Source organism: Cnephaeus nilssonii (assembly GCF_951640355.1).
Source record: "Cnephaeus nilssonii genome assembly, chromosome: 7".
NCBI lineage: Eukaryota > Metazoa > Chordata > Mammalia > Chiroptera > Vespertilionidae > Cnephaeus > Cnephaeus nilssonii.
In genome coordinates this window covers 36,501,239-36,617,199 of record NC_137078.1, presented here as the reverse complement: position 1 = coordinate 36,617,199, position 115,961 = coordinate 36,501,239, and the positions used below count along the sequence as shown (strand labels likewise).

At 41.1% G+C, this 115,961-nt stretch overlaps 1 protein-coding gene across 3 annotated transcripts; it reads left to right on the top strand.

Moving 5' to 3' along the window:
- Positions 1-26,361: 26,361 nt before the first annotated feature.
- Positions 26,362-113,092, top strand: LRRC8C (leucine rich repeat containing 8 VRAC subunit C). Of its 3 annotated transcripts, XM_079776610.1 has the most exons (5): positions 26,362-26,583; positions 27,300-27,405; positions 54,192-54,288; positions 76,751-76,892; positions 106,655-113,092. In XM_079776610.1, the coding sequence occupies exons 4-5, from the start codon at positions 76,755-76,757 to the stop codon at positions 108,926-108,928; spliced, it is 2,412 nt and encodes an 803-aa protein (XP_079632736.1). In that variant the 5' UTR covers positions 26,362-26,583; positions 27,300-27,405; positions 54,192-54,288; positions 76,751-76,754; the 3' UTR covers positions 108,929-113,092. The 3 variants fall into 3 exon arrangements, with proteins under 3 accessions (XP_079632736.1, XP_079632735.1, XP_079632737.1); XM_079776609.1 differs by lacking the exon at positions 27,300-27,405; XM_079776611.1 differs by lacking the exons at positions 27,300-27,405; positions 54,192-54,288.
- The last annotated feature ends 2,869 nt before the right edge of the window (positions 113,093-115,961 follow it).

Here is a 115,961-nt window from a genome sequence, read left to right as displayed (position 1 = left end):
ATGCGGCTGAAAGAACAGGGATTTTAATAAGAAACCCAGAATTTGCACTCCACCCCCTGCCACTTCCTAGCTGTGTGACCTTGGGGAAATCACTGGATCCCTCTCCACTGAGCTTCCTCATCTGTGAAACAGAAAATAAACATAGCTAACTTACCGGGAACAACCCTGAGGGGCGAATGAGGCGGCTAGTGTGAACCTTGCCGCGCTCTGTAGGCATACGTTATTTTGTTATTGCCAGCGTTATGGACAGAATGTGTATCCCCACAAAACGCATATGTGGAAACCCTAAACCCCAATGTGATGCTCTCAGGGGCTGGGGCCTTGGGAGGTGATTAAGTTTAGATGAGGTCATAAGGGCGGAGGCCCCATGAAATCAGACGGAACTAAGATCCTGGGCTTCCAGCCTCCAGAACTGTGAGAAATAAATGTTTGTTGTTTAAGCCGCCCAGTCTGTGGCATTTGGTTACAGCAGCCCGGACTGATAAAGACAATGACGCCATCAAAACAGAATCTATTTCTTTTATTCAGGAATTTTTGTTTACGAAAATCTTATGTGTTCAGTGATTATAACTGCTTTTCTCTTAACCATGGAAATGAAGATTCTGGGGCCCCACTAAGGCAGCACAGGGGTAGAGCATCTGCCTTCCCCAACAACAGCAACAAATGAACATCTCTTTGTGCCTGTCTTAGATTGACCTCCGTGAACAATTATAATGTATCCTGGCCAATGGTCCATATGTCTGAAGAGAAACTGAAAGAGAGAAGGATTGTTGACTCTGGTCTCTGCCTACTGGTTATTACTTCTGATGTTTTGTTAGTTTTTCAGATTTTGATGCTGTTGTAATAACCAGTTATTATTTAACAGGAAAGGAGTGAAAAGGGAGACCAGATAATATAGGCATGCCATGTATACAGCTTTGCCAAAAAGCTGCATTTAACATTCTCCAAGTCTGTTCCCTTCTGATTGATGGGGGAATGGACTAGACAAAGGAAGTTGAGATGCAAGCCCAGTAAAGTCTGAGTGAATCCTGCCTCCTCAACTTTCTAGCTGTGTTAGCTTGGGCAAGTCACTTAACTTTTCTATAACCTGTTTTCTTATTTGCAAAATGGGAAAGGATAATAACCATCTCCAAGGTTGGGAAAATTAAGACAGTACATTTAAAATGTTAGATTCATATCTGACATCCAGTAGGTACTTATCAGCTGCACCTTCCTTTCCTACACGCTCTTCTTAGCATTTCTTGCTCATTATACCTGATTATCGACACCTCTCTGGGGCCTTGGGCGAGATGATCCCTAACAGCCAATAGCTGTTGTGAGTCTGTTAGAAAGTGTCCCTGGGGAAACTTTAATCAATAATCCTAAACTGAAACACATGCTTGAAGTGTTTGCAAACACTTAAGGCTTTGGAGTATCTCAGTAAAAACAATACATACCTGTTGAATATACTTGCTAGTTGAGGAGGAGAGAGGGCGAGCCCTTGGGTATCAAAGAATATCTCTGGTGTATGAACAAAAACTGGTAACTGTACGTATACTCTTTTCTCCTCATTTCTTTTTGTATATTTTCTTTGAAGTTTGCAGCATCTTACCTAATAATAGACAAACATGTAAATTGACCATACCTCCGCTATGCCCATAGCCAATCAGAGTGGGTATGCAAATTAAACCAACAAATATGGCGGTTAATTTGCATACATAGGTGCTCAGCGCCTGGGTCCCGGGAACACCCTGGCACCCAGGTCACTCTGAGGTAAGCCCCGCGTGGGCCCTGAGCAGCCTGGGAAGGGCCTGAGCCAAGGGCTCCTGGGCAGGGCCAAGCCTGCGATCAGAGTCGAGGGGGCAGGGGTGGAGCCAGTGATCAGAGGGAGCTGAGGGTCCCCTGCCCAGGCCTAAAGCTTCGGCCAGATACAAGGTCAGAGCCAGCGATTGGAGGGAGCTGGGGGTCCCCTGCCCAGGCCCCAAGACTTTAGGCCTGGGCAGGGATGGAGCCGGCGATCAGAGGGAGCTGGGGGTCCCCTGCCCAGGCCTAAAGCTTCAGCCAGAGGCTTTAGGCCTGGGCAGGCCTGGGCAGGGGCGAAGCTGGCGATTGGTGTGAACTACAGAGAAAACACCCTTTCTGACTGCTCATTTGCTAAGCTTCCTGTATGCCACTGGTAATATTCTTAGTAACTTGGGTAATAAGAATCCAAAAAGGTGATCTAGGGTTTTTCCACCACACTTCTGGAGAAAAAAATGAAGGTCTGCTGCTGGAGGGCTAAGAAATGTCATATCCTGCCCTAGCCAGTTTGGCTCAGTGGATAGATCCTCGGCCTGCCCACAGCAGGGTCTGGGTTCAATTCTGATCAAGGGCATGTACCTAGGTTGCAGGATCCTCCCTGGCCGGGGCCCAGGTCAGGGCTCATGCAGGAGCCAACCAATCAAAGTATTCCTCTCACTTTGATGTTTCTCTCTGTCTTTCCTCAATATTTGCAAAGTAGCCAAGCACTGTTCAATGTACATTTCACACATCAACTCAGGCTAGTTTTCACAATGATCTTATGAGGTGAGTCATTATTTTTCATAATTTACATATTATAAAATTGGGCCTCACAGAGTGGCCTAACTAGCAAGTGAGAGCTGAGATTAAAACCTGTTATACTCTTTGGTTTCTTTTTTACTTATTGAATAATTAAAAATATTTTTAAAAATTTGGCATGGAACATTGTGTAAATTTAAGGTGAACAGCATGTCACTTTGATGCATTTATATACTGTTATATGATTGCCATTGCAGTGATATTTATCATATCACAGTCATAGTATAAAATTGTCTATATTCATTATACTGTACATTAGATCTCCGTGGCTTATTTACTACTTGTTATAAATCTGTACCCTTAAATACCATTCATCTTATCCCTCCACCCCATCCCCTGGTAACCACCATTTTACTCTCTGGTAGATTGGGGGTTTTTGCTTTATTTTATTTTATTTTCAGCCCAAACCTGTTATAGGTTTGTTACAAGGATCATAGAACTGTTTTTTTTGTTGTTGTTGTTGTTTGTTTATTTTATTATTTTAATTTTATTTCATTTATTTTATTATTTTACTAGTGGCCCAGTGTACGAATTCGAGCACCTTGAAAGGAACTGTGGGCTGCAAGTCTGCGGTGGGCACAGGGGCAGGTCTCGGCCCATCCTCAGCACCCCCGCCTGGTCCCTCCTGCCACCCCCCCCCCACCCCGCTCATGCCCACTGATAGCGCAGAGCAATTGGGCCAGCGCCAGCAGTGGGTGCAAGCGGGGCCGGTGCCATCAGCAGGTGCGAGTGGAGGCTGCTGCCCTGATCGCCCCACAGGAGCAGGGGTAGGGGCCGGCAGCTGGCACTCACACCCGCTGACAGTGCCAAGCGATCGGGACTGGTGAAGGCAGGGCACCGGCAGTGGGTGGGAGCGGCGGCTCCTGCACCGGCAGTGGGTGTGAGTGGGGCTGGCACCAGCAGCAGGTGTGAGTGCTGGGCAGGACCATGGCATGTGGGGGCAAAGAACTTTCAGTAACCACCAGAGGCTCGCCCCGATGACAGCTACCGGTGCCTCGCCTTGGTCTGGTGACCCCACTCACCTGCTTCACCATCCCGCCTGCTGCTGACACCCGCCATGTTCCGCACACGGCCCCTGGTGGTCAGCACACGTCATAGCAACTGGTTGTTCAGTTTTTCCGCCATTCAGTCTACTTGCATGTTAAGGTTTTATATATATAGATTTTATTTATTTATTTATTTATTTATTTATTTTATTCATTTTATATTTTATTTTATTTATTTTATTTTATTTTCAGCCCAAACCTGTTATAGGTTTATTATAAGGATCATGGAACTGTCACAAGGCTAAAATACATTAATACATTCAAAGGGTTTAGAACCAGTATTGTTTGGAGTAACCCTCCCCACGAAGGGCCAACATTAATATTCTGGAGTCAGAGAGGAATTTTGTAAGTTAGAAACATGATCAAGTCAGCAAAAGCATGGAATTTGTTTTAATAAACTGAAATGTAAGGTAAGGCCCCACTTATTCTGTGCCTAAGAGTTCTGTTTTTGCAGATAGTTTTCCCTTTGTCATTCCTGTGTGTGCCATTTCCTCGAAGACCTCCTATCCGCAATTCTAAGTTGTATCCCCCCCGCCCCGCCCCACCCACCACTTGTATGCCTTTTCATCACAGAGATTTGTAACATAAAATCAGAGAAAAGTAACATTTTAAAATGTAGCCATTGGGCTTGACCACCCACCCAAGCTGAAGCTTTGGTATTGGATCTTTCCTCGTGGTTTTTACCGGGTTGTGTTTCTACCTGTGGGAGGTGAGAGCAGGTGAAGCAGGAGACTTGCCGGGCAATTTATCATTCCAAGTGCTCAGTGCACAAAGACAGTTTGAGATCCTCTGCTCCCAACGTGTACAGGAATAACAACCACATACCTGCTTGCTATATAAAGCACAGGAACAAGCAATACCTGAGCCTGACTGACTGAAATACACCATGTTTCTACAGGTGAATGTCAAGCTCACAAAACCATAAAGCAAGAGAATACCTCCTGATTGACACCAGAATGCACTGCCCAGTATGATAGCCACTAGCCATGTGTGACTATTAAGCTCTTGAAATGGGACTCCTTTATTCTATAGGTGTAAAATACAAAGAATTCGTTAAAAACTATAAGATGTATCAATAATTTTATATTGATTACATGCTGAAATGATAAAACTTTGGTTACATTGGGTTAAGTCATATAATTACAATCAATTTCATTGCCTTCTTTTTATTTTTTAAAATGTGGATACTAGAAAAATTAAAATTACCCATGTGGCTTGCATTATATTTCCACTTGGTAGCACTGCTCTAGATTAAAGTCTTAACTCTACCTTGATCTGACATGTAAGTCTCCACTACCTTAGAAACAATCTATATATATAAAACCCTAATATGCAAATAGACTGAACTGCGGAACAACCAAACAACTGGTCACTATGATGTGCGCTGACCACCAGGGGGCACACGTGGAACATGGCGGGCGTCGGCCGCAGCGGGATGGCAGAGCAGGTGAGCAGGGGCACCAGACCAAGGTGAGGCACCGGTTGCTGTCATCAGGGTGGGCCTCTGTTAGTTACTGAAAATTCTTTCCTCCTGTGTGCGGCAGTCCTGCCTGGTGCTCGCACCCACTGCCAGCGCCAGAGCTGCCGCTGCCGCCACACCCACTGCTGGCACCCAGCACCTTCCCTGATCACTCGGTGCTGTCAGCAGGTGCGAGCAGCGGCTGCCGGCCCCTATCGCCCCTCAGGGCTTCTCCACCTCCCCCTGATCCTGAGGGGCAATTGGGGCAGCAGCCACTGCTCGCACCCGCTGATGGCGCTGGCCCCTCTCACACCCACTGCTGGCACCGGCAATCGTTCCACACTCTCAGTGATTGTGAGCGAGGCCAGTGGCGGGAGTGGGGCTGCTGGCAGAGAGGGGACGGAGGGGGGGGGGCCGTGGTGGGAGGGGCCAGGCAGGAGCACAGAGGATGGGCTGAGACCCACCCCTGTGCTCACCACAGCCTCTCGGCCTACAGTTCCTTTCAAGGTGCACAAATTCATGCACTGGGCCCCCTAGTAATATATAAAGTGACTAAATTCAAATCTAGAACTAAGTACATTTATTACGTACCCACTAAGAGTTCTTGTCCTTAAGAAAAAGAAAAGGAACTAAGATTCTTTGAGTTCTATGTTGTGCCAGGCCCTGGGCATCCTTGCCAGCTAGATACTATAATTTCTACTACACAACTAGGCTCCAGCTTCAAGCCTTCCATATAGTGGGGAGGGGCGGGGGGAGAAAGTTTCTTGAAACTGATATAAGCATAGGCATCTCTTCTCCATGATCTTCTCTACACCCTTATTTATAAATACCCTATTTCCAACTCTAACCTGTGTTTTAGTCCCTTCTAGCTGCTATAAGAAAATACCATGGACAGGGTGGCTTATAACCAAATATTTACTTCTCACAGTCTGGAAGCTGGGAAGTCCAAGATCATGGCGCCAGCATGGGAGGGTTCTGGTGAAGGGCTTCCCCTGGGCTGCAGACTGCTGACTTCTCACTGGGTCCTCTGGTGGTGGAGCAGCAGGGAGCTCTCTGGAGTCTCTATTGTAAGAGCACTAATCCCATTCATGAAGGCTCCACCCTCATAACCTAACCACTTCCCAAAGGCCCGCCTCCTAATACCATCACCTTGGGCATTAGGGTTTCAACATATAATTTGGGGGGAACACAAACATTCAGACTACAGCACTGAATGTAAATGGGCGGGGGGCGGGCGTGTTTCCTTATTGTATGTTCCAGTGACAAGACCTTTCTTCACCTTTAAATTTGTGAACCTTTGAAATCCTAGGAGATAATTAACTACAAGGAGATGACAATAATAATAATAATGCTAGGAAAGCATAGAAACCAAGTTATTTACTTCTCAATCAACTCGGCTTCTCATCACAAAGCATCAGCAGCCATCACTCTTATTTTTCTTGAAGGAAAAAGGCAATTGTTCTTTTAGGTTCATTTTATTTGGTGAGTATTGTTGTTTGATAAGTAGTATGTTTAGTATGTTTTCATCTTATCCATTTGCATCCTAAGTGGCATCTTAAAGTTAGCATGTTGAAAACAATTCCAGATTTGCCATTCCTCCTTTCTCTCCCTCGTGCCCGCCTCCCCCGCTTCCTCTTCCACTATTCCCCAGCTCAGAGAATGGGACACTCCATTCTTCCTGGTAATTAGACTAGAAGCCTTGGAGTAATCTTTCACTCCTCTTATCCTTCCACCCAAACTGGCAGCCTGGCAGCTCTACCTTCAAAATAATGTTATTAGCTAGCATGTAACCACCTCTCGCCATCAAATGCCTCCCTTCGAAGACCACGATGTCTAACTGTGTCCCCCCTCCTTCAGTGCACTCTCAGCACAGCAGCCAGAGTAACCCTAACACAACTTTGATCATGTCTCCTCTGCTCAAAACCCTCCAATATGAGGATGGCCACAATCTAATCTCTCTGGTGGTTCCCAAAGCCCCATAGTCATGGACGTCAGTCATGTTGGACTTCTTGCTATTCCTCAAAACAGCAAGTCTTCTCCAACGTCAGGGCCTCCATCCAAAATGCTCTTCTTCCACCATCTGCTCGGCTCAGCTCTCTCTTATCCCTCTTTCGGGCCTTGCCTCATCTGCCTCCTCTTCAGCAAGAATTCCTTGGCCAGTGTACTTTATTTTATTTTTTTAAATATTTTTATTGATTTCAGAGAGGAAGTGGGGGGGGGGGAGAGAGAGAGAGAGAGAGAGAGAGAGAGAGAGAGAGAGAGGGAGAAACATCAATGATGAGAGAGAATCATTGATCAACTGCCTCCTGCATACCCCCTACTGGGGATCAAGCCCACACCTGGGCCTGTGCCCTGACCGGGAATCAAACTGTGACCTTCTGGTTCATAGGTCGACGCTCAACCACTGAGCCACACCGGCTGAGTGGCCAGTGTATTTTAAATTTGTCATTGCCCTGCCCAAATACTCCCTTCCGCTGCTTTATTTTTCTCCATAATCTTTATCACCACTGAACATATTATGCCTACTACTCATCTGTTTTATTAATTTCCCTAAAATAGGATCTAAACTCCATGAAGGTGGAGATCCTATTTTATTCACTGCTATCACCCCAGTTTTTAGAACAGGGCCTGCCACAAAATAGATGTCCAAATGAATGGTGTTCATGATTCAATAAAGTTTTCAGATGAGGATAATGAGGCACAGAGAAGCTCAGTTTTAGGCGGAGGTCACAGGACTAGGAAATACAAGGGTCAGGATTAGAACTCAGCCTGTGCTCATTTCCCTCCTTCAGGAGATAAGAGGGGCTCCTTATCCAACCACGGGAGCTGGCCGGCTGGGCTGGGCTGTGGGGAAGCACACCCAGGCTCAGGTGTAAGTCCGGCTAGATGTCCTGAGCTCAAACAGAAACCGCTCTTTTGGCGGCATTGATGGCAGTCTCCGAGATTACAGAAAGTAACTTGAAGGCATATGATGACGCTTTCCAGTTCTCAGCCTGGCTTTAACTATTTTCCTTGCAGCTGTAGCTTTCCGGGATAATGAATGTACCACATGTCTGTATCTCCAGGTTCCCATACAAATTAGGAAACTAAAACTGCCGGATGATGAAAACAGATTTCTGCTTGTTTCCATGGGAGTCAACTGCCATGAAACCTCAGGCAAGGGGCGGGGGCGGGGGGGTGAGGGGGGTTGAGGGGGGAGTTCGGATCGAGGTGTTCTCTGGCGAGTGGAGGCACTCTGCCGCCCAGGCTCCTGCCCACAGCTGTTCAAAATGCCAGGGTGCCCACCCTGCTGGTGGCCAAGAAACACTGCCAAGGTCAGCATGTCTTACCCAGCTCCTTTCAGTGTCCACCCCAGGGGTCTGGGCTCCACACCGCGGGCCCTGGGAGGTTAGGTGTGAGGAAAAGCCCCTTACTCATGGCAAATAGACACTTAGTACTGTGGGGCTCAGCCTCACCCACCCAGCGTGCTTTCAGCACATTCTGAAACTTCAAGGCGATCTCCCGGTGGACAGAGAGATGCACAATAAAGGACTCCCGCTGGAAGAGTCTCTGCGGGCTACTAAAAACTAGACAGAGTTCATTCAGGGGAGTGGGGGATCGTTCTGTAAACACAGCCAAATGTGCCCTGGGCAGCTGCCCCGAGGATGTCTCCAGGAGGCTGTGATGATTACTTATTCCCACTTGCCCCATAATTAGCACCAATTTGCCTAACAGAGAGAACGCCAAGGGAAAAGGCTACAAAAAGATGTCAGGGTTGCCTTGCCAGTGGCAATCTCTGACTTGTCTTGGGAAATGGGTTCAGTGCTTACTCTACCCTACGTTGAGAGTTGATTAACACAGGTCACCCCAAAAAATTAAGGGGGAGAGAGAACTTTTCTCTGCTTTCTGAACCCAGACAGTGATTAGGGCAAGCCAGGGCGAGGCCCAAACCTAGACATGCAGCAGTAAAGTTGAGCGTAGAGTTTCAATTTGGAATGAGATGGCCCTCAGTGCAAATGCTTGTTCTCTAATTTACTAACTCTGAGGCCTCAGGGAACTCAGAGCCAAGGTTTGAGTGCCTGTTGGGTACGAAGACAACCTCCTCCTCGGGGAAAGTTATGAGAGAATGAAATAAGCTAACAAGTTAAAGCTCTCACACCAAGCCTGGTGGACAATAAGTACTCAGATCCTCGTGGACTCTCTCTTCTTTCTCTCTGTTGCTATGTTTTACTGACAAAATTGGAAAACAGACAGCTTGGTGAGCAATAGACAAAGCCCTCTTCCCTCCCATAACCAGTATGACCAGCGCTAGCAGCTCAGTTCTTCTCAGAATTGCTACCAAGGATGCAGACAGTGCAGAAGGTTCCAAATCTTTGCACACAACATACCCATTTACTTGTAACTCTTTAGTTAGGATTAGTTGCCTTGCTTAGGTGGGATGTTTTTCAAAGAAACTAAGTGGAGAAGGACACATATTATCTTTTGCCAAAATAAACTATTGGTAGAGCCTTCTGGAATTAAGACCATGGGTCACAAAGCATTCCAAATGCCTTGCCCTGGGCCCGTGGTCGGCAAACTGCGGCTCGCGAGCCACATGCGGCTCTTTGGCCCCTTGAGTGTGGCTCTTCCACAAAAGATCACGGCCTGGGCGAGTGTATTTTGAAGAAGTGGCGTTAGAAGAAGTTTAAAAAATTTGGCTCTCAAAAGAAATTTCAATCATGAGTTTGCCGACCACAGCCCTAGGCTAATCAAAATATTTTTACTCCTCTTGTCTTCAAATGACACACAGGCATGATTCTTTAGCATGAGGCCATTCTGACAGGTTGCATGTAAGCCAAATTAGAGGAAGTGGTATCATCATTTTACTAGAGGCCCAGCGCACAAAATTCATGCACAGGTAGGGTCCCTAGCCGCTACCAGCTGGGGCCTCCCTTCCCCTGGCTGCCCACCCCCTAGTGGTCGGCGCACGTCTAACTCCTGGTCAGTCGAACTCCCACCCATGGGGACAATTTGCATATTAGCCTTTTATTATATAGGATGGTGCTTGGGAGACCTATAGTAAATCAGTTTGTCTATTACAGTTATAATATATGAAATCATGCTTTTGTGACTTGATCTATTTCCGTAGATTCCAGTAATAACTACTCAGTATGTCTCTGCTCTGTTTTCACCCCAACCCAATTCTGACACTGACTATCTAGGGTTGGTGCAGACTCCACAGGTTAAGGGCAAAGAGCTCCACAGGACTGCCCTGCTTCAGATCCTAGCCACACATCTTGGGAGGTCCCCAGGCCACTCACATTTCTGGCCAACTGGCTACAAATCTGAGGGTTCCACGGTGCCCTCAGATTTAATAATTTACTAGAATGACTCACAGAACTCAAGAAAATGCTATACTTGTGATCATGGCTTTGTTATAAGTGATGCAACTCAAGAGCAGCCAAATGGGATGCCTAGGGCCAGGCCTAAAAGGGAACACAGAGCTCTGCACCCTCTCCCAGGAGTCAGGGCATATGACACTATGGGCACATTTATGAGTTCACCAACCAAGAAGCTCCACTGAGCCTCAGTATCCAGAGTTTTTACTGGTGTTTCATTACACAGGCATGGTTGATTAAATCGTTGGCCACATGATTGAACTCAAGCTCCAGCCCCCCAACGCTTCTTCCCTGCAGAGTCAGGTTGACCCAAAGTTCCTACACTGTACTCACATGGTTGGTCTTTCTGATGTCCATCCCCCCTCCTGAAGTTATCTGGAGGTCCACCTGAGGCACCTCATTAACTTAACAAAGACACCGCCATCAGTAGGAAAATTCCAAACATTATAAGAGCTCTGTACCAGAAATCAGGACAAAGATATGTTTTACTACACCATGGTCTCCTATTATCATTTAAAAATCATCAGGGATTTTAACTTTAAGCTTTATCCTTTGAGTGTGTGTGTGTGTGTGTGTGTGTGTGTGTGTGTGTGTGTGTGTGACTTAAAGCAAGCTGAAATGATCATTTATTGAGTAGCTGCTGTGGGCCAGCCATTTATAATGTATGTGCTGACAGCAGTACTTTTGGGGGATAAATTAGAGGGTGGTCTGGATGAAGCTAAGCCAGGGGAAGATTGGGAAGAAGCCGTAACACTATGTAACCACAAAGTGAGAGCTAAACTAGGGGAGCAGAAGTGGAAATGGAAAAGGAGGATTTGAGAGAGATTTTAAAGGAAGAATTCAACTTATTTAAAGTGTCGTGTCAATTACAAAATACTACACAATGGGTCAAGAAGTTAAAACTATTTGAAAAGTTCAACTACTTTCTAAAAACATCCAAGTACTATTGATAAAGTGGCTCCTCTGTGATTAATAGGACTTGTATTTTAAAAATTGAAAACTCAACTAACATTAAAGTTCTTAATATTTTACCTCTTGAACAAACTTTGGGACTCCTGTCCTGATTGTAATGCCATATTCCCATTGGTTCTTCTGAACAAAAATGTTGGCTCCCCTGTGTTCAAATGGAAGACCTGCTTCTGTTTGAAAATTAATATTGTTTTTTGTTTTTGTACCTTTCAAACACCCTTTTGAAATTTGTTCACTTTTGAGTACAAGTTCCTTTCTTCCCTTGTAGATCACAGATTGATGAAGGGGCTGGCCAATGTAAGTCCTGTGTAAAAGACAACTTGTAATACTGCAGTATTAAAACTGGCCATTTCTTCCTGCAAGCAGATTTCAGTTAATAAAAGTAATTTCAGAATTCTCAATGTGTACCCTTTTCTTCATGACAGTAACTTAAACAGAGAACCACTAATAACCATAGAGGTTTTGCAATATGACAGATACTTTAGGTAAGTTTTTAAAAAATAATTTCATAGGTTTAAATTTTTTTGGTGGGGGAGATAAATTAAGATTATTTTAATGTATTTATGTATATATTAAATTGAAATAGAAAGGAAATAGTAAAAAAATTATATACAGTTTATTCAGGCAATAAGAACTCATATTTACATAAAATTATTATATATCAAGTTATAAGATACTAGAGTCCTGGTGCACAAAATTTGTGCACTGGGGTGGGGGTTGTCCCTCAGCCTAGCCTGCACCCTCTCCAATCTGGGACCCCTTGGGGGATGTCTGACTGCTGGTTTAGGCCCGATCCCTCCTAACCACTCGCCTGCCTGCCTGCCTAATTCCCCCTAACCACTTCTGCCTGCCAGCCTGATCACCCCCTAACTGCTCTTCTGCCGGTCTGATTAACACCTAACTGCTCCCCTGCCGGTCCAATCGCCCCCAACTGCCCTCCCCTGCTGGCCTGGTCCCCCCTAACTGCCCTCCCCTGCCAACCTGGTTGCCCCCAACTGCCCTCCCCTGCTGGCCTGATATCGCCCCCAATGCCCTTCTCCGCCAGCCTGATCTCACCCCCAACTGCTCTCCTCTTCTGGCCTGATTGCCCCCAAGGGCCCTCCCCTGCCAGCCTGATCTCGCCCCCAACTGCCCTCCTCTGCCGGCAAATTTGGTTCTGATTGGTTGGTTTCTATGCCAGTCAGCATCAAAATCTCTGCCTCCTAGGCAGCCATTGGCTCCTCACAGTTGACCCAGATTTGGTTCTGATTGGTTGGTTTCTATGCCAGTCAGCATCTCTGGGCCTATCAACGGGGCCTGATCAGTAAGGCAGGGCTAATCAGCAGCCCCGGTGGAGGCCTGGAGAGAAATGGAAGCACAGCTGCTGACCAGGCCCAGAACTAAAGAGAGAGGCAAGTGCTGATCAACAGCTGCCACAGAGGCTACAGATCAGACCCTGCTTCTCTCTTTAGGCCTCTCTCTGGGCCTGATTTGCAGCCCCCTCAGCAGTCAGTGCTGGGTCACCATGCCTGCAGCCATAGCAGTTCAGCGCTGGGTTGCCGCGGCAACCCAGCACTGACTGCAGGACTGACCTCCAGTTGGTCAAGCCTTCTGTTTATTGCGGATGTGGTGGACCCAGGGTTTTTATATATTAGGATTGATTTTTAAGAAAATTGGCAACTGGCAACCCTTCATGTTTTTCAATATCCTTAAAAAAATCTTGAAGAATGGACTCCTCCTTTGCAATTATATTAAAATAATTAAATCAATAAATTATTTTTTAACCTTAAGTATGTGAGAAATAAGAAAAAATGTAGTGTTAAGAAGTAGATAGAGCTGAAGATGGCAGTGTAGGTAAACACCAGTACTTGCTGCCTTCCACAACCACATCAAAATAACAACTAAAATAGAGAACAACTATCATTCAGAAGTGCCTGCAATCTGGCTGAATGGAAGTCCTACAACTAGAAAAGTAAAGAACAAAGTACATGGAGACTGTTAGGAGGGTAGAGGCACAAACGGGCTCGTCCAATACCCACGTGTGGTGTGTTTTTAATCAGGAGGGATATCTCGACTGTGGAGGCCTCCCATGAGGAGCAAGTGGTCCAAACCCCACACTAGACCCCCAGCCCAGGGTTCCAGTACTGAGAAGAGAATTACCCATAACTTCGGGCTGTAAAAACCAGTAGGGATTGTGGCTGAGTGTTACAGAGGCTGCTGGAGACCCAGGGAGTTCCTCTTAAAGGGCCAGTACACAGATTTACGCAGACTCAATCCCTTTGGGCTCCAATGCTGGGGCGGCAGCTTGAAAGGAACTTGGGACATTCAGGGAGGAACTGGATTGTCTGGCATTGGGGCAGGCACTTGGGGGCAGCTTTCTCCCAGACAGGGTGCTTGTGGGGGTCATTGTTCCTTTGCTGGGACCTCCCTTATTCAAGAGCTGACTGGCAGCCATATCTTGAGTTTCCATCAGCCTGGCCCACACTGTTTGCTCCATCCTGATGACTCTCTGAGAGTCACCCAATTTGCAGTCCCACCCAAGCTGTTTGTAGCGGTTTTTCCATATGAATGGTTCAGGCTTCAGACTCTCCTAAATTATCTTAAACAAGTAGCAGCTGACATCAGCATGTTCCATAGCTACCAAAAAGAGGCCCAAGATCCAGTACTAGCACCAGCCTGCTTTGTTTCACAGCTGGGCCTGCCTGGGCACTTCCAAGCCCAAGACAAGTAGCAGCCATCTTCAGATCTCTCTGTGGCTCCTGCCAGGTGGCCCTAGGCAGTGACTAACTTTGCACCTCCTGGGAGCCCCCAGAGCCAGTGACCCAGTGGATAGCTTCAGACAATACCAGATTACAACTCTACACATCCACAAGTGACACACTCAAGGGACAGACTCAGTGAGCACCAAAGTCCCACTAAAGCAAGTCTTACTCCATAGGGGTGTCTCCTGCATAGCAGCTCTCCCACGGTAGTCAAAGCTGGCCATCACAGCCAATTGGCCTGGAGGTCAATCCCTCCCAGTGATGCCAACAACAATCAAGGCTCAACTACAACAAGACTGTGCACACAGCCCACACAGGGGTGCACCTAGAGTGCCCAGCTCAGGTGACTGGGAGACTGAGCCATTGGGCCCTACAGGACACCTACTACACAATGGCACTCTACCAATTCTGGGAGACATAGCAGCTCTACTTAATACATAGAAACAAACACAGGGAAGCAGCCAAAATATGGAGACAAAGAAACATGTCACAAATGAAAGAAATAAAAGCAAGCAAACTACTGGATACAGAGTTCAAAACAATGGATATAAGGTTGCTCAAGGGTCTTAATGAGAGCTTTAAGGGTCTTAGTGAGACTTTCAAGGATATTAGTGAGAATTTCAAAGACATGAAAAAGGACCGGTCAGAAATTAAGCATACACTAACTGAAATAAAGAATCATTTACAGGGATTAAACAGTAGGGTAGAGGATTCTGAAAATCAAATCAATGATTTGGAATATGAGGAAGCAAAAAACACCCAATCAAAAGAACAAAAAGAAAAAATAATCCAAAAATATGAAGGTAGTGTACGGAGGCTCCAGGACAACTTCAAGCATACCAATATTCACCTTATGGGGGGGGTGCCAAAAGAAGGAGAGAGAGAGCAAGATGTTAAAACCTATTTGAAGAAATAATGACAGAAAACTTTCCCCTACCTGGTGAAAGAAATAGACTTACAAGTCCAGGAAGCACAGAGAGTCCCACACAAGAGGAACCTAATGAGGCCCACACCAAGACAAATCATAATTAAAATGCCAAGGATTAAAGACAAAGAAAGAATCTTAAAAACAACAAGAGAAAAGCAATTAGTTACCTACAAGGGAGCCGCCCATACAACTGTCAGCTGATTTCTCAACAGAAACTTTGCAGGTCAGAAGGGAGTGGCAAGAAATAGTCAAAGTGATGAATACCAAGGACCTACAACCAAGATTACTCTGCCCAGCAAAGCTATCATTTAGAATTGAAGGTCAGATAAAGAGCTTCACAGATAAGAAAAAACTAAAGGAGGTAATCACCACCAAACCAGTATTACATGAAATATTGAAGAGAATTCTTTAAGAAGAGGAAGAAGACAAAGAAGAAAAGAAAAAGATAAAAAATATGAACAATAAAATGGCAATAAATCCATATCTATTCACAATTGAATCTAAAAAACAAAATCCAATGAACAAAATAAACTGGTGAACAAAATGAATCAGAGGCACGGAAACAAACGGACGAATCTCAGAGGGAAGGGGGGAGGGGAAGAGATTAACCAAAGATCTTATATGCATATATGCATTTCCTATAGACACAGACAATAGGTTGATAAAAGCCTGGGGTGGGGCAGGAACAGGGTGAAGGAGAGCTATGGGGGGAAAAGGGGTGCATCTGTAATACTCTCAACAATAAAGAGTTTTTAAAAAATAAATGAGATAACAATTGGAAAAAAGGAGATACAAGTAGCTATTTAATATTAATTAACATTTATTGCATGTTTATAATGTATCAGGAACTGTACTAAGGTACATGTATTAAATGATCTAATTATCAAGACCATACTCTAAAGTAGGTACTATAATTATCCTCATTTACCTGTGGAGAAACTGAGGCTCATAGAGGTTAAGTAATTTATGTAAGTTCTCACAGTTATGGAAGATAAAAAGATGATTAATTACTGTAAGAGTTTACAGTAATGAAAGTATCAGAAAAATTTCATGGAGATAGGCTTTGAATGGGACATTTAAAGACTGAAGCAAATTAGAGGAGAGTGGAGAGATAAGAAAAGGGAAGTAAGGGAAATTGGACGGTGGCATGAAAGTATGCACAAAATTAAGGAGGTAGGAAAGTGCAACAAGCCACCGAAGGCAGGTGCAAATTTGATTAGAGTGTCCCCTCAGTAAACAAGTCCAACATTTAGAAAAGTAGGGGGAAAAACTCCACAAAAATGTTGGGTACATAGGCATTTAGTTATAAGTTATAAAAACATGCAATAAGGTTAAAATCCAGATAAATGCAAATCTTTAGCTAAGGAATTACGATATTTCTGTACAGCTACTTGAGGTCTCATGAAGAGTAGGAGACGGATTCATACTTGCTTCTCTTAAACCTCTAGATTCACTCTAGATTTGAGATGTAGAGAGGCAAAACATCCCACTCAATATGTTCCTTGGTTCTTCAAGGCCTTGACAGGAAGAGAAAAAAATACCCACCAATCTCCACAAAAGTTGCTCAGCAAAGACCATGCCGATCCCTTCATTTTCTTGTGAATGGTGGCAGCAGATGTAGAAGTGCATCTTGCCCTTGCATCCGAAACTTGTCCCATCCATTTGTCTTCAGTGGCCAGAACACTGAACAGATCTAGCATTACATAGTTTTACATGAAACCTTCCTATCACTAGTTTTCGGAAATCATTTTAGCGTTTCAGAGGCTGGGCAGCAATCTAGCAATTCTGCATAGTAAATGATTTCCTCATCATTCTAAGTAATAGTCAAGCCAAGATTTTAAAGTTCCTTTCCCCTGAAAGCCCTCAGAAGTCCCACCCACTATATCCCACCTGCATGCTCCTTGGGAGATTGGCTTGGATAAGCTGCCAGTCTGATCAGAGGAAAGGCATTGTGATGTGATTGTTAAGTCTAGACATGGTCACAATGTGGCCATTTGGGGACTGGCAATTGTGGGTGATTTGGGGAACTGGTAATAACACCACTCCTGAGCATGAAAACTTAAAAGCTTGCCCAAGGAAAGCACTGATAATATTAAAAAATTGTTGCTTTTTTCCTCCTTCTCTGGATACAGACTTAAAGATAAACACCAAGCATCATTATTTATTTTAGACTAGAGGCCCGGTGCATGAAATTCATGCACTGGAGGGGAGGGTCCCTCAGCCTGGCCTGCACCCTCTCGCAGTACGGGATCCTTTGGGGGATGTCTGCCTGCTGGCTTAGGCCTGTAAGCTGGCAGTTAGACATCCCTCTTGCAGTCTGGGGCTCTTGCAGTCCAGGACCCCTTGCTCCTTACCGCCCGCCTGCAGTGGAGGCAGGAGAGGGCCCCATCACCACTGCTGCACTCGCCAGCTGTGAGCCCAGCTTCTGGCTGAGTAGCACTCTCCCTGTGGGAGTGCACTGACCACCAGGGGGCAGCTCCTACATTGAGCATCTGCCCCCTGGTGGTCAGTGCACATCATAGTGACTGGTCATTCCACTGGTCGTTCCACTGTTCGGTCCATTTGCATATTAGGGTTTTATTATATACAATTAGTTAATAATTTTCAAGTGCATTTTATGTTAGAAATTTGAGATACATCAAAACCTTATGTGGATAATGAACAACATAAACTGATGAACAAAAATAGATCCAGAGACATAGAAGCATCGAACAGACCATCAAACCTCAGAGGGAAGGTGGGGGATGCGGGATGTGGGGGGGTTGGGGAGAGCGATCAACCAAAGGACTTGTATGCATGAAGCATAACCATGGACACAGACAGTAGGGGGGTGAGGGCATGTGCTGGGGGGTGGGAGTGGCTGGGGAGAGGCTAATGGAAGGAAAAGGAGACATATGTAATACTTTAAACAATAAAGTATTAAAAAAAACTGTTCCAAAAATAAAGTCTATTTATTAAAAACAAACAAAACAAAACAAAAACCCTTATGTGGACTATTTCAAGGTGGAAATTTGATTAGAGTGTCCTTAACTGGAGTGTCTCACTATTCAAAATGAGCTGCACAATATTCACCTTCTCAGTCAACATGAGTTGATGATCAACATAATTCATACTTAATGGTCCTGAAATAGATTCCTTATAAGGAAATGAAGAACAGAACATTATATCTTAGAAGATAATAGTCTAGAGATAAAATTCCAAAGAAGAAAATTGAAGTTTATTTCTCTTAAACATTCCAGGGCGGGGGGGGGGAAATCACATTTTCTAGCAGTTTAAAAAATTCTGATGTTATAAGGCTGACAGATAGTGGTAAGAGTGTGGGCTTTGGAGCCAGATTGCCTGCATTCCATTCCTGGCTCTGCCACTTACTAGAGCATGACCTTGGGCAAGTCACATTACCAGCCTGTGCCTCAAGCTCCCCGCCTGTGAAATGGAGGCAGTGATCTACTTACTTCATAGTGCTGTTACAAGGGTTTAATGAAATAATACAAGTAACATGCTTTCAACCACACCTTGCATAGAGCACTCAACAAATATTAATTTACTACTCTATTGTGACATTCAAATCACTGTTGCAAGTTAGCAGCCTACCTCTTCAAATCTCCAGACCAAGATGCTCCCAACCTGCTTATTGCTAAATTCTAAAGTCCCTGAAAACCTTTCAAGCAGAAAATGTCTGTTTCAAAGCAATTGATCCATAGCATAATTATAGAAAGCATAATTCTGAGTTTGGGGTTTGCCCATGAAATCAGTTAATATGAAATGACATCAGATCAGATGTAAATAGACTGCTGTCCGGAGCATTTTACAAGCTGAAGAATATTGTTGACATTCAAGAAATCTTGATGTTTTCATTCTTCTAAATGTAACCACAGTTGTTTTCATTTTGTGGTAAAATGATTCTCCCTTTGGTCACAAGAAGCAATTTATCTTATCTGAACTCTAGTCTTTTCCTTTCTACATTGTTTTTGGAAGCAATCAGTATAATTAACTCAGAAGTACTTCCCCCACTCCCACATACCCATTCTTTACTGTAAGATGTTACTTCATTTCCCTTGAGGATTAATTAAATTCCTTTGGGAAAAACATTATTTTGTAATCATTGTAATCACAAAACATTGATTTGTAATAATTTTTTTAATATTTTTGATTTTAGAGAGAGGAAAAGAGAGGGAGATAGAAACATCAATGATGAGAGAGTATCATTTATTGGCTATCTCCTGCACACACACACCCCACCCGCACTGGGGACTGAGCCGAAACCTGAGCATGTGCCCTAACTGGGAATCGAACCATGACCTCTTGGTTCATTGGTCAATGCTCAACCACTGAGCCACACTCGCCGGGCTATTTTGTAATCATTTTAATGAAATGCTATCAAGCTGGACAGAAATTCATAGTGCCTTTCTTTGATATTCCATAATCAAAGTGCATCACTAAGACTACGCCTCTATTGAATGTTCCTCAGAAACCGGTGGGTGGCTCTAAGCGCTTCAACAAGCCCAGAGAAGCACTTGTAGGAGGGAATACTCACAAGACCAGGAATGATCCAGGGAGGGAGAACACCTGAAGATATCAAGTTATTCCACCAACGTTCAGTTCACAGGGAGGAAAAGGCAAGTTACTACCAAAAACTGTGAAAGGTCTAAGACTTTATTCCTTGCAAGCTAAAAGATTAGCCTGTTACAGTTTCTTGGATACTGGCAGAAGACATAAAACCCCTGAATCAGAGATGAAAGAAAGTGCATTACTCACAGCAAGAGCAGTAGCCAGAGTATCAGCATTTTTTGTGTCAGTTCCTGGAGCCCCAACACAGTAGCCGTAGGCTGTGTTATAGAAGAGGAACCATGAGCTTAGGGAATGTGAACTTTTTGTGAGTGTAAATATGCTGTGCTTTGCCCTGGAGAGAAACCTTATTATACTGGACAGTAAGTATGCTTGCCCTTTGCTCTCAAGACCTGCAGTGCCTTGCTCACTGTGTGTGAGAAAGATGTGCAGAAATACTAGACCTGGGGAGCAGTGTCTCCCGGCAGTCACTAATAAATAAACTATGCTATGCCAGCCCTTTGAGTGCTAAGGTATGCTTGTCTTACATTAGCTTTAACTATTTCTAACAGGATGTCAAAGAACCCAGAGGCTAATAAGAATATGTAAATGCAAAGGAATATTCCTTAGTGTAAAAAAAAAATAGTGCTACACTAATACAGTGAGAATGGATGCTATTGTCCTATTAAAAATGACAGGCACTCCATTATGGCTGATGTAAGGAAAATAGCTGCAGAAAACATCTTCCAAAAGGGTTTATCTTGGTAGGCATTCATTAAAAGAGTTAATAGGGCATCTCATGTCCTTCTCTTTACAAAAAAAAAAAATGTCATAAAGTTTTTGTGGTTTTTAACTCTAGAATAACAATTCAGGGGTTCTATTCTGAGTTCTATCACCAAATGAAGTTAGAAAAATGCTACATTCAGCAAAGTGAACGAGTGTTTTTAATGCAGGACTTCTCAGAGCACTAAGCATGTTAATATGCACTGTGGATCTCTAAGAGGGTACAGCATTCCCCAAATGAATTTGACCACAGGACCCCTATTTCTCAGGGTGTTCAAAAGGTAGAGTTCTACAAAAAGCTGCTTGGAAATGTCTCAGCAGAGGAATGGCTCTCTCTCTCTGGCAATGGAAGGCGGAAGACCAAGGTGCTTTGAGAAGATGTTGCCTGCCTAGTCTGCCCTGCGTGAGACAGATTTCCCATAGAGAGCAGGAATGGACTCCTTCCTGCTTCTTTGATTGCATGTACGTGATTATATCATTACTGATTGAAATCTAGGAAAGATCAATATGGATCATTTTGATGGATGTGATAAGTCTTAGCAATGAACGAGTCCTAAGAAATTGCCCATTTAAACCCCTTCATTTCAGATAAGGAGACTGAGCATCCAAAGATCTTAAGAGACTTGTCCTAAGTCCCAAAGGTAGCCAATGGCAGAGCCACACCTGGAACCCAGGTTTCATTAATCCCAGTTTATGATCTTTTCACAAATAGCAATAAAAGTGACCATCACTGATCATTGTCATTGATACTGAGAAGGCAAACCAGGCCTTCCTTCTTGGTTGCCCCACACCCCCCAGAGTAAATTTAGGAAATTAATAAATGAACTCCAAAAGGGCTCCAGAAAATGCGTCTTGTGTCACTATGGGGTGGTATCTTTAAGAAGAGAACCTCTGGGCATGGTGATAGCATTTTCTAAGTATACAAAGCAGCGTCCATGATACTTTTCCAAAGTGAGTCATGTGAGTAACAATAGCATCTTCAATTTCACTACTATGATAAGGTTTCTTGAGCCATCGTCGATCTGTATGCCTCAGAAAAAGAGAAGTTTCTCAGTCAAAGGAAAACGGCAATTCCTTAGACTTGAAATTATGTGCTTTGTCAGGGCTGATGTCACTGAAATCTGAAGCGAGTCAATGTTAAATTGGATCTGAAATGTTCTATGATACATTATGCACAATATGATATGGTGTTTAGAAATGACTGGAAATTCTGAGTCCTGTGAAAAATGAGTTACCTTCCTTGGGAGATGTATTTTAATTTATTTTTTAATAAATAAGCAAGTTCTAAGTCCCTTAAGAGTATTTCATTATCATTAGAATAATTCAGTTCATGGCTAGAGCCAGTCATTTGTAGATTTAATTAATGAGTTTAATAATACATGAAAGTTCTTAATTCAGCAACTGTACATGCTTAATGGCAGCAAGCAAATATTATTTAGTAATACAGTGATAGCAGTGGTATTTGCTGAGAATGTCAAACTCATTTTTTATTTTAAACTTATACTGCATATATCTATAATGTGACTTATTTATCATTAGCCCATATAAACAATAATTCTAAGAATGAAGCTTTCTGCCTGGTATACTTCATGTTACCTAAAGTCAGAGCCACAGACAGTTCATGATCTTTCATTAAGAAGTTTGTTTTTAGTCATAAAATGCTTTTCAGTTAAAGCTGAGCTGTAAAATCATCTTATGAAAGCACACTTAGGGTGTGACTACTCTATTGGGAAAAGTATGAATAAATGCAATTTGAAAACTACTGAAAAAAAAAATCATTCACCTTACTGAATATACTTGATGGATTCGATTTAAAAATAAATATACCTTTGCTATGTGATTGAGTAGTAGTTAAGCATGCGAACTCTAAAATTAGATTTACCTGGGTCCAAATCCTAACTCTTTCACTCATTGGTCACATGACTTTTGCCTAGTTACTTGATTATTATGTGCCTCGGTTTTCTCTTCTGTGGATAGGAGAAAATAACACTGCCTATGATGATTAAACAAGAGATACTGTATAAAGCTAGAACGTACTTAGCACACATATGTACCTAATAAGTGCTTACTCATTATTATGATTTCCAAAGAACATCTCACAAGTTAGTGGGACCAACCACTTCTAGTGTGCGTGTGTGTGTGTGTGTGTGTGTGTGTGTGTTGGGGGGGGGGGAGAGATTATATAATATCAAGGTCTGATTTTAGAAGAATTTGACCTAAAGTTTTGTAGTATCCTATTTTTAGGTTCTCATCACCACATCACCTCTTGGGCAACTGTCTCACAGGACATTTTCTAAGGGAGGTTGAATTCTCCTTGCCCTAGCATTTTTGATGGCATAGAGTTAAGGATTTCAAAATTATTGCCAAAGCTGGTTTTATCTTGCAGCTCTTAATTCAGAAAGTACTAATGGCTGCAACAGTGTTAACAGCTGAAACTTAACGCAACAATACTTTCTGTTAGCTCGGGATCCTTCCCACAAAGCTCAGAAATGGTCTGGGGAGCAGATGTGCATAGGGTGGACAGAGAATGCTGGTGGTTTTGGTTTAGAATTTAGACTTTACTTTCACTATTACTAGGCAGGATCAACTGAAATCAAATGCAAAACAAAGCAAGAAGGCAGCGGTCTTAAAGAAGAAGCCCAGCACTGAGAAACTAAGGCTTACACAGATACATGTACATAATAATTCATTTTAATATAAACTCTTTATGAGCTAAAGGGTTCATGTGAGTTCTAGAGCCTTTAGTTTAATACAAGTTATACTGAAATCAGAATCAATACAACACTTTAAAACTCATTCTTTCAACATTTAACCAAGGCTCTATGCTAGGTGTGGACACAGATGAATAAAGATACAGAAGTAAAGCAAAAATGTAGCGGTAAAGGGCAGCACACCATGGTAAGTGTCAAAATAGAGGTTCAAAAGCAAGTGCTGTGGGAGCACAAGGAAGGGAAATTACACTGGTCTGGAGCCTGCAGAGGCGTCACAGAAAAGACTACTTTTGAAATATGCCTTCAAGGAATGATACAACCCAGCCTGCATTGTAGCTAACAATAGACACTGTAATATAATTACCATTTCCACAGGACCCTCTAGAGGGGTTGCAGATATTTTTTCTAGAACCTTAAAAAGTAGGTATGGATGTTCCCATAGATAGACGGAGAACTGGGATTCAAAGATTAGGAAGCTCAGCGTCACATGCCTAGTGAGTTGTAGACCCAGGATTCGAGCCGATCTGTGTGTATCGTTCTAAATTCCTTACCATTGCCATGCGCTGCCCAGAAAATCTACTTATTCCCATTGCCAGCCAGGACATGGCTAACTTGTAACTATGTGGAGTCTAAGTGTGGGAACTCATTCTGGAAGCCCATCTAGAATGCCAAACTTGGGCCTGAAGGGTTTAGTAATCGGTGAAAGGTCAAGATGGTGGCTCTACTGTATATAGACACCTAGCCCAAGTGCTCTCTCATTTCTCTAAATTTCAATTATAATTAGTTTGAAATGGCTTATGTGGCTCATGTGCATGCCGGGTCCCCTCTGCCATGCTCTGTGAACACCTTGAAGTCAGGGAATAAGCTTTATGCTTTGAGACTCTTAGGGTCCAGCATTCACAGAAGTTGGCTGATTGATGATTCTCCTGGTGCCTCACTGGGGGCTTGATACGTGTGAATGTTGACTTGAGTTAGGTTGACTGAGGTGAGGTGACTAGACTTAAGGTTTACATGCTATAATTGTTTTTTAAAGTGACCTAAGCAGTATTACATAGTAGTTTTCAGACTAGTGCCCCTCAGACTTTAGTGTGTATGTGAATCACTTGACTTCACGTAGAACTATCCAGTTCACCCTATTAGAGAGCAGGCACAGAGTAGACAAAAGTGTTACAATTAAGCAAGTGAAGAGGGAAAGTAGGGAGACTCAAGTTGTGGGGTTCATATCCCATTTCCAAACCTGTCCCCAGCCCCTTTGCTTTCAGGGCAATGAAGAGTAGTAATGGTACATAACAGCTACCTTGGTTGAGTACTTATAAAGTGTTTGGCACTGTTCTTGCTGCTTTAAGTATGTTACCTAATTCTCATAATACCCTATGCCATAGAAGCCTATGGTAGTATCTAACGGATGATTTTTTTTTAAAAGTAGCAGTTACTTCTTTACATTTACATAGGAGGAGGCATATTCCTGGTTTATCTGAGTCCAAAGTCTCAGGTTGAAAGGTTCCTTGAAACTGGGTAGAGATGGAACAATTTAGGGATGCTTAAGCTTGAGGTCTGGGTGTCTGTGGTACGAGAAGGATAGAGGTGCGCTTTGGAAGCACTTGCAGGATAAGGTCCACTACACGAGGTCCGAGCCCTTAGCACTTGCTTCACGGAGCATTTAAATACATTTAAGAGCTGATCCTACCTCTGATAGTACCCGATGGCTGGCAAGGTATTCTAAATTTTTAGCAAATTTCTAAAGTCAGCCTCTGCCTTTTCCCTAGGAACTCTCCAGGAACTTTTCCACCTGCTATTTAGGAAGAAGGTCCCACCCTAGATTTTTGTCTTGACCTAGGTTCATTAAGGCTGGTGTTGGAGCCATCTCCTAAGGGCTAAAAGGATTTAAGGTAGTCTTCTGAGAGGGAAACCCCAAAACAGTACTGGGATTGCAAACGTGTAGGAGTTTGCCAGGCTAGCTGGGGAAAGCAGATAAGGCCCATGAGAACAGTTTTGGACAAATGTCCATTCTGCCTTGGAAATAGAAATGGGGTAAAAGGAGGTGCCTACTTTCTTAAGGTTTGCTCTGTAAGAAGAAACCAACAGCGGAAGACTGTTAGTTGTCTAGTAATTGTTCTATTCACATACATCGGTCTTTTCCTGGCTGCTGGGACAGAGCAATTGTTTAACTTGGGGTGCTTGTAGAATAGCTGGTATTGATAAAGCATCCCAGAAGACTATATTACTTAGTAATGTTGTCTGTACATTTTTTCATTGGGCAGATTTTCCGTACAGAAGACAAGAGTTTGCGTTTTCATCCTGAAATTGGGCAAGGGAGTGTGGAGAAAAAAAAAAGCATGGTGCAGATCAATAAGAAAAAACCCTCCCCCCATACTCTTAAACAACAGGTGGTTTTGACCAGCACGGTCAACCCCTTTACGCACCGCACGAAATTGTAGGCGGCGCAGTCAATGTCGGCGTCCCGGGAACCTGCTGCTGGGAGATTGGGGGGGGGGGGGGGGGGGGGCGGGGTTGGGAAGGGGGGCTGTCAGTGTCCCGCAACAGGGGGGTTCCTGCGAGAGAGGAGTGTCAAAGGCTGATGGGCTTCCTGGTCCAGGGAAATTAGCTTTCGCCCTCCTCTTTCGGCGTCTCCCTCCATGCGTTCCACGACCACTTCCATCCGTGGGTTCAGACGGGTGGAGGGACATCAGGAGGCGGGATTACCGCTACCGCGACCGGGTCCTGCCCAGGAGTTCCCACTGGGGCTATTTTCAGTGGTGGCTGCACCTCTAACTTACCCGGGGAGGAGCGGCGGGGCGGCGCGGAGGCTGCGCGCAGAGAAGGCTGGGGGTTTCCGCGCATTGTTAGGGATTGGGGGGAAGGGGGAGTCGCTAGCCCCAGCCGATTCCTGGGGCAGAGCCGCCAGGTGGGCGGGTCAGGGGCCCGCGCGGCCGGGCTGGGGCGGCGGGAGGGTGTCCCCGCAGCCTGAAGAAGGCGCCAGCAGCGGCGGGCAGCCCTCCCGGCCGGCCGCGGGCGCGGGGTGGTCTCCGCAGGGGAGGAAGTTCCCGGGCGGGCACGGCGGCCTGCGTCACAGGGGGGCTGGGACCGCGGGGGCGGGGGGCGGGGGGCGGGGGGGCGCAGGCGGCGGCGGCGGCGACCCCGGGGCCGTGCGCTGGGCGGCGCTGGCTGCCGCTGGCCCGGCTGCGCGCGGGGCGGCGCTGGAGGCGGCTCGGTCCGCGCCGGGGAGGCGGGGAGGCGGGAGGAGGAGGACCGCGGGGCAGGGGCGTTAGCTGCGTCCCGGCGCGGAGCCCGCGAAGAGGACGAGGAGGAAGGCGCCGCCGTGGCCGCGGCCGCAGTGCTCCGAGCGCGACAAGCCATGAGCAGCGGCCTCGTGGGCGACCCCGCCGCCGCTGGCCGCCGCTGAGCCCGGCCCGGAGGCACCTCGCGGCTCCCCAGCACCCTCCGCACCGGCACCCTCACGCGCGGAGGTAAGGGCGGGGACGCGGAGGATGGAGAGGGCGGCCGCAGGGGACCGCGGCTCGGTCCGCTAGGTGCGCTGGCACCCGCCTCGCTCCCTGCCTGCCCCCGGCTCCCGGCCCCGGGCAGGCAGAGCGCGGTCGCTGGCCCCTGTGTGGTCCCTGGAGCCCTACGCTACTGGGGCTCAGGGACCCGCCAACCCAGCCTACCGCACCCATCCCAGGCTTCCGGGCGCGGGTCCCCCGCCTGGCGCCAAGCGCGGCGCGGCCGCGGCAGGTTCTGCGGACTTGGGGGGTGGGGGAGGACCGGAGGAAACGGGGCCACGGCCGGGGGCGGTCGTGGTTCTTTGCTGCCTTAAAAATCCGGGAGACCCCAGGGCCTGTCCCTTCTGGTCTGCTGTCCCCTGGCCACCCCCGCGCCCCTGAAGTTAACGCTTTGGGCGCGGAGGAATGTGAAGGTCTCCGAAGGGGCCGAGAGCGTGACGCCGCCCCCCTTGCAGGACCCGAGGGGAGCGAGGACCGAGCCGGGTCCCCTGGGCCCCACCAGCCAGGTGTCTGTCTAGGCCCGCGGTGGAGGCCAGGACGGCGGCCTTGAACCCAAACTCATGCTCTCTGGTCTTCCCCTTTCCAGCTGGTTCCCAGAAACGAGGTAGTGAGGGATGGAGTGAGCAACTCAGGAACCGTAGGATGTGCCCCGCAGACGCTAATTTCTCTCTTTTCTCGCCCAGCCAGTTCTTCCCTCCCCCACCCCGCGCCGGCCGGTGTACCTCACTCAGATCCCAGTTCCTTCAGATCAGAGACACCCAGCCCACGTCCGAGGACGGATAGTTCAGGGTGAGGGCCAAACTTCACTTGGTTTCAAATTCTCTGAACGCATTTAAAACTCCCAGCAAACCAGTTAGGAGACACTTTCAAGTCCCTATTTCCCTTAAAGTAAAAAAATAATCAATCTTTATGAGAGTGCTGGCATTGGGCAGAGGGAGGCTTGAATGACCCCATTTAACGAAGCCTGATGGGGGAGGAATAGGTAAAGAAAATGGCAGCCCTATTTTACACACACACACACACACACACACACACACACACACACTCACTTCTCACAAGCCCCCGGTACTGTAGGAAATGAAGCCTTAAGCGCATTCGGGACCGGTATGCTGTAGTTTCCCAAGGCGTGCACGAGGCTTCAGAGACAAGTCATTCAGAATGCCATCTAGATGCTAGAGGAGGCAGCGTGGTGGTGACCCTTTTGGTGGGCACAGCACTGAAATCGCCAGGACCAATGAGCTTTGTAGGTGTATACGTTCTCTCTATCTTTTTAAAATGACTTGTGTAAAACCAAAATGAAAGCTGAACTTCACAACATTTGCTCAGATTCATAAGCCTTGTGTCGGATGTATAGACATAGATAACAGAGGTATACAACGAATCTGTGATGTTTGCATTTCTGTGACTTGGCTGAAGAGGGAAGGGCCAGGGTGTAACCCTGATTGGCTTTACTTTGGAGTCATTAACTTAAACACTCTCTAGGATAGGTTGTTCGTTTGCTTTTGAGGAGAAGGTGGGAAGTAGCTGCAAGGATGGATATTTTTTAAGGTTCACAGAAGAGATGTTGACCACAGGTAGGGCCCACTAACACAACCATCATTATCAGCATGTTTAACAGTTTCCTTATTAATAGAGTTGTCCAAGCCTTTGTTAATGGTACTAATTTCTTATTTCTCAGATCAACTAAGCACTTCAATTTACTTAATGTGTTTTTAGAAGGGAATGCTTTTAGTGAAAAAAAATGTAAGAGACTGAGAAAAGAATGAATCATTTTCCACTTAAATGAAGCTTATCAGTTTATCGTTTAAAAGGAATACAAAGTTAGCAATATTTTAAGTTCTACGGTATCCAGTTTTTTCCAAATTGTTATTATCATTTGTAATAGTCTGTAGTACTTTTCAGTTATACTTACCAATCTATATATATAAAAGGCTAATATGCTAAGTGTCCAACAGTCCCGGTAATGACGTCATGTAGCAACGCCCAGCTTCCTCTCCCTAGCGACTAGCCTCCTTGCAGTTTCTTCAGCCCAGGAACATGACTTGCTTCATAGGAAACATTTTACACTGTAACCAAATGTCTGTGAAGTGTTTTCCCATGCCTCATCTCATTTGATCCTCACGGAAGTCCTGGAGTAGGTAGATAGGAGACTCAGTGGAATCCTACTTTCTTTTCATTAGCCAGAAAAATGGAGATTTAGAAAGCTTAGAAACTTGACCTGACTGAAAAGAAGTAAGAAATGGTGGACCTTGAAAATGACTTCAGGTTTTCTCACTGCGCAGAATATAGTCAAACACTGCTGCAGTTAAATATTTCACCCTTTGTTCTCCCTGTGTGATCCACAATAATAATCTGCTTTGTGTTGATATTTACTGCTGTGTTGCTGACAATTACCTGAAAGAGAAGTTGGGGTGCTTCACTGGGCTGGAAAAAGTTTAGTGAAATCAGAAGGTAGGTCTAATTAAGCAAGTTTAATCTATATCTATAAAAGGCTAAGTTGACTTGCGCATGCGCAATACATATAAAGCTCTCGCTGGTGCCAATTGCACGTGTGTGTGTTTCCATCTGTCATTATCAATTGTGAATTTGGTTGACACTTCTATTATAGAGAAAGAGTGAATAATGATATTAAAATATTTATTCTAATTAATTTCCTTTCAATGTTCATGAATTCGTGCACCAGGTCACTAGTAGCATTGTAATGAAGCCCAAGTTAAAATAAAGGGGGTGGAAACTTATAAGTATTTTGCCAAACATTGTGTTAATGATGTCGTATAGTACTGTAATATAGTCAGCTGCTCTAAATACCTGACATACATTATCTTAGACTCTTACAGCAAACCCTTTAGGTAAATGATGCCATCCACATTTCACAGAAGAAAGAGGCTTAGAGTTTGTGACTTGCCGAAGACCATTAATGCCTGAAAAAGGCCAAGCTCTTTTAGCCGTAATAATGGACTTTTCCATCATCCAAAGCTCCCTCTTTTTTTCCCTACATAAATGTATTGTGACTGTATGAAAAAACTGAAGTCAAGGAAGTAAAGTCACCTGTCCAGGGTTTTTCATGTAACTAGTATATAGCAGAATTGAAATTTGGAATCAGGGCCACATGTTTCCCAAATGCCTGTTCTTGCCACTGATCTCTATTTAATGACTAATTAAGAGCTCAACCTAATGGACGTTTCACTTCCGCTCATCAGCTATTCTCATTCACGAAATGATGGTGGCCATGGGCTACGTATATCACACTTCCAAAGACTGGCTGTATCTCCAGCCCTGGATCGCTTAAGAAAGCATATTGCAGCCAACAAGGGTAAAAATCACTGTAGAGGCATCCTTGAATTCATTTAATTTATCTTAACATATAAATTATCCTAGATTGGCATGGGGTAAAGAGCCTAGCCTCAATATAGGAAAAACTGAGCCTGGCCAGTGTGGTTGAGTGTTGATCTATGACCCAGGAGGTCACAGTTCGATTCCTGGTCAGGGCACATGCCCGAGTTGCAGGCTAGATCCCCAGTGGGGGGCATGCAGGAGGCAGTTGATCGATTATTCTCTCTCATCATTGATATTTCTCTCTCTCTCCTTCTCCCTTTCTGTCTGAAATCAACAAAGATATATATTTTTTAAAAGATAGGAAAAGCTGTATCAAATTCTGGCTCTACACAGTAGGAGTGCCAACTGATTCACATTATTCAGTTTCTCCGAGCTGGTTTCCTCGTATGTAATGGAGTTCATAAAGCCTACCTGGAGGGATCATTATTCCGATTAGATGTAGCAATACATACAAAGGGCAGCTGCTGTCACCTAGTAGATGCTTAGTAAATGGGATGGATGAATACTCTGTATCCTGGCTAGCACTAATTGAAATTTCTGCTGTATTTCACTTTTTGTATATTTTGCATGTACATAGTGATTAGTCACTGCTGTCCGTGATTCATTTTTCATATGGCTACACAAAATTCTAATCCAGTTTTTAGCATCTTCAACTTTTGAGTCACATCCTTTCTTTGTAGTCCTGACTTACACGTATTTACTCACCTCACATAGTTTTTCCTTTGTTCCACTCTGCACATTTTTAAAAACTTTACTAGCCACATTTTGGTTGGAATGTATTTTTTGGCAAAAACACTTTCCTGTTTTCTGCCTCTCCTGATTTCTCAGCCTTGCTTATCACTCACAGAAGGCACCATGACAAACCCAGGATCTCCCCACCACACACCTTACCTTAACTGAGCCTCTACCCACTAAAATTCTGCATCTCCTTCAAAGCTCAGCCTGAATGCTACATCTAGCTGAGCTCATGTACCTTGTATTTTAAATCTTTTGTCCATTCACTTATAATTCAGACATGTACCCCTAATGCTGTAAATAATATTATTTTTACTTTCTTAGTTATTTGTCCAAATAATATCCTATGAAAGACTGTAATCTCTCTGAGGACAGGGATGTTTTTCTATTTCTTTTTCTTATTAAATTTTTTTTATTGATTTCAGAGAGAGGAAGGGGGAAGGAGAGAGAGAGATAAGAGAGAACCCTAGCTGATTTGGCTCAGTGGATAGAGCATCAGCCCACAGACTGAAGGGTCCCAGGTTTGATTCCAGTCAAGGGCATGTACCTCCATTGCAGCCTCGATCCCCAGCCTTGGTCAGGGCATGTGTGGGAGGCAACCAATTGATGTGTCTCTCTCACATCAATGTTTCTCTTTGTGTGTCTCTCCCCTTCCTTCCTCTCTCTAAAAATCAATGGAAAAATTACCCTTAGGTGAAGGTTAACAACAACTACAACAACAACAAAATTATGAAAGAGAATCATCCATCGGCTGCTTTCTGCTCACCCCCTACTGGGGACCTAGCCTGCAACCCGGTATAAACCTTGACCAGTTGATGGGTCAACCACTGAGCCACACCGGACAGGCCATTTTTCTGTGTTTTAACAACGTTTGTTTTATATAAAGCTTACATGTTTTTTATTTCCTGAATGAAAGATGAGTCAGAAATTCTGACAGAGATTCTTACAGTAATTAGGAAAGACACCCAAATTATTTGTCTCTGTTACATGATTGTTAGTAGCGCCTTCCTCTTTATTTTGAGACTTGTTCATCCCAGCCTTCTCCACCAATTTAACTGGCATTCCATTTACTGGAAAGGCATAGTTCTTAAACAAAGCCTTGGCCACTAGGTACCATGTAAGAGAGTGCATTTTCATTAATAAATTGCTCCTGTGGTGGTATGATAAACTCCTTAGTTGCAGGGATATTGAGCATGCCCACAGTGTTTGAGTAGTTTGGCATTTTAGATGGGGTAACAGTCCAGATGGATTTCTTTCATTAGGAATCGGATTTACCTGAGGGAAAGGAACACTTGCCTTAGAGAGAAGGTTGAGATAATAAGCGAGGAGGATTTCAAACCCCTTAGCTTGGAAATAAGACTCATCGTGGCAGTGTATTGGCTACCACCAGAAGTGACCTTCATGAGATAATCAGCACAAAGACCCAGACAGTCTCACCACAAATATGAGAGGTAGAAAAAAATAAAAAGGAAGAGGTAAAAGCAGCAAAGCACGACTATACTAACATATGACTGAGGCCTGCTAGATATCGCTCAATGCTGGACTATAGAATTAGGAAAGAGACTGCAGGGTCAAGGTGAGCAAGAGAAACTAGTGTGGCCTTGAACTTCTAGTACATGAATATACTCCCATTGATTCCAGGCCTGGCACAGAAGGGCAAGAGGTTAATTTCAGAACTTAGCTTAAAATAGTTTGGTAAAAACATTGAAATATTTCTAAGCATTAAAAAGGAAAAGAATAACTGAACTCTTTCCTAATATCAGGCATGAAACAAATAAATAACCCAGGCTATCTACATAGAAGTATAACACACTGTCATAAATTTTAGGAGTGAATTTAAGATCATTTTTTGGTGTTGGATGGGTGTCCTTTTAAAATACGGTTCTGGCCCTAGATGGTTTGGCTCAGTGGCTAGAGCGTCAGCCTGTGGACTGAAGAGTCCTGGGTTTGATTCCACTCAAGGGCACATGCCTGGGTTGCGGGCTCGGTCCCCAGTGCGGGGCGTGCAGGAGGCAGCCAATCAATTATTCTCTCTCATCATTGGTGTTTCTATCTCTCTCTCCCTCTCCCGTCCTCTCTGAAATCAATAAAAATATAAATAAATAAATATGGTTCTGTAGTCTACATTGTATCTATGAATGGCAGTTGTTAGAGAAATTATAGTATGGGTTCAGAAACTGAATAGAGTTTAGAAAAGAAAAGGGAGAATTGAAAAAATTCAAAAATTAATTTTAAGCAAAATGTTTGAAAGCTTAGGGAAGTAACTGAAGGGGTTCAGATGACTGAAGTATTTTGAATCAAAGGAATCCAGGAGAACTCTATGTTCTTTAAAGAACCCCTCTGAGGACTCGGAAGAAGCAAAGCTATTCCCATGCTGAAGAAGGGTGGGAAGGTAGAGCCAAGAGGAAAGTTTGTAGGGCTAAACCAAAACAACTGCCCCAAGGGCTTGCAAACTTAGAGAAAATGTAATGACGCTCATAGAAAAGTGTTCCTCAACCTTTTCTTTCATTATCACTCTCCCTCCCCAAGCCTATTTCAGATAAATTATAATATCATAGGTACACTGTATATCTGCTTATGTAATGTGGCCTTTTTGCAGGCTACAAAACATTATTTAAGACTCTTTTACCCTGCTCCCCAGAACCAATTTTCAACACGTGCAAGGTCGCACCCCTATTGAGAATACATGATGTGGCATGATTCTGTATTATGTTAGAAACTCATGCAAGAGCCATGAAAAAATAGAATGAAAAATAGAATACACACACACACACACACACACACACACACACACACACACATACATATAAATATATATTTGTATGAATGCATTTGATACATTAATGAACAAATTCTCTGGAATTATATTGCTTTTTCTTTGCCTTATAAAAAAGCATGCACTCTTTATTGGCTTTTAAACTGAAATACCTATGTAAAAAATATAAGGCTTTTTGTTGTCCAGATTGCACCTTGGCAAAATTATTAAATCCACAAAGTTATCTTCCCAAGCCTCCTCTACCCACATTCTTATTTTTCCAGGATGGAAAAGCCTTTCCCAAACTTTAAATGCTCAACATCCTTTATTTACTTTCGTTATGCTGGGAAGACTCTGATATTAGCCATTCATGTGACGGGTCAATTATATAAATATAAATGAGTTTGTCCTTATTAGAGCATTTGTATTTTAAGCTACTTATTTATAAACATGAAACACTATGTTTCCTATCAAAGGGACTTCAGCTTGCAACAAGTAGATATTTGGAGAAGTCATTCTTAGCTTTCTCATTTTCTGTTCATGCTTCCGTTCCCTGGGGAGCATAAGCCTGGGCTTCTGATGTCTAATCTGGGTGCTGTAGGGTTAGGGGAGCTTGGATTCTTTATACTATACTGGCTTCGTTCAGCATTTGGAACCTATTGGCTCTTGCTTCCGCCCTTAACCCAAAACAAGTCATCTTCTTATCTTCCAGGTTTTATCTTAACCAAATTGATCTTTTCCCTTTCCTTTACCCCCAAACTTCAGAAGTATCTTTGTTTTTCAGCACTTTTGTCTGTTTGATTTTTAGAGCTTCAGTGAACCTCCATGAGGGCAGAGGCCATATAGGCCATATCTGTCTTATTTACGTCTGTATCCACAGCACTTGCATGGTACCTGGGACATTGCTACTCAAGAAATAGTCCTGGATTAAGTATTAATGATATATTTTACAGTAATGTTTCTAACGTACCATCTTGGATTGTATCCTTTTCCATTTCTATTATTTTTAATTCTGGTAATGAAATTTGATAGTGTAATTTAGAAGTTATCCTTCTCAATAGAGTTATGAAATATGTACACAAAAATATTTCTAGCCCTGGCCAGTGTTCTCAGTGGTTAGAGCGCTGGCCCTCACATAGAAGTGTCGTGAGTTTGATTCCTGGTCAAGGGCAAACACCTGGGCTTCAGGCTTGATTCCCAGCCCTGGTCGGGGCATGCATGCAGGAATCAACGTGTCTCTCTCACATTGATGTTTCTCTCTGTCTCTCTCTCTCTCTCTCTGTCTCTCTCTCTCTCTCTCTCTCTCTCTCTCTCTCTGTCTGTCTCTCTCTCTCTCTCTCTCTCTCTCTCTCTCTCTCTCTCTCTCCCTCCCCCTCCCCCACTTCTCTCCTCTTCCTCCCTCCACTCTCTCAAAAAATCAGTGGAAAAAATATCCTCGGGTGAGGATTAACAAAAAAATATTTCTATATGTGATTGGAAATGAGGAACAAGTATTATATGAAAGATGAAGTCAGAACATCAAAATAAACCCTAAGGAAAAGTCACTAAGTAAGCTAAATATATGAAGACTCATGGGTCCTTTGAGCTCTCCTTATGTATATGAAGAACTTGTAAAATCAATAAAAATTACTAACCTCTTTCAAATATTTTAGAGATAAGAAAATTAGAAACGGGCTCAAATATCTTTTTGAAAAAATGGGAAAAATATAACCTATAAATCCCACTTGTAGAAAAATACTATAGAAAATTATTTAGCTAATAACATCTTGTATTTTTAAAAAAATATGAGGTTAGTTTCATTAGGAAAACACTATTAGGCTAATTTGTATTATCCCCCTTGACATTAGCAAAGTCATTATCCTTAATGTTCTTATCAACAAAGTTAGGGAATACTATCCTACACACACAACTTTCTAGTTAATGCACAATTATGTGGATCCCTGTAACCAGAAAGTAGTTAAGGTTGAGGAGCTAGCAACTGGAAGTGTATGTAGGGTTTGGATCTGAGTTGAGTTTTCAGCATTTTATCTAAGTATCTGGTGGCAGAATAGAAAACATGTATCTGGTATTTCTATGCCTGGCTCCATGGTGGAGAGAGCAGCATGGTGTTGAAACAAGGATTAGAAATGAGCTTGACAAAATGAAATGAAATGAAATAAAGGAAAGTAAAAACTAAGCAGTGAAATTCATTTAAGGAAAGTAGAGGGTTATATCTTAAAGAAAAATGAGTAAACCAACCATACAAACATATTAGATTTTTGTTTGTGTTGTTATATTCATTTCTGTATCACTAATATACTAATACCTAGTATGTAACAAAGACTCAGTGAATATTTATTTAATGAATAAATGAATGAAACACAAGATAGAGAAAGGCTAACTATATGCCATGAAGGCAAAAGTAAAATTATTCCTAAGGAGATGGTGGTAAAAACTAGTAGACTGAATTGACTGTTAGAAAAAACTTTGGGAGAGCATATATTAAAGTTTTATTTCAGCCTTACATAAAAGAGAAAGGTTTCTCATAGGTCAGTTCAAAAATTCATTCTTACTAGGAGCATTTTATTAGAGTAGTGGATAGTTAGGTATTGTTAGACTAGATAAAAAATGTGGGTTCAAGACTCGACTAACTGTTGACAGCTAACTGGGTAGCTCTTTAGCTGGTTTCCATGGACAAGTCTTATCCCCAATAAACTTTATACAGGAGGCTAGCCAGTGCAGTAAGGATGAAAAAATCTATATAAAACTCTAATATGCAAATTGACTGAATGGTGGAACAACCGGTAGAATGACAGGTTGCTATGTGCGCACTGACCACCAGGGAGCAGACATTCAACTCAGGAGTCGCCCCCAGCCGCAGGCCCTGAACAGCGGTGGCGGGTGGGGCTGGTGAGTGGGTGGTGCCAGGCCAGCCAAGGCAGGTGCGAGCAGGGGCCCTGATCAACCCGCTGGTCACCTCACAGCTCGGCCCTGATCGCCTGCAGGAATTTCATGCACCAGGCCTCTAGTAATAATAATATAGTCATAAATGTTGGAAAGGAAAAAGTAAAAAATCTCTTTTTACAAACTTATGATTAGAAATTAGGATTCCTCATCCTAAGGACAGTGAAGAAGGCTGACAGGAAAAATAAACTGATTCATTTGAAATATGGTGTTGAAAGAGACCTCAACCATTGACTACCAGGAAAACAAACAAGTGCGTCCCAGAGTAAATTAAGCCTGAAACTTCACTGGAGGCAAACATGACAAAACTGAAGCTGTCCTACTTAGGGCACATTATGAGAAGGCAGCGTTCTTTAGAAAAAGCAATAATGCTGGGAAAAATAGAAGGCAACAGGAAAAGAAGAAAACCAAATAGGAGATGGATTGACTCCATAAAAGAAGCTGTAAGCATTTGTCTATAGGAGCTGAACAGGGCTGTTGAGGACAGGACTTTGTGGACATCATTCATTGATTGAGTCACTGGGAGTTGAAGCCAACACATCGACACATACCACACATCCTAAGGAATCTACAAAGCAACCACTAAAAATAAGTGTCACCCTCATCTTTGACTGGCATGCAACTACTTAAAATTTACGAGCAAAATCTTAGAAGTAAGTCTGTTTCAGTCTGCCCTGGTACACAAATGCAAAGATGGTTTTACTTTTCTTGGAAAGGTATCTAATAATATAATCACATAAATAACATTTTACCTGTTAACTTTTTTAACTTGACATCTTTCCCCATAAATGGATTGCAATAAACAGAACAGCCTACTGTTGATCTAATTAAGGAATTAGGAGCAAGTCGATTAAAACTAATTATTTCCAGCATCCCTTTTACTTGATAGTGCCACATCCTGGCTTATAGTAGGGGGAGCAGACATATGATGCTACCTAGAGGCTATCTAGTGTGTATTAAACATGTTTTGAATATTAAAAAACTGCTCCTTTTGTTATTGCTCCAAATCTGGAACATAAAGCAACATTTTAAAATATTGTTGCATAGCAATGTAGATGCCCAGTAATAAGAAAAGGTCATATTGGTGGCTGAAATAGTAACTAGTAACAGCTAAATCAGATGAAATATCAGGATTTTAATTTATCTGGAGGCCAAGAATCTCATTCTGGTTTTTTTGTTTGCTTGTTTTTTGCTTTCAGTTATGTATAAATTTGAAATATCAAAAAGTAGCACAAAAACAAGGATGCTAATTGTCCCTTCTGAAAGAACACGTTTGGATTGGGTGAGGAAAAAATAACTTTTGTCATCTGGGTAGAATATCTGGGTGTCATCTGGTAAATAATTTTATAGCCTCATATTGAGAAAAGGTCATCTCAAAAATAACTTTTCTTTTTGAGTTACCAGTTATCTATTCTAATAAGCTGCTTTAAGTTTTAATTTTATCTCAATATGTGTTACTTATCATATAAATCACATAAGCTAAAAATGGTGGGTGACAATAGTGTTAAAGTTTAGTTTTTAAGATAACATTAATTTTATAAAGTATGTTATAAAATAATGATTATAGTCTTAATATTTGAGTGCTATGAAGAATATATTTATGTATAAAGAAATTATATATAGCTTTAACTCATGATATTATTTTGCCAAAGATTATTCATAATTACTTAATTTTAATATTGTCCCAGATGTGACAATAATTTGTCTTATTATTTGAGTATTAAAAAGAATAAATTATGTATAGAGATATGATACATAGCTTTAAACTATTACTTGGTCGTATTTAGCCAAAGATTACTCATAATTGCTTAGTTTTAATGTTAGTCTCAGGTCTTAAAATTAATTATTTTGAATTACAATGCACATTACCACTTAAAAATAATGTATCACAGTTCATATTAAAAACTTATCAGATAGCTATGACATTTATGATTTCACATTACTGCAACAGTGCCTAAAATTTACAACCATTAAAGAAACAGGCTAGTTATAACTAGTTATAATTCAGTGTTGTTCAACATATCTACAGAGACTTAAATTTTTAGTGTAAGTAATGATATGACTTAGACAAATATAAGGAATTTAGTAACTTCCCATTAAATAGGCATTCTATTAGAGAACAGGTTAGTCTTGCATGAACAGCTTTATTGAGATATAATTTACATACTATAACACTGATTTGTTTAAAGTATACAATTAAATGCTTTTTAGTGTAATTACAGAATTGTGTAATCATTACCATAATCCAATTTTGAAACATTTTTATCACCTTAAAAAGAAGGCTGTACCCTTAGCTATCACTCTTCACCATACCTCCCAGTTTGCTCAAACTTTGGACAGCCCCTAATCTATATTCTGAATCTATAGATTGTCTCTTCTGGACATTTCACATAATGGTGTCATACAATATGTGATTTTTATAACTTGCTTCTTTCACTTAACACATATTCAAAGTTCATCCATGTATCAAGTTATACCATGTATCAATATGCTATTCCTTTTCACTGCTAGATAATATTCCATTATATGGATATACCCTGTTTTCTGTATCCATTCATCAATTGGTGGACACTTAGGTTGTTTCCACTTTGGAGCTATGAGGAATAGTGCCCCTAATAATATTCAGATACAAGTTTTTGTGTGGATATATTTTTTTCATTTCTTTTGGGTAAATATGTGTAGAAGTGAAATTGCTGGATCATATGGTATCTATGTGTTTATCATTTTGATGTAAATGAGGTATAATTTTTGTATCATCTCCACAACTGGTATAAAGTCAAGGCTAAGACATTGAACAAAATAGTTTAATTTGTCCAAGTATTCCTCATTATCAGAAATATCAATTGAACATTGAATTTTATATAATTCAACTGTAGTTTGCAAAGTACTATCAAAGCACTATTAAATTACTTTGGATTAAAAGTTCTGGTTAAGAACTCTAAAAAGGGTGGATGAAGGCTGACCAGATAGCAATTTTTCGGTTTTTGTGAAATTTCCCCCCTCTGTTATGAACACTGGGGCAATAACTATTTTTCATATTCCTTTATTCTTGATATTTGTGTTTATTAGCTTCTGCCTGGAATATGTGACCTCCATTTATTTGAGAATTTAGAGTCTTGTTAATTTCTCTCTGGAAAGAGGCAAAGGCAACTTTAAAAGTAAAACACTTTTAATTGGTTAACATTCCTTCACTGTTCTGTTGCCTGGGATGGTGATGGAGGAATTATCTTGGTAAATTGTAGATCTCTATCTGTTTTGGTCTATTTAGAACTATTCTTTTCATTCACTGTCAGACCAAGTCCTGGCAGAAATTTCCCTTAACTCTTTTTCTTTTCACACCCAGGCCTATTTGTTTAAGGAGGTGTTCTCCTAGCACGCAAGGGACAAATTCCTGTGACCACTTAGCCTTCGTTCTAAAAGGTGTTCCAAGCCAATAGGAAGCTGTAGGTCTAGTAGGTGCCCCAAGAACTCACTGACCACAAAAGCACAACACTATAAATAACCGCGGTCAGACACAGGCAAATAGAAAACCTCTGAACCAATTCCTACACACTATTTTAACTGTTGGGGTAATGCAAATACAAATATATACACAAACTCAATGCAAGCAAAACACAAAATAACGAGACTTTAGTGAATGCTATCAAGGGATAATTTTCAGAAAGTTAAGCATGACTCTTAAATATAAAATGAACATATCAAAGACTTGTTCAACTCCTTGATGAAGGAGCTGGCAGAATGGCAGAGTGGATTCAAAGAGCATTCAGGAATTATTTGGGGGTGGGGGGTGGGGAAGACTTAGAATAACATTGGGAGCTTAGATACAAAACTAGGCAATGTCCTTCAGGTCAATAAAAAACAATGTTTTGGGTTTTCTTACTCAATGGACAAAAATCTACAAGTCTGAACTTTAATCAGTAGTAATTAACAAGTCAAAGAAAGTTATATTTCCCTAGACCAGTGATGGCGAACCTATGACACGCGTAGCCATTTCTGATGAGACACGGCTGCTGAGGCAGCCGCATGCCGAGGATAAAACATTTGCTGCTCCTGAGGATGAAACATTTGCGAAATAATGTTTTTTCCTCAAAGTGACACACTACCCGAGTTATGCTCAGTTTTTTGGCGAAGTTTGACACACCAAGCTCAAAAGGTTGCCCATCACTGCCCTAAACAGTTTTTCAGTAATACAATGAAAGAACAGTCTGCCCTCCCTTTGCCTCATTTCCAAGATTTAAATCCTTTTTTTCTTAACAATGCATACTTTCTCATTCCTAACTTTCCTTTTAAGGGCTTTGGTTGTTCCTTAGTAATATAGCAGATATTTAGCATGGAATGTGTCAAATACAAAACACTGGCCGTGGAAGTTCTCAAACGTAAGACATGGGACAGAAACTTTGGGTTCTGCGCTTGACTTTCCTTTCTGGGCGTCCCTTATGTCACGCAATTATCAAAATACCTCTTTAATCTCCTCCTGGAAAGGAGTTCTGTTTTAACTCCAACCCCAAGTTTATTCAATTTTAGGGCCCAAACTGCTCTCCAAGCTCTCAACTTAGATGGTAAGTCATCTTAAGCCTCGCAGAACAAGAGTCCTGTCAGATGGCCATTAGACTTTGACACTCAAGTACTCAAATAGCTGTAGATCAGCAAAAAATTCATGATTAGAAGAGATACACAAAGGATCTCAATAGCTAAATGCCTTGAACTTCCTTGACCCAGAGGCTGCCAACAGCTCTGTTCCTTTTGAGATGAGTGACCCCCACTGAACCTCCAAGAACCACTACAACAGGAATTGACCAAATGTGGTCCAGGTAGTTTGGGTCTGCAACCTGTTTTTGTATGGCCCACTTGCTGAAATGGGCTTTAAATTTTTTGAAGGGTTTACAATATTTGTAAAAGATTATGCCACATAGACCAGATCTGACCTGTAAGGCCTAAATATTTACTCTCTCTCCCTGTATAGAACAAACTCGCTGATCCTGCATTATAAAACAACATTGACAGCAGTGCTGTTAGCATGTATCCAAGTTTTATAACAAATTTCCTGTAAGGCAAAAGCTCTCTAGTAGACTAATTCAAAGATTTGCTCTTGGTAAAAACATTTCATAGGAAAAGAAACTGGTTAGAAAAAATGTTAGATTTGACATCAAAAGAAAATAATATTTGGTTGGTTGACAGCTGGTCAACTGTGTGGGCGGTAACCAATTTCCCAGTTGGTTAATGTCATTAAGGTTCATGAGAATCAATTATTTAAGGATTATATCAGGAACACTGATTTCTTTCTCGGAGGAAGTTGAAAGTTATACAAACAGATTTGGACAGTTTTTCTTTTGTAAGGCAGTCTGTTAGTATATTTTAAAAGTGTACACTGGATTGTGAGAACAGAAAAGCACTTGGGATCTGTTGATGCCACACTAACTCTTACAGTTTAAGGCTACATAGCTAACAGGAAAATGAAAACCTTGGGGGAGAGAGAGAAGACCATCACCAATATGATCAGAGTATTGAAAAGTTGAATCTTTGTGGGACAAATGAAAAGCATTGGCATGTTCCAGCTCAGATGATGACCAGGAGAGATTTCATAATTACTTTCAGGGGTATGAAGGGATCTCCAACTGAATATGGAGAATGGTTGTACATCTCTTCTGAAAAGAGATAAAAGTTTCACCTGTAGCATAAGGATTTAAAAAGAAGAATTTTCTGTCATCAAGCCATCAGCCTTTCCACAAATTTTTCTAGAGGCTGGGTCTCGGGCAGATTTTAAAGCTACAATTGAGTTCCTGCTCTCTGCCATGGATTAAGTATGATCATACCTAAAGGTTTCGCCAGATAACCCTCAAGACCATACAGGATGCAGTGCACACCAGAGGGGCTGTCCTTTGAGATTAGAAACCAACCGCTGTCTCTGGGACTTACTCTGTGACAGAGGGGTTAGGGTAAACAGACAGTTGACAAAGATAAGGAGGAGAACAGGGAAAATATGTGCACCTATTTAACTATCTGCAGAGGGAAACAAAACTATGGCTCATAAGGCAAAGACCTGGAGGAGGAGAGGGAGCCACTTATATCTGAGGAAAAAGAGAGCCAGGCAGAGGGAACAGCAAATAAAAAGGCATGTCCCTGGCATGGTGGAGGAACAGCAAGAAGGCCAGTGTGTGGGGAGGGCCCTGAGCGAGGAGGAGGAGGAGTTATTTAGACAGGGTGTTGTAGGCTCATTAAGAGTTTTGTCCACCTCTATTCTGAGAGAGGAGGAGCCATTAGAGGGTTCTGAACAAGAGAGATTCATAATCTAACTTGAGTTTTCAAAGGATCACTCTGGCTGCAGTGTAGAGAAGCTATTGGCCAAATTTTAGGCTTCAGGGCTTTTGCACTCTTTTTTTTTAATTTCTAGTTATTGATTTGAGAGAGAGAGAGAAAGAAAAAAGATCAATTTGTTGTTCCACTTATTTATGCATTCATTGGTTAATTCTGGTCTGTGTGCTCACTAGGGATTGAACCTGCAACCTTGGTGTATTGGAGTAATGTCCTAACCAACTGAGCTATCCGGCCAGGGCAGGGTCTTTGCAGTCTTAAGAAATTATTGAAGACCCCAAAAAGCTTTATGTGGGGTACTTTTAGGCACTTTCCATAAATAGTAGATATAGAGAACATGCAATAAATGGGGTTTTTCAGAATCCAGAAGCTTCCTAGAAAGAAGCCTCACTCATATTTTCTTAATTACATAATGAGCTTGACAATTATCATATACTGCCAGGCACTTTTCTAAGTGTGTTTCATTCAAAGAGGTTGGCACAGAGCTGGATTTCAAACCTAGGTCTTTCCGGCTGTAAAATTTGCACTGTAACCACCACTTTATGTTGAACAAAATGGGTGAGTAGAGATGAATTTTACTTTTATTTTTTTAAAGCAGTTTTTAATCCTCACCCGAGGATATTTTTCCATTGATTTTTTAGAGAGAGTGGGAGAGAGAGGAAAAGACAGAGAGAAATATCAATGTGAGAGAAACACATCGATTGGTTGCCTCCTGCACGCATTCCAACCAGGACCCGGGCCAGGGAGGAGCTGGCAACTGAGGTACGGGCCCTTGACTGGAATCGAACCTAGGACCCTTTAGTCCACAGGCCGATGCTCTATCCACTGAGCAAACTGGCTAGAGCCAGTTTTATTTTTTAGATTAATGTTGCTGCTTATGACTACACTTAGAGTTCAGATGTTCAATGAGGTAATATATACATACTGGTATAAGGTAATAACAGGAGTATTTTTATTTTACTTGGCATATAGTGTTTTAGACTAAGGACTTCATATCACTCTAGATGTACAAAACAACTGTAATTACTTCATAAAGAAGGTAATTTGCACAAATTACTTTTGAATTTTGTAGTAAAATGCAATGAGCCCTGACTAGTGTGTCTCGGTTGGTTGGAGTGTTATTCCGTATACTGAAAGATTGCCAGTTCGATTCCCTGACAGGGTTTGATCTCTGGTTGGGGCATGTATGGAAAGCAACCAGTTGATGTCTCTCTCATATTGATGTTTCTCTCTCTCTCCCTCCCTCCCTCTCTCCCCCTCCATCCATCCTTTCCCCTCTCTAAAAGAATCAACACGCATATCCTTGGGTGAGGATTTAAAAAAAATTTTTTTAATATATTTTTATTGATTTCAGAGAGGAAGGGAAAGGGAGAGAGAGATAGAAACATCAATGATGAGAATCATTGATCAGCTGCCTACTGCATGCCCCCTTCTGGGGATTGAGCCCGAAGTCCAGGCATGTGCTCCTGGCTGGAATCAAACCCGGGACCCTTCAGTCTGTAGGCCGACGCTCCATCCACTGAGCCAAACTGGCCAAGGCTTTAAAAATTTTTTAAGCAATTAATATTATGTCCATGCTCTAAGTAGGAGCATATCCCATCGTTATGAATAGTCCACCTACGTGTGATAGTGGCCTCAGTAAGCAGTGGACATGGTGGTTTAGCAGAAAGGTGCTTAGTAAGATGATAGTCTGTTTCTGCAGAATGTTCAGGGGACCTGTTCTTCAACAGAAGTGAAAAATATTTTAGACCCAAACTGGAGCTATGCACATAGGACCATATCGCATTTTGAGAATGGTATACACAATAACAAAAATGTTTTAGGCGAGGCAGTAAAGTGTGTTGCTAATGTTAAGCGGCAGATGCATTTATAGAGGATTCGGGGATGTAAGTGTACGACCAAGAGCATTTCTACGTTTACTCAGCTGTAATGAGATGCGTCTTTTAATTGAAATACACCATGCTTTCAAAAAGCCCCCTTGTGCCACATCCAAATAAGAGCAGAATAGGTCCCTTATAAGAGGAAACCACAGATCTTGAAAACAGTGGTGTTCCTTGGTGTTCTTTGGCCACACTACTGTTTGGCTTAACTAACGCTTCTGGTAATGGAATTGCTTGAGTCTCAGAATTAGTTTGCTTAGAATTTTTATGTTTCTGCCAGACCTCTTCCTGTTGACATATTCAAAATGAATAAAAATTACTTGTGTGACATCATAAGCAGTGTAAGTATAGCATTTGAAACCCGTCTAAGGCTCTGATATATTAATTAATCTATTTGGGTGTGTTTGCTTGGAAACCTGGAATGAAACCTGTTTTAGAATACATTTGTTTTTAGAATATAATCTGAAAATGAGTTAGAAAATATTTAACCTCCATAACATTTTAAAATAGTCATTCCACATCTCTTAACATCTCATACTCCAACTAAGGCATTTATTTAATGGAAGTGGAAAAGGCAGCAGGAACACAGTATTTTAAAAATAGACAGCTATGTCCTCAATTTTAGAAAGATTATACCAAAGCACCATCACTGTTTTTATATTGGAATCACCTATGAACCAGAAATCCTTATTACCTTTCTAAAACTAAACTATTGATATAAAAATTGAACCTGTGTATCATAAATTGAAAAAACTATAAAATATTAATTAAAAATGTGAATGTATAGTATGCTGAAAATGGGCACTTTTCCAATAAGAAAATGGAGTATCTGTACTCTCACTTAGCTCTTGGATGAAGTAGATTTTTCCCCTTTAAATTTTTTTAAGTTATTGACAAAGAGAATGAAGAGCTAAGATATTTAAACCCAAAGAGTTAGGAGGCGGTAACAGAAACTTAAAAGGAAACAACTCTAATGTAATTACACTCTGAGTATAATATAAATTTAAAAGAAAGCATCTTTGATATTATAAGTTAATAGGAAATTTTGAATAGTATCACTCTCAGTTCCTAAGAAATCCTTCTGTAAAGGAAAATACTCTTTCCCACTAATTCCTAGATTAAATCAAGAAGGAATTCAGTTTTCAATTTTGTTCTTACCGTTGTCCATGAAATGTTAGGTTTAGTGACTTCTAATAATTGGCTCTAAAACAGGTTACCTGGGTTGTACTTGGGCCTCTCTGCTTGCCACTGTGTAACCCCAGGTAGGAGATTTAACCTTCTGAAGCCTCCATTTATTTTGTAAGAGTAAGTTAATAGTGCCTAGAACCTAGGCGTCAATGCTTAGAAATTAAATAATAGGATACATGTGAAGTGACTGACACCGTCTAAATACAGAGTAAACCTTAGCTCCCATTGTGATGGAGGTGGGGTTTTCCTTTATCTGTAAGGAGATCTTTGCTGGGTAAGATTAATACTGCTGTTCTACAAAAAAGCACCTATAAAATAAAAAACGAACCCCTCCAGAACTACTCTTGTAATGTTCAGAGCATTTTCTACATTCAGAAAATTCTGGAGGGGTAAGTCATTGCTATACCTGTGGAGCTCCTTGTCACATAAAACCATTACTGTTCAGACAACTAGGCCAGAGGCTGGGAGTGCCCAAATGAGCAGGGCAGCCTCTGCCCCTACAGAGTTCAGAGTGGGGGAGGGGAGACAGATGAGTATATAAATAACGCAGGGCAGTGAAGAAGTGAACAGAGCAGGTAGGGAAAGTGTTGATCTTGGACTGCATATGAAAATACACAGCCGCAGGCTTCCAAAATAGAACACTGGAGTTATGGTCTAAGACCCTTTCAAATGTTATCCTAGTAGCATGTTCTTCCCATGGGGGAGCCTGTGGATCTGGGGAGACGAGAGGTGGGGTCTGAGGTACACATTAACTAAAGATATGATTAGCCTATTCCTTATACTTATTAAACTATAAATTCATCGAGTACTAAAATCATTTTAAGTATATGAGCTCTACATTGGGAGGTCCAGATAAAGCTCTATTTTTTCTTCAAGACCTCATCTGGTGTGTCTTTTATCACAAGAAGAGGAAATAAGATGTTTCTAGGGAAATGTGTCAACCCCACCTGCATGTTGGAATTACTTGGGAATCTTTAAAAACAAACCTCACCCCAGGCATTCTGATTTAACTGGACCCAAGCATTTCCAGCTGATTCTAACATGCAGCCAAATGTTAGAATCACCATTCTACCTACACACTGTTTTGTTTCCTCCAAGTTGTTCTAATACATTTCAAGAGACTGGCTCAGCCCAGATTCTGTCAACAGGTTTTCCAATTGGCATTTCCTAGTTTAATATCAGTCCATGTGTTCTCCCTTTGGAAACACATGTCACTTTCTGCCATTTCAGTAAGTGATTTGACTCCTGGAGAAACACTCAACTGAGGCTCTGAGCAGAGGCCGGGGGCGGGGGGTGGGGGGGGTGGGAAGGAGGGAAGGCGGGGGAGCTTACTCCCCAGCAGTATGCCTTCAGAGAGCAACTCTCACCCTCAAAACATAATTCACTGTCCTATTTTATCATATCACTATAGCATGACCAATCCACAGGTTTTGTTCTAGAATCTTCTATTCAGTCATTTATCAGGTTCTTCCTGTATACCCTGAATCTCTCATGCAGCGGTTTGAAGCCTGTTTTTATATATGAATTTGTAGCATTCTATATTGGTATGTCAGTCTGTCCATATACTTCCATGCTCTTGATTCATCATTTAGACTTATCTGTGTCCTTGCTTATCTCAATTTATGTAACATTTCTGTATAGATTCTGTTTCTATACAGAAATGTTACATGTATTATGCATAGTAATTAAAATATCTATTATGAAGGAGTTGCAAGGTCCTCTACAGGAGGAGGCTGCGGGGAGCGACCCTGCCCCAGTGCTCCTAGGCCACAGATGGATGCCCATGACCACACTGCTAGGAGCTGAAGCCTCTAGACCAGTGGTTCTCAACCTTTCTAATGCCACGACCCTTTAATACAGTTCCTCATGTTGTGGTGACCCCCAACCATAAAATTATTTTCGTTGCTACTTCATAACTGTGATTTTGCTACTGTTATGAATCATAATGTAGATATCTGTGTTTTCCAATGGTCTTAGGCAACCCTGTTAGCAGTTCTCAACCTGTGGGTCATGACCCACAGGTTGAGAACTGCTGCTGTAGAGCCTAAGACCATCGGAAAACACAGATATTTATATGACAATTCATTAACAGTAGCAAAATTACAGTTATGAAGTAGCAACGAAAATAATTTTATGGTTGGGGGTCACCACAACATGAGGAACTGTATTAAAAGGTCGCGGCATTAGGAAGGTTGAGAACCACTGGTCTACACACACAAACCAAACATGGCAACTCAGTGCTCCTGAACTGTGGGCCATGGAGGTCCAGCCGGCTGCTTGGACTAGCAGTATCAGGGCCTGTCTACCATATTAGCAAGTGGAGTGCATGGCCTGCCATCACCTTGAGTGGAGCACCCCACCTCCTCCACCAGCTGAGCAGTGCCCACCCTGCCCTCCCCCTTCACCAGCTGAGCAGCACCTGGCCCACTCTGCTACCCCTACCAGTGGAGTACCCAGCCCACCCTGTCACCTTGACACGTGGCCTGCCTGTACACAAGGACCTGCCGTCCCAGCCTGGCTCCCCTGGACGACTGGCCCCACTGCCTTGATGTGGTGTGCCCAGTTCTGTCATTGTGATCCAATGTACCCAGACTCACAGACCTGCCCCTACCATATACTTTGCCTGACCCAGCACCTCTGGACAAATGGCCCCACCTGCCACAGCAATCCTGTGTGCTTAACCCAGTACCACCAGAAGATCAGAGCCACAGCTGTGACCCTGTGAGACCAGTCACCTCTGGACACATTGATCTGCCCCCACAACCTCACCCGCCTCACCTGGCACTCTGGACTACCAGACTGCTAAAATGGGGAGACAAAGAAACAACCCACAGATGAGAGAAAAGGAGGAAGTGCCAGGGAAGGAACTAAATGAAATGGAGACAAGCAACTTGTCAGATAAAGAATTCAAAGTAATGGCTATAAGGGTACTCAAACAAATTAGTGAAAACTAAGCAACTTAATAATTATTATAAGGAACTTAATGAGAACTACACCAACATGAAAAAGAAGTTGAAACAATGAATAAGAATCTATTAGAAATGAAGAATGGCATAGCTGAAATAAAGAATACACTGGAAGGCCCTAGGTGGTTTGGCTTAGTGGATAGAGGACTGAAGGGTCCTGGGTTCGATTCCAGTCAAGGGTATGTACCTGGGTTGTGGGCTTGATCCCCAGCAGGGGCATGCAGGAGGCAACCGATCAATGATTCTCATCATTGACGTTTCTATCTCTCTCTCTCTCCTCCCTTCCTCTCTGAAATAAATAAGAAATATATATATATATATTTTAAAAAGAATACACTGGAAGGATTCAACAGTAGACTAGAAGAAGCTGAGGATCAAATCAGCGAATTAAAAGACAAGGTAAAAAGAACACCCATTCAGATAAGCAATTGGAAAAAAAATTAAAAAGCAGGAGGAGAGTTTAAGGGAGTTCTGGGACAACATAAAACTAAGAGCATCCACATAATAAGGGTACCAGAAGAAGAATCTGAGCAAGAAATAGAGAATCTGTTTGAAGAAATAATGACAGAAAATGTCCCTGAAAAAAAAATCACAAAAGTCCAGGAAACACAGAAAATCCCAATCAAGATGAACTGAAAAGACCCACACCAAGACACATCATAATTAAAATGGAAAATGTTAAAAACAAAGAAAGAATCTTAACCCTTTGCACTCACTTGCTTTTTTCTCGATTCCTTTATTCTAATGCTAACCGTGTCGAGTCACACTCGACATCCGAGTGCAAAAGGTTAAAGGCTTCCAGAGAGATAGAATTACCTATGGAGTTCCCATTAGACTATCATCTGATTTCTCAATAGAAACACTTCAGGCCTGAAGTATACAAAGTAATGAAAAGCAAGGAACTGAATCTAAGCCCACTCTATCCAGTAAGGATATCATTCAAAATCAAAGGTGAAATTAGGAGCTTCACAGACAAAAAAAAAAAAAGCACCAAAAATGACTAAAGGAGTTTATTACCATCAAACCAGCGCAATGCAAGAAATGCTAACAGAACTGTTGTAAGAAGAAGAAATAGAGAGAAAGGGAGGAACACAGGCATAAAGAATTAAAATGGCAACAAATAAGTACCTGTCAATAATAACCTTAAATGTAAATGGATTAAATGCACCAATAAAAAGACATAAGGTAGTTGAATGGATAAGAAAACAAGACCCCATATATATGCTGTCTACAAGAGACCCACCTCAGAACAAAAAAAAAAATAATAATAATAATGCAGGGTGAAAGTGAAGGGATGGAAAAAAATATTCCATGCAATTGGAAATGAAAAGCTGGGGTAGCAATACTCATATCTGACAAAGTAGACTTCAAAGTGAAGGCCATAAAAAGAGACACTGAAGGCCACTTGATAATACTAAAAGAATGGATACAGCAAGAGGATGTAACCCTGTTAAAAATTTATATATATAAAAGGCTAATGTGCTAAGTGTCCTTCCCACTGGCCAACCAGTCGCTATTACACTCACTGACCAACGGGGAAGACGCTCAATGCAGGAGCTGCCATGATGTGCACAGAGAAACAGCACCATGGACCTGGCACTGACAAAGCAACACTCGGCTTCCCCCAAGTGGGACACAGGCCCTGCCATCACCCCAGAGCAATAGCCCACCAAGTCGTAACTGATGCTGCCACGGTGCAAAAAGCGGCCCACAGCCCAGCCCACAAACGGTGGCTGTAGGCACTGGATAATGACGTTACATGTTTGTTGATATTCTGAAGCCAAAATTGTTGACAGAATATGTCTAAAGACCAGCTATTGCCACAACGTACCTTTGAAGCCGAAAGAAGCTGGCATCATCGACAGAATGTACCTGAAGACTAACTATTGGCACAGTGTACCTCTGAGGCTGAAAGAAAGTGACATCATCGACAGAATATGTCTGAAGAACTACTTTTGGCACAACATACCTCTGAAGCTGAAAGAAAGCGATGTCATTAACAGAACATGTCTAAAGAACAGTCATAAACAAGTACTACCAATATGGGTAGAAACTGCCTTCCTAGTGAAAATGAGGTAAATGAGGATGCAATTATCGAACACGGTTGTGGAGGAATGACTTACATGTCAATTTTGCCTATTCCTAAATTTCTCTGATGAAAAACTATATGATGGAAAATTTACTCGATGTTGTAGCAAAAGCACAGTTTGTCCAAATGATATCAATTTTACAGAATATCTGGCATATTTTTAAAAAATTAATGATAAACGAAGATTCTGACTAAAAATTTCATGGAAAATATTTGTTGTTATATCATTAAAATGTTCATACTACCTAAAGCAATCTACAGATTCAATACAATCCCATTAAAATATCAATAGCATATTTTACAGATCTAGAACAAACACTCCAGAAGTTTATATGAAACCAAAAAAATACCCCCAAAAAATAGCTGCAGCAATCTTGAGAAAGAAGAACAAAGTTGGAGGGATCACAATACCAGATATCAAGTTATAATCCAAAGCCACCATATTCAAAACATCCTGGTACTGGCACAAGAACAGGCATGTAGATCAATGGAACAGAACAGAGAACCCAGAAATTGACCCAAGCTATTATGTTCAATTAATATTTTACATTACAGGCAAGAGCATAGAGTAAAGATAGTTTCTTCAATAAATGATGTTGGGTTAATTGGAAAGTACATGTAAAAAAAAAATGAAACTAGACCACTAACATCATACATGAGAATAAACTCAAAATGGATAAAAGTCTAAATGTAAATCATGAAACTATAAAAATCCTTGAAGAAAATGTAGCCAGCAAAATACCAGACATCTCACATAGCAAAATTTTCACTGATAAGATGCCTATAGCAAAATTTTCACTGATAAGATGCCTATGGCAAGACTAACAATGAAAAAAATAAACAAATGGGACTACATCAAAATAAAAAGCTTCTGCACAGCAAAAGAAATCAGCAAAATGAGAAGGGAACCCACTGTATGGGAGAACATATTTGCCAATGAATGATACATCTGATATGGGGTTAATTTCCAAAAGATATAAAGTACTCAGACAACTCAACAAAAGGAAGATAAGCAAACCAATAAAAAGATGGGCAGAGTACCTAAATAGACACTTCTCCAAAGTGTACATAGAAATGGCCAAGAGACATCTGAAAAAATGCTCAATGTCACTAATCATCAGAGAGATGCAAATTAAAACAACAATGAGGTATCACCTCACACCTGCCAGATTGGCTACTATCAATTAAGTCAACAAATGACAAGTGCCGGCAAAGATGTGGGGGGAAAAAAAGGAACCCTAGTACTCTGCTGGTGGAAATGCAGACTGGTACAGCCACTATTGTAAACAGTGTGGAGTTGCCTCAAAAAAAATTAAAAATGGAACTGCCATTTGACCCAGTGATCCCACTTCTGGGAATATATCCTAAGAATCCTAAAACACCAATCCGAAAGAATATATGCACCCCTATGTTCATAGCAGTGTTACTTATAATAGCTAAGATCTGGAAAAAGCCCGAGTGCCCATCAGTAGATGAATGGATAAAAAAAACAACAACCCACACTGTGATACATTTACACAATGGAATACTATGCAGCTGTGAAAAAGAAGGATATCTTACCCTTTGAGACAGCATGAAGGGACCTGGAGAGTATTATGCTAAGTGAAATAAGCCAGTCACAAAAAGACAAGTACCGTATGATCTCACTTTTATGTGGAATCTAAAGAACAAAATAAACTGGGGAAAAAAAAAAGATCCAGAGACACAGAAGGATGCAACAGACAGGATTCTCAGAGGGAAGGGGTGAGGGCAGGAAGAGATCAACCAAAGCACTTGTCTATAATAGTGGGGCAAAAGCCTGGTGAGGGGATGGACGCAGGGAGGAGGGGCTCAATGGGGGGAAAGAGGACATCTGTGATACTTTCAACAATAAAGATCAATTTTTTAAAAAAATGTACTATGTTCAAAGATACTAAATGCTCTGGAGAAAAATGAGGCAGGGCAGGAGGAAACAGAGTGCTGGATCTGTGGGTGCGGTTGTAATATTACATCTGCTTTGCAGTAATATCCAAGCAAGGGCTGGTGAAGGCTTGGACCAGAGTGACAGTGACAGAGATGGTGAAATGTGGTTGGAATCTGGATTAAGTTTCAGCAAGTCCTGAAGAAGGTCAGGGGTTGGGCTACACAGATATCAACAAGAGGAGAATTCCAGACAAGGTACTAGAAATGCAAAGCCCTGAGGAAGGAGTGAACCCGTTGTTCAAGAAGTTCCAGCGTGGCTGGAGCAAAGCAAGAGTGAAGGAGAAGGCTGTGCCACTGTTATTGGTGTTGGGGGGCGTGCCAAGTATGAAGGGCCTTGTGAGATTTTTGTACAGATTTTGGCTTTTCCTCTAAGTGAGAAATGGTTTTGAGCAAAGGAGAAACTCAGTAATTTAATAGATCATTCTGGCTGCTCACTTGAGACTTATCTGTATGAGTCAATGGTAGAAGCAAGGAGACCAATTATGAGGCTATTGCAATAATAATGCAGTTGAAAGATGATGATGACATGGACCAGGGTGATAGCAATGGAGATGAGTCAGAAATGATTACCATCTGGATACATTTTTGATAATTTGTTGCTTTTAAATAAATGTCTATCCAATATTTTCCCTATTCCTCTTAAAAGATAGAGCCTTAAAGTCTAGTAAGGGACCCAAATGATGCTTGTTATAGCAAACGATTACCTTTCTGGCTCTTGAATACTACAAGTTCAGTGTCTTTTTTTTTTTTTTTAAAGAATTATGGCATTGTTCATTTGTTCCACTTCTGAGTCACCATAACTTCCCACAGTCCTCACTTACCCATTTTTCTGCACTTGTGTGTTGCCGGTCATTTGCCATTGAGTATCTTGACCCAATCATCAATGGTCACTACTGCACTGCTGTTGCTTAGAAAACACCTGTTCTTCTCTTCTTGTGGTCTTTACCTTATTCTATAGTTGGGAGAATGTCACTGAGGCAATCAATGAGAGTAGAGGTAAGAACATGATACTGCTAATGTTATAAAGGAGCCCAAGGTTCAAAATCAATCAGGCTGAGAACACCTCTTTTAATTCTTGTCTTCCTTCTTCCAACTCACTGAACAAGGCAAAGAAAAGTTTTCCTTTTCAACCTCCACAAAAATCTCCTAAGAGGCCTTTTATGCCTTCTTTGCCTCCACTATATCCCTAAGCATAATGCAGGTGTTATGAAAAAGTGCAGAGTTGCAAAAGAAATCTAGTGGTTCTTTTCCCCAAAACCAAGTGCACCTAACTCTAAATTCTGGTATTCACAGAAATGTTTCTGTTATATACGTTTCACAAGTGGGCGATTTAAGAATAGATATGCACTCATTTTTCATTCATTCATTCAGCAACTATTGAGAATTTTGTTTGTTTGTTTATGTTCCAGGCACTGTTCTGCATATTGGGAGATAAGAGTGGACAAAACAAAGCCCCCTTTTCTAATGGAATTTAACTTGTAAGGCGGGAGACAGAACAAAACACAAGTAAGCACATGTATAATATATCGATTAAGATAATGCTGTTGAGAAAAGTAACTTGGAGGATGAAAAAGGTAATGCTGGGATGGTGTGCTACTGGTGGTGGCAAGTTAGTATTAATATTGTAAATATGATGACCAGAGAATGTGTCTCTGATAAGACATTTGTGCAGAAAAATACAGGAAGCGAGAGAGTGACCCAATCCCACATCTGGATGGAAAATGACCCTTGCTGCTGGAAGTCCTTAGGTAGTTTTCTTCTCTCCATATACTTCCTAAGTGACTCCATTCTATCCTGTGGCTTTAACTACTTCCTATACCCTAATCATTCCCAAATGTACATCTCCAGGCCAGATCTTTCAACGCTGGCCTAATACATCCAACTGTTAATGGAGCCCCTCCACCTGGACGGCTGACATCTCGGGTTTAACATGTCTCTGGCGAAACTCCTCCCTCCCCCCTCCTCACAGCTGCTTCTCTGTAGCTTCCCTCTCCCTTTAGGAAATGGCAGTTCCACCCTTTCTGATTTTCAAAGTCAGAAAGCTTCGTGCCATCTCCCTGTCTCAAACCCCACTTCGATCCATCAGGTAGATCATGCGTTCCTTAAATCGGGGAAGGCTCGAGAAGGAAGAATTGGGGAAGCTGGGATGAAGAAATTGAGGTAAAATAGAAAGAAGGGCAGTAACAGAAGTACCCGCAAGGTGGTCTCTGATGATATGAAGAAAACTGAGGCTGAGGGAATGTGAGCTGGGGAACTCAGGTTGATGTGAAATCACATCAAAGTCAGATTCCCCCCGCCCTAACCAGTTTGACTCAGTGGATAGAGTGTCAGCCTGCGGACTGAAAGGTCCCAGGTTCGATTCCGGTCAAGGGCATGTACCTTGGTTGCGGGTACATCCCCAGTGGAAGGTGTGCAGCAGGCAGCTGATCGATGTTTCTGACTCTCTATCCCTCTCCCTTCCTCTCTGTAAAAAATCAATAAAATGTATTTTTTTTAAAAAAAAAGTCAGATTCCTCTAACAGAGCTGCACTTCAGAGTTGTCAGATACGTCTGGATATGTCTTCACATAAAAAATGAGTTGGTAGCACTAAGGCTGTGGCGCCATGGATTGGACAGAGACATTAGGTACCCTTGGGAATTCTTTTCATAAGTTCATCTAGAGCATTTTCTACTCCCTGCCTCTGGAAACAGTGTGGGGCCTGAATGGGAAAAGCAAAATGCAGAGTCATAATTTTTAGAAAGCAGTGAACATTTGAACCATTTTTTTTTAAAGGAAAACTAATCCTCTCTGTGGGCGCATCTGCGATAAAGCAAAATACTTCACTGAAACACCAGGGAAGGGACATTCTGATCATTTTCTAGGGACAAGAGGTGGTTAATAATTGTCTTGACCAATTAATTGGAACAAGAACAATGAAAAGGAAGTAAGTAGTTGCTGTCCTTCTATTTTAATTTGGTGTACATTTCCCGGTATTCAAATTCCCGGTACAGAGGGTTCTTGTTGCTTTGCTGCACTGAGTTCCTAGAAATCACACACTTACCCCACTGAAGGATTGGAACTGTGTGGAATTTGGGGATTGCATTCTCCACCCAAGGGATTAGTACCAGACAAAAAAAAAAAAAAAAGAAATTGGTGTAATCAAGTGTATAGCATAAAGGCCTCCTGTGGCTGCGGTAAAATTCTGTTTTTCTAGAAGAGTAAGTCCCATACCAGTAATTCCTTTACAGAGAGAGGCTGAGTCCTTTCTAACCTTTAAAGAAATCTTTCCTCAGACTGGACTTCTTTTTTTTTTTTAATATATTCTATTGATTTTTTACAGAGAGGAAGGAAGAGAGATAGAGAGTTAGAAACATCAATGAGAGAGAAACATCGATCAGCTGCCTCCTGCACGCCCCCTACTGAGGGACCCCCGTCCGCAGACTGACGCTCTATCCACTGAGCCAAACCGGTTTCGGCTGGACTGGACTTCTTTCCCAGCACCAGATTTTAGGCTAGATTGTGCAAATCACAAATATGCCCTGAATTCAGTCCTCAGGTAGCAAACTGCACAAATAGATGTTTTTGCCAATGGATGACAGGCTAACTTTCCAATAAAGGAGGTTGTTAGAGACGAAAAAATTTCTCCCATAGAGTAGAATGAGCTTGGGCATTGGCATCTGACATACCTGAGTGGGAAGTTTTGCTGCGCCATTCACAGGCTTTGTAACCTTGGAGAAATTACTTAGTCTCTCTTTGCACCTTTCCTTCACTGTAGAGCCAAGATAATACCTACCTCATGGTTTTAACATGGAAGTTAAAAAGAAAGCTCAACAGATAACATGTTTAATGCTGGGCATTTAAGAGGCACAATAATAGTAAATGTCCATGGTTATACTTTTCCTTTCCCATTTAACACAAATGTTTCTTTCAAAGTTTGTTTCTTGTATTTTTATAAATAATTATTGTTTAGTGTGATACCTCAACTTAGAACTAGAGGCTGCAAACACCAAGGAATTCTTACTCTTAATAGTAAGCTCTTTCAGACTTATCAGGTTTGATTATTAGCTTTATTGATAGTATATTCAATATGCTATCCTACCCAATACTGTAATTAGTGTTTGCCACAATTATCTCTTACATACTTTACAACCCTGTGAAAGAAGCTATACCCTTTCCCCCATTTTAAATATGAAGAAATAGAAGGACTTAGGGATCTGCTCATGGTCACCCAGCGTACAAGTGGCAGAGCCGGGATTCGGAATGAGACACTTGGCCTTCAGTGCTGTGCCCCCAACCACTATAATGCTACATTAATATGAATGTCTGGTCTGGTCTTAATTACGAGAGATTATCACCTCCAAAAAAAGTAGAGATGGAGTATAGAAAATGTAACCTTTTCCTTATGTTTGTTTGTTTGTTTTTTCTTTTGCCTTTTCTTGTTAATAAAGCCAGAGTTCTAGAATGAGTGGAAGTTCTGTACCATTTGGGGGAAAGTGAGTGGGTAGAAATAATACAAAAGCTGAACATTTTAAATCATTTAAGACCACATGTCACTGAAGAAAGTCTCATTTGATCACTGCAGACACTTTGCTCCCCCTGTTTAATAATGTGAGTTAAAGAAAAGAAAGGTACAGGATATTTATTAGTTCAGCTTAATCCTTATTACTATGCTTCTCCACCCTTGGATATTTTCTTTCTTTAATCCGTTTATATGTGTGTGTTTTTTCCTGTCGCCATGGTAAAGCTCATTCCATGATGTGAGAGACCTTATGCTGAAGAAAGTTTTCTTAAATGTCAAGTCTCACATTTTCATTTCCACATTTTATCTTGGTGTTACTAGGGCAACCCAAATAATTTCATTTTTTCTTTGAAGTTGATACCTTTAAAGCTGTTATACCCTCCTGCTGACTCACTCATGTTCTTATGATTTTTTTTTCTCATTTAATTCCAGTAACTACTTTCTTTACACAGATGCTTTCTGCTTTTCTATAGTCACAATAGCTGATGTACTGTTGGTGTATGTTTATATATTTGGGGGGATTATAAATCTGACTGAGGATTTAAAAAATGCTGTGGACCTTCTCACCAGGAAAAAAAAAAAGCCAGTTTAAGAAATAATGGATAAACATACAATGGGGGAGAGATTGTCTTTTCAATAAATGGTGTTGGGAGAACTGGACAGCCACATGCAAAAGAATGAAATGGGACCACTATCTTACCATACACAAAAATTAACTCAAAATGTGTTAAAGACGAATTTAAGACCTGAAACCATAAAACTCCTAGAAGAAAACATAAGGTGTCAGATTCTTGACATCAGTCTTGACAATATTTTTTGGATTTGACACCAAATCAAAGGCAACAAGAGCAAAAAGAAATAAGTGGGACTACAGCAAACTAAAAAGCTTCTGTGCAGCAAAGTCATTAGCAAGAAGAAAAGGCAACCTATGGAATGGGGAAAATATTTGTAAGTAATATATCTGCTAAGGGGTTCATATTCAAAATATATAAATAACTCATATAACTCAATAGAAAAAAAAAACTAATCTGCTTTAAAAAACAGGCAGAGGACCTACATAGACATTTTTCCAAAGAAGACATACAAATGGCCAACAAGTTCATGAAAAGGTGCTCAGCATCGCTAATCAGGGAAATGCAAATCAAAACCACAAGGAAATATCACCTTATACCTGTTAGAATGTTTATTATATTTAAAAAAAGAAAGAAATAGTAAGTGTTGGGGAGGATGTGGAGAAAAGGTTGGTGGGTATGTATGTTGGTGCAGCCACTATGGAAAACAGCATGGAGGTTCCTCAAAAGACTAAAAATAAAACTACCATATGATCCAGAAATTCTCCTTCTGAGTATTTATCCAAAGGAAATGAAAACTTTAACTTAAAAAGATACCTGCACCCCCATGTTCATAAGTGAAATAAGTGAGACAAAGAAAGATAAATACTATGTGATCTCATGTATATGTGGACCCTAAAAATCATTTTTTAAAACACTGAATTCATAGATATAGAGATCAGATTGGTAGTTACCAGAGGCAGGGAGCAGGTGTGAAATGGGTAAGGTGGTCAAAAGGTACAAATTTCCATTTATAAGATAAATAAATCCCAGAGATATAATGTGCAGCATAGTGACTATAGTTAACTGTACTGTATTGTATATTTCAAAGTTGCTAAGAGAGTAGATTTTAAAAGTTCTCATCATAAGAAAAACAGATTGTAACTATGTATTGTGATGGATGTTAACTAAACTTATTCTGGTAATCATTTCACAATATATACATATATCAAATCATTGTTATTAGTATATACCTAAAACTAATGCAGTATTATATGTCAATTGAAAAATAAATGGATGGAAATATTTAATAAATAGCATCTCTAATAGTTCCTCTTTTTAAAAAATATATTTTTATTGATTTCAGGGAGGATGGGAGAGGGAGAGAGATATCAACATCAATGATGAGAAAGAATCATTGATCAGCTGTCTCCTGCATGGCCCCTGCTCAGGATCAAGCCCACACTCCAGGCAGGTGCTCCAACGGGGTGTGACCTCCTGGTTCATAGGTCGACACTCATCCACTGAGCCACGCTGGCCAGGCTAATAGTACCTCTTATTATCCAAATCTATTTGGTTCTTGAGTTTTGAATAGCAAGTTATAAGAATTCATATAGCAGGGGATTTATATTAAAAAAATATTTACCCCAAACTATTCTGTTTCTTTTTTTTTATATTTTATTGATTTTTTACAGAGAGGAAGAGAGAGGGATAGCTAGAAACATCGATGAGAGAGAATCATCGACCAGCTGCCTCCTGCACACCCCCTACCAGGGATGTGCCCGCAGCCAATGTACATGCCCTTGACCGGAATCGAACCTGGGACCTTTCAGTCCGCAGACCGACGCTCTATCCATTGAGCCAAACCGGTTTTGGCCAAACTATTCTGTTTCTAAGTTCAGATTGTAAAAGTCAAGATAGCTGTTTATTTCTGTTTTCATTTTTACTTAATCCCAGGGCAATCTCGCGCTAGGTTTTATATCTCTGATCTTTTGGCAAACTGCCTGTAGGGGTTAAATGGCCATTGGGCGTGTACCTTTTTTAATGCTGGTCTGGCTCACACAAACCCTTGGGGTTTGAATCCATACAAACAGCTAAGGAGCAAAGAGAAGGGATAACACGTTTTGAGTCTCCTTGTTTACAGATCTATTCCCCACATATTCGACTACAGCTTCTTATTTATGTTTTATCTCTAACTAGAAGCCCGGTGCACGAAATTCGTGCATGGCAGGGGGTTGTCCCTCAGCCCAGCCTGTACCCTCTCCAATCTGGGACTCCTGGAGGGATGTCCAACTGCCCGTTTAGGCCCAATCCTGGTGGGATCAGGCCTAAACGGGCAGTCGGACATCCCTCTCACAATCCAGGACTGCTGGCTCCCAACTGCTTGCCTGCCTGCCTTCCTGATTGCCCCTAACTACTTCTGCCTGCCAGCCTGATCACCCCCTAACCACTTTGCTGCCAGCCTGGTTGATGCTTAACTGCTCCCCTGCCAGCCTGTTTGCCCCCAACTTTCCTCCTCTGCCAGCCTGGTCACCCCTAACTGCCCTCTCCTGCAGGGTTGATCACCTCCAACTGCCCTCCCTTGCAAGCCTGGTCCCTCTCAACTGCCCTCCCTTGCAGGCCTGGTCCCTCGCAACTGCCCTCCCTTGCAGGCCGGGTGCCTCCCAACTGCCCTCTCCTGCTGGCCATCTTGTGGTGGCCATCTTGTGTCCACATGGGGGCAGGATCTTTGACCACATGGGGGCAGCTATATTGTGTGTTGCAGTGATGATCAATCTGTATATTATTCTTTTATTAGATAGGATAGAGGCCTGGTGCACGGGTGGGGGCCAGCTGGTTTGCCCTGAAGGGTGTCACAGATAAGGGTGGGGGTTCCCTTGGGGCGTGGGGCGGCCTGAGCGAGGGGCCTGTGGTGGTTTGCAGGCCGGCCACGCCCCCTGGCAACCCAAGTGGAGGCCCTGGTATCTGGAATTTATTTTCCTTCTACAATTGAAACTTTGTAGCCTGGAGTAGAGCCAAGCCTGGGGCTCCAGCAGCCATTTCTGTGGCAGTTAATTCACCTTCTACAATTGAAACTTTGTAGCCTTAAGTGGGTGAGCCCTGCCAGGGTGTGCGGAAAGCTTTGCTTCCCCTGTTGCCGCCAGCAACCCTGGCCTGCTCTCTCAAGCTCCATTCTGCTGCCATTTGTTTGAATTTGTTTACCTTCTATAATTGAAACTTTGTAGCTTGAGTGGAGGCTTAGGCCTGCAACGGCTATGGAAAGCTTGGCTTGCTCTGTTACCTGGGAAACCTTGCTCTCTGTGGCTGTAGCCATCTTGGATTGGGGTTAATTTGCATACCCTCCCTGATTGGCTGGTGGGCGTGGCTTGGCTGGTGGGCATGGTTTATGTAGCGGAGTGATGGTTAATTTGCATATTACCATTTTATTAGAGAGGATACTTGACACATAGTAATTGGATAACGAATGATGAAAGAAGGAGGTAGGAAGGAAGGGGGAGGACAGGAGGAAGAAATAAAAGGAAGAAAAAAGGATATATCAAAGGGAACAAAGAAGAAAAGTTAAAAACAGCCCAAAGGAGACTATCCTCCAACCAGAGACTGAATATCCTCAGAAGTCCATTCCTAAGCAGGAACTGGAACTTAAGTGTGTTATCTGCCCTGCAGGCTGGACCCTGTTTGGGCAGATGCAGGGGAGAGCAGCAGCCGTTGGCCCTCATAGTTGCCACTTGTGAGCAGCCCACTCACTGGTATGACTGGCCCACTGAGGTTCTAGAACAACGTTCACCATTTGTGATGAGAATTTTGTAAATTCAGTACAAGCATAGGCTGCTCAGCCAGAACCTTGGGCATCTTCACACTGCATTAACGAGTTGGGGCGTCACGAGGAGGATGACCCAGGAGACGCCGTGGAGTTTGGTCCACGTGTTTTAGAAGACAGTTTAGCAGCAGGAAAAACTGTTTCGGTCTACAGGCTTCTACAACAAGATTGCTTGGGGTAAATTTGCATAAATGCCTTAGATAAAGACTCTTGGTGAGTCTTGGTGGCTTTTTGCCATTTAGTCTGAGAACATGTAACTTACTGCTCCCTTGGTCTCACGGAATCGGGACCAGCTCAGGCTACCCCGTGTCTCCAGAGACAGAAAATACGAGGTCCACCCTAATTCAAAATAAACAAAAACAAAATATTTATAGTGAGTGATGGAGGGCAAAATGATACATCTCAGAGCGGGGACAAAAAGCCATTACACTGCAGACCTTTCATCCTGCCCGGAATGTTCTCCTGGCCCTGGCCTCCAACTGCCCCTAGATAACCATTCCCACCTGTACTTCATGTTTCCAAGCAGCATCACTTCTAACCCCAGTAGCTCAGGCGCCTCAGTGTACTAACAACTATCAGAGTATCCTAAACTCCCACTTCCTCACACCTATCACAATTTTGATTAAACGGTTTTGTGTAATTATTTACTACCTGTCTTTCCAACGTAATGTAAGGTTCATAAGGACAGTGGTTATGTCTCTTACTCACTGTATATCCACATTACTGAGCTTAATATCTTGCAGATGAAAGGTACTCTAGTACTCAGAGAAAGAATGAATAATGCTTCCAGGCACGGTAGTAGGTGCTAGGGAAATAAAGATTTTCAAAGTCATTCACTGCTTTTATCCTTCGGAAACTTTGTGCTCCTGGAGTAGCAATATCCAATGATACTTCAACCCTCTCTCAGCCTCCAGAAGGAGCCTGGGTGAATTAAGGTCGTATGGCTCTCTCCATCTCATTTTCCCAAACTCCACTTCTTTCCCACAAGAATCCTGACACTGACCCTGTTTGTAATGAAGGACACTGAGTAGAAGTGAACCAACGTGTCTTCCCACCAATTTCTATTTCTCTATTGAGTGGAAATGTATTTTGTTTTTAAACAATTTTAATTTATGTCTGGGGAACCATTTTTTTAGGCCCTAAAACATTGGTCTATTAAGTTTTTAACATAGAAAAAAAAGTTTTTAACATAGGTCATCTGAAAAATAGTATCAACATTAAACAACAACCAAAAACAAACAAATCCCACAGTTGTTCCATAAACCTTCTCTTTTCCCTTGACCCTGTGCCACCAAATGATCATCCACTCATTTTGAAATCCCACTTTATTTCTGAACTTCCAACAAATGTTTTGAAATGTTTGACTTTCAAAAATAAGTTTCTTAACATGCTCAAAGTCACTAATTATCGAGAGATGCAAATCAAAACAACAATGCGGTATCATCTCACACCTGTCAGAATGGCTAGCATCAACAAACGACAAGTGCTGGCGAGGATGCGGAGAAAAAGGAACCCTTGTGCACTGCTGGTGGGAATGCAGACTGGTGCAGCCACTGTGGAGAACAATATGGAGTTTCCTCAAAAAATTAAAAATGGAACTCCCATTTGACCAGGTGATCTCACTTATAGGAATATATCCCAAGAAACTAGAAACAACAATCAAAAAGGATATATGCACCCCAATGTTCATAGCAGCACAATTTACCATAGCTAAGATTTGGAAACAGCCTAAGTACCCATCAGCAGATGAGTGGATTAAAAAACTATGGTACATCTACACAATGGAATACTATGCTGTGCTAAAAAAGAAGGAATTCCTACCATTTGCAACAACATGGATGGAACTGGAGAGCATTATGCTAAGTGAAATAAGCCAGTCAGAGAAAGGTAAATATCATATGATCTCACTCATTTGTGGAATATAATGAACAACATAAACTGATGAACAAAAACAGTTCCAGAGACAGAGGAACATCAATCAGACCATCAAACCTCAGAGGGAAGGTAGGGGAAGGGAGGGATAAGGGGGAGAGATCAACCAAAGGACTTGTATGCATGCCTATAAGCCTAACCAATGGACACAGACAACAGGGAGGTAAGGGCGTGAGTAGGGGGGATGGTGGGGGGGGGGGTGGTAATGGGGGAATAAGGACACATATGTAACACTTTAATCAATAAAGAAATTTTTAAAAAAGAAAAAATAAGTTTCCTTTTGCTTCTTAGTTTTTTCTACTAAAGCTAACATTTTAAATAAATTTCTGTGACCTTGCTACACAATTTTTTTACTTTTTAGGATTTGTGATTAATACTTAAAACCTCCCAATTTAACAACTCTTGAACTAGTTTTGCTCCTTTTAAGCATCCCTTATCCACCTTTCATCCCATTGATGAAGTTACTGGACAAAACCACTTCTGAAACTGTCTTAAGATAACTAGGTGTCACCATGCAAGTTGGTATATTGCTCAGCTTCAGTATCTGGTTTTCTAGGTCTCTCAACCACTTTAGACATAAATTTGGCAGGGTTCTCAATATCTTGGAGATAGTTTTCTCAGAAAGACTTTATCTGGCCCTAAGCCGTCTTTCTGATTAACAGTAGCAACGGCAAGTAAATAGTTTCAAAATACTATACAGTTTGTCTATAAAGATGGTATTGAGTTGGGTCTTGTTCCAAATTGCTGACAAAGTATTCAAATGAATAGTCTGAGATCTCACACTTACACTATTCTCATAACTTTGTTTTTAATTCATTATTCATTTATTTGATGAATAAATGTTAAGTACCTATTATGTGCCAAAGATTGTTTGGTGCTGGGAAAATAGTGGAGACTGACATTAATCCAAGAACTACACAGATGAATGGAGAATGGTGTCTGTGACAGGGGCCAGCCATCAAGGGAAGTCCACTGTGCTTCCCTTGGGGGCCTCTGGTGCTGGACTTGACCTGGTCAGGGAGGTCAGGGATGGCTTCTGTGAGCAGGTGGTGGTAGAGCTGAGCTCTGCAGGTTGTATCAGAATCAGCAAAGCAAGCGGGGGATTGAAAGAACATTCTAGTTATAGTACTAGCACCACAAGGCCCTGCTACTATTGCTTGTATCTCCTTTTAGTGACCTTTGAGAGCCACACACGTCACTTGATCTTTGCAATTATGTAATGTCTATCACCTAGTTTCATGTTTCCTTTGCTATCGTTTTTGTTGTTATTGTTTTTAACTAAATATATCACTTCAAAAACAGATGTATTTTCATGAATGATTCATATATTCCAAGCATTTCTTCTGTTTAGATTTTTGTCAAAGTCTCGGTCAGAGAAGCAAGTGGCCTTTGACCTATTCTCCTAGAGCCTTGTATGCCTCCCTCAGATTCTAGGATCTGAGACTCTAGAACTGTCGAATATCATCATATTAGATTTTATTTAGCTTTGCTATGAGAAATAAGAGTTGGAAGAGGGAACTCATAAAATGTCTTACTTGGAAAAGATGGCCATTAAATCAATATGTTAAATTTAGAGCCAAACTAAAAAAAAATATTTTTCTTGTAGGCACAAAGTCTTGAATTAAATATTTATTGGTTGGATGGACAGAAACCAAATATTCTAATGCTCAGGTACATTCACGGCAGTTTTAATATTCTGACAGTGAAAGTCTAATAGTTGCTGATTTCCTCCTGCAGAGTTGGGTTTTTATTTCTTCCCTGGAGGCTTGAGATCCAAACATCTTTCTTCCATCACTTGACGGAGCACATCCAGGGGGAAAGACAATGAGCTGACTTCCTGAGAACCTTCTTGAAAAGCCCCAAACAGAATTACTCAGCATTTAGTTTTTCTGCTATTAGGAACCCTTCTAAGATCCCTGATCTTAAAAAGGAAATTTTAGATGGGAGGCTCCAGTAAAGATGAGCTTAATGATAAAAAGGACAATAAAAACGATCAGACAATAAATCCATTCCTCTTTTAATCTCTCACTTTAAACACCAATCTCTTGTTTCCTGAGCAATGTTTACTGTTTCCTACTTGTTGTATTTAACATAGATGGAAATTTAAAAATTTTGCCCCATTAAAAACAAGAAGCTTAGTGGGAAAGTTTTGATAACAAGTTGCTTTAATTCCCTGACACACTTTTGGTTGACTGTGTTTTTATAAGTACCAGTCTATCTGTATTTGTGAAAAGGTATTTATAAAACACACCAAACTTCCTGTTAGAACAAAAAATACAACTCCTCCCCTCCACCCCCCACGGAATCATTTGGAATTTAACTCAACAAACTATTGAGCATTTTAGGCCATGGAACTAGCAATATGAACGAAAAGGTGACCCTTGCCTTTTCAGATTATTCTACACTCCAGAGGGTGAAAAATAAACAAAAAACCTTAGTTTGAATGTTCTGAAGGGCAGGCCTTTTACTGTGTTATCCACCTTTCTCTCCCTGGATCCCTTCATCTGGAAAAAAGGAGCCCTCCTCATAGACACTCCAAACTTGTTTGGTTTGCATTTTCTGTCCTGTACATACATGTATGTTCATGTTATGTCTGCTGCTTAGAACTATTGGACTTTCTTTGCTCACGGGGAAAAGTGGATTGGAGATAAACCTCAGTCTCTTCTTTTCCTTTGGAAGAAGACATAGTCTTCAAAAACAATCATTACAAACTACAAAAATGAATTCTAGGCTTCATTTTTTAATGTTGAGACTGATAAAAAGAACTGAAACCTTGTCTAAATCACATTAGAATGATATTGAGAGTTTGAGGGGAAACATATAGTCTTTTCAAGGATTTGGGATCATATGGGGGGTAAGTATATACTCTGCCTTCTGGAAAATTGTACCTGGTTTAAAGGAGATAGAGACAACATGGAATGAAGAGGTGACCGAGAAGACCAGTGGGATGCAGAGAGAGCTGAAGCCATATTTCTCAGAGAGGCTCTAGATATATTCAGAATAACAGAGATGAGGGAGGGAATGAGTAACTGGTGATAATCTTTTCTGGTCAGTTTTTTAAAGACTATTAGATTACATGTTAGCCTCATTTCAGAAAAGAAAAGATTTCTGAATTTAAATTTACTTAAAATATATGGAATAAGCATTAAATAATTATTATTGTCATACTGATGTATAAATGAAGTATTCCAAACCATTATATTATAGACAAGACTTTAATGTTTGGATTTATTTTTTTGTCACTTGTTTCTTATCAGGGTAATGTTCTGATAAGGGAGTCAAAAATTCAGCCATTGGGTACAAGCTGAGACCTAAGAAGTCATTGGTTGACACATCCTATTTATAACAAATGACAGAACATTGTGCATTAAAATTCCAGTGAACCTTAACTTTGAAATTATAAACTATTCCTGACTCTTTTCATCTTCTCCAACATTCTCTTTGGTAGTGGATGTTCTTTGAATAATCATTACTTATAATGTGAAGCTATATAATAATAGTCACTCTTTTATTTATCATAGTGTCAAAGTTTATAACAGGATCCTATATAATAAAAACCTAATATGCTAAGTGTCTGACTGTTCAATAGTTCGACCAGTCACTATGACGCACCCTGACCACTAGGGGGCAGACGCTCTGACCGGTAGGTTAGCTTGCTGCTAGGGTCCAGCTGATTGGGACTGGGCGAGATGGGCCGGACACGCCCTGGAGCCCTCCTGCAGTCCCTCCCCGGCCCCAATTGTGCACCCATGGGGTCCCTCAGCCTTGCATTCCAAGACTCCTTGGGGGATGTCAGAGAGCCAGTTTTGCCTCAATCCCCACAGGCCAGGCCGAGGGACCCTACCAGTGCACGAATCCGTGCACCAGGCCTCTAGTAATAACATAATAGAAGAGTCTGGCCTTCACTACAAAATGCATGATAGTGTGTGTGTATCTGTGAGTGTTGTGTACGTTTAGGTGTAATTTAATTTAGCAAATATTTATTGAGGGTCTATTCAAAGGCATTGTGCCATATTCTAGAAGATGCAGAGATAAACAAGATATAAGCCCTGTTCTCAGTGAGATAAAAACAAACACCTCTTTAAGTGCACCATTGGCACAGGAAACAATAATCACATGTACAAAGATCAGTCATAACAATAAAGAATTTAAATATAAGAAAATTAGTCACAAATCATGCTTTTACAGAAATCTCTTTAATGCACATTCTCCCATGAGGATACATGTGAGTGAGGTAGGCACTTTGTCTGCTTTGTTCACTTTCATTTTCCCAGGATCTAGCACAGTACCTGACATACCTTATACTCATAATTAGTTATAGCATGTGCACAAGTAAATGAGGGTAATCTATGCTTGTGAGAGAAAAATCGGCTGCTGATCATATGTAACAAATTTTTAGTGGATTCAAAGGCTTATGAATACGATAAACATAACTGTGGAAACTATCATATAAAGCAGAGCCCTTGAGATGGATGGCTTGAAGTAGAGTGATTAAAGGGATTTTTCTTTAAATATGTGCAAAGTATAAGGAGGAAGAGGTATAATACCTTCCTGTTATAAGAGAGAATAAAAATTGCTAGAGAAGAGTCATGTGGCTCCCTACCACCACTACCCTTAGGAAAATAAGCTCACTTTGAATATTTTCCAAATAATGTGACGGGGCCACTAATTTAATGTATGACATTATAGAAATATTGAAGGGGGTGATAATACAGAAGTATACTGGGTTGCAAGTTCAACTTGCCTCATACTATTCCTTTTGAGTCTAAAGCTCTCATTTATGGGACTATTAAGAGCACTATAGCTTAAGAACCATTTAAATGTATTCATAACATTTTATTTTAAAAATTTTATATTGTCAAATAGGAGCATGAAAAGAGAAATTGAGTATAGGAGATATTCTATCTGAATCAGCGTGATGTAGTATTAACTAAGAACAATAGAGTGAAGAGTAAGATTTGGTTAGAAGTCAGGACTCACCATTAGCTGTGGCCCTTGGGTAAGTCACCTAATCTCTCTTGACTCAGGTTTTTCACTCCTAAAATGAGAGCTGTGGACTGGATGACCTCTGAAGTGCCTTTCGGGTTTTACAATTTTATAACCCACTTGTAATTTTTAAATTAAATATATTTCTATAGAGCCATATAATTACGGTCTTCTTCAGTGGATTTTTCTAGAAATAGTTTGTTTCATGTACCACAGCTGCAGAGTAAAATACAATCTAGAGTCATGCTCTCCCAAGAGAGAAAGATATCATTTTTTATGTAATTGGAAAACTTGGCTTTTTCTCCTGATTTTTATTTACATCTGTGCAAGCTAAAGGAAAAGCAGTTGTTTCATAATTGAGCATATCCTGATGACTTTATTTTGATTTATGGAGCCTTTGGGTACAACTGAGAAGAACCATAAATAAATTGTGGCGTTTCTGGCCTGTTCCTTTTTTGCACTCTTTGTCCATACTGGCCTCAGATGTGCAAACGTCCTGGCCCTGTGCTGCAGGATTGTCCTCCCCTGCCATTACTCAGACACACACTTTGCCTTTCCAATCATTATTTCTAAAATGAAAGGCAATTACACCCCTTTTCTTCATTATAATTACTACATCTTCACTAATTTATTCAGCAAATATTGAGTGCCTACCATATGCCAAGCAGTATTTTCTAGGTAGTTGGGATACATCGCTGTACAAAACAGAACTGACCAAGTCCCTGCCTTCATGAAACTTACATTGTTGTGGGAGGAGACAGACAACATATTAAGGAACATATAGTAAGTATTTGTTGACAGATTGGATTGGGGGTGTAAGAGACAAAGCAGGGCCAGGGATGACTCCAAGATATATGGCCTTAGCAACTGGAAAGATAGAGTTGCCATCAACTATGACAGGAAAGTTCCGAGAGAAGAGCTTTGGTGGGCATACGGGAGGTGGGGAGAAGGGAATGGAGCTAGAGTTGGTTTGGGACATAATGAATTTCATGTGTCTAGTGGCTCTCTGATGGAGATGTCAAGTAGGCAGCTGTTTCCATGAGTCAATACTGGTATAAATTTGTGTTTAGTACAGATGCTAATTAAAGCATTGTGACTAGATGTATCTCCAGGAGAATGAGTGAGTTAGGAAAAAGAAAACCCCAAAGACTAAGCACTGGGCACTCCACAGACAGGTCAGGGAGAAGAGAAGGAAACAGCAAAGAAGTTAAAGAAGGAACAGCCAAGGAAGGAGGAGAAAAATTTAATGCTCTGGTGTCCTGCAAGTCAAGTAAAGAATGGTCATGCCCTAGCCAATCTGGCTCAGTAGCTAGAGCATCAGCCTAGAGACCGAAGGGTCCCGGGATTGATTCTGGTCAAGGGCTCGTACCTTGGTTGCAGGCTCCTCCCTGGCCCAGGCCCTGGTCGGGGCTTGTGCAGGAGGCAACCAATTGATGTGTTTCTCTCACATCCATGTTTCTCTGTCTTTCCCTCTCTCTTCCACTCTCCCTAAAAATCAATAGAAAAATATCTTCGGGTGAGGATTAACCAAAAAAATTAAAAAAGAAAAATATGGTCATATTGTGCCAATGCTGCTGATAGAGCAAAAAAGGTGAGGGCTGAGAATTGACTGTTAGATTTAGCAACATAGATGAATAATATTTGTAGTTGGGGGGAGAGGTTCTGTAGAATTCATATTTTACATGCTCAGGAATTATTGAATTGTTTTAATTTAGCTTTTAAGGAGCCACTCACCATGTTATTGATATGATAGAATGGGCCCTTGTTTCCTTGAACCGTGTATAATTGTACTCTCTAAAGATGATGCCAGAAAAAATCTGGAACAAAGCACATGTTAGCTGTATCCACCTGATAGCCATAGAGGAACAATGTTAACAATTAAGTTTGAATCAAAGTAGAATAAGTTTGATATTCTTCAAGTCATGGGTTAATAGAGTAGAATTTGTTCTGTGTCATTAATTCTGGAAAATATAATACTAAAATTCTCCTGAGAGAAATGAAGATAGATTGTTTCAGGAAGAGCCAAATAAATGAAAGCAATAAGAAACTCTGGGTTTGCAACCACTTTACTAATATTCTTTAACAAAGGATTATATGACATAATAAATTTGAGAGGTAAAGATTTTTGGCTAATGAAGCCATTAAAATGACTTTTGATAATAAATGTTTTTAATAAAGGAAGTGCACATTGATTTCTGCAATAGGACACAGAGCAGAAAAATTTAAAACTTTATATATTTTTTAAGTAAAAAATACCAGAATCTCTTGATTGAAGTTGAAATGCCATATTTCCAAAGACATTACTTAATTAGACAAACTAAAATCTTACATAAACAAGTTGGAGTTAAATATATATATATCATTTGCATTTATAAAACAAAACAAAGAATTAGTAAAAATAAAATTATGCTGATTGAGTTTCTGGGGGAAAAAAACTATTTAAACCCAGCAGTTTATTCAGAAATGACTGCTACAGCTTAAGATGTTATTTCTTGAAATGGTCACAAACCACATGGAAACTATAACAATAATGAAAGAAATCAAGTGTAGTTGTCACTGTAATGCATGACTTTCAGAGGTGCTGAAATTTGTGTAAGAAGAATACTAAACATTTTTCAGTTAAGAAAGCAAAAGGTCTGTCATCCTCTTTTCAGTTTTGGGAGTTTTTTATTCAACACTTCCCCCCTTTTTTTGCATTAAAACTTACTACAAAGATTACTGCTGTGCTAGATATTGACTTTGAGCCTTGTGATATGTTAAAACAGTAAAGTCTGTATGTACTTACATCTGTGTGTATATTATACATCTAACTACATTTATATGTAGTATATATGTACATACATATATGAGCATGTACATACAAGGTGCACATAAACACACACACACACACACAGACACACACACACACACCCAATAGAGGTTACATACATTAAGAGTTGAGTGATAACACAACTCTTAATGTCATTTTGACCATCTGTTTCTCTAACAAGTCTTGTAGTCCATCTTAACTAGGCTGTGCCAGTATTAGGAAGCTGTAGATAACACTTAAGTTTCTTAGATTCTTAGAATATTTTCCATGTTAAGAGAATGATGCCTGTGAAGACAATTCAGCCAAAACCTTGGGGCACCTCAACTAGAATGAGTGCCCAGGATTTTTTCAAGGAGAGTTAATAGATAAAGGAACATGAGCCTCTATCTTAGTGGTTCTCAAAGTGTGGTTCATGGAACCCTAGTAGCCTAAACCTTTTTAGGGGGTCCACAAGGTCAAAATTATTATTTTTAAAGCTCATCTAAGGATATGTTTTATTTATTTTGAGAGAGAGAGGAAGGGAGAGAAAGAAACATTGATGTGAGAAAGAAACATCGATCGGTTCTTTCCCCTCAACCTAGCTATGTGCCCTGACTGGGAATCAGACCCACAACCTTTTTGGTGTATGGGATGATGCTCTAACCAACTGAACCACCCAGGAAGGGCCAAAATTATTTTTTAATGCTAAGATGTTTTTTGCCTTTTTCACTGGTGGTACAAAAGCAATGGTGGGTGAGGTGTCTTAGCATGAACCAAAATAGAGGCACCAGACTGTACTATAGAGATTGTATTCTTCATTTGCACATACTACTTTTAAAAATGGCGAGTTTTATGTAATGTCCTCATTGAAGCAGTAAACTTACTATTTTAATAACTCTCAAGCCTTGGCTGCATATTGTATTAATACACTGTGGTGAAGGTGAAGAACATATAAAATACTTCTGCTGCCTTTTAAAGTACAATGGGTGTCTCAAGAGAAAGTCCTTATTTTAGTTGAAAGTTGAATTAGCTTTTTTATCATATTACACCATTTTTACTTGAATAAAACAAATGATTATTCAGACTTCAGTACGTGGAAGACATTTTTTCAAAATGAACAAAGTGACACTTCAAAAAGAACAACTAATATATCAGTTATATTTGCTGCCAGAAATGAAATTCAGACTTCCAAGTGATTACAATTTTGGAAATCTTGTACTCACTACCATAAGTTTGACAGCTTTGCATTACTTAAAAGCGTTTCTGATGAAAGTATTGGTGATATTAATGAATGTGATTTTTTTTTTAAATCCTCATCCAATGATATTTTTTCCATTGATTTTTTTTTTTTTTAAAGAGAGTGGAGTGGAGGCAGGAAGGGAAAAAGAAAGAGAGAAAAACATCGATGTGAGAGAGAGACATCGATTGGTTGCCTCCCACATGCTCCCTGACCAGGAACGGGGATCGAACCTACAACCAGGATACGTTCCCTTGACCAGGAATCAAACCTGCAACCCTTTGGTCCACGGGCTGATATTCTAACCATTGATCAAAACCTGCCAGGGCATGAATGTGATTTTTAATATAATTTGTCAACATTTGGAAGAGCTACATAACTCAGTGATGTAATATTTTCCAGATGATCAGTGCATATTGTTATAAAGCCATGCGTAACTAAAAGATCTATTCAAAGTACAAGATAGATGAATGAGTCTTAATATCAGGAGTTTGAAAAGTTGATAGTTTTCAGATTCCATATTGCAGCTAACCAAGTCAGTTTAATATATTATCAAAAATTAATATCCACAATTATATGAAAAGGCTATGAAGGTATTTCTCCCTTCTCCAAACATATATCTGATTCATAAATTTTAATCAAGACAACATATTTCAATAAATTGAATGCAGAAGCAGATATGAGGACCCAGTTATCTTCTATTAAGCCAGGTGTTAAAGAGATTTGCAAAAATGTAAAACAATGCCATTCTTATTTTTTGCTTTATAGAATATAATCCTATCTAATAAAAGAGTAATATGCAAATTGACCATCACTCCAAGACACAAGATGGCCGCCCCCATGTGATCAAAGATGGCTGCCCCCATGTGGACACAAGATGGCCACCACAAGATGGCCAGCAGGGGAGGGCAGTTGTGGGCAGTTAAGGGTGACCAGGCCATCAGAGGAGGGCAGTTGGGGGTGACCAGGCCAGCAGAGGAGGGCAGTTGGGGGAGACCAGGCCAGCAAGGGAGGGCAGTTGGGGGGAACCCAGGCCTGCAGGGGAGGGCGTTTGGGGAGGACCAGGCCTGCAGGGGAGGGCAGTTGGGGGGGACCAGGCCTGCAGGGGAGGGCAGTTGTGGGCAATCAGGCAAGCAGGGAGGGCAGTTAGGGGTGACTGGGCCAGCAGAGGAGGGCAGTTGGGGGAGACCAGGCCAGCAGGGGAGGGCAGTTGGGGGGGGACCAGGCCTGTAGGGGAGGGCAGTTGTGGGCAGTTAGGGGTGACCAGGCCAGCAGAGGAGGGCCTTTGGGGGGACCAGGTCAGCAGAGGAGGGCAGTTGGGGGTGACCAGGCCAGCAAGGGAGGGCAGTTGGGGCGGGGGGACCCAGGCCTGCAGGGGAGGGCAGTTGGGGGCAATTGGGCCGGCCGGGGAGCAGTTAGTTGTCGATCAGGCTGGCAGGGGAGTGGTTAGGGGGTGATCAGGCTGGCAGGCAGAAGCTGTTAGGGGCAATCAAGCAGAGGCAGGCGAGCGGTTGGAAGCCAGCAGTCCTGGATTGTGAGAGGAATGTCCAACCGCCCTTTTAGGCCCAGGCCTAAACGGGCAGTTGGACATCCCTCAAGGGTTCCCAGATTGGAGAGGGTGCAGGCTGGGCTGGGGGACAACCCCTCTCCTCCCCGTGTACAAATTTCATGCACCGGGCCTCTAGTTATTTTATAATATACTTTATGTTAACATGAAATGGGTTTTATTATTTTTAAATGAGTTCATATATTTTTTTAATTTCTTGGTTTTAACTTCTAATATGGTAAATGTTGATAAGTACAGCCCACATTTTAAAAAATGCTCTTTGAGCACCCCATCTATTTTAGAATGTGAAGGAGTCCTGAGATCAAAAAGTTTTGGGTTTGTTTTGTTTTGTTTTGTTTTTGTTATTTCTCACCTAATGATATTTTTTCCACTGATTTTTAAAAGAGTGGAAGGGAGGAATGGAGGGGGAAAGTGAGAGAAACATTGATTGATTGCCTCCTGCAAAAGTGCCAACCAGGCTGAGTATCGAACCTGAAACCCAGGTACATGCCCTTGACCAGGAATTGAACCCGGGACCCTTGGTGTGATAGCCGACGCTCTAACCACCAGCCAAGGCAAGATTAAAAAGTTTGAGAACCAGTTCTTTACATAGATGCATTTTATTCCTGAAATTGCTCCCCACTTCAAAGAACAAGCCCAAATCCTTCCAAGGTGGTCAGCAACCTGTCATGAAGGACACAACAACCAAATCTATCAAAGAAGGTAGACTAGAGCACAGGTACCGAACTTGTCACTGCAGCAGAGCCACCCCAGATCTGCTTTGGACAAGCATTGCTCCATGAACAAGCATCCAAATTCACTCATTTATTTACTCAACAGACAGTGTTCAGGGCCTCTTGTTCACCAGACGTTGCGGTGAGTGATGGGGATGTGAAGTAGAAGAAGACAATAGCTTCTGAAGCAAGCTTGGAAATTAAGATGAGTTAGTGCCTGTCTGTGACTACTGCTGGAACAACCATGACTTGAAAACATTTGGGGCAGTGAGATTGCAATGATTCATTGAGAAAAGAGGTCATGAAGTGTCAGAAAAATAAAACTTTGAGCTAGTATGGAATTTTAATGGCACGAAGAATATACATTTATTTAGCTTATGTGGCTTTCCTACAACATGTTTTTGAGAATGCATGTGCATAACATAGGTTCTATCTTCAAATAGCTTGCAGCCTAGTGTTAGTAACAAAATGGAGTTAAGAAAGTTGTGTGTTGGTAAAATAAGGAAGTCATGTCAAATGCTGCACAGAAGCCAAGTAGATAGGTCATGGGTGAGGGCTGCACCAAGCAGCTGAATTTTCAACACTGTATTAAGAAACAAATCCAAAAGGAAGACATGTTACTGCTTAAGCAAAGGTCAGATAAAGCAGCCAGACAGAATGGATAACATTGTAATGGTTTCCAAAGACAACCACCTGTAAATTCAAAGAACAGTGGCTTTTCTTTGGGCTGTTTATTGTACAGCCTTTAATTTGGCATTAGGGAAGAGAGATCCAGGAAACAAAGAAGGCTTGGGAGAATAAGCACTAAATGTAGCCTTTCCCCTGCTTTTAATTAGACTCTTTAATAACCAGGACAAGTGTAGCAGTGAGCTAGATTATTGGATCCAACAATGGCAACAGGGTGAGAAATCGCCTTTTTAGTCCTCCTTGGCCACTCGTTCTCGTTGCCATAAGGTAAGGAAAGAATATTCCTTCTCGTAGTAGCAGAATGAGTAGCTTCAAGTCCTGGATCTTAATAAAAGCAGTGGGACTGAGCGCTGAGAAAAGGGAATACAGACTGAGAAAAGGGAATACAGACTGAGAAAAGGATGCGGCTGATTCCCCTTTTCCCAGAGTGGCCAATGCGGCCTGTTTATTTATCTTCTGTCATTTAGATAGAGATAAGTGTTTTCAGGACCAACTGATTTCTCAGAAGAGATAAAGGATAAGTTTGAGGCTCACAGTAAAATATGGTAAGTACAGGAAATAGAAAAAAAAAAATCAAGTCAAAAGAACAGGGACCAAAAAAGTGTGGGGGGAGGGGGCTTGCAACAAAATGAAGATCACCCCAGTCCCCCTCTCCCCCAACCACCACCGTCAATGAAAATCTTCCCTCTTACAAGGACCATATGGCAAAGTTGTTTGCCTTCCCCAAGGAGCAAGCAAAATACTTTACATATAGGGCGCAGGAGAGAATGAACACAAACCAATGCTGAGATGACACTTACAAAATAAAGCAACAACCCAAAATAGTAAGATCAATAGCAAAAATATCTCTAAGGTTAGGCTCTGCTTTCTCTGGTGCCCTTTTGTTCTGTTTAAGAGAGAATCCAGGAAATAGTGGATTCTGAGACTGCTCTGGCCAGGGACTGTCTGGCCCATGTGGAGCCAAAGGGAACCAGCTTATGGGACAGTAGTGAGTAAAGGTACTTGTCTTTTTCCTGTGCGGCCCCTTATTTTAGTCAATGACTTATGAAAACACCCACGTGCCGTGATCACTACTATTGTAACTCAGGCCACTATTTCTGGAGGGTTGAAGCAGCATTTCGAAGGTTGTTAACAATGGAGTATGTTGGGCATGAAGATCAATGCGTTCACCAGTAATCTCTCTTTTCTCAGAAACATGATTCCTGTGACAGAGTTCCGGCAGTTCTCTGAGCAGCAGCCTGCCTTCCGGGTGCTGAAGCCGTGGTGGGATGTGTTCACCGATTACCTCTCCGTGGCCATGCTGATGATCGGGGTGTTCGGATGTACTTTACAGGTAGGTGCCTAGACTCCTGTCAGATGGGGCCACAGCAAGATGGTCATTGAAACCCTTACAAGGGCTGGCTGTGTGATTTTAACCAAGTAAATGTTAGTTGCTCTTCAATCCTTGTGGATGATGTTCATAATCATGGCAGGGAGCCTGAATCCCTGACTTACTGGACTTTCCTAATAAGGTAAATACGGTACTAGTAAGGTTTCACTGGGCCCAAACAGAAGTAAGAGGAGTCAAATCGTATTTGATGTCACTAACATGAAAGGAAGTCCCTTATCTTTCAAAGTTGGCTTTATAGTAAAATATAGCATGTATAGCCACAGCGCCATTTATATTGCCAAAATGGAACTCTTCTCTTTACCTCTTCCACTAACCCCTGATAATATTTTCTGGAAGAACATTTTGATGGGATATTATCAATTTTACCCATTGTTGTTGTTTTTTTTTTAATTAAAAGATAGCCCAATCAAAATTTATTCTATATAGATGCTATGTATTCATATATTGAATCCAGGTAATTTTTGTATACCTACTATGTGCCAGGCACTGTACTTTGAGGAAATATATATGAGAGAGAGAGAGAGAGAGAGAGAGAGAGAGAGAGAGAGAGAGAAAGAGAGAGAGAGAGAGAGTTTATTTGGGGGGTTAAACTTAATAAACCGGCAATCAGAAAAGGTAGTGTTATACTACGATGGATGTATCCATAAGCAGTAAGGGAGTGCAGAGGAGGGATGCTTGGCTTGGGAACAAGAGAAAAGGGGATGGTTCTATTAAAATTTGGAAAACCAGCTGAAGTTAGGAAGAGGGAGATGAAGGTGGGAGAGGGTGTCAGAAAGAGGAAGGGAAGTTCTAAGTCATGGATGTGAGAAAGAACAGGGCATCTTCGGGAAATGCAGTGGGTGTCATCAGTGTGAGAATTGAAGCCATGCCCGTGAATGGAATCACCCAAGGGGAACTGGCAAGTGAGATGATGTTAGGAATAACATTAAAGAGTGATTGAAGGAAAAAGGGTGCATCTGAAGAAGACTAAGAAGGGGAAGCTGTAAGAACGGGTGGAAATGGGAGGAGGGGCTCAGAAGTCAAAGGCAGGTGTGGTTAATGATGGCAGGCAATACAACTAGCTCATGGACTATGGAGAGGGAAGTAGCAACTAGGCCATTGGAAATCTTAGTTTCAGTGGGTGGATGGAAGTTAAAGTAAAGGCTGTGGGCTGGGTACTTCAGAATCCCTTCACCATTTTCACCCGGAAGTACAACTTGGTAGTTACAGAATAGTCACGGGGAAGTAGATTACAGCATAGGAAATATTGTCAATAACATTGTAATAACCATGTACAGTGCCAGTTGAGTACTTGAAATACCAGGGGGAACACTTTGTCAAGTATACAATTGCCTAACTCCTCTGCTGTACACCTGAAACCAGTACAAAATAATATTGAATGTAAACTGTAATTGAGAAAAAAAAAAGGCTGTGGGGTAGATGTGACTTTCAGGTAAAACAGCTGAGAGGAAGAGGAGCTTGGAAGAGAGAAAAATAACTAGAAGTGGTGCAGAGTAAAAATAAAAGCCTTTTTAAAGCTGATTTTAACTCTAGTTAACACATAGTGCTTCCTCTGTGTCAGGCATTATTCTGAACATGTTCCATATATTTTAACTCATTCATCCTCATGGCAACCCTAAGATGGAGGTACTGTTATTATCCCCATTTACAAATGAGACAGCTAAAGCACAGAGAGTTTTGGGCATCCTCCCAAGGTGGGTGGCAAAGCCCTTATTCAGACACAGACAGTTTGGCCCCAAATTCCCTGTTCTTTTTTTTTTTTTTTTTTTTTAATATATTTTATTGATTCTTCAGAGAGGAAGAGAGAGGGATAGAGAGCTAGAAACATCGATGAGAGAGAAACATCGATCAGCTGCCTCCTGCACACCCCCTACTGGGGATGTGCCCGCAACCAAGGTACATGCCCTTGACCGGAATCGAACCTGGGACCCTTGAGTCCGCAGGCCGACGCTCTATCCACTGAGCCAAACCGGTTTCGGCCAAATTCCCTGTTCTTAATCCCTAACATCATGCTACCTTTTACTTGTCAGCTGAAAAAATTTTGCCCTTTCTTCAAAAAAAAAAACGCAATGAAAACCTAGAGTTTGAAAAAGAGGAACACTTAAGTTCATCTATAAATAAAAGAAATAGTTGTTGAAGAACCTACTGTGTGCCAAGCACTGTTCTAGGAGCCAAGAATTATCAACACAGGTGGAAAAAAAATAAAAGAATTAATGTCCCAACCTTAGGGAGCTTACATTCTATGGGGGAAAAAAAACACACAAAAAAACAGCAGCAGAAGAAAAATCAATTAGTAAATTACATATGTTAGAAGGTAATAAGGGCAATGGGAAAAAAATCAAACATACGCGGACTGTAGGAGGTCCCAGCAGCTGAGATTCTCAATAGGCTGGCCTGAATGGGGGGCTTAGACCAAGGAATTGCAGGAGGTGCAGGCGCAGGCCAGATAGATGTCCGGGGAGGAGCCTTCCAGGCAGAGGGAACAGCAAGAACAAGGAACACATAGGCAGAGGGCTCACACAGGACCCTTCCACGGGAGAATTTGACATTTACTTTCTCAACTTTCTAACTCTGTGTCTCTGGAGACCTGATAAAGGTAGAATGTTAGTGTTACTAGGCAACATTGTTTATGATGTAAGTGACTGCTGATTGGTCAATGGCATCTGGGCTGATAGGAAGCCATAGCGCAGAACTTCCATGATTGTGGTGACACTAGTAACTAGGCTGTCCTTTGACACGTGGAAGAGGTATCTATTGGGTTACAAGAGATATGGGCTCCTTTGGAACATAAGGCTTTTAAGCCAGGGTAAATCCAGACTCTACCTACAGTGGATCTCTTTTCTTTGCACCTCGGATGATCCAGGGAGGAGAGCTCGGGGAGAGCCTAGCTCCTGGGCAGCAGCGTGGGCCACTATACAGACAGTGAGGAGATCCCCCAAATGGGAAAGCCTGATGTCACCTTGCCGGCAAGTTGTGACTCCATCCTGTACCTTTGTAAGTGATTCTGGAGCTGAGGGAGCTTTGTGATCGTCTTGTAAGTCTGAATGTGGAGAGGAGCCTAGAAAGACCCCAGGCGATGTTATAGGCCTGAAGCGGGGCCATCCCTGACATCTGAAGGCAAAGCCAGGAGGCCAGTGTGCTAGAGAAGCGTGCGTGAGTGGAGGAGCAGAAGGATGAAATCCGGAGAAGCCTTGGCGTCTTTGTGTAGTTTTTGGCTTTGCCCTGAGTGAGATGGGACATGTTGGGAGGATTCTGAGCAGAGGGTAGTCAGTATGTGACTTGGGTTTGAACAAGACCCCGCTGGTGCTGAGAGTGCAGTGCGGGGGAAGGACAGAAGCAGGGGATTATTTAGAAGGCCACCACAGTAAACCAGGCAAGACATGAAGCAGATGGCTTGGACCAGGATTAACGTAGTGGTTCTGGATATATTTTAAAGGAAAATCACTAAGATTTTGTTGAAAGATGGAATGTGAGGTATGAGAGAAAAAGAGAAATAAAAAATGACTCTTAACAGTGGTTAGGTCTGAGCAACTGGAAAAAAGTTTTAAGCATGTTAAGCTGGAGATAATGTGTTAGCTCCCCACGTAGAAATGTTAAATAGCCAGTTGGATACAAGACTCAGGAGATCAGGGAAGTGAAGAGCGATCATCTCAGGCGGAAGGAGGTGATGGAACCAGGTGGGAGGATCATCCTTGACTTGGTCGAGGGAGCATCTTCCACCAACATGGGAACGGTGGGTATAGGTGCATTTTATTGGGGCAGAGGGAGGAGAGAGGCAGAGAGAGATGGGTGTGTATGCCTCACGGCTTCTGTGGAGTAGAAAGTGGCACATGTGGTGAGAGATTGAGGGTAAGGAAGACAGAATGTGGCAACAAGGAAGGGAGCAGAGTAGGGTCCTCGAGGAAAGGGGCAAATATTTGGAACGGCCAGTTTGGGAAACAGAGGGAGGTGACACAGCAGCAGGAAGACTGCACACCGGCCTTCCTTTGTCACTGTACCCAGCACCCAGCACCGCCACAAGCAGAAGGTTCACTTCTCTGTGTACATAGTCCACGGCAGGAGGAAATGCAGAAAAGGGAAACCTCACAGGAAATCTTTAAGAGCTAGTAGTGAACTTGGAAAAAATGAGCACAAACGGAGAGGAGCATGTACCTGTGAAAATATCTGTAATGAACCTCGTTTGGGAGATGTGCCCGCAGTGACTGCAGGAGGGGATTCGAGCACAACTTCAGCATCTTTCCTGGACTGTGTACAGGAAATGTAGCCTGGGATGTCAGGGTTCTGAAAAGAGAGTGAGATGCCCCAAAGGAATGTTGCATCAGAATATGAAGACTACCAGGCTCAGCAAATTTATGGAGTGGACCATTTATTCAACATATCTCTGAGCACCAGTGATATAGCAGGCATTGTGTGGGGCTCTAGACACTGAAAGAGAAATACCGTACAGCCCCTGCCATCATGTTACTAATAGTCTGAAGAGCCTAGAAATGCATAAGCAATGTCATTTGGTGTATAAGCGTCTTTAGAACCTTAAATATGATGCTGTCATCTCAGCTACTGGGAGTTAGAGGCTTGAGGAGGTAAAAATAGAGCCTAGTCTCAAAGAATGAGTATACAAAATTAAATATATATATTTTACAAATCATATTTTTTTATTTTTTAATATTTTTATTGATTTCAGAGAGGAAGGGAGAGGGAGAGAGAGAGAATAGAAACATCAATGATGAGAGATAATCATTGATTGGCTGCCTCCTGCACACCCCACATTGGGGATCGAGCCCACAATCTGGGCATGTGCCCTGACCAGGAATTGAACCGTGACCTCCTGGTTCATAGGTTGACACTCAACCACTGAGCCACGCTGCCCGGGCTTAAATATATATTTTAGAAAGAGGAATGGAAGGAAAAAAGTCCCTGTAATCATGTCACAAAGCCCTGTAGTGTGATCATGTCACAAAGCCCTCCTTAATTGGCACAGATGGCGTTTTAGGGGCGTTTCCTCACACATCCTGTCCTTCCAGAGTGCTAATAGCGCTTGCATTGAGTGACATTGGAAAAGACCCTGTGCTAGAACCTGTATGTGCTTTAGTTCCCAGAATGAACCTGTGGAAGTAGAAGAAAGTTCTGAAGCATAAAAGGTTCCGTAACTTGCCCCAGAGCCAAGAGGGAAGCAGCAAGGGTTCAGATCTCAGGATTTTGTAGCATGTGTCTTTCACGCCTGTGCTCACTGCTATGGAATATTATGGAACTATTACAGTTGTACAGATTGTGTGGCCAACTGTGGGCTTGTAAAACAGGATTTTAAATATAAAAACAAATGCAAATGACTAAAAGGGAAAATAGAAAGTTATAAAAAGAGGAACTTTCTGTTTGATAGTCTAGATTTTTTAAAAAGATTATTCACCTGCTATAAAAAAATAATAACTTCCAAACTATATAAACATATTTTTAAAAAAGGAAATATGTTGCAAATTACTAAAGGAAGTAAAACCAACCAGTATCCATATAACAAATGAATGTTCCCTAGGAAAATTTAAGTTCTTATTTTAGCCCTACTGTGATGATTGACTTATGACTGATAACTTCATAAATAAAGGTTCTCTGTGATGCTCAAATTCTTTTCCTGTTTACAAGGTGATATTACAATCTATCTATATAAAAGCCTAAGCAAGCATTACGACCTGTTGACCACTCAACCGGTCGCTATGATGCGCACTGACCACCAGGGGACAGACGCTCAATGCAGAAGCTGCCCCCTGGTGGTCAGTGTGCTCCCACAGCCGGAGCACCACTCAGCCAGAAGCCAGCGGGAGGCACAATGGGGCCAGGTGCCCCAGGAGCAGCCAGGCTTGGCCTCCTCCCTGGCCACCTGCCTCTTTGGGCACTGCTACATCCCTCCGGGATCGGGCTAAAACTGGCAGTCCGACATCCCCCGAGGGTTCCTGGATTACGAGAAGGTGCAGTCCAGGCTGAGGGACCCCACCGGTGCACGAATCTGTGCACTGGGCCTCTAGTGGTTAATATATGCTTTCATGACTTGATTTTCCCTTCATAAAATAAAAATGCAGTCATTGTTTCTGATCTTATTTACAAAACAAGTTAATTCTTAGGGTTTTAAAAGAGGACAAATCAAATCTAAGGTAGGGTGAGAAGAGCATAGATTGGTGATAAAATAGTAATCCAATAACTTTTTGATTGTTTTCTAAATCAGCAATCACCAATTGGTGGTCTGCAGACCACTGGTGGTCCATGAGGTTCGAAAGGTCGGCGACCACTGTTCTAAATGACTTATTCCAATGGCAAATAATAGTTGATTATCTCTCAGTTTACTCCTAAAAGATTATGTTCATAAAGATTTAACACTACACAGCTTTGAAAATACTAGGGAAAAGATGAAGTTATTTGTCAATAGAGTGTTGATTTTTTCTTGCCCTGATGTAAAAGAATTAGAATCCACACTCTTGTCTCACTCATCTGACAAGTATTTGTTCATTTCTGAGCAAGTAGCTGTTTTCAAGGCTGCCACGGAATAAGAGCACATACTATAAAGAGCACTGCTTAAATTACATCTGCCCACATAAGAAACAAATATAAACTCATTGTAAAGCAGGAGAGTGCGTGTAGTATCCTATTCTGGTACAGTCATACACTCTCAAAGACCAATCGTGTAAACACCCAACTCTGTGCTATAAACAACACTATTCAAAAACTCAACACACTTAATAAAATAGACCAAATCCTCAAAGGTCAACATGTTGCCTCCTGGAAAAATAAGATTGCTTTAGATCTCTGCTTAGTGACTCAGGTTATCTTATTAATACCAAATCCAAAACAGCCCACAGGCAGGCCATTACCAAATATAGAGTTAGTAGTTAGAAACCAGAAACAGGAACTGGAAGATACAAGCCCCCTGGAAGCCCTAGGGGACTGCTCTGTGACTATTACACAGGAAAGACATTTCCTGCTTTCTGAATTGTGTGTGTGTGTGTGTGTGTGTGTGTGTGTGTGTGTGTGTGTTGGGGGTTGGGCGGGGGGGGGGGGTTGAAGGGAGGTAGAGAGAATGATTTCAATGGCTTGAAACCACCTAAAAAAGTCCCTGCAGACTTAACCCAATCACCAGGAGCAAACTGGCTGAAGTTAACTTCTGCTTCTCTGACTTAGAGCCAGTAGCGCCAACTCCATGGCCAATGGCCTTCAGGAGAAAATGCTCACAAACAGTTCACTGGAAAGTATGGTTGGTGAATAATAGAGACGCCAGAGTGATTTCAGAGGAGTTCACTTTGATAATGTGCCCTGAATTTTTGCTTCTGTCTCCCTCCCCACCCTCTGTCCCATACTGTCTGGATTTCTAGTAGATCTTTCTCTTTTGCTCATTCTCAATTTAGAGATCGAAGCTCAGAAATTCTTACTTAGGTTGTTAGCCTATTGTTAAAGGTAAAACTCGGAATACGGATGAAATCGCTGATAGCACTAAAGGGTAACCTTATAATGAAGACCTCCTCTATTTTAGACTATCTGTGTACCCACATGTCACCCACCATTCTACTTGGGTGTTTGGAGAATATGCAACAAAAGTCATTTGTTGGTGAAAATAATTTTAAAGAACAGCCTCTCTCACATCTGTAAGGATAGTGGTGGATATTTTAAGAGAAAAACACTGTTTCAAAATCCCTGTTACATCTAGAAACAAAAATATGCCTTAGTTAGGAAGTCTTTGTCATGGTGGTTTATTCAAACTGGTACTTTTCATCTTCCCTAGAACTTTACCTCTTGTCATCTATCACCTTGACAATTTAATGTGCAGTGCATGCCTGGCCGCAAGAATAATATACGAGTGCCTTCCACCTCACCCTGTTGGGTTTAACACAGGGCATGAATCTAAATGCCTTTCTTAGATCATCTGATGCCACCCAATGCCAATCAGTGGATGAGGAGCATTTCCTTTGATCTCACTGTTATGGATGGTTCTGACCATGTTGCCTATTGATTAATAATACATCTTTTCCCTCAACAAATTACTGACAGAGTACTGGGTTTTTCCTATGAGAAGCAAGTGAGATTTACCAAATATTTACTCTCTGTTGTTGATTCGTGGGTGTAAGTCACCGAAACCCGTGTTTAAAGGTCTCTATTAAGTGGGTTTGCTGTGATATGGACGAGATGATCTTGTATTTCAAACCTGGGCCCTGGACTTGGTGGTGCTCCCCAACCCCCTGACCCTATCAGGCAAACAGATCCACTCTTCCTCTTCTGCCCTCACTCGGTTCCTCTCACAGTCCTCTTTCTCACTTCACTGAGAACATCTGGCTCCTCTCAGCCACCACACAAAGGGCCCTGTGGTAAGGATTCGGCCAACATCGGGACAACATTTTTATTGCAAAGCGGGGAAGTTTCTAGGTTATGTCTGGAGTCTTCTCTTTAACATAAAGAGTGCTGTTCCTTCTTCCCCTATGCTACTGTTTTCCTTTATAAACGCCTGCATTTTTATGTTTATTTTATAATGCCTACTGTTTGGAACACCTAGTTTTATATAACAAAAAAAAAAATTAATTCAGTGTTTTTGTTTTGTATCCACTTTTCAAAATATGAAATAAAATACTCCCAATGAGAAAGATACATGACAACTAAGAGATATGTAACAAAAAATAAGATACCATTCAAAATAGAAAAAAAAAACTATTAAGTATCTAGATATTAAGCTAACCAAGAAAACATAAGAACTCCATAGAAAACTTTTTAAATGCCTAATAAATGACATAAAACAATTTGGATAAGTGGAAAGATTGTATATTCTTGGATGGCACAGACTTGATATTATAAAGATGTCCAATCCCCATAAATTATATTATGAATTAAAAGCAATATTTACAAATTTCAGATTTGATTTTTTGAGAAATTTTATAATCATATCAAAATTTATCTGAAGGGTGCTCACTTGTGGTGGTGGGGAATAGAATGGCCTAAGGAGATGGATGAAAAGAAAGGGGAGGGAAGAAGAAAGGAGGGAAGGGGAGGGGAGGGGAAGAAAAAGGAGAGGGAGAAAGGAACTGATATTATACTATGCTTTGAGTAACATGGATAATTCAACCCTCCACCCCTGAGGTCCCCCTCTCCCTAACACACACACAAACACACACACACACACATACACACACACACACACACACACACACACACACCCACCCTGACTATATAAACTAATTTCTTCAAGTTTTGTTTACAGACTCTGAGTCAGATGTTCCATCTAAATCCTATTCATTTCTTCAACTGTAAACTTCTAAATCTCTACTTTTGTATTTCATAAGAGGGAAATTTAACTCTAAATTTCATAATTGTGGAAAATCAATAGCTTTAAGATATCTCATCCTTTTGTTTCAAAAACAAAAATTGTTGGCAGATTACCTCTAATTGATATAAACTCCACAAGGCCAAGCTTTTTCAGTAGGATTTACTCCTGTATCCCCAGAACCAAGAACAGTATCAGGCACATATAGGAGCTCACCAGAATTTGTTCTGCGGAATAAAGGGGGTGAGTGAGAGGGAAGTGTAGATGAGACATTTTTGCCATGTGCTAATGTACAGTAACCATCTAATGGCCTAAGAAGGGGGCTGAGACCTTTGAAATACTCTGTGCATTTTTAAGTATTTTACACCATAACCCAGTGGTTCTCAACCTTTCTAATGCTGTGACCCTTTAATACAGTTCCTCATGTTGTGGTGACCCCCAACCATAAAATTATTTTGTTGCTACTTCATAACTATAATCTTGCTACTGTTATGAATTGTAATGTAAATATCTGTGTTTTCCGATGGTCTTAGGCTCTACAGCAGCGGTTCTCAACCTGTGGGTTGCGACTCACAGGTTGAGAACTGCTAGCAGGGTCGCCTAAGACCATCGGAAAACACAGATATTTACATTACGATTCATAACAGTAGCAAAATTACAGTTATGAAGTAGCAATGAAATAATTTTATGGTTGGGGGTCACCACAACATGAGGAACTGTATTAAAGGGTCGCGGCATTAGAAAGGTTGAGAACCACTGCCATAACCGAAGTCATTGTGAGCAGTAGAAGAGAGAGACCAAAGACCCTTATATGAGGCCTGGGTGAAGGTATTCTTAGCCTAAAGTTGAGAAGATTGAAAGGAACATGAGAACAGACAGCAGGTATCTGAAGGGCTGTTACTGGAGATGCCCTTTCAGAGACCGAATGCCCTGGTGAAGGGGAGGCTGCAAGGAGAATCCATGTGTCATGAGAACCATATTCATTTGTTCTTTACATATAATAAACTAGAGGCCCAGTACACAAAATTCGTGCATGGGGGGGGGGGGGTTTGTCCCTTATCCCAGCCTGCACCCTCTCCAATCTGGGACCCCTTGCGAGATGTCTGACCACCCGTTTAGGCCTGATCCCGGTGGGTGGTTGGACATCCCTCTCACAATCCAGGACTGCTGACTCCCAACTGCTCGCCTGCCTTCCTGATTGCCCCTAACCGCTTCTGCCTGCCAGCCTGATCACCCCCTAACCACTCCACAGCCAGCCTGATCGACACCTAACTGCTCCCCGGCCGGCCCAATTGCCCCTAACTGCCCTCCCCTGCCAATCTGGTCGCCCCTAACTGTCCTCCCCTGCAGGCCTGGTCGCCCCCAACTGCCCTCCCCTGCTGGCCCGGTCACCCCTAACGGTCCTCCCTTGCAGGCCTGGCCCCCCCAATTGCCCTCCCCTGCAGGCCTGGTCACCCCTAACTGCCCTCCCCAGCAGGCCTGGGTCCCCCCCAACTGTCCTCCTCTGCCGGTCTGGTCACCCCCAACTGCCCACAACTGCCCTCCCCTGCTGGCCATCTTGTGGCGGCCATCTTTTGTCCACATGGGGGCAGCCATCTTTGACCACATGGGGGCGGCCATCCTGTGTCTTAGAGTGAGGGTCAATTTGCATATTACTCTTTTATTAGATAAGATAGTTCTTGGCAGTGCAGTTAAGCTATGATAAAAATGGCAAGATCCTGCCAAAAAAATAACCAACTACAATGTCAGATATAAGTGCTTTGAGAAAAATAAAGCCACGTAAAAGAGAGAGTGACAGAGGTCCTACTTTAAATAGGGTGGTCAAGGAAGTTCTCTTGGAAGATGTAACATTTGAGCAGAACTAAAGGATCTGAGAGAGGGGGGTCTGTGGGTACCTGGAAAAACAACATTCCAGGCAAAGGAAACAGAAGAGGCCAGTGTGGCAGGTCCAGAAGGAACACGGGGAGAGTGGCCCCTTTCAGTTTTTTTCTTGCTTGGATCTACTTTGTTAGGATTGACATCATCATTGACCCAAATTGAGTATCACCACTAATGCTTTGGAGCACCCGTGCTTCCACAAATACCAGGTGTTTCAGATTTAAGCTTCCAGCTTTCAATATTATTACTTGCCAAAGTTAGGACAAAAGACTTAATCCTACAGTGTTTGGAACCTGGGATCCATGGACTGCCAAAGCAATTAGCATTACCTCTTTGTTGACACTTAATTGGCCACAAAGTGTGGCAGAAAATGTTAAGAGCATATATCATTGCCACTACAGAACTTTAAGCTGCCAAAAAGGCAGGATTTATGTCTGGTTCATCTTTATTCGTCTACTTGTCTTAGACCGAACATGCACCCAACAAATGTGTTGAGTGAATTAATGTGCTCCAGCAGTTTAAAACTGCATTATAAACGGATGGAGGAAAGTTTTATGTGAGGTAATTATAAAATTCTAACAAGCAGTCAGTAGCAAAATGATTTTTCTTTGATTAACCGTGGCCTTCTGCAGATCATCATCCTTAGAATAATTAGCATAAATCCAGTGCCAAAGAAATGAGACAGGGCCTTATGTTTGTGCAGTAAACTTGGAGGAAAAGCCCTTTGAGGATGTACTGTAATAGTGTGTTAATAAGAGATAAATCCTGATTTATATATGGTTATATGCCTTTATAGGTTGGGAAACTATAGCTAAAATTTGTATAGAAAAAGAAATCATGCTGTCATGACAAAGAAACTTAGGAAGCTACAGCAATTGAGGCACCTCATAAACCAAGTCATAGAGATTTCTCCGTAAGACACATGGGAGTATACGGGATGAGGCAAAAGTAGGTTTACAGTTGTTCATATGGCAAATAATACAATAATTTATAAATAATAATACAAGAATAAACTCTGTTTCGTGTACTCACAACTATAAACCTACTTTTGCCCCACCCTATATTTTACAGAACTGAGAATTTGTTATGTTTTGGCCATATGTAGTTGTTTTATAATAAAATGTTAGTTGACTGCCATGATGAGAAGCAGGTTGCCCTTACCCGATGACTGCCCTTTCACACGGATGCTGTGTGAAGCATATCGCCAGCACCCTAAAGTAAACCACTTCAGGAGTGGTGAAAAAGTTCTATAACAGCATTAGTGCTTGACTTTGTACCCGGGATTGGACTTTATGAGCTGCCCTGACAATCTGGAAACCTCCATGTTGTTTTGTGGGAAAATGCTTCCTTCATTCTAAACAGCTAATTTTCAAGTGAACTTTTGAGGGCTTGCTTATGTTTATCAACTATTTCATATACTTCAGTCTTTAAGGGATTTTTAAAAATGTATTTAAGTTTAGTGGTTTTTTTTTAGTAATGTTGATATTTACATGATATTGGTTTATTCTAATCCATAAAGGTTGTAGTCCTGTGCTAGTTACATTTCTTTTAAAATATAAAAATAACCATTTCAAAAGTGGAAGAGAATTTAGAATTTACATTGAATTAAGTTCCCATTCGATGTAAAAATCTCTTTTATAACATTTTTAAGAGATTACTCTCTAGCTTCTGTTTGTATATATCTGGGTTAGGGAGAGGTGTTATGCTTAACTGCGAATTAATCAGTGCATGTTTATTGAATTTGACTAGGTTCCCAGCACTGTGTTGGGCAATGTGGGAAATACAAAATAATTTAAGGTTTCATCTATGTTTCAAAGGAGCTTAAGAAATAGTTGGAGGAGCAAAATGATGAAAAGTCACTGGGTATATCCTTCTAAAACATTAGATAATTGCTGCAGTGTGTGTGTGTGTGTGTGTGTGTGTGTGTGTGTGTGTGTGTGTGTGATCATATTGTAATGACCAGATATTGCAATGGCTGCAAAGGAGGAAGAATATTTAAGTCTACCCGGAGAAATCAATTTTCTCTATATTCTGTATAGGGTGGATTAAATTATATTCCTCGGGGTGGGGGGGGGGTAATAATATGGTGTATTACAAAGAATAAAAACTTATTTTTTAAAATAATAAGACTTGTGAAACAAAGTAAAATTTAATAGATGTCCATTTGGAAGTTTCTAGCAAATAAAGACTTCCAATTTCTTTGATGTAATAGCACTTCCTATTTCTAGGAATAAAGGAACAAAGGCTTTTAAATGTACCCAGTGACTTTTCATCATGTAATAGCAAATCAAAACATTAGCTTTCCTAAGAAGTGAACTATGCTGATTGGCAGTGTTAGGGTAAGCTATTTTATAAATTGAGCTGACATCTCCCTACTCAAGTTAAGGTAGTCCTTCAGAGCTGGTGAGATTCTTCGTACTGATATCTAAAACTAAGGGTATGTAACCTTAAGTTCAAGTATGTTAGCTTATGTTTTGGGATATTGATATTAACTTTTAAAATGTAGGTGTTAAATATAGGACTCAGAAAATACATAATGCATGATCAAAAAACATTCCCTTCTAGATTACTTTGTGCATGATTATATTGATTAGTCACTTAATTTTATGTTTTTAGAAATTTTGCACTATAAGCCACAAAGTTTTTGTCTAACAAATACACCATCAAGTACATCATCATTTTACCTTGTAAGAGACCTCATATGCTCACTGGAAATACAAAATTTGGGTTGATTTTTATAATTTCAGTTAGATCAAATAAGTTTAAAGAGAAAAGCTAATTTTTTTTCTCCAAAACTTCACTCAGAAAACATGGACTCTCTGATATGATTCTAGGTAAAACACATGAATTTCTCCTGAGCTTCAGTTTTAGTAAATGAGAAGGATAGGCATTTCCATTTCACAGATTTATTGTGAAAAATATGATGGCAAAGTATGACTTTTAGTCTCTTTAACTATATTGACTTCAAATGTCTTGGCCTCATTTGGGGCATTTCCAGTATTGTCCTAATTGTGATTAGTTGCTTCTCTGGCAAACAGATTGAGAGAAGTCTAAGATCAAGGACCAGATGCCCCAGTTCTTCCATCACTACCTGCTTCCTTCTCTCAGAGGAATCTGTAGGAGCTATATAGACAGAGGACAAGACCAGGCAAAAGAACATTTAATGACAGCTAAGCTCTGGCCCCAGACTTTGCTATCAGTCTTCTGGTGACTCAGCCAGACCTCAGGTAAGCACTGAAGGCCTGTGTGACCTGGACCAGAAGAAGGTAGAGGGGCAGCTCAAGAAGCCTCCTCCTTATCCTCCCCGCCACCAGCCCCCCTCACACTTGAATCTCTGCCTGCTGAGAGCAAGCAAAGGGGAACCCAGGCAAGGAAGAGTCAGAGGGAGGAGGGGAAAGGGAAGAGACAAGACAGGAGGAGATTGATTATTGACTGTCCCTAAGGCCAAGAGTAGAGCTTGTCTGAGCTGTTCTTATAGGGTATGATCCACTTCTAAGAGGCAGTTTCAGACCCAACATATCACACCAGCTTCCGGGAATAAGAGAAACTTCACATTGATGACTCCCAAGAGAAGCTCTAAAGAGAGAGTTCGAGAGCCCCAGCCACTTGAACTCTAAACCTTAACCCCTGTGAGCACCAAGGTTCAGTACTTTTCCTTTGACATTACCATCTCTACCAGCCCACTTTCTCCTAGAACAAAGTAAGGAGGAACAAAGAATAGTGTTGAGTTCTAACCAGAGATAAGTCAGGTAAAAGGAAAAATCCATAACTGAAATTCACTCTATATGGTAAAAGATCTATTTGCCTGGAATGTGTGGAACCTTTTTTATCCAAATTAATGGTATTTCTGGAGTCCAGTTAGCTTAACTTCCATAAAGACATGACTGAAAAACGAAACTGTCCTACCATCCAACACATCTAAATGACTAAGAATTGTAATGACTCTTGTCTTACCTGCAATCCTTCTATGATGTCACAAAGTACAGCTCATTCTCTCTCATAAATGATACCATCTATTCCTTCACATAGATTGGACCACAGCCTGGCAGTTGACATCATTCATTGCTGAGTACTATAGCAAATTATTCTTTGATGATTATAGTAAATTTCTAAAATAAATAATTTTAAAAAATATCCTTTCAGTCCAGTTATGTATTGTTGTTGTTGTTGTTATTTGGATTCTTTCAGGGTTTAGAATTCTGTAACTTTGTGCTTTTGACATTGTGTGTGGATAGTCCAAAGGATTTATGTTTCTGTTTGGACTCTCCCAATTTTTTTTTTAAATCTTCCTCCTACTCACAGATCTGTCAGTGAACTGCAGGGTGTCCCGATTTTAGTCAGTTGAGTACAGAACTAAGAGTTCAGTTCCTGATGATTTATTCAAAAAGAGTTTTTTCCTTCATTATCTCAAGAGCATAATTATAAATACTTCAAAATTTTCAAACAACTGAAACAAGTTGTCTCTCATGAATCATAAATTGTATGTTCCTAATGTTTATCCATAGTTCTTTTATGTCCACTGAATTTTCTCACATGGTTTTGATTTTGAAATGAGTGCTTTGCACTTAAATCTTAGATTGCCATGGGTCAGGTAATGCACTAGTCTACTTGGCTTATGGAAAACTGCTATGAAGCAAAATAAAAACAGTTTTGAATTGCATTCACTCCCTCATTTTTGATATTTTTTTTTCTAGTTGCTTTTGTGTCATGGAGCAGCTTTCCTCAAAATAAAAAAAAAAAAGGAAGCAAATACAACTAAGATGCAACTACAGAAATGAAAGCATCTTTGATGGCTGGAAAGTCTCGGCTCTCAAGGGTTTAAAAAATTAAGTCAGGTGTGGCTCAGTGGTTGAGCGGCAACCTATGAACTAGGAGATCATAGTTTAATTCCCTGTCAGGACACAGGCCCAGGTTGCAGGCTTGATCCGCAGTGAGGGTCGTGCAGGAGGCAGCCAATCAATGATTCTCTCTCGTCATTGATGTTTCTATCTCTCACTCCTCTCCCTTCCTCTCTGAAATCAATAAGAACATATGTTTATTTTTTAAATTAACATACATAGTATGTATAGTGATCTTTACCCATGGAAAACTCAGCTTTTCTATATTTACAGTGATAGTAGAATTGCCTTTATGGAAATAACAAAATGTAGACATGATCCTAATGTAGATGTGATGGTGTTTCACTTAGGAATAAATGGGTAGTGCCTCCCAAATCTGGCACCATTTGTGTTTCTTAAATGAGTCAGCACTTCGCTCTGGCTTTGGGAATCACTAGGCTGACATCACTTGCCCATTTGGAGGATGTGTGAAATGAATTGTTTCATCTCAGAGGAAAGTAGCTAGCAGGAAAATATTTCCAGATGTCCCCTGGCACCTGATTTTATAATGTGTGTACTTGCTATTGTTGTGCTTTATTTCCTTTGAGTTGGTGGGGCACAGTATTCATTTATTGTATATCTAATTTGTGCCAGGCAATGTCAAGAAGGATGAAGCCTACTTTTAAGAAGTTTAAAGGTCTATGAAGTAAAATGATAAGAAAAAAACCAAGTAATTTTACACTATGTTTTCTTAGGTGCTCTGATAGAGGGAGAATCAGGATGTAAAAACACTGGTCCAGTTTTAACTATATATTCTTGTTCTGTATAGTAATGACTCAGGAAATTATGGTGTATGTTTTTCAATGTTTAATTCTTCTACCAAACTAGTGGCATTTAATGGTCCTCAAGCACAGAAATTTCTGCAAATGCTTAACGCAAGAAGATGTGCTTCATGTCTGGTTTTTAATCATGTACAGATGAACCCTATAGCAAGTGTACTGCTGTTACATCTTACCACGGAGAGAATGCATAACTTCAGAAATTCAAGTTTTAATTAGCTCATCCCTCCAATCCCTTAGATATTTTTCTAAGAACATCAACTCCATGCCTCAGAGCTGCAGGCTATGGTTTTTCTTCTCCTTTTTCTGTTGCTCTTGGAGAAATGAGCAACCAATAAAAACAGCAGCCCTTGGATCTATTAATAAACACTTTCAAATTTGGCAGGTTGCTTTAGACCTTTTTCTCTCTCTCTTTACTATCTGGATCTAATCTTTGTCCATACACAGTGTGTTGCTTCCTGTTGATCATATACGTTTTAAATATCATTAGCAAGGAAGAGAACATGTGCACAGTGGGCAGGAAATGACAGGGCCACGCCCTTGCAGTTTTGCTTTGCCATCTCGACAAGGACCTGGCTGTGCTGGAGAGAGTGAGGTAGTGTCTGTGGTGCCCAGGGATATGTTTTTGTGCCCAGTGGCAATGGCCCCCAAGTATCCAGGGATTGGATTTGGAGAAGAGCAAGACTAAGGATAAGACACTTACTGGAAATGAAAGCATGCAGATGTTCTCCCCTCTGGAACCATCTTCTCTGCTTTCTCAGTTCCTTTTCTTTCTCACCAAGATATTTTTTGGACTTAAAATATTTTCAGGACATAGTTAGCCTTTGCATCTTCAGAGTTAATTCTGCACTGATAAGGGTAACTCTCACGCCTCTGGAGGATAGAGGCTTTGTCCTCCAGCACCTCATTTCTGGGAGAACATGATTAATTAAGATTGTACATTAACTGTTAACTTAGTGACATGAAAATTAATTATCTTCCCTTATATCTCCATCCCTTTTGCCAGGAGAAATGGGTCTACCTTAGAAAGGAAGAGCAACAGTCCACCTTTTTTATCTTTTCCCTTGCTCTTCCTAAATGCAGACCTTTGCTGCTGTCTGTGGAACCCACAAGGTTCTGACCTTACACTTCCCCAGTGACCTGTCCAAGCCCAGTAGCTTTGAAGTGCCAGGGAAGCTGCTCCTATCCCATCAAGCCTTCCCTGCTCACGCCAAGCCCGAGCACTTACTGTACTTACCACACTATTCACGTCGTGTATGTACTGCCTCGTTAGCGGTCCTGTTTGACTTTTCATATGGCTATTTATGTCTCTCCAGCAAGATTTTAAGTGCTTTCAGAATAGTGAACATTGGTTCTGACTCCTTGATTTTCTTGTGATGCTTAGCAAATAGTAGATATTCACTAAGTGTTAGCTGATAAAGGACAGTCTGTCCTTGGTAAGGATGAACAAATCCAGGGAAGTAGGTCTTTGCAATCTGTTTTGCTAGGTCATTCTTTGGTCAGCAGAGATAACTTGTTTTGTTATCAGAATGGGGACAAATCTGGATGATCAGCTTTAGGATAGAACCACCAGGAACCAGCTGTATTTGAGTCTGTGGAGCGGAGAGGGGGTAAAAGATAAAATTAATCACCTTTATATTGACCAACGGCCCTTTCTGTGACTCCAGTCTTCCTATTTTTGTCACACTTTCCATAACAATATGAAAGCACTGTCTAAAGAATAATCCGCAATGTGAAAAATACCTCTGGATGACAAGTTAACATATAATAACACCAGTTGTGTTATCATGCGCAGCAAATTGTCTCACTTCTTTCAGTGGTAACATAGTCATAATTATGATTTCAAGTCTAAACTGGGGAAATAAATGTTGGGGGATTGTTCATAGAAAAATAGTAATGGACTTCATTGTTGAGGTTGTAGGAAAATAAGCGCTTCATCTGCTGCTAGTGGGAGATGTGTAAAGACTTTCGGCCTCTTTTTCGTGGGGAGGGGCATTTGGCATTACAGGTTTACCTTGTTTGGCACTACCCAAAGAATGCAGAATGCTGGTTTTCCATGTGAGTCTGGAGACTAATTTTTATCGAATACACCCTCATCCAAACTCTGTCTTCTGGAAAAGACAGATAAAGCAAGTGTTATACTTCAAAATACTCCCTCCGTTCAATGAATATAGCCATTCAATGAATATAGCCATGGTAGATAAAAGTATAGAGAGAGAACAAAAATTCATGCATGGACTCAAAAGCAAGATACACATTTCTGTCAAGTACAAGTGAAATACTGAGTGGGGCTAAACAACTGCTGGGCTGTCATCCAAAAGGAGACAGTAGCAGCCAGGGGCTTAGCTCCTGCCAGTAAAGGGAACTAAAAATGCACGGGCTCGATAAGAGCCTGGAGCCTGGTCACTGTTGGAAGCCAGAGGCCCCCATTCCCAAAAGGAAGCTGAGAAGAATGGCGATTGACTGGATGCTGGATCTGGTGCCTTAGAGGAAGCTGTGCATCTGGGTGCCTCCCAACCAGGAACTGAGTCAGCCTGCCATGGACTCCCGGAATGGATTCGTGAGATCCTGACATTATAGTGGAACATCAAAATACCATGATAAGACCTACTGGTGGATTCGGGGCCTGGGGGTTGGGTGCAGGAAACCACAAAAGAGCGTGCGAGAGGTGGTGGAAAACAGTTTCCTTCTCAGAACAAGCCTAACGCCCAGAACACATGAAGAAAACTATGCTAGGAAAGGCTCTCAACAAAATTAGCAGTTGAAACTTTGATTCCCTTACAATGAAACTAAGCTTTCAAACAAACAATGAAGTTAAAATAGATATATTTACAATGGCCAAAGGGATGAAGACATAACATAAAAAAGGAGGTAGATAAGACATAAGAGCAAATGGATATAAAAAAAAAAAGTTAGAAATCTTGGAAATAAAAAAGTCACCGAATTTAAAAATAGCAGCAGGTGGAATAACTACATTGCACTTAGTTGCTGAAAGAAGTTATGAATTGGATAAGAGTTCGGAGCTTACTCAGAGCTTAGCACACAGAGACGGGGATTTAAAACCACACACACACCCAGGGAAGACAATCACAGGCTCTCGCCTGCGTCTTATAGGAATTGCAGGAAAAAAAAAGGAAGAAATGATGAAGCAAGTTTTAAAGCAATATTTAAAGAGACGTTGCCAAAATTTCCCAAATTGTACAAAGTCCTTAACTACAGATATCGAGCAGTGTTAATTCACATACACGTAAAATAAAGTGAAACTGTAAAAGATGTGGGATTAACAGTAAGATAATTTAAAGCTACCATCAAGAAAAATAGATTGGCCACGAAAGAAGAAACTCAAACAGGCTTCTCCTTGTGAAAAATATAGGCCAGAAGAAAATGGAATAAAACTGTTTTAAAGTGCTGAAGGCAAATTACTATCAACAGAGAATTTTATAACTTACTAAACTATTATTTAAGATGGAAAAAAATATAGACATGTTCAAACATAAATGAGTTTTCTACCCACAAATCCTTATTAAAAGAATTATCAAGGGATATATTTCAACCAAAAGAAAAATGATCCCAGGGAGATAATATGAGGACCTAAGAAAACTGGTGAGCACATGATTTAATAAATATGTAAATAATCACAATCAACTATGATCATACAAAAAAAAGTGTGTTTCAAAAGAAGCTAAAAGAAACTCTGGGTAGTTCAGTGGGTAATTAAAACACGCTTGGAAGGGTGTAGAGAAAACCTTTAAGTGTGCATGTACTTATTAAAAGTACAATCTGCATTATAGAAATAACAGTTTATACTTTCCTAACCAGCTGAGGTGGGAAATTTTATATGGAAAGTGTTATCAATGCAATAGAAGGCAGGAATAAGGAAGGAAGGATATTTAGAAAAATAAAAAATACAGAAATAAATTTGAATATTAGTAAATAAGTATGAGTGAGCAAAATAATGTAATTGATTAAATTCACTTGTGAAGAGGTGATTAACTTGAATTTTAAAAAATAAAATAGCTAAAAATTAAAGAACATGAAAAAACAAAAAAGTAGCTGGTGGATCACTGTTAGTATTAGACAGCATTTAGCTCTCCCTCATTAAGAATGCTCTCTTGCAGGACTGGCATGGCTCAGTGGTTGAGCATTGACCTATGAACTAAGAGGTCATAGTTCGATTCCTACTCAGGGCGCATGCTAAGGTTGCAGGCTCAATCCCCTGTGGGAGGCATGCAGGAGGTATTCGATCAATGATTTTCTCTCATCATTGATGTTTCTATCTCCCTCTCCCTTCCTCTCTGAAATCAATAAAAATATATTTAAAAAAGAAGAAGAATGCTGTGCTTTTTAATCATCCAGGCCAGTGTGCTCAGTGGTTAGAACATCGGCCCTTGCACTGAAAGGTTGTGTGTTCAATTTCCAGTCAAGGGCATGTATCTGGATTGTAGGTTCGATCCCCAGACCCAGTCAGGGCACATGCGGGAGGTAACCTATCCATATCTCTCTCTCTCTCTCTCTCTCTCTCTCTCTCTCTCTCTCTCTCTTTCTCTCCCTCTCTCTCTCTCCCTCTCTCTCCCCCTCCCTCCTTCCACTCTCTCTAAAAATAAATGGGGAAAAATATCCTCAGGTGAGGATTAACAGAAAATAAATAAATAAGAATGCACTCTTTATCAAATCAAGATATATATTTGAGTTTTAAAACCTGTGCCAATTCTTGTAACCACCACCACAAAAATGCTACAAAAGAATCTCAGCACCACAAGGAATTCCCTGGTGCTGAGCCTTTGCAGTGAACCTCTGGCAACCACTGATCTGGTTTCTGTTCTACTTTATGGATGCCGTGTAAAATCAGCATGTAATTTTTTGAGACTGGTACTTCTTTCAGTACAAAAATTGCCTAAATGCACATCATCATGGGAATGTGATTAATAAATTACATAGTGCCTCCACGCTGTGATTCTGTGGTCCTTAGAATGAATTAGATCCCTATGTGCCAATGTGTTAAGGGCTCCAAGACTTGCTGTGAGAATGAAAAACTCCAGGTGCAGGAACAATACACATAGTGAGGTCCCATGTGTTTATATATCATAGAGATGTGAATGCACAGGTGTAGATCTGGAAGAGCATGCAATAGATTCATCAGGGCTTACTAAGAATCAGCTTGGGGGTATGGAAAGGTGAAGGGAGGACTCTACCTTTTGTTAAAAGTAAGTGTTTTTTAAGAAAAATAGATTTATGATAGCAAAATTATATTTAAGCATAACTTAATAAATATCCAAAATCTATGTGAGGAAAGTTATAAAACACTCCTGAGAAACACAAAATTAGATGTGAACAAATGGAAACCCACACCATGGAGAGGAAGAATCAACACCATAAAGATGTTATTCATAAATTAATTTATAAATGTAGTCTAATCTCAATAAAAATAACATCAATGAGGTGCTGTGGTTGTTGTTTTTTCTTGGTCTAGAGAAGTTGATTATAAATTTCATTGTGATAGACAAGCCTGAATTTGTGCACTTATCACACTAATTGCAGATGTGGTTGTCTTTCTCCTGTGCTTGACCTTGAAGGGTTTATCTTTCTTGGTATCCCTAACATAATAGCTGACCTACAGTAGATCCTCCAAAACGGTAAACTTTTTCTGAGGGCGCACTCAGGACTACTCAGTATTTATGTTCTCCATGGTCCTACACCAGTTCCATTCATGTCATTTATATCTCTGACAGCTAATAACTAAGCTTGGTCCTTAAGTTGCTCTATCATTGTTATTTTAAGCTGTTGTACTGAAGCTAAGTGGTTTTGTTTTGTTTTGTTTTCTTTTAACCTCAGCCCTCCGGTTTCTCATTCATGCAAATACGATACTTTTTCAACTTGTTACCCTGCTGGGTTCTGCTTTCTTTGCTGTGCTTTTCTGGAAACTGCCTAAATTAAGATATTACTTTTTTCTATTGTAGTAATGTTATGATTCTAACGAAGGACTGAGAATCAAATAACAATTATCAAAGATATATCATACAAAGATTATGAACATTAATGATTTAAAATTGTGAAAATTACTATTAAAAGGCCCTAATATTGCATTGTCTATGCACGATAGTTTTACATGAAACTAGAGGCCTGATGCACAAAGATTAATGCAAGAATGGGCCTTCCTTCCCCTGGCTGCTGGCACCGCCTTCGCTCCAACCTGGAGCCGCCTTTCTGCCTTCCCACGCTGCCCAGAGGCCCAGAGTGGCTGGGTCAGTGCGGAACGCCTGCGTCCTGCCCCACCCCCTGCCACTCTGTGCCTGTGTATGCAAATTAACCCGCCATCTTTGTTGGGTTAATTTGCATACTCCTGATTGGCTGGTGGACATCACGAAGGTACAGTCAATTTGCATCTTATTCTTTTATTAGTGTAGATAAAGTTCACACAAGTGCCACTTAAAAATACATCGCCTCTGCAGCCGGTGTGTCTCAGTGGTTGAGTGTCGACCCTGGAACCAAGAGGTCACAGTTCAATTCCTGGTCAGAGCACATGCCCAAGTTGTGGGCTTGATCCCCAGGATGGGGTATGCAGGAGGCAGCCAATCAATGATGTTTCTCTCTCATCGATGTTTCTATCTCTCTATCCCTTTCCCTTCTTCTCTCTCTAAAAATAAATAGAAACATTTTTTAAGACCCTTAAAAAATGCATCTCCTTGCTGGCATAAACTTTACAATTACAATTTTAAGTATTTGAGGTTTTTTCCTAGATCTGAGCAGCATTCAGGGCATGGTTTCAATGGGTTGTTTCCTTCTTCAAGAAAACTCGAATTTTCACACTATTTTTCTTGAAAACCTCTCCCTGTAGAAAACAAAAGCAAGAAATTTAGTTTATTTAATTTACCTTAGAATTAAGGAAGCTGAGTTCCTTTTTTCTTCCCAGAAACAGTTGTTGTGTTATCTCAAAATAATTTGCAAAATGAGATTTCATAAATTCTAATTTCAGTGAGCCCATTTCTCTAGTCCTTACAACCCTTGGGTTTCTTTTCCAGAAATATTACGTAGACATAATCATGGAACAAATTTACATGTAGATTTTTATTCCTCTAGGGACTGTAATTGTAAAGACTAGAGGAGCATTTTATATACTCCTGTCACCTAGATGTCAGCTGCTTCTTGGGATTTTGGGGATATTGGGTCAAATTCCAGTCCACAGCCCACCCCAAGTTCTGGCAGACTCCTGCAAGGATCAGGTTCTTATGGTCTCAAATCCTGCTCCAATCCTGCTCCCATGGGGACAGCTTAGATTGTAGATTTTTACCTTCCCAGGCAAACTGTCCCTGTCTGTACAGTTTGAATCAAGCATGAAATTTATTCGCTTTTTGCTGTGATTTCTAGAAAATCCATTCATAAAAGTTGTAGGTATAGTTGCGTGTGTGTGTGTGTGTGTGTGTGTGTGTGTAGTGTGTGTGTGTGTGTGTGTGTGTGTGTGTGTGTAGCAGATTTTGCTAAACGTTTGGGGAATATCAAAAGGTATTTACATCTCAAAATAGAAATAATGAGTGTATACTTCAGCCTCCTACCACGTTGCTTGACCTATTTTCTTCGATCCTAACCCCTCTCTGCTCTGCTGACTCGCCTTCTCCTACCCGCAAGCCTGTTTGTCCCCATGTGAAGGAGATCGTTTAGCCATCTTTGTTGCCTTGGCTTCACATGATCTTTCCTCTCTATGACTCACCTTCTTTTATGTGTTCCTCTCCTCATTCCCAAAGTAACTTAGGTATTTTCCTTAACATCGATGATTTCATTCAAGAATATTTTCATATCCACCTTTAGGATAATAACTTCCTCACCTTCCTATATTTTGGATCAGATTCTTTTGTTCAGTTTGCTTTTTTAATGTTTTTCTCTCCCACTCCCCACTGTCTTTTCCCCCTTTTCTCCCTCCCACTACACAAATACCCCATGTAGCTTCAGTCTACAGCTTTCTTTCCTCCTCAGGGTTGCCCCTAGAAGATACTGGTGGAATTCCTCCAGGTTGTGATGTGTGTGAGAGCTGGTGATGGCCTGAGCCACAGTGTTCTAGAGAATGGGATTGGGGTGGGGCTTTCTCCCACATCTTCCCCTAGCATTGTCTTGGCCCTGCATCAGCAGTCTGGAACCCTACAATTGTTCCTTCAAAATTTGTTTTGAAGCCTTTCTTTAGGACTTGTTTTACAATCCAATCCTTAAATTACTGGATAAAGGTCAAAAGAAATGAAGAACAGTTAAGTTCTCACGTAATGTGGCCCATGGATTCTGTGACTTTAAGTGAAATGACATATAATGAAACCAATTTTGCCATAGGCTAATGGACATAAGTGAGAGTTAAGTGTCTATAGTATCTCATCAATGTTATAACGAAATGACATTGAACAAAACAGGACACTGAGATTTGATCCAAGATGGAGGAGTCAGAGGAAGCTGCCTTCCCCTCCTCCTTTCACCACATCAACATTACAACTAAATTATAGGACTATCAATCTGGATGACCATCTGAAGACTAGATGAACAGAAGTCCTATAACTAAGGATGCAAAGAAGAAGCCACATTAAGACTGGTAGGAGGGACAGAGATGTTAAACTGGCTGGCCCCACACCCACATGTGGCAGTTGAGAATCTGGAGGGTTATCTCAGCTACAGAGGTCCCCTTCCTCCCGAGGAGCAAGGGGTCTCAACCCCAGTTCAGACACCTATACCAGGCTGCCCAGCCTGGAGCAACAGTGCCAAGAAGAGGAGCCCACATAACATCTGGCTATGAAAATCAGCAAAGATTCTGTCCATGGAGGTGAGATGGAAGCTGCTAAAAACCAAGGTGTCCTCTTTTTGTTTTTTAATATTTTTTAACTTATTTTTTAGAGAGAGGGGAAAGGAGAGGGAAAGAGCAAAACATCAGTGAGAGAGAGAAACATCAATCAGCTGCCTCCTGCATGCCCCCCACTGGAGATTGAGCCTGCAACCCAGGCATGTGCCCTGACTAGGAATCAAACCTTGACCTCCTGGTTCATGGGTTGACGCTCAACTACTGAGCCACACCAGCTGGTCCTTTTTTTTTCTTTTTTTTTAAGAATCCTGTCTGGCTTACTTTTTTTTATCTTCCTTCTCTTTACTTATGATTTTGAAAATACTGATCCTTCTCCCAGTTCTTCTCAAAGTTGTAGTGTTCAGAAATACAGTTTCTATTAAACATGCAGGATAACTTCCTCTCTTTTTAAATTATTTTACCATTTAGATCTCCACACTCTTTACTGGTGAGCTCCATAACCTGCCCTGTTCCTTGTCATAGTTTTGGTTTAGACAGCTTGCCACCACCTTCCTTGCGAAGTCTACTCTGAGCTGCATCTCTGCTGGATTCTTCTTAGCATATGTTCTCTTAGCAGCACAATCAGTTATTGTTCTTCGTGACTCAAGTCCAGTATTTTTTCTACTCAGTTCTCAGAATTGAACAGCTTCTGGAAAATAGGCCATTGTCTTTACCCTTCTGGGATTTAAGTAGACACATTTTTAAATTTATATCTTTATGAAGATTGAAAGAAAAATAGATGTCAGAGGCTGAAAGGAGTTTCTGGAGACTGTCTATGTATTAATTACCCTCCTCCCCTGGGCCATTCTCTATAAAGGCATCCTAGCACAGTGGTCGGCAAACTCATTAGTCAACAGAGCCTAATATCAACAGTACAATGATTGAAATTTCTTTTGAGAGCCAAATTTTTTAAACTTAAACTTCTTCTAACGCCACTTCTTCAAAATAGACTCACCCAGGCCGTGGTATTTTGTGGAAGAGCCACACTCAAGGGGCCAAAAAGTCTCATGTGGCTCGCGAGCTGCAGTTTGCCGACCACGGGCCTAGCAGAAGCTTGGTGAGTTGGGGAGACTGTGTGGAGTGGTGGAAGGACAGTAGGTTGTGGAAACGATGGGTTTAAATTCCTGCTTTATCATTTTCTAGCTATGTGAACTTGGGCAAGTATGTTACCCAAGTTCTCTGAACCTTGGTCGATTTCTTCTGTAGAATGGGGAGAATGTGACCTGCCTCCCTAGCATGGCAGAGGCACTGATCAGGTGCTTTGTTCAGAATAAATAAAAGGACCCCTACTCTGTGGCCATAGCCAAGCGAGGTGCCCCTTAGCTGGGCACCCTGGTGCAGTGCATAACCTGAAATCGACCCAACCAAGGTGCAGAGGTCTATCACCTTCCATCATTAGGAGCAAGCCTGGGAAAGCGCTGGGCAGGGGGACAGTAATGGGTCTGCCTGGTTGCTTGGCAGGGATTTAGCACCTTAGGAAGGTGCTGCCTTTTTACCTTCTAACTGCTTTCACACCGACTCTTCTGTATTTTCATCACACCACTAGCAATGTCATATTAGCATGCTAGCTCAAAGGTGTCACTCTTGGAGAAGGTGCGCAGGGAAGCAATCCCTTTTCCCTGCTGGTCTCAGGCCCCCACCTTCTGCCTACTCTGCAGATTGTCGAAGTACTTACTGAGACCACGAATAGGAAAACATTCAGAACAGGACACAAACACTGACTTTCTTTTTTTTTTCTTTTATTTCTTTATTAAGGTATTACAAATGTGTCCTTATTCCCCCATTACCCCCCACCTCCCATTCATGAGCCACCCCCCTGTTGTCTGTGTCCATTGATTAGGCTTATATGCATGCATATAAGTCCTTTGATTGATCTCTCCCCCTTACCCCCACTATCCCCTACCTTTCTTACTCGTTCTCTTTTATATTCCTCAAAGATCGTCTGGCATTTGTTTAGGCTTTCTCCTACTGTTTTCTGTTCCTGGGATTCCATGGTATAGTGCTTGACCCCAAGATAAATGAAGGATACTCCATTGAGATATTAGATAAAAATTAAAAGTTTTATTTATATTTACCTTAAAGGGAAAAGAATTAAGCTTTTCTAATATTTGACATAGAGATTGACAGTACATTAGGGATATACTTATGAATAAACATAGGTATACTAAATGGGCATGCTCAACGTTTTTTCTCTAACATGGGTAAGTGATAATATTCTATGAAGACCACTGTTCAATTCTCACACCTCTGTAGCCACTGAATCCTCTGAATGCAATTACGTTTGCTATTCTTCTTTTGATTTATGTACGTATTGGCCCCCTGCTTTACATTCTAGGACAGAGCTTCTATAAATCCTGTGGTGAAACTTGCCCGCCTCCCTTCCTCTAACCTCTCTTTTTACATTGTTATCTGCTTAGGATATGGGAAAATGTAAGCTTTTCCCCGAAAACAGGCATAATTCATATAAGGTAATTTGTAAATTACTATCAGATTGTGATTCTTTTGGTTTAATCCTAGAAATTCAGTAAAATAAAATAAGAACGTAGGCTCTGGGTCCTGGTGGCCTGGGCTAGATGACATGAGCGAGTGACTTAACCTTGCTGTGTTTTGGTCTCCTCGTCTGTGAAATGGGAATAATAAGAGTGCCTGCCTCATCAGGTTAAGGTGACAATTAAAAGAATTAATATCCATGACATTTTTAAAATAAGGCAGTTGCATGTTAAATACAACATAAGCTTGCTGCTGCATTACTATAATCACCACCCTTATCTTCATTTCTTGAAGAGATATGGTCCACACACAGACCTATGGCAACTCTGACCTGGAAGGACTGGTGTCAGTTCTGGGTTCATTCACTTTCTCAGCACATGTATACTGATCTGTGTACCAGGCACTCTACCGTGCTGGATGCTCCACCTCATTGTCAAACCTTGTAATTCTGTCTGGTGGGCTGTATCTCCCATGTCACCAGTTTGTGGCCATAACAGTCCGCTTTGCAGTGGATTCAGTTTCTACTTCTCTAGTCAATATAAAGGACTTAGCTGTTGCCAAATTACTAAACATTTGCTGTTGCAGAATTACTGAACACTGTGGATTTCTAGTCATTTGATATTTTAAGGTACAAATAAACTTTCCCTGCATTATTAAGTCCCAGGTCATATTATTGCTGTCAATTCCTTGGTTATTACTCCTCTGAACTGTTTGCTTATTGTTCACAGAGTCCCAGTTCCGTGTGTTTCTCTCTGGGGATGACTCCTCCAGATTGATTCAAGCTGTATTCTGCCTCATACTACCTAATCTTCACAAAGGATACATTCTCTCTTACCCAAATTGCAATCTTATGAGACTGCTAGACATTCTTAGGCTGGCTTAATATTCTTTTCAACAAATTGCAGTATTTATAGAAGGAGAGAAGTTGTCAATGTAATACTTTGTCTGAAAAGCGAGCAAGATTAAACATACTTATTTCACTCTTGAACACCTGTGTATTCTTTCCCCCCTCTCTGAAGATATGGTTTTTATAAAAGCTTGGGAAATTCCCATTCTATTAAGACCATTCACTTTCATCTGTGCATGTCGTCCAAGATATGGTTAGAAAGAGAAGAGGAAATGATAAAGACAGGCATTTCTTCCATATTTTCTCCTTTCAATCCTTTCACTTCTCATACACAAGCACATCTAAACCTTGGGAGCCATCCAGCTCAAGACTGAGCCTGATAAAGGGATGTGCTTCCCAGACCAATGACTGGTTCTCCCAGGCCCCAGCGAGAGAGAGAAAACGCAACATTTTAAAAATACATGACAGTTATTTAAAGATTTATTTTGTTGTGAATCATTCTGTGTCAACAGAACTGCGGTGTTTTATGTCATAACTTAGACGTGATTAACAAAGTCATAAATTTTCATTTTTCCATCATGTGGGTTAAGAATAAAATGTTGTGCTGGAATTGGACATTGTATTCTCCAGACAAAGGAAATGGACATTTATTGGATGTTATTGCTGCTTTCTTTGCACTAATGACATTATGAAAGCTCTTTGAATAATATAATTTGAAAATATTATTTCTGTGTTTCAGGTCATGCAAGACAAGATCATTTGCCTTCCGAAAAGAGTTCAGCCGTCTGAGAACCACTCTTCCGTTTTGAATGTCTCTCAAGCAGTTGCCGGAACCACCCCACTGCCTCCACCTAACCCATCTTCGACTAACCCGGTCACTGTGGAAATGAAAGGCCTGAAGACAGATCTGGACCTTCAGCAGTACAGCTTCATAAACCAGATGTGCTATGAGCGAGCCCTCCACTGGTATGCCAAGTACTTCCCTTACCTTGTCCTCATCCACACCCTGATCTTCATGCTGTGCAGCAACTTTTGGTTCAAGTTCCCTGGTTCCAGCTCCAAAATAGAACATTTCATCTCCATCCTGGGGAAGTGTTTTGACTCTCCCTGGACCACACGGGCTTTATCGGAAGTGTCCGGGGAGGACTCAGAAGAGAAGGACAACAGGAAGAACAACATGAGCAGGTCCAACACCGTCCAGTCTGGTCCAGAAGGCACCCTGGTCAACTCTCAGTCATTAAAGTCAATTCCTGAGAAGTTTGTGGTTGACAAATCCACTGCAGGGGCTCTGGATAAGAAGGAAGGGGAGCAAGCGAAGGCCTTATTTGAGAAGGTGAAGAAGTTCAGGCTGCATGTAGAAGAAGGTGATATACTATATGCTATGTATGTTCGCCAGACTGTACTTAAGGTTATAAAATTCCTCATCATCATTGCATACAACAGCGCCCTGGTTTCCAAGGTCCAGTTTACAGTGGACTGTAATGTTGACATCCAGGACATGACTGGGTATAAGAACTTTTCTTGCAATCATACCATGGCACACTTGTTCTCAAAACTCTCCTTTTGCTACCTGTGCTTCGTAAGCATCTACGGGCTGACGTGCCTTTACACCTTATACTGGCTGTTCTACCGCTCTCTAAAGGAGTACTCTTTTGAGTATGTCCGGCAGGAGACTGGAATCGATGATATTCCAGATGTGAAAAATGACTTTGCTTTCATGCTTCATATGATAGATCAGTACGACCCTCTGTATTCCAAACGATTTGCCGTGTTCCTGTCTGAAGTGAGTGAGAACAAATTAAAGCAGCTGAACTTAAATAACGAGTGGACTCCCGACAAGCTGAGGCAGAAGCTACAGACGAATGCCCACAACCGCCTGGAACTGCCTCTCATCATGCTCTCTGGCCTTCCGGACACTGTGTTTGAAATTACGGAGTTGCAGTCGCTGAAGCTTGAGATCATTAAGAACGTGATGATACCGGCCACCGTCGCGCAGCTGGACAACCTCCAGGAGCTCTCCCTGCACCAGTGCTCGGTCAAAATCCACTGCGCGGCGCTCTCCTTCCTGAGGGAAAACCTCAAGGTCCTGAGCGTCAAGTTTGATGACATGAGGGAGCTGCCCCCCTGGATGTACGGACTCCGGAATCTGGAAGAGCTCTACCTGGTTGGCTCTCTAAGTCACGATATTTCCAAAAATGTCGCCCTGGAGTCTCTGAGGGACCTCAAAAGCCTTAAAATTCTCTCTATCAAAAGCAACCTTTCCAAAATCCCTCAGGCGGTGGTTGATGTGTCCAGCCACCTCCAGAAGATGTGCATCCATAACGATGGCACCAAGCTGGTGATGCTCAACAATCTAAAGAAGATGACCAACCTGACCGAGCTGGAGCTGGTGCACTGTGACCTGGAGCGCATCCCTCATGCCGTGTTCAGCCTGCTCAGCCTCCAGGAACTGGACCTGAAGGAGAACAATCTGAAATCGATAGAAGAGATCGTCAGCTTCCAGCACCTGAGGAAGCTGACGGTGTTGAAACTGTGGCACAACAGCATCACCTATATCCCGGAGCATATAAAGAAACTCACCAGCCTGGAGCGCCTGTCCTTCAGTCACAACAAAATAGAGGTGCTGCCTTCCCACCTCTTCCTATGCAACAAAATCCGATACTTGGACTTATCCTACAACGACATTCGTTTCATCCCCCCGGAAATCGGAGTTCTGCAAAGTTTACAGTACTTTTCCATCACTTGTAACAAAGTGGAAAACCTTCCAGACGAACTCTACTTCTGCAAGAAACTTAAAACTCTGAAGATTGGGAAAAACAGCCTGTCAGTACTGTCACCCAAAATTGGAAATTTACTGTTCCTTTCCTACTTAGATCTCAAAGGCAATCACTTTGAAACCCTTCCTCCCGAGCTAGGTGACTGTCGAGCTCTGAAGAGAGCTGGTTTAGTTGTGGAAGATGCCCTGTTTGAAACGCTGCCTTCTGATGTCCGGGAGCAAATGAAAACAGAATAACTTATTTTTGTTTAAAGTTTGACTGAAACATGCTTCTACCAAATACAGTATAAATAATTAGGTAGTGTTAATGCCTTTCCAGTTTTTTTTTTTTCTTCTTTTCACACAAAACAAAATGTACACAAAGATCAAGTCAGGAGTATGTATTTTTTAATAAAAATTTAATTGTATTTTTTCAATATTAATATTTTAAAGTTTTATTTGTCTTGGAACCTAATGTACCTATTATTGTTTTTTACTAACAGAAACTGATGGTTCCATCTGTTTTTTGTTTTGTTTTGTTGTTGTTGTTGTTCAGCTAATTCTTGTGAAAGGGAACGAATTTTAAGTTGCATGCTTTTGGGTGTTTTTTTAAATAGATGAAGATATTTTGCCAAGGTCATTGTTAGCTTGTTTACACCTGTACAGTTCCTTGCTCTTGCTGTCATTGTGTGAATACCAAGGAATCTGTGCTAGTTATTTTAATACCAGCTGCCTTCTCCATTGACCAAGCCCTTCATTCTATAAAACACTCTTTTCTGGAGTTTAAATTCACATAAGTGCATTGACACAAACTATTATCTTTAAATTTACGCCCCCCCCCCACCTCCAAGAGAACCTAAAATTACGTTATTTCATATACCTGACAGTTAAAGTTATCCTTAGACAAGGATTTTGTTAAGTGAGTGAAGACAGTAATGTCCCATAGTTGGCATGCTTGAATTCGTCATTTACAATTTAATCAATTTCCATTTTTACCAAACATTTAAAAATACTGAAAAGCTAAATACCGAGGCTCCCCCATTAATCTCAACATAGCTAAGTGGTACTGGTGAGCAACCCTAGGGAAGCTAGATTTATTTTCATTAAAACAGGTAATTAAATTTAAAAATCATAGAATTAGAAGCCTGGTTTTTTGAGTAATTTAATCATCTTTGATATCTTGATATGTAGATACATCAGATGGAAAAATATTTCACTACTAAAGCATTCTGTTAAAGAGCTGGTGCACACCAGTCAGGCGCACTGATTCCTCCGGGCAGTGTGGCAGTGGAACCTATTCAAATTCTGCCTGCTGCACAAAATAACCCACATATTTATATATATAATCAATTCCCCTCAAGTCTGCCCTTGCTGTGACGCTAGTGATTCAAGCACAGGAGCCCTGTATGTTCTCTTTGGCTTAAAATAAGTATATCCTGTAGAATGGTTCTGTTACATTTTTCTGAAATTGCTAGGTGGGTATCACTTAGCAGTTTTGCCTGATGATCAGTAGAGCTTTCATGTCTTCGTACTTAAAAACCCAACATTTTCTAGGTCTTGGGCAAAATTTTTCGCTGTTAAACTGTATGGAACAGAAAATGAAAACACTATATGTGCCCACAATCCAGGACCAGTACTACTGATCATGGAATTTTGTTCCATTTACCAAATCACCTGGACCATTTGCCAAGCCCTAGTCTCCTCTACGAAAGTTCTGTGGCTTAACAATGAGAGAAAGTAGGAAGATGCTTTGGGGTTTCAAAATGCTGCCTTTAAAATTTGCCCCTTGATCCTGGGGACTTTGCTCAGTGCTACTTGGAGTCATGTGAAACACAACCACAGGAACTACTCAGCAGATACGTGTGCCTCAGTCGTGTTTTTAATGTTGCAGTACAGCATGGGGTGAAGAATTGGGGAAAGATGCTTTTCATTTACTTAATAATCTAATCCTGCAGACCAAAGTGCTTCACATTTCTGCTCTATGTCAAAAGGTTAGAATGGTGATTTATACAACTGATTTGTTTCAACCTGTAATTGAAACAATAGGCTTAAAATAGTAACATGGTTATATTTCTTGTAGGGTAAAATACTCAATTCCAGGATATTGTTAGGATCCTGATTATGAACAATGTGCTGCTGCACAAAATAATCCACATAACCTCTCATATTAATGTGCTGTATTTAGAAACATAGGCCTGTTTTAAACAACAAAACAAACAAAACAAAAAAAACTAGAAGATTGTCCACAGCTGAGCATGACAAAAATACCCCCTTGAAAGGTAAACTTCAAGAGCTACTGTTAAAACACTGGGTGCGCTATTTTTCTGTATAAAATTTATGGTTATTTTCTATATCACTCTTCAAAACGGATCTATTCGGGTTCAAAATCATATTTATCTGGTGTTAACTCATAATCTCACATGGGTTCATAACTGAAGTAAGTCACTAGTAATTATTTTATCACTTGTAACAATTTGCTTAAAATTCCAAAAGAACTCGATTTGCTTTCTTAATGAGTCCGCAGGCTGACCCTTCACCTAAGTTCTAAATAACATCCAATAAATCAGCATAGTTCCATGACTTTCTGTTGTCACTAAAAAGGAGAATTCATAGATGTTTCTATTAGCTTTTATAAAAATTCTCAAACTCTATCTTGAGTCGAAATTTTCTAACACTGGCCCATTTTAATATTATAGATTTTTGTTCACATTCTTAAGTAAAAAAAGCATTCAATTACTATTTAGCCTTTAAATGAGAAACTCAGGTAACTAAACCGCTCACTTTTCTAAAGTCCTTTAACAGATCAACTTTCCCATATTTTATAAGTGTTCTTGCTAAAAAAAGAGAACTTCTATAGGATCCATGGGAAACTGCTTATATAAATATAAAAGCACTATATTATACTCTTAACTCCGTTGGGTGCTTGAAGCCCATACACTACTCTTTTTTGGTCTGTTTTAATGGTTACGTGTAGATAGCCAGCTAATGGGCTGGTTGAAACTGAGCTTATTAAGTATATCCCAATGGAACTCTCCTAAGATCACACCTCAGAAAACTAGTTATGTGTTGGGATTTCATTTCATTTGTTTTTAACCACACTTTTAATATAAAGGTTTATACAGTAAAATCTGTTATTTACAATTTTTTATTGTTCACCCACCTTTTCCCCTGCCACACATTCCCCATATAGCTAATTGTAGTGAGTTCTAACGGTTTACGTGGCATCCTGCTTTTTCACAAAGGTATGGGAAATACGCCTGCTGTCAGTATTTTGTTCATTTAGAGGTGACTCCTTATCTGTCAAGGCCTTGAGTTACTTGGGATGAGGAAAGTTTAAGTTCCTGCAATATGATCTCTGATACTAAGGAAGAGAAGACAAAATCTTCACATCTCTTATTGCCATTTCCCCCAAGAGGAGTTTGCTGTTATTTATTTTTCTCATTCTACTGTAATAAAAGTTCATTTTTAAGTAGTTTATTTTACTCTCTAATTTCATACCTGATCAAGAGTAATGACATGTTTACTTAAACAGTGAGCATTCATGATCCATCTTTATGCAAACTGTCAGTAGTACTGAGTAATGAATAGAGAAATTTCAATACGATTTCAATTTGTGTTTAGAGACTAAATTAAGATTCAGTTCACATTCTCCTATTAACACTGAATGTGATCATGTTATTCAGACAGTTCACATTTGGGTAGGATCTCAATAACTCAGGGCAGAGTTCCATACTAACCATAAATTAGCAAAACAACACAGTTGTTAGTGAAGGCGATGTCTCGAAGGTCTACGCTTTTCTCATCTTTCCTTGTCCGTTCAGACACTTTGTAAGAAAATCTGGACAGTCTCAACCAGACCTGCCACTGATTTTTCAGATTTACGCTTCAGTGATACGCTTCTAATACAATTTCAAATTAGGGATCCACTCTTACTTCATTTTCCCAAGCCAGTCACTGACACAGGTAACATCCCTAAGTTTATTTGGGGTAGAAGGAAAAGGATCTCCTCCCACCCCCAGGGAAATTTTTTTTAATTAGAAGATCTTGAAAAGGGGTGTATACATTTGAACCTAATTTCTTGACCATATTAAAAACAGTTATTATGCATGTTTTTTAATGTGATATGAATTTGCTTTCTGCTAATTACCATTCCCCCCTCGCCCTCCCACCTGATTCTGTCTCTTCAATGACTATTTGATTAGGTTTGAAATCCAACGCCTTACGTGCTCACTCAGTTCTCCCTCTGCCTCGTGTTTCCTCTCACTGTCTCTATGTGTTCAGATTGTGTCAAATGCTGGCAAAACCTCTAAGACTGTCAAAAAAATGCTTGAAAGTTGATTTGTCGTCGTGCAAATTCATGGTAAAATGTCTTAATGTTATATGGCTATGTAGTACGTAGGAACAGAAAATAACTTAAATAAAGTCATTTTTGTAATTTAAAAGTGGAATTTGTCCCTTTCTTACTCATTTGAAGAGCTCCTGTTTACCTTTTGCATTTCTGTTGTGTTTTTGCATATTCGGTTACTAAGGCTCCCTGTACTCTGCAGGAAATAGGCTGCATGCATTCTTCCACTTTGTGTTTAGCCAGTTTCTGCAATTGTGACTAATTATTTCCTTCCTTAATTCACTGTACTGCATCTACCCAAGGTGCCCCTGGAGTTTCATTTGGGTAATTAGTGCCATAATATGTAATCTGGAGTGCAATTTCTGTACATTTGCCAGATCAGATTGTACAATTGCTGTCCAGCCAGCCCAGCTTTCTGTAAATACTTGGTAATGACTGTGGTTAATTAAAGGGATCAGAATGGTTCTGCACAGCTAGGAGGACTCCCCTGATTAGCCACATACACCCCAGGTGCAGGAAAGCCTTTTAAAAGAACACTTATACCACTTATACATAGAAGTTTGTGACTGGTAACTTTTGAAACTAAATTAGGACTTTGCGTATTTTTCTATAGTCACTTATGGCTCGGTTATTTTACTGATAAGCAACTGATAGTCCTTTGAAGAAGGATTATTAAGATGAAGGACTGAGTGTGGTGAAAGGGGCCTTGTGAATGGGTGCATCAGACACTTGGAAGGCATTGTGTGAGAGTTCTGGAGAAATTTTGGACAAGAACTGAGAAATGCAATATATGTAAATCTTTGAATACAGGTTATACTTTAGATTTCATACTTGAACATATTTGAACAAAGCAAGGTGCAAAAATGATCAGGATGCCATAAGTGATAGAGTGTTTTCAGAGTTTGAATATTTTGCATAAAAGACAGCATTAAGCAAAGATGTTCACACCAAACGTCTAAACAAATTGGCCTTTCTCATTACTGTGATTCATGGATTCTTCTATTATAATTATAAAGTTTGGGAACAAGTGGAAGATGGACTTTCTCTTCAGTTTATTTCTTTAATTCTTTAAGGAATTAATTTTATTTCAAAGTTACATCTAGACATCATCATTTTTTAAAAAGTGTTTTTGTTCAATCTTCTTAGTAGTCTCAGGCAACATTCTTGGGAAAAGTGACACAAAGAGGCAACATGTAAGTTTTGCATTTTATCTCTCTTCCATAGTTCTTAAAAAATCAACTTCCCAGCAGTGATTTTGATAAAGAAAACAACATTTCTTCTTTTTGATATGCAAAGATTCCTGGGGTTCCCTTATAATTTTACATAAACTATGTGGAGTAATTTTGTTAAAATAATACTCCAAGTAACATTTGGACAACTTTGAACATATCATGTTAATTTAATCAAATAATAATTAAAATCAATGCAAAACATTAAGGCATACTCATTGTAGGTTTGAAGACTAAAATGTCCACAAATTTATGCTATAGTTGATGAGTTCCATTTGTGCCTATTGAGTTATATGTATAAATTACAATTCTTAGTGATTGAAATTGCTTTATGAAAAATACTTTGTAGCATAGCCAACCTCAGCAAAAACCTGAAAGCTCATGTACATCAATGATCTCTAAGTGGTGTTAAAGAAAAAATTATTCTGACATTTGTTAAAATGTTAAGGGAGACTTTATTCAGGACTTACTATTTATTCAGGATTTTTTCTTAACTCTCCCCAGGTCCTAGCCTTTGGTGGTGTGACTCAGACTTTCTGGGTAGTCACTTTCTGAGCCTTAAGAGCCTTAACAAGGTCAGCACGCTAACAGATTTAGTTGTTCTATGCACCCAGAAACAAAGACAGGATGTTGACAGCCTTTATTTAATGAGAAAATGTTTAAAATAAGTTCATGCTTGTGCAACTGAAAGCTAGAGATTTAGCGTCAACCAGAACTACTCAGTCTAACCATTTAGCTACATAAATATTTTGTCAAGTCCAGATAACCTGTGTCAAATGGGAACTACAAAGAATGCCACAGGAATTACATACCTGATTTACATTACATGAGACTTGTTTATTGAGGGGAGGAGGAAATGGAAGTGTGGGGACAGAAAAGTAATTTTCCTTCTACCCTTCTAAATCCTTATGGCTGGACTAATAATCAAATTGACATGAGACAGATTAACAGAATGACCAAATTAATTATGTATGTACATATGAGGGTTCCATAAGACTGTGAGACCCGAGGACATATTGGATAGTTGAGGCTTACATGCCATTCTGGACTAATGAGAGGGAGGGAGAAGTCTGGAATTTCAAAAGGAGCCAGGCGAGTCACAGGTAGATGAGAAAGAGCAAACAAGTGGCAAATTTTTATTTGGCCAACTGAAAACAATGGCACACAGAAGAGAATCTAGCAAACAGACTTTGCTGGGTCCTCCCTGTCGGCCACGTTTAACTCATACATGCTAAGGGGAATACCAAGGCTCCCTTCCTGAAGCAGCTTTTCCTATTTGAATTTCTTAGGCAGGTAAGGAGGGGTGGGGGTAAAAACAAAACAGAAAACTTCTTCTTGTTGGGCTTTATTTGTTTTTAACTTGAAATGTTAAAAACTACATGCCACTGTGGCACTTTCTGGAGAAACTAGTTCTGGACCCTACACTGAACTGGGAGCTTCCTGATAAAAGATGCTCAATACACTTTCTAAAATTCAGGCTGATTTGCCCTTCGAATTCTACCAACAACAATGTTAAAACAATCAAATCCCAGTATGGCAAACCAGCTAGGCCAGTGGTCAGCAAACTCATTAGTCAACAGAGCCAAATACCAACAGGACAACGATTGAAATTTCTTTTGAGACCCAAAATTTTTAAACTTAAACTTCTTCTAATGCCACTTCTTCAAAATAGACTCGCCCAGGCCGTGGTATTTTGTGGAAGAGCCACACTCAAGGG

Bases quoted from the DNA above. Each gene is read 5' to 3' on its own strand.
- LRRC8C (XM_079776611.1), top strand. From the start codon at position 76,755: ATGATTCCTGTGACAGAGTTCCGGCAGTTCTCTGAGCAGCAGCCTGCC. The intron at 76,893-106,654 runs GTAGGTGCCTAG...TCTGTGTTTCAG, and splicing joins TGTTCGGATGTACTTTACAG to GTCATGCAAGACAAGATCAT.